The sequence below is a fragment of the Astyanax mexicanus genome, chromosome 21, assembly GCF_023375975.1.
Source record: "Astyanax mexicanus isolate ESR-SI-001 chromosome 21, AstMex3_surface, whole genome shotgun sequence".
Taxonomy (NCBI): Eukaryota; Metazoa; Chordata; class Actinopteri; order Characiformes; family Acestrorhamphidae; genus Astyanax; species Astyanax mexicanus.
Window position 1 is genome coordinate 22,277,256 of NC_064428.1, and position 123,984 is coordinate 22,401,239.

At 39.4% G+C, this 123,984-nt stretch overlaps 2 protein-coding genes across 6 annotated transcripts; both read right to left on the bottom strand.

The window, feature by feature from the left end:
• Positions 1-2,993: 2,993 nt before the first annotated feature.
• LOC103030825 (uncharacterized) lies at positions 2,994-6,107 on the bottom strand. Its single transcript, XM_007259033.3, has 2 exons — positions 5,623-6,107; positions 2,994-3,546 (listed from the first exon to the last, which is right to left on the bottom strand). The coding sequence occupies exons 1-2, from the start codon at positions 6,058-6,060 to the stop codon at positions 3,160-3,162; spliced, it is 825 nt and encodes a 274-aa protein (XP_007259095.3). The 5' UTR covers positions 6,061-6,107; the 3' UTR covers positions 2,994-3,159.
• Positions 6,108-11,117: 5,010 nt separating this feature from the next.
• Positions 11,118-107,911, bottom strand: LOC103041713 (mitogen-activated protein kinase kinase kinase kinase 4). Of its 5 annotated transcripts, none has more exons than XM_049469391.1 (32): positions 107,602-107,910; positions 107,137-107,202; positions 61,536-61,592; positions 50,428-50,553; positions 49,430-49,540; positions 48,807-48,897; positions 48,383-48,513; positions 46,932-46,986; positions 46,570-46,648; positions 44,107-44,282; positions 43,424-43,496; positions 42,133-42,343; positions 40,136-40,297; positions 38,812-38,898; positions 34,754-35,233; positions 32,743-32,892; positions 30,073-30,303; positions 29,145-29,248; positions 28,449-28,588; positions 26,976-27,073; positions 24,086-24,252; positions 22,973-23,090; positions 22,325-22,432; positions 20,059-20,176; positions 18,172-18,339; positions 17,049-17,192; positions 16,787-16,921; positions 15,521-15,621; positions 15,286-15,435; positions 14,196-14,355; positions 13,566-13,705; positions 11,118-12,050 (listed from the first exon to the last, which is right to left on the bottom strand). In XM_049469391.1, the coding sequence occupies exons 1-32, from the start codon at positions 107,656-107,658 to the stop codon at positions 11,967-11,969; spliced, it is 4,278 nt and encodes a 1,425-aa protein (XP_049325348.1). In that variant the 5' UTR covers positions 107,659-107,910; the 3' UTR covers positions 11,118-11,966. The 5 variants fall into 5 exon arrangements, with proteins under 5 accessions (XP_049325348.1, XP_022530514.2, XP_049325349.1 ...); XM_022674793.2 differs by having other exon boundaries at positions 22,325-22,585; XM_049469392.1 differs by lacking the exon at positions 30,073-30,303 and having other exon boundaries at positions 22,325-22,585; positions 107,602-107,911.
• Positions 107,912-123,984: the final 16,073 nt, after the last annotated feature.

Sequence of the window (123,984 nt, forward strand, 5' to 3'; positions counted from 1 at the left end):
TCACCTCAGCGCTGCCTTTAACATGTGTGAACAACCAGCTACTGAGGAGAAGTCATCATATGACAGTGCTACTGAGGTCCTGAGGATTAAAAGAGTGCCCCTTTGTGGAGAATCACCATTCAGCAAAAATACATTTGATGCTACATTATATTAAATGTATTGGGATACTTGCATGACATTAGGCATGGTATCAACAGGGGCGGATTTTACCACCACGCAAACCACGCAATTGCTTGGGGCCCCAGGGATCAGGGGGTCCCCTGCTGGCCAAAAGGTTGGCAAAAAAAAAGAAAGGAAGTCCAACACAGAAAGCCTGACAAAGCTAACCAAGTTTTCCGCAGCAGCAAAAAATGAAACGTCTGACGAGGATGAGGTACCTGAGACAGCTAGGTTGTCAGAGTCAATATTGCATTTTGCTAAACAAAAGTATCCATTTGATCAGGGCCCCCAGTAAAAAAAAACATTGCTGGGAGCCCTAGAACTTCCAAATACGCCTCTGGGTGTCAATAGGAGTCCTTTCCTATTAGCAGTGCTTCTCTACCTACATGTGTGTCTTTGCACATCTGTGCAACTTAAAAGAGCTAAAGCACTTATTAGAAGGGGTGTCTGCATCAAAATTATGCAATTCAAATTGTTCTATGTGTTCTCAACATCAGTACTGAATTAGACCTTATGTGCTGACTTTATACTTTTTATTTACTGTCCACTGTGGAACCTAGAGTTAATAAGCACAGAGGCAGCGCCATCTGCTGTCCACAAACCTCACATAGCTTCCTGAGAAGTTCTCTACACAACTCCTCAGAGTACCTCTCAATTCTGTGTTGTAGCTTAGCTTTGGCACACGTCTAGACCAATATAGAAAGTCTTTTTTTATTATTATTATTATATTATATAAAACCTTAACGCATTCTCATTCTAATAAAACATCCCTAAATCAGAGACAGTTGGGACAGTCCAGAATCAGCACTGACATCTCAGTGTCTTGAGGCATCTTATAGGATGAACCACGACAAAATGGTGTAAAGGGGTATTGATTATTTTGTATTATTCTTGGAAGAAATGCACAATGTGAAGAAATAAACCGAAGATGAAATGTGGCAGCATGTACTTTTGCATTTGTTGTCAACAAAAAGTCCAAAAGTCAGGGGTTGTCATTGTATGGAGTTGTGTCAGTACACGTCTGCAATGGCAGTATTAATGCAGAACAATGCAGCAGTGGTGTGCAGTGAGGCCCTTCTAACCCCTTAGGAGAAGGGGTGACAATAAATGCATGTAAGTAATTACATCATTTTTAATCAGGAAATATATATCATAGCTATTGTAAGTGTAAGAATTTATTTATTAAATTAACCAAAATAAAAAACAGCAACTAATTCAAAGCATTAGTCTGTGCTTTTTAGTTGCTACAGGACTCGTATCTGACTGACAGCGGTTTTAACCAATCAAAGCTTTTTAAAATAGCTTCTGCCCCCGCGTGACTGCGTGACCCTTCTCCTGATTTTGAGAAGGGTATAGTAATAAATCTATTAGCAAAGTCGAAGGACAGTCTAACCAATCAGATTCATGATTTTCACTACGGGGCGGGGCTATGGCTGTCTAACCCCTTCTCAGTGCTCTGATAAAGGAGCTACGCATTGATTAGTCATAAACGGAGCTCATGCTGGATTAATTCAATAGTTAGCGAACTATCATGGAATTGCGACTGCACATGAGACAGATATTGTGTCATATCATATTAAATAGCCATTTTAAAGGCTGTCCCTCAACGTGAAACTAATTCACAATAAAAGGCCGCCTGGCTGGTGAGTTTGTGTGTGTACTTAATGTTTTGGCTGCTCTGGTGTATTGTAGGCATACAAATAAGTGATATTTTTTGAACGGTTGTACTTGTAGGAAAATTAAGCATTTATTGTTGTGGTTTATTGTATACTTTTGTCATTTGTAGCTGTATAGGTGGGCTGTTGATGTGTATGAAGTTAATATAACTAGGTCAAGACAGAGAATATGTAGTTATTGTAATAACTACATATTCCCCCCCCCCACCCCGGCGGCGGGGTTCTTAAGGGGGAGGGGGTAAAAGCCTTAAGGAATATTACTAAATCATTTAAAGAAATACTTGTTTATTTGATGCACCACCCCTGTCTGCAAACTCTCTCTTCACAAAAAGTACAGTAACACTGCCCTCCTCTGGTCAATCTCAGATGCAACTGTGTCTAGGTTAGCTGTTTCCTTCATCGCTTCATTTATGTCCTTAATTTCTAAATAACATAATTAGGAGCAGATATCTAGGGGCAGATCACAAACAAACAAATCATCATTAAGATGTTTTAATCACTAAGAACCAGTTTTATAATTCAGTCGCAGACTGCTCTCAAAGTCCTGCTCCACAGACAGACTGATAGTATTTTGTCCATCAGGCCATAAGACTGTTCAACTCCTCTTAGTACAGCAACTAAAGACTCTGTGACACTTTTTCTTTCTGGCAACTCTGGTCACTCAATGGACACACCCTCCGAGATGCCCCATATTATTATATCTTCATTGTTTTAACCTTTTCTGCACTACTAGTTTATTTATTGACGGCTGTTTATGTCTTATATACATATTATATAACTGCATACTTGCACTTGTCTTAAGGCTGACATCAGTCATCTTCTCAATATGCAGAATAACTGGTGTATATTGTTGTTTTACCAAGTCTAACGGCACTTTCTCCATTAAACACACTAAAAAAGACTGTCTCTTTTAATACCCAGCCATGCAGGTTTTTACTTTTTACTTTTCCAGACTTTTGCACTGTTGCACTGTCCTAACAAGTTTATGGGTCTATACATTTGCAAACTATTTATTCTGCTTTTATATTATTTTACAAGCATCCCAACTTTGTGGGATTGGTGTGTACGTGCAATCACAATGAAAACAGATACATCCGGCTGTTTTAACCAGTTTTTAAGCTGATACAAAACCACAATAAAAAGTAGTAGAAATGCTGGCAAATTTAAGATGCTTTTATTTGCCGTGAGCAAAATACAATTGTAGTGCACAGTCAGAAATAATAAAAAAAACAATGTATATCACAATAACAATAAAAAACGTTTATTTCTACAGACATGTCTACAGAAAAAAACTGTATGATATAAATAGAATACCGACAGAAAGCTACAATCCAGATTCATGAAGCTGTTCCAGCTCCATTTCATACATAATATCGTTTACACGCTTCTTAAAATGGGCGCAGCGTATCCTGGACAGTCCCCGCATGAAGTCAGCAATTGTCTGAACGTATCGGTCATGGGCGTCGGCCGAGTCTGGAGCTTTGAATCTTTCCAGCTCACAAAACATTTTTGCGATTTCTGAATCAGTAGTGCTCCGTCTGCGTGTTCTATTCTCATGAGACGGAAGCAGCATGCTGGAGCTCGACTCTGCTGTGGATGAACACGAGGGGGAGTCTTCTATACATACGATATCAAACGGCTCCCGCTCGTCCTCCGGCTGCTCCAGTTTTACATTCATTGATGTGTCAAAAGAAGGATCAGTGGTTTCAACCTGTATAAACACAAAACAAAAAGTTAGTATATTTACAAAAAAAAACGAGTCAACATTTATTTAGTTCCAGAGATAAATCTTTTAAGTTTTCTATTTTTGTGTGTCAAAGTTTTAGAGAAGCTTTTTTATTTTAGAGAAGCTAAGCTGACGTTAACCACAAGTTTTATTTCTCAGTCAAAGGTACTAAAACCTGCTATAGACAATTTAAACTCACTCACATTTAGCTAACAAGTTAGCACTGCCCCAGCGTTTTTCTCACAGCAGGTAAAAATGTTCCGATCTGAATTTTCTGACCAAATCCTATAATTAGTTTAGGCTGTTCACAATCTTTTTAATAATGACACAATATCTGTCTGAACGCTTCTTGCTTTGTAACTGGCGTGCATGCGGAAAAGAGCAATGCTTCGTGTTAAGTTTCACTTTAATCCTAGTCAGAATTTCAAAAGCCATGAAAGATAAGTTCAGACTACAGCTGAGCTCCAGCTCACTCCAGCTCGTTATTTGGCCGCAGTCATTAGAAACACTGTGTGGCTGCAACACAAGCATCAAATTAAATACTATACAGTAACATTTGTGGAACATACTGAAGCAGCACATGATACCCTCCATTTGGAAACTGGGCCGCAGGGCAGTATTCCAACTTGATAATGACCCCAAACACAACCAGACACTCCAAGACGACACTATTAAACATCTGTGGGGCATCATTGCACAAAAAGTGGAGGAATGCAAGGTCTCTAACATCCACCAGCTCTGTTATGTTGTCATGGAGGAGTGGAAGAGCATTCCAGGGTCAACCTGTGAAGCTCTAGTGAACTCCATGAGTTAAGGTAGTGCTGGAAATAATGAAGGCTACACAAAATATTGACACTTTGGCCACAATTTGGCCATATTTACTTGGACTATCTGCTTTACATGTTTTAAAGTGACACATCTATCAATATTTCGATTGAGGATTGTTCTGTTGATGTGGCTAGCCATGGTATAGCATCTGTTTATTCAAGGCAAGCTCTCAAGATGGCAACAGTATAAGGCACCCATTATTTACTGCATGAGTTAAAGGAGAAATCTGGTGTGAAATGGACTGGGGTTTAGTGAAACATGACAACAGGTGCAAACTATTGTCATAAATAGCCCACCTCCATTCACCCCGCAATTAATTCTGTGGAACTACAGCTGGATTTCATGCATTTTTACTGAATTAAATTTGCAATATGTTCCGCTATGATACCTATTCATTTGTGATCGTCAGTCGACTGTTTGTGGCGTTTTCACACCTGTAGTTGGTTTTTATGGTTTGGATTAGTAGATGAGTTTATTTCTCCCTCTGTCTGCTTTGATTTAATACAGACATAAACCTAAACGCCCCAATAAACCACACAAGCACATTGTCTCCTCTGATTGGTCAGAGCTGTCTGGCATGGGATAAAGAAAGTAAATATAGCGAGAAGATTCTGGGTTACACCCTATATGATTGAGTAAAATGAACATTGTTGTTTTATTCTATAAACTACAGACACTTCACCCAAATTCCATATAAAAATGACAAATGGCTGAAACAACAAAAAGCTGCAGAGCTCTCAGACCTCAAATAATGCAAAGAAAGTGCATATGCATAAAGTTGGAATAACCCTGGTGTTTAATCACAGTTTTCTTGCATCTTTGCATGTTCTCCTCCACCAGTCTTATACACTGCTTTTGGATAACTTTGTGCCACTCCTGATGCAAAAATTAAAGCGGTTCAGTTTGGTTTGATGGCTTGTGATCATTCATGTTCCTCTTCATTATATTCCAGAGGATTTCAATTTGGTAAAATCAAAGAAACGGACTATTTTTAAGTGGTCTCTTATTTTTCCCAGAGCTGTATGTGCCTACATTGGGATTTATTGGTAATTACATGATTAAGGTATGGTCACTAACACACTGAGAGTGTAGTCACTGCTGTGGGATACTGTTAATACAGATGGCAGCTGGTTTTACTTCATTAAACAGCTGTTTACAGTATGAATTTACTGTATATAATGGAGGAGTTGGCTCCAGTGCGCAGGTCTGAATGTAAACACAGGCTGCACTCACCAGGCTCTCACACACTCTGTTTGCGAGGGTGATGGGGGGTCCTGTGAGGGTGATGGGGGGTCCTGTGAGGGTGATGGGGGGTCCTGTGAGGGTGATGGCGGGGTCTGTGGGGATGTGTCTGTGGTGAACGAACTGGTTGAGCCAGGACAGTTCTTTGTATCGTTTGGGGGTCTGGTCTTTGGCTCGCCCCCCGCTCCTGCAGATCATCCTCTTCCTGGCCTTGGAGAACTTCTTGCGGAGGTTGCTCCACGTTACCTTACACTCCACCGGGTCGTCGCCCCCCAGCTTATTGGCGATTTCCCGCCACGAGTCCGCGAACACGTGCACGTCTCTGAACTCCCTGCGCGAGCGGTCGTACAGGTGCGGGTAGGAGCGGACCAGCTCCGCCAGCTTCCTCTCAAACGCGTTCATCCCGCCGCCCGACCACCACAACAACATACGCTCACTCACTCACACGCACTGCGCATGCGCAGCGGACCGCCCCCACCGTGACGCGCGACATCACGTGACCCCTTCGACTGCGAACATAGAATAGAATATTTTTATGCTTTAAAATAATGTATATATTGGACATATATATACACACTATTATATGCGCATATAAATAAATTTTAGTTCAATATATAGAATATAAGTGTATATGTATATAATTACAGCATACATTTTAGCCATTAAAAAATGACATACCTAAAAAAAATAATTCACTTTTCAGGTTTCCGGACAGGGATTATAAAAGCCTAGTCGCAAACTGTGATTTTTATAGGGTGAATTATTGGTGATTGAGACATGAGGTCAATTAATACCTAAAAATTTATCTATACAACCATTATTATTTTGCAAAAAGTGGAAAATACAAATGTTTAAGCTTAAAATGATTAAAGTAAATTGTAGGTTATAATTTGTCTTAAATAGTCTTGAATTCATTTAGCTAAAATCCATAATTTGTTTTTAAAAGTCCTTATTTTGTCAAAAAAAGTCTTGAATTCACTAGGCTAAAAGTCCTTAATTAAAAAAAAAGTCTTGAATGATCTAAGATAAAAGTCCTTAATTTTTCAGAAAAAGTCTTCAATTTACTAAGCTAAAAGACGTTAATTTTCAAAATTAAAAAAAGACTTCAATTCACTTAGCTAAAAGGTAGGTCTTCATTTTTTTTAATAATCTTAAAATAATTAAGGGTAAAAATGCCTTAATTTATCTTAAAAATCTTACATTCATTTAGCTTAAAATGCCTTAATTGAAATGATATGCGATTTAGCTTACTTTGAAACGGCAAAATGAACTAAGCAGAACCACAGCCCGCTTATGATCTTCCCGTTATGTAGGAAAATTACTGCACACCGCTAGAGGGAGCCCGCTAGTCTAAAATGAATAGGGGATCATGGAGCAAAACGGCCAAAATACTAATTAAAAACAGTAGCTAATTGCGATTCGGGGATGTTTGAATATGAAGGAACATACACAGACATGCCAAGAGTCATGGGATAGTAAGCTTATAATGCAGTGATTCCTGAGGGATATTCCATTTCTCAGCGACAGGCATTGATCATTCCTGATTATAGACAGTATATAGCTGGACAGAGCATCGTCTCTTAAAAGTGAAGCCAGCACAGGTCGGGCGCCCCCTGCTGTTCGGCTGCAGAAAGCTGTGTAACCCCACCCATCCCCATAGGTTTCAATGGCAAAACAGACAACTTTCAATCACGTTTTTTTCTAATATACTGTAATTCTACCTCCATTATTTAAATGCAGCAGCTAGGCGTAGGAGCGGGTTTGATATTGGGGGGGGGGGGACACATTTGCTAATATGCACCAAAGCCCACATAGTTTCTTAGAACAACATTTAAGGAATTACTTTTAATCACAAATAATCCCTTTTTTCTGTACTCTGTTTATTATTAGTTACATCCAAGTAAAGGTGACTTTACAACCGCCATGTTACTCCAAATTACATTTAAACAAATATGCGTGAAATGTCTCAATTATATACATATATGACAAAAACTGATCAGTTATCATCTGCGCTTTTAATTGTTTCTACTGAAAGCACTTCTTATGATGGTGTCCTTTTTTGAAAAAAGAATGTAACTTTACGTTTCATAGAGATTTTTGACAGAAGTTAATATAAATATTAGACTAAAGAAAAAAACATTTGGATTCGCCTGGAATCCCTCTATTTACTCAGGATTTAGTCTTACTGTGAACTACAAATAAACAGAAGTCAGGTTAAAGCAGTGTTTCTCAACCCTGTTCCTACACATTCTACTGCATATCCCCACTGCCTACTCTGCTTTAAAGTCACTTAATCAAGTAAGTGGAGGTATGATGTGTCTAATACACTGCTGACATACATAATGATTTATGCTCAATAGGGGGCTAAGGGGTTTTAACAGGTAAACTCAGGAAAGGACTGTTTATTAGCTAATCAGTTGGTTCTGGTGGAAAACACACAATTTTAGGGCAGAGATCAGGGTTAATAAACTGCTTTAAACTACCAACATAAAGTATTGTACTAAATTCTGGCTATCCACTACATCTGGCTTCTAGCTAACTATTTTTTTAGTTTACTATAGCTTACAGTAAGTCCTGCAATCCTAAATGAATAAACACAATTTGAAAATGAAATAGTGATTAGCTGATCAGGCATATCAGGGCAAGCTGAACATAACATTTATGTTTTTTTTAAGCCTTGACTCCCTGTCTAGCTAATTCCAAAGTTAAGATAACTGACTAACACAGCTGCAGTTTATTAATCACACGGTGGGTTTAATCTGTGTGTTTTGATTTGGAGAGGAGTCTTTTTAACCAGCTATCAGAAATAATCTCAACACAGGTCACATGGTTAGCTCCGTTACCTCTTCGCCGTATATCCAGATTTACTTCAACATCAGCTGATGCTGGACACCGCTTCTAAATCTCACAGCGAGGGGGAGGGGCTTCTCCTCCACCAGCACGCTAACTCTTCTCGCAAGACCAGCGAGCTGATTGGCTGTTTATTCTGAAAGGCGGGACTTTCTCCCTGAAACGCACCGTGATTGGTTTCCCAGCGCTTAGCGGTCGGTCTCTTCATTAACAGTACGACTGAGCTGAGCGAAACTATTTCATTTTTGGGGGGGACATATCCACCTGTTTCTAATATTGGGTGGGACATGTCCCACCCATCCCCCCCGGTTCCTACGCCAATGGCTCTATTCAAAAAAGGTGTGGTTATGGTAAAAGGGCTGCTTATGGGCGGGACCAATAACAGACCGTCAGCTCCGCTCCGCCCCGCTCTGCAGTCTGTGACCGCGAGGCAGCCCTCAGGGGCGGGGTTATTTAAATTTTCATTGAATGAATGGGAACGGAGACACGGCGTCCATCTTTATATACAGTCTATGTTCCTGATCCGCAGGAGAACTTCATAGAAAATATTAGCCCCCACTGTTACCCTGATAACAAACATTTAATAAACCTTAATTTTTTTGATTGCATTACATAACTTAATGTTGATGATGGAAAAATACTTTTAAAAAATAGGCATTGTTTAATGCTGAAATTCTGACAATCAACGTTTATGTGCATGTATTATGTATGTACAATAATGTAAGCAACATTTATTAAATAAAACCAACAATATATATAAAGTTACCATTGTGTTGAGTTAATGTGCACACATAAATCAGCTTTCACGTCAAGAGATTGTTTCATTGCATTAGAGAAGGACAAATAAATGTTGATTTAGGATATTCATTCTTTGCCTATTTTTTCCATCAATTAATCTTAAATACTGCCACAGCCACACATTAGTTTTGTCTGCATATTTCCTGTATGTATATCTTCACAATCTTATAAAGTCTTTGGTGTCCCAAATGTTTTAAAAATGCCACAGAAAGAAAATAATTTATTTATTTTATTTATTCTGTGCACTGCTTTTTACGGTTTCCAGATTTAAAATGCAGAAAATAACGGAGGACCGCTAGAGGAAGCCCGCGAGTGAGTCTAAAATGAATGGGGTGAATAGAGCTAAATGGCTAAATGGTATTTCAGTAAAACATCAAATAAAACATACCTGTATATTTCTATTTTTCTTCAGTAAACGGGTTTTAGGCAGTAAATACGTTAGCATTACTGCTACTGTGTGCTGATTGGCAGGTTGAAGAGCTGACGCTGGAGATACAGACAGAACACTGAGATTAAAATACGTATAACTAAAGTTTAAAAGCGTAAAACATTATGTCTGTGATACTGAAACATTACATATTGTTCTGTGTTAAGAGAATTAGTAAGATTTTCAGTATAAAAATTACTAAACATTTATAAAACCCTGATTTTGCCCAGTTGCACCGTATGAGCCCATTTATTTTGGAGGCGAACGACCTCTAGTGGAGGAATAAACCCAGAGGATTTTTTTTAAAGAAGATCTTATATATATATATATATATATATATATATAAATGAAAAAAACATAGTTTGAGAATATGTAGGGACATACACAGACATACCAAAAGTTATGGAACAGCTGTATAAAAATTCCATCCACATTCAACACCAGTCAGAGGCCCTGTAGTCTGGTCAGTGCAGTGTTTTTTTGTTTTGTTTTTTAGCTTGGGGCCCGGGGTAGCAGATTTAGTCGCCTCTCTAATCACTGTCTGTGAAGAGTTTTCTCCAAGCACCTAAAACTACATGTGGTAGGTGAGTTGACTTTTCTTAACTGCTGAAAGAGAAGTGCACTTGTTTTTCTACCCTCAACATTCTAGAAGTGCATCTCAAAAAATTGAATATTACTGAAAAGTGACTTTATTTCAGTAATTCAGTCCAAAATGTGAAACTATATATTATATAGATGTTTTACACACAGAGTGATCTATTTTAAGCATTTATTTCTTTTATTGTTGATGATTATGGCTTACAGACAATGAAAACCCAAAAATCAGTGACATCAGTGAAAATCAGTAATATTAGAATTTTCTCCCAAAAATTTCTTAACATATCCTTTCTAATAGCATTGCAATCAGACAATTTTTTGATAAATCTTCATTAATACCTTGTACATAATGGATGAACAGAGGAATGTGTATATCGTCGCTGTCCTATGAAAAAAACAACAATTTTTTCCATTTTTGTCGATTTTTAGTTTACTACATAATTTGGACAAACTGTCCCTTACACTGTGCCAAAATTTCTTGATAAACGGACCAATAGAAACTCTTTAAAATTATCTGAAATAAAATCTTTTTACATTGACTTCCATTTAAAGTTTACACGTTTTTTCTCTCTCCTGTAAAGTTGCTGTTTTGGAGATAAGTGTTTTTCATTGGACAGCGACAATATATTCTATATTTTGTTTAGGTATGGTGTTTTTACATAATGTGTGAAAATGTGATGTTCCAGTAAACCTGATGTGATTTGATATAACCAGCTGATTAGTTTAATCATTTGTGTTGGGAGCACGTGTGTGTGTGTGTGTGTGTTCAACCATTCAAACATATTTTTCTTTGACACATTAGACAGACACAACATTGAGAAGGAAACTAAGAATTTATTTATCAAGTGCAACGCTTAAAAAATAAAAACACTCAATGTACTGTATATGAACAATGCTGCAATTTCATCAGCATAAAATTTCAACACACTAAAGTCAATGTTGTTAAAAATCCTGAAAATATTAATCCTCAAAGTAACCTGGACTACCACAATAATACAGTATGACTCCGATGTTTTGGCAGTTGACAAAATTCACAGAAGAAAAAAAAAAAAAAAAGCCCAAGCCTTTTCTGGCACTGGCTGCCATTCCAACCCCCAACCCTGAATTCCCTCTAGTCTGGAAAAAGGAGAGATGGTACACACACAGTCAGTCAAGCAGTCAGAGGCTGTTGATCTGTTTTTTCGCCAATCAAAGTTTGGTACAAATACATCGACATAAACTAGAGATTATTATGTTCGGGGTTTTATATCCCTTGATGTTTCAAAATAGAGGAAAAAAAAGGAAACCCTGTGTTTTTACAACAGGGTGGGAATTAATCGCCATAGAATATCTGGAGTTGGATGAGCGGTGAGTAATGCTGTAGACTGAACACCACAAAACTGCACAGCAACATCCACAGGCCCTTCAGCAGCAGGGGGCACTGCTGCTGCTCCCTTTGACAAATTCCGTTCTCTTATTTTTGTGCTCGACTGTCCGTCCTCTCAGGGCCAGGACACAGCGAGGGAAATCACACTAGCACAGAGCTGGTGCGCACAGTGGAGCACATGACCTAAGAAGAAATGTCAGCTCAAGGTAGAGATTTTATTTTCCATCACCATTTCTTCAGCATTTTCAGGAACAGTCTTTTTTAGTTGTTGTAGTCAAAACTGGAGGCCCAGCAGCTTTACCAGCTGAGCAGGTTGGTGCGGCCGAGAGTCATGAAGTACACCTGGCTGGAACCTCCTTGGCGTACAGAAGCAAAAAACACCTGAGGGATAAAATGAGAAAACAAGACCCTGAGTCGGGAAGTGGAAAATGCACTTTGAACTACAGTTAAAGGACATGCTTTACACATGCATTTCTGGACAAGCTGAGAGATACACAACCACAGTCACTAAATTGGAAATAAGCATGTAGATTGAAGCAGTAACATTACACAAATATGACTCAAAATGTTTTTTTTTAAATGGGTTTATCTTTCTTTTTGTTTTAATTTTTAATTTGTTTCATTTATTCATATTTGTTTTTATATTCAAATGTTCTATATTTTGATTCCTATGTTCTTAGTTCATTATTATTCATTTAATCATTCCTTATTATTCTTATCATTTAACTTTTCTTTTACTATTATCTTCTTTTTATTTTATATTTTATTAATTCAATTTATAGTCAATTTGTTTTTATGGTCTTTCAGAATTCTCAATTTCTTTCTTTTTACATATACATTTTATTCATCTATATTAAATGCTGATTTAAAATTAGTATCTCTTTTATTATTTTTTTTTTTTTACTATTTTGTACCTTATTGTTTCTAACTTTTTGTAAAATGCTTTCAATTCCTGTAAATGCTCAGCAACATTGTAAAGTTTTAAGACAATGCTTATCCGATTTATATTCTTCCTACAATCTCCTACTTCTCTTTAGAAAAAAAATCATGCTCTGTTTATTGACATGCTTCCCAAATTTTATTGAAGGTTTTAGTTTAGATATTTTAAGAAGTTTGTATATTTTGTGTCATGGTATATACTTCTTTCTCAACCTTAACCTTTCCGTCGTTGTAGCAAAAGTTGATGTTGGTCAGAGACTTTCTTAAATGTGGAGACAGGGCACTGTCTGCTGCATGAATGGGATTTCTTCTAAAGCTATTTAGTTCCACTTTTCAAGAAAGAAAATATAAAGAAAGAATCAGCTGGCTGCTTGTGCTGAGTTTGGAGGACAGTCAGCACACTGGTAGGGAAGAAATCCTTGCAATGGAGATCTGCGCAGGCGCAGCCGCCAAGACAAGCTGAAAATCAGGTTGCATGTGCATTTTGGAGCCAAACGTTACGAACTGTTCATGAGGGTTTTTGTCAGGTTTCATCAGTGGTGTATAAAATATGTTGTTGACCTTTGGTTTAGAGTATTTTAATCTCTACCAATTCAAACATATAAGAGGTTGGTCTTGCATGAGCGGATACAAGCGCATGGCTGCCTGGCCAAGATGACTGAAGTGGCTTGCTTATTAGGACTAGAACACTTCCAGAATTTCCAGAATTTTAAATTCCAATTTGGGTTTCAGTCCATTAATGTAGAGTTGTTTGCATCCTGTGGTAAGGCCTCTATATTTCTGGCTATGACTTTATACTATTTACGTTCTATTTTTCAACTTCTATATCTCCTGTATGGCTCATACCAAGACCTAGACGTACAGAGCGAGTAATTTGTTTAACAATCTAGACTATTTCAGCTTACTAGAAAAATGGGTGGGTTTAAAAGGTGCATAATAGTATGTGTTCAGTCTCACCTTGTCATTTCTCTCACAGAGGAATTTGAGTCTTTGTGCCCTCTTGTGCATGAAGACACCATCCAGATGACCCGTCTCCACAGAGCGGATCTCTATGGCCTTCTCTCCCCAGCCCATGATCTGATTAGACCTGATGTATGCTACAAAGAAGAATGAAAGAGATGATCAAAACAAATTAAGATGTATGTGTGTAGTTGCATGTAGAAGAGATATTGTATGAAACACGTAAAAAACAAAAATAACACAAAAGTCAGTATTCAGAAAGTCTATGAAGGAAGTACAATAACTTAAAAGAAAAGGACAGTGTTTCTTCAAGTGCATCAGAAAATCTAAAACATGTTGACATCCTGGCGTCCAGCTGGCAGGAATGAAGTTTTTAAATAATACAGGCATGCTTTCTTTGCGTTTTGGACCCGTGGTTCTCTCTTTCTTCGTAATTCCATTGGCTGTAGGTAACCGCTGCTCCTGACTCCCAGTCGCCGTCTGATTCAGATATCTAGCAGGCCAAATGTTTGCCAGGCAGCTGGGACTGAAAAACTGGGCTAAAATCGTATACTGTGAACCTGCCATAACTCTACTTCTATGGTTCTTTCTGCTGTCTGCGTGGGATAACTCATAAGTCCAACTTACCCACGGAGGTAGGCATCTCTCCCCATTGAAGCACCACGTCTTTGGTGATTCGGCCATATGTGTTCACATAGACACCTTCATCCTCATAGCACACCAGCAACTCGATGCCATCAGTGTTGGGAAGAATGATGATGGCATGTGACTGGATGCTAGTCTGAATCTAAGAAGGGAACAAAAGACAGAATAATGAACAAAACTCCATAGACAAAGCAAACCGCAATTACAGGAATGATAGTACCTTACATTTTTGATAAACTTCTCTATATAACATATTTTGGATTATAAGGCGCACTATGAAACGTCTATTTTCCCACCAGATTATAAAGCAATTTAATGCGACACAAGTAACTAGTAAGAGGAACAGGGGTTTCGCCAAGTTCCCTTCTAAATTGAGCAGGTCTCGACGCTGGGTGGCGAGACCTGTAAAGCTAAGCTAAGTAAACAAAACCATAAAAAAAAAATCTAAAGAGTCAGGACATAAATCTATACAGATTTCTTTACTGAAAACCTGGGTGAGTAAAGCGCTTCCATTTATTTACAGTAACCTTAGATTTCTAGTTTCCACTAAAGCTGGAACATTAGCATTAGTGGCCAACCACTAGCATTAAAGCTGGGGCACTAGCATTAACAGCTAACTGCTAATGCCACTCGATAGAGCTACACTAAGGAACCCTGAGTGTTCCGGTAAGCCAGCGCAATATTAGCTAGCAGTTATTTCCACACAGTTTTTGTTTTAACATGGTAAATGTGCAGGCTACAGTCTGATATACTCACTTCTGAACAGTAAAAGAGATTGCACTGTGGTTTGCGGCTAATGATATTGCTGCTCCAGCAGTGCTAGCCGGGGTTAGCAGCAGGCTACAGGCCGATAATACTCACCTCTGAACAGCAAAAGGGCTAGCGCTTAGTGCGGTTAGCAGCTGCTGCTAATTCTGCTGGAGAACTAAACGGAAACTACTGTATATCTTTGTACTTAAGCGGAGTGGCTTTGCTGCTTCTTACAACCTGACTGGTAAAAATCATACATAAGGGCACCAGATTATAAAGCGCACTTATTAATCATTAAAAAGCCAAAACCTGGGTTGCTTACATGTGTGGGCAAGTAGATGTCATAAACAGCCCCTGAATCCACATCCACGGCATGGAACCCAGAGCAGGAGCCATAGATCACCTTTAGTCTTTGACCCTCCTCTACTGTCAAGTCAACGAGCAAGGGCTTGTGAGCCAGGTCTCCAAATGACTGGAAGAGAACAAACAATTAATACATCAGATATTCATATGCAAATTGCATCCAATAATGAATGTAATTTATCACTCCAACTGACCTTGAATGCCATGAATTTGTGGTACGGTTTGGGTGCCCATGCATAGACCTCCACTGAGTTTTTCAAGGCGAGAACCAAGAACTTGATCCTTTCATATTTCACTAGTGAAAGACAGATGTTTAGAGTTAGCAACTTCAGTTAAGACCATTCTTCAGCACCCCCACCACCCATTGCGTAAAATCAATAACAAAAAGCATTTTTTAGAACCATTCAGGATTGTATTTTTAGTAGTAAATAATAAAACGATGATGTTTTATCAGATATTTAGGATACAGTTCATCAGCATTTGTTTTTAGCAGAGCTTTAGCCAGTATTTTATTACTGGAACTGAGCCGTACGTGTCGGATATTTGTGTGGTGTGGGTCTTTGTCTCCACCTGCTGCTTATTCCCCAACACACATTCCTCAGCTCTGAGGCTGCTAGGTTTGAAAACACAATAGAGGGGCTATGGAAGCTAGCAAGCAAACCTTAGCTGCTACACAGCTTAAAAAGGTTCTGATTTTGTCATAAAAGCTTGTTGACCAAAAACAGAGTAAATATTGGCAGTGAGTTTCACAAATTGAGAAGACTCTGAGCTCAGGAGGACTACAAGACGCCGAGCTGTTAGATAACTCTATAGTAGACTGTATAGTTAGACTCTATATTGACTCAATTTAGCTATGAATATGATTTTATGTTAAGCGATGTTAAACGTGTAACAGTAAATTCTACTCATGGCCATTCTGAGCAACTAGCACTAGCTATTTATTTCTAGTCCTTACTGGCTTCGCTTGACACCAGTGAGTTCAAGTTGTAACTGATCAGGCTGCAGATTTGTGTGTTATCTGCTAAACAAAGCAGTACATTACAGAGTCTGTAAAGCAGCAACTCCAACTCTAGGGTGTGTATGTTTGGAGCAGTGGGATTTCTTTTCGCTATAATGAACTTGGCTTAGGATGAAGCACCTAGCTGTGTATAAAGCTAGCTAGCTAATTTAGACCAAAGTGATTTAAAATCCACATGAGCTGGTTTATAACGATGCTTGCAATGGTAGAAGTCATTTAACTCGTCTTGCACTTATTTGTATAGATTCAGTGTCCTTAACCTGGCAACCAGAGTGAGGTGAGGTCTGTGGAGGGGTGAGCGGAGGAGACAACTCTCTCCTGTGTTTCAAGATTGAACTGCTGTAGCCATTTCACACTTTCACTCTCATTTCCTACCGATTACTCCTTTAAGGTCTCACTCCTTCCTGCATTACATCATCCATAATCTAAAAACAATACATACCGACTTTGTAGTGCACACAGCCCTCCAGCTCGCCCACTGTGGTCCAGCCCTGTTTCTTCTCCACCTCTGGGTCATTGTGCAGAATCTTGTTCCTCAGCCAGGACAGATAATAGACTCGCAGTTTGTTCTTCTTTCCTGTATATAGACAGCATTTAAAAGCCTGCTGGGTAAATTCATGGGTGTGGCGACTCTTGGAGAAAACTCCAAGACAAAGAAATCTAAAGAAATTAATTTGAGGCTAAATCCAAGCTGTATATTTTACCTGATATTGTGACGAGGACATTAAGGCCTTCCAGAACATCCATTTGTTGGAAGCGACGCCGGCTGATGAGCGGGTAGACCTTGCCCTGTCCACTGCGGTCAAGAAGCATAAGTCCACTTTCTGTCCCAACCAACAGATTCACCCCTAAAGACAGAAAATTGAGAGATTAACTAATACTATTGTGTTTACACATTCACAACCTGCTATATTAATAACACATTTCAAACCTTGGTGGATACAATGGTTGTATGATACAGGTTTGCACCCAGAAGGAATCAGCTTACAGAAATGAAACTTGGTGGGTAGTCATGCCCACATTACGCCCATATTGTGAAGAGCGGGACCCCACGGTGATATAATTATATTTCAATATCATTCAAAAGTATTTAATTAATTCAAATTCATTCAGCTGTTAGATATCTCCAGCAGTCTGTTAACGTAATCAGAAACAGCAGAAGCTACAGGTTTCCATAGCCTGGCAGTGCCAGTTCATGATCATGATCATGATCACGTAGCAACACACTACTTCTGTTTCCTTACATCAAACGTCATGGCGGAGAGTTGCATATATATATTAGTCTAAACATTTCGTAACTTATTGTTCCTGGTCATAAGCATCCTTCCTCCAAATAATTTCGGAAAAAACTAACATTTTTTGATACTATTCCTTTGAGGAGTGTATATTGCTATAGAAAAATTCTGGATCATTCACCAGAAGTCAATAATAGTGAATAAGAGTGAATAATCCAAATTAAAATGTTTACTAAAAAAAAAAAAAAAAAAAAAGGATTTCTTGCTTCTGATAGATTGATCATGACAAATGAGAATTGAATTTCACTGTTGCAATTATTAATATATAACTGCAAATCCTGTTATATAACTACAGCACAATGACATGCTAAAACTATTCTCATTAATTTCTAGTTGATACAGAATTACAGCTACACTGGACATACATTTTCCTCTTTTTGTCAGTCAAAAAAACATGAGTCTCTCAAATGTTGCACCCACACAGTTAATGTACAACATGCAGTAAGTTTAACTAGAGCTCAGTCTCGTCATCTAGGAATTTTCATCCTGCGTCTTTTCCACATGATAATGACAGCTGAGGAGAGCTACCCACCCCAGAGTGCGGCGCACAGGATCTCAGAATTGAACCTCTTCTTGTATTTGCGGATCTCGGGCGTGTCGCTCTGTGGGCGAGTGTTCACTGGGTTCACATTAACCACCGAGCCCTTTCTCGAAGCATCTGGCCTCAAGACCTCCTGAATCCGCCCGTCATTCCCAAAGGCTGCAGGAGAGACAGAGCACAGAATCATCATCATCATCATCATCATCACAATCTTCTGCCCTTAACCAAACTGCTTTAAGCATGGTTTGTACTGTAGGCTCTTTTTAATGTCACAATGAGACGCAAGAGTTGGATAATAAAAGTCAGCACAAATCCCAGTTTAAAAACTGTTTGGTCTAATATTTAAGACCCAGTATTAAATATATAACACAGATCTACAACTTTCAATGAAAATTATTATTCAAACTTAATGTTTTATTAAGAACATTAAGAACATTGTTTTATTCTGCACACAACTGGACAGATGTGCAGAGTGTAGGGTAGTGTAGGGTAGTATAGGGTAGTAGAGGCAAGTGGCAAAACGCACTGTATTTGCATTTTGACTTTTCCTCCTTGTTCTAGAGTTTTTTTTTTTTTTTAGAGTTCATTTTGTGTTATATTTCCCCAATTATGTGTGGTTGGCAATGGCCTCTTTACCTAAAATAAACGTCCCTGCCAGGAGAATAGCCTATTAGCTGTTTTGACGTTAAACCTCCATTACTAGTACTACTTTTGGGTTTAGTCTTCCAGTGAGCAATAAGAATTTTTAACAGTGTTCCAAGGTTGGTTTGGGTAAAAATGTATTTTATAGTAGACTGTATACAAAGTTGGCATCTGTCCTGGTGGTACAGTTTGCCATCCAATAAAACATGCTTCACTGAAAGGGGAGTTTCTTAACCCAAAAGAGCCCATGGTGATGTGATGTATGTGTCACAGTCCCTTTAAAAGACATGTAAATTTCCTCATCTGTCATTTTAACTCATTGAGTTCCTAAGTGACATCCTAAGAGTATCAAAGGACAGTTAGTGAGTTTGTGTTCAGTTATTTGACCTTATTTACAGAAAGTAGGAGTGCTGTGTTAGTGCTGGAGTGCTTCTACAGCTCTGTTCCAACCAATTAACCATTTAATCACTTGAAGGTTAATTAAACCCCCTGATTTTCGCTAACTCCACCCTCAGCTCAAATTTGAAAAAGGCTAAAAAATGAGTAGCTTGGGTGGGGCACTGGGTGATGTATCTGTTTAGAGGCGGGGCAGAAAGGAAAGAAATGATTGGCTGAGCTGCACTAGCAGCAGTGTGCCTCTGACAGTAGTGAGAGACAGATGGTTGGACACCAGCAGGGGGGTGGTATTATTGATTGATTTGCATACTGTGAGAGTCTGTGTACCAAAGTACACAGACACATCATTCTCACCTATAGCACAGCTGAACTTGAGAAGGCGCTGCAGAGACGGAAATGACCACAACAAAAGAGTTTTTTAAAGTTTAAGAAAATATTTATAATAATTTTTTAAACAGGACTGGTATGTTTCATTACTTAAAAATAACATTTCAGCTATTAACGGAAAAAATATGGTTTAGGGTTTTAGTGGCCCTTTAAATGAAAGGTTTTACATTCCATATAACTAATTATGACAATTTATAGAACAAAACCTTAAAATACAATGTTATTTATTTAACATCAGGATTAAACCTTAAAATAATTAGTCATTAATGAGCCGCTCACCGAATTGAACTGATTTAATTTTAAACTTTGCATCAACATCCAGAAATGGGTCTAGAAGCTTCTGGGTTAAATAGTGATCTTGATTGGCTACAGCTAACAGCTTCTCTCTGGTCACACAAGCTGTGAGACATAATAGTGGTTACATTCACAGTGATAATGAGAGCAGACCCTTACCCATGTTGTTGAGAGAAGTGCCACCGGAGGGAGAGATCTGTAGGAGGCGCGGGTCAATAAACGGAGTGAAGGATGAAGACGACTTGTGTTTCTGAAGAGTATTACTGGCAGACTGTGTCTGGAACGGACATGTCACCAATAAATGAAAGTCTATGGTGGCTAAAGCCTAGATCTATATATCTACACACTATACAAATTCATGTGCTAAAGATCCACATACTAATATGTATACAGTACATCATATAATACACAAATATGAATAATATTTTAAAAACTCATTAAACGCTGACTTTAAAAATTAATTAAGTCTAGTTCTACAACTGCCTTAATCTTAATGAAAATTTACAAGTTACAAGTGCAAGATTATAATAATAATTAATAAGCACACAACACAGTTAATAAAGCCATTAAACAACATTTTGCATGCAGTAACAAAAATGCTGAGTTAGAAATTATATAGTAAAGAGAGGAAACTGAAACGAATGAATGTTAAAATGGATAAAAGTAAGGAGATGAAAAAACGTGAAATGAATTAAATGAATGGGAAAGAGACACTGAATACTAAAATACTAATTAGTCAAGTTGCAAAAGCTTTAGTTTAATAATAATGCAAATACTGCAGTCAGTCAAAGGCCCCAATGTCTAATTTAGGCCTGGTTAATATCTGTGATTAATCGCTTGATGGGTTTTTATCAGGACAGCAAATATGCCCTCCAAACACTAACGTGTCCTAATATTTAAAATGGGAAATTAAAACTGAGGACCAGACCCCCGGGGGACTGCGCAGACATCGAAGCAAAACCCTCCATCAGCACTCCTTGTCAAACTGTCTACTAAAAAATGTTCCCAGTCCAAGGTCAGCACTTATCTGCTCCTAAAAGTTCCCAGACAGTCCTGCGACCCTTAGCTGAACCCATGCTGAGGTACATTTCCAGAATATATGATGACAGGGTGATTTTTTAACAGCTGATTTATGGCAAGTGATTAATTAAATAACTTATCAAGATAAACTTTTGGCTTTGGCTCTCTGTAATCAAAATAGTTTGAGGAAGTTGTTGAAAGGGATTATTTATTTGGAAGTTTAATGACTACTACAGTTCATAATAGCACTATAATAAAGGTTCCTCAACAGTTCTTGGCTCAGAAAAAACTGCTCTTCTAGGGAAAATCCTAAAGGATCTTTTTCACCTGCAGTCTTGCAATGTCTGTGGTTGGGCAAAAGCCACAGCTATATAGAGTACAAGATAGACTGCCCTGTTTTACTGACCAATACGCAAGTTGTCAACCGTGCAGCTTGATTTAGGCAGTGTCGGTGTGTCTTTGCTATCAAAACGACAGGAAAAGTATGCCTTGCGCTGCTTGAAATGCACAAAAGGCATGTAGCATATTTTTCGCATCATAGGGCGCACTATCAATAGTGTTTATTTCTGGTCTATTTTTATAAACAAGGCAAACCAGATAAGGCTAATTATTTTTAAAGTCAAACGAGAGCTGGATGTCAATTTAGACAGATTTCTCTCCTGAAAACTGTTTATGTGGGTGAGTAAAGCGCTTCTGTTTATCTACAGTAAGCTTAGATTTCCAGACACAGCTACACTGAGAAACCACGAGTGGCGAGTGTTCCGGTTTGCAGCAGGCTACAGGCCGTTTATACTCACCTCTGAACGGGGAAATAGTGGTTAGCGGCAAATGCTAATGCTACTCTAGCCCCTGTGCTAAAGAACTAAACTGATACTCCTGTATAATGCTGTACTTCAGCGGAGTGGCTTTACTGCTTCTTACAACCTGACTGGTAAAATTCATACATAAGACGCACCGGATTAAATGGTGCTTTGTCGATTTTTGGGAAAATTAAAGGATTTTAAGTGCACCTTATAGTGCGAAAAGTATGGTATTAGGGTACTGAAGTGTTCTCAGAAGAAGAGCAGTATTGAAAACAGTGGAGCAATCAAAGCCATACTGTTCCTAACTAATGGTATTCCCTTTACCCAATGCTTTTTGAGATGCCCTATATAGTGCGAAGGTGGGATTTTTAGAAGCCAGACAAAAAGAACAACATGTGCTCCTCTAAAGAGAGAGTAGAGAAAAAGATTTGCAAGCTGAAAGGAGCTAGGCTAGCAGTTAGCAGCTTGTTCATCACTCGGCGTCGGTGTGAAAAGGGGTGCTAATGCTAAACACAGTGAGTCGTCAGTAGTAGTAAGCCCATTAAAAGCCAGCCAGAAGAGTTCAAGACAGCAAGGCACCGCAGTGGGGTGGACTGACGTACCTCGCTGGCAAGCAGCTTGTCCAAGAGGTTTTGGGGGGACATGGAGGAGGGGCTAGCGTGGCTGGAGGCAGGGGAAGAGGTGACCGAGGGGGAGGGGGAATGATGGCTCTGTTGGATGAGATCGGGCAAGAGATGAATACGGCCTGCAATGCCATTTCGCTCCAGGTGGCCGAGGGCATGAGTGGGGCCCAGAACAGGGCCATGACCGGGACCAGGCCCGGGACCAGGCCCAGGACCCAATCGCTTTATCTCAGCTACACTCTGGAATCAAAAACAGGCACAGTTGAGTCTGTACTTAGCAGAAAAAGGGGAAGTAAGCAATGAGAGACTCTTTTTGCTGTCAAAGTCAGCAGACTTAGATTGAGTTACTACACTACTTTTTAGTGGTTGGTTGTTTAAATTTGCTCAAATTTCTCTTATTGTTGCACTACAAACTACTAGTGCTCTCAAATATGGCTTTGAGAGAGCCATCTTAACATAATATAAAACATAAAAAGAGAGAAACATAAGCTCAAATCATGATAAATAAAACATAAAATGCATACACAAGGAATGAATGAGTGAACAGATGATGAAACAGAACAAAACAAAATATCAAAAAAAAAAAAAAAAAAAAAGAGACAACAACAGATAGCATCCCCGTCCTACCTGTCGGACAATTAAAGTGCCATCTTTTGAAGGTGTGGTGGCCGGGTCGCTTTCAGCTTCATCGTGAACAATCATGGTCTTTACAGACTCAGTCTCTCCATTGCTCATTTTTGCGGAGCTGAAGGAAAGAGGAATCAAAGGGTTACTGCAAGAGAATTATACTGTTTTTATGTCAAGAAAAAAACCCTCCAAAATGGCAGCTGTAATGAAGAACCTTTCGAACTTTCAATAAAAATAAATAATATGAAAAATCCAAAACATTCAAAACATCCAAACAATTCAACTTTAAGAACTTTAACACAATGTACAGCGGTATGAAACTATTTGGGCACCCCTGATCATTTTTTATGATTTTTCTTTATAATCACTGGATGTTCAGATAAGCAATTTTAGTAAAATATATCATAATAGCAGATAGCAGTGATATTTGAAAAAAAATAAATGAAGTTTATAGGATTTACAGAAAGTGTGCAAAAATGATTTAAACTAAATTCGGCGGGTGCATAAATTTGGGCACCCTTGTTGTTTTATTGATTTGAATACCTTTAGCATTAATTATTGGAACACAAAAGCTCATTGACTCTTGACCTACATAAACAGGTGAATTCAATTATGAGAAAAGGGTTAAGGAGCCAATTGCAAGTATTGTTTCCTCCTTGCATCTTCTCTGAAGAGTTGCAGCAGTGGAAGTGGGAGCCACTAAACACAACTTTAAAATGATGTGAAAAATAATATCTATAATCTACTAAGGCATTCATGCAGAGAAACAAGTACAACGTTCTGGAATGATCATCTCAGACCCCAGACCTGAATATTATTGAAAATCTGTGGTGTGATTTAATGTGGGCTGTTCATGCTCAGAAACCATCAAGCCCGACTGAACTGAAGGTGTTTTATAAAGAAGAATGATCAAAAATACCTTCAACCAGAAGTCAGACTCTCATTTGAAGCTATAGGAAGAATTAAGAGGCTGTTTTTACTGCAAAAGGAAGATCTACTAAATACTGATGCAATTTTTCTGCTGGGTTGCCCAAATTTAGAGACCTGTGTAATTTTAACTATTTTGTTTTTACTAACAATAACAATAAATTAAACTTAAAAAAAAAAGCATACTTCCTAGAGTCCTCCGCGCCAGAGGTTGACTCATTGCCGAGCTCCTGCTCCACCTCATCGTCATCTTCTGAATCTGAATCCTCACTAGACGATGAGTAGTCCGTCACCTTGTGAGGTGGGCGAGCATCTTCATTTGGACGCTGTTCTCCGGCCAATAGAGTAAGATCCTAAATGCAGGGTATGAAAGATAACAATCAGTCATTGGTAACAGGGTGCTAATTATCCTAGTATAGATAGAAGTATAGATGCACAAATCATCCTTTTATTATATACTGTATATATCACCCAGAGACACTGACAAGACAGCAGGTTAGGATGAAGTTTCATGTTAATAAACAAACAGTGATGGACCAGAGTCCTTATCTAAAATTCATTCATCGTCAAAAAAATAGCTGCACCCAGAAGGAACCACACGACAGGAATACGACTTGGTGGTCGATCTTTAGAAATGAGTCCTGCTTTTATTGCGGTGGAATTGACTTATACCAGGTTCACATGATCAGTTGCAAATGCCCGGCAAATACTTGGCATGCTAGATATCTGACCCAGTCAGCAACTGGGAGTCAGGAGCAGCAGCTACATACTGCCAATGGAATTATGGAGAAAGAGAGACAAAAAAACAGGTTTTACACTATAAAGCACTACCATTACTTTTACTGTGTGCAGACTGGTTGGGGAGCTGATCCCAGAGATACAGGTAGAGTATGTTTAATAACTAGAGTTCACAACAATAAAAAATGATGTCTGCAGTACTTAACCATTTGATATAGTTCTGTGTTAAAGACATAAGTAGATATTTCAGTATAAAACTGATCAGACAGTTCTGCTCAGTTGCTTTAAATCAACCTGATCATGTTGGACTCATTGCACCTGCATATTTTTGAGATTCTCTGGCGCCGCATCTCTAGTTCTGGTGTGTTAAGAAACGTGTGTCTGGAGAGCTGTGTCACGGATCAATAATGTACTGTGAAAGTCTGAACAACTAAAGGATTTACAGTACAACCAGAAAAAAGTTGGTTGTGAACCTGGCATTAGACACTGGATTATACTTCAGAACGTGCGTTTGTGCTGGAACCTGAGAAATAAAGCAATTAACGAGTCTAATAAAATTACTTTAAAAGAAACTATAAGGAAGCACTTATTATCAAGCGTTTTCTACAATGTATTACTCATGAATCCTCACCGGAGAGCGATAACGCTACAGTATTCAGGGAAGAGCAGGATTTCTTTCTAGCCATGTATACATGGTTTATGCTGATGTGTTGAGGGATTCTTAAGTTGTTCAGCTGAGAAGACGTCAAGGTGCGATTTTTGAGTCAAACGTGGTGCCTGGTGCAGATTGGGTTTAAAAAAAAACGATACTAAATAAATGGGATATTCTATCGTTTTAATGGTGAAGCATTAATGTACTTTTTTTTGTACACCATGCAATAGCTGACTGAAATGTGTGGAATGATACTGGGTGTGCTATCAACAATCAAGCTCTACCATAAAATCTGCAGGAGCTGCGTAAATATTCATGGGACAAATTATCGCAGGACACCATTAGGAACATCTACAACTCCATTCAATGTCACACTGTTCTCATTTCCCATTATATATCTACTAGAGACAGATTAAACCTGTGCAGCATCATTTATTTTACTTTAATCCTGGATATATGGAGATATTTGGAGTGTATTATTAGTATCATGACATTCTGTATCATTGACTTCTGTTACAAATCTGATTAAATTCTTGTATTTTTTTAATATCTCAGTTAGGGGTGTGCCATATATCATATCGTATGCAATAGTAAGATTTCTTTTTTTTTTTTTTTTTTTTTTGTTTGCAGTAGTGTAATCTTAATTTTTTTTTTAAACTGTTATTCCGTTTTTGGTCAAAGTGCCAAGAGTATTGTTATCAAGAGTGTACCATGAAATATTGCAATGTTATTTTAAGGACATTTCGCCCACCCCTAATGTGTAGCTCAATAAGTATTGCTCACATCAGCCAAAATTTGTAAATCATGTATTGTTCCTGATGGCCTTTTTTCTTCATTCCAAACAGTACTGCAATCCAACACTTCCTTCTGGGTGCAACTATTTTTGCAACTATTTTTGTGACAATGAGTGCAGCTGAGGAGGGATGCATGCCAAGCCACCACAGCTATGAATATCGAACATTAAAGGGCAGCGCCACGTTTCAACTCGAACTTGCAACGAGCAAACCATAAAAAAAAAAAACTTTAAAGCACTTCATTTGTGTTGATCTAATTTGTTTAATATGTGGAGTTCCCATGAGGAACGTGTGCAGCCAAAAAAGCAGAACTTCAGGAGATGCGATCCAGTGAGTAGATGCCAAAACAAACAGCAACAGGGGACTGTGCAACAAATAATTAGAGAGGGGAGCCAGGGGAGCCTTCAAGTACAGCATTAATTACAAAAAATATGAATAAATACAATAAAAAGTGACTTAAAATACACAAATAGTGTGTGTGTGTGTTTTAAATGGTTAAAAAGCTTAAAAACGTGATGTGTTTCATGCTTTGAACACTGTGGTGAGGTGCTCAGGCATAGCATAGAGATAAAATCACCACGTCTGTTTGAACTCACCACTTCACCCTACATAGTTTACAAAGTCAGTCATCAATTGGAGGGAGAAGTTAATGAGGAAGACAGAGCGTGGAAATTCCGCACAGTCCAGATGGTTGAGACAATAGAAGAGGGAATACAAAGATCAGCAGTAGATTAGCACCATCATATATAATCAGGGTCTGCATTGTTTGGTAAACAAATGGCTTGAAAGTGGAGTTTCATAGGAAAGTTTCACAGTTCATCAGAGTTTAGAGAGATTTGCCAGTCTCTAGATACGAGGATAATAAAATGAAACCAGCAGAACAATAACTTACAGCAGGTCGGGACGGTCGGACAAAGTCTTTCTTCTCCTCCAGTTTTTTCCCAGTATTATCTGAGCGTTGAAGTGGAGAACCTTCAGATTTAGATGAAGCTGAAGCATAAAAAAAGACAAGCATCAATTTTAAAGCAGCAGTCCACAAGATTGATTATCTTTAAATTGAAATAATAGTGTTATTAATTTAGAAGGAGATAAAATATTGCAATTAATGGTATCAGTGTCCTAAAACAAACATCCTTGTAACATCTACCACAAATTTTTCTACAAACAGAAGCGTGGTCTGGTAGGTTTGTTTGAATTAGGTACTCTCTACACTGTACTTTATAAATTAACAAAACAATATTTCGTAAATATTTTCGCACTAAAAGGAACACCTATCCTTCAATTATCCCAAAAATCAAGTGTGACTTACAATCCCATCTGACTTATGTATGAATTCTACCAGTCATGTTGTAAGAAGCAGTAAAGCCACTCTGTCAAAGTCGAGCGTTATATAAAGAAGTTTCAGTGAAGTTTCTCCAGCACTAAGGATGGAGCAGTATTAGCATTAGCCGCTAAACACAGCTCTAGCTCTTTTGCCGTTCAGAAGTGAGTACTATCGGACTGTAGTCTGTGCGTTTTCCGTGTTAAAACAAGCTACATGGGACAAACTGGCTCATAGCAGCCAGGCCTACTGGAACACTTAAGTTGTACTGCTGTCGGGCGGCATCTAGAGCTATTTAATTAAATGGAAGCGCTTTTCTTCACCCAAATAAACAGTTTTCAAGAGAGAAATTTGTGTAGATTAACATCCTGCGCTCGTTTGACTTTTTTTTTTTTTTTTTAAGAATTACAGTTTCGTTTCGACCCCCACCCTTGCCTTGTTCCTTACTGATGTCACTTATAATGTGCCTTTTAATCCAGTTTGCATATGTATGAAAATAGACATTCGTTGATAGTGCGCCTTAAAATACGATACTCAACCACCCATTTACATTAACCTGCATTAGTATTATCTGAGCGTTGAAGTTGAGAACCTTCAGATTTTCATGAAGTTAAATCATTAAAATTAAGTAACAATTAAAGCAGCAGTCTACAAGATTTTTTTATCTTTTGATTAAAAACAGTAGTAGTACTGATTTTGGTGGGGACAAAATATTGTAATCAACTAATTAATGGTATCAGCGTCCTGACAACCATCCCTGCAACCTGCATCCTGAGTGGTCTGGTAGGTTTGTTGTTTGGTGTAATTGCGCTCCAGAGACGTCACTAAATCCCTGAATCCTCAAAACTTACTGTCCCATACTGTCGCTTTAAACAAGCATAAAATTTCACGTTCAGCTTTGTCTGTGTGAACTGGTTTCTTAAACATGGAGACTTTAAACACATTTTAATGCAAAAAGGTGATTTGTCATTAGTCTTGGATTAATTCATGTATGGGATGGGAAAAGTGGAAAACCTATAATTGTAAAAATTCCAGATTACTCACAACGGACTCTGAACTTCTCTCCTGAGCCGCTCTGAGAGCTAGCCTGAGAGCTGGAGTTGCTGGAACCAGAGGAGCTTCCACTGCCTGGTCTGGAGGCCAGCTTCTCCACTCGGTCCCACAAAAGGCGCGGCTCTGCAGTACTGAGGAGCAAAAAAGGAGAAATACATGTGGTGAATTATTCAGTTTCTCAAGGTTGAGTACGTATTCAGACCACTGCATTCAGATTTTACTCTGTTTAACTTTTCTACATATAGACAGGCTGCAAACAAATTACAAATAAAAACATCAGTCTGACCATAATTGCTGTTCCTAACATTCTGAACATAAGACTAAAAGACTAAAATGCTATTGGAAATTCAATAGGGCTGGTCTACACAGCATTATTATTACAATCTTTAGTAATGTTTCCCTATAAACTGGTAAAACACACTCTCAATTATGTTCCATAATATTATAATGTTCTATATCATTCTATGTTCTGTTGCTTCACAGAAAACCACTTCAGCATATTAATGCATTTCTGTGATGGTAAAATCAACTAAAATTAGTTTATTGCAAAGTCAATGCACAATTACTGGTCCAGTTATCAAGAAATCAGATTTACTTATGTCAAATCATGAGAATGGACTAAAAAAAAAAAACTGATCATAAAATGTGTACATATGTACGTATAAACTAAATGTATAAAGGACATACCTTCCAGCATTCCTCTGTCCAGCTTGGTTGCTTTGCTGGACATTCTGAAGTGGAGAATCTCGACGGGACAGCACTGGAGACCTGGATGTTGTCCTCACTGGAACCTTTTAGAAAAAGCAGAGAGGAAAGTTTTTATATGTTAAAAAAAAAAAAAAAAAAATCCAAATGTAGGCATGTCTTCTGTAAAACACTTATCTATCTTTAAAAAGTAAGTAAAGTTATTTAACCAGTTGTGCTCAAACTTTTACATACAACGTGCCCGAACCAATATCCAACCGGAACTCAGGCCGGGCCAAGATTTTAAGGCTATTTTTTCTTTTATATAAAGCTATAGTTTGTTAAAATCACAGTATAGCATAGTAACTTTGTTCGCATTCTTTTCATTTTATTTAACCTTTAATTTAACCCAACACGTAATTAAGAACATATTCTTATTTACAATAACAGCCTGTTCCATTGTTCATAAACAATTTTCTGAATCAATAACAGACCTTTGCTTCTTTCAACAGGTTTTATTCATTCAAACAACCCGTAATTGCAGTTAAAAAATTTGTTTTAATGCTTTTGCTACAAAAAATAAAAATAAAAAAATCAGGCTCATGGGCCGGGTCGGGCTTGGACAGAACATGCACAGGCTTGAGTATTTTTTGAGCCCAATCTAAGCTCTAGTCAAAGCAGAGCACAACCAAAACAGCAAAAAAAGCAACCAAACAAAATATTATTTTTTTTTGTTTTCATTTAAGCTCATAATCCAAGCATTATAACCAACAAACACACAAGAACCCCCCCCCATTAACCTACTGCTAATCAACATGTCTACGGACTACATTTCCCAGATCTTGTATTCCTTCTTCAAGGCTTGCCATGTTTTTGTCCAAAGTTTTGCCCTCATGCCCTCGAGCAGCAACATTTCAGACCCTAATCTTACCCTGGGGGGGACCTCGTCATTATGGCCCGTCTCAGGGGCCTTGTTGTTCTGCGAATGGGACTGCAGGTGCTCGGGGCGTGAGGGATGCGCTGGGTGGTGGTGCTGGTGGGGCTCCTGAGAGCGGAGATGGAGATGTGCAAAACTAGGAGCGGGGTCGCTGAAGGAATGGGAGCGAGACACGTGGGGAGCGGATGCGTTGCTCTTTAGAGCGGCCAGGTGAGACCACTGGACCTTCCAGAGGGGAAAAAACAAACGGAAAAAGAGAAAAGGGGAGGGAGGTGAGGGGGGACAGTGGTACAGACACAGTGAGACAGGAATGCATGATCACAGGCAAGATGAAGGGTGAGACATACTTCCCAGATGACCACATAGCAAAGTCATCCGTATCGCAGAATTGATTCCCATAGCAACACATCAACAATGAGGTGGGAAGGGAAAAACACAAACAGTGTACAAACAAGCAATAATCACATGCATCTAGACATGAAAGATGATTGCACCATGCTGACAGATTAACCGGATATACACCCTCATCATCAGCAGCTGTAGAAGTAGTTGTAAAACAGGCGCACCCAGAAGAAAGTGTACGAAAATATGATTAAGCTCAGAAAAGGAAAAAGTTTTCCAACAACAATAAATGGATAATAATTGACTGGTTAAACTGATATGGGCAACTCTTGGTGGTGCTACTACACTATTTCAGCATGGGGTTGTAGAGGTTCCTAATGGTGTCTTAAACTGTTTAAATATTCTCACACAGACGTTGCAGATTTTAAAATTTGGATGGAGTATTGATAGCTCATTCAATAGCATCCTACACATTTACAATCAAAGATAGGTGTGGTGATGGATCTGGCCATGGCACAGCTTGACCAAGGCAAGCTCTAAAAAAAAAGGTATCAGTATGTAGACGAGCAGTGTCCTGCTGGAAAAGTACACTGTGTGTGAGTGTGCGTTCAGAACTAGTTACAGGACTTCATTAATGTAATGTTGGGTCAGAGTGCCTGTAATGAAGACCAAACATGATCTGGCATCGTTCAAAATTGCACCCCACACCATGACGCCAGGCCTTCTGAACATGTGACCACAGATTTTGGTGCAAACTCATCGAAAAATTGGCCATCTCTACCAAAACAAAAAGAGGACTCACTATTCACTGACGATCTGACCACTCCATGCACATCTGTTAGTCTCACAACCATCCACTAAGTTTAATTTGGGGTTGATTTCTTCTGGGTGCAACTATTTTATTTACAATGATGAGAGCTTAACTCGTTTGGAACAAGGGTGTAAAAATGCACTGATGCATTGTGATGCGCTCATCTCAGAGTGAAGGCTCAAATGGCAAGAATTCGAATTGATAATACTATTTAATAGCAAGAATCATTGGCTGTAGTAAAATGACAATTACCGTATTTTTCGCACTATAAGGCGCACTATCAAGTAACGTCTATTTTCTGGTCTATTTTCATACATAAGGTGCATCGGATTATAAGACGCTTTATGCGACACTAGTAAGTAACATGAGTGTCGCCATGTCTTCCCTCTTATTCAGCTAAAAAAATGTTTAAACAAAGTAAACAAAACTGTAATTCTTAAATTCTTAAAAAGATTTTCTTTTAAAGTCAAACGAGCGCTAAACGTTAATCTACACAGATTTCTCTTCCGGGTGAGTTTTTGGGTGAGTAAATCGCTTCTGTTTATTTACAGTAATCTTAGATTTACAGATTTCCACTAAGGCTGGATGCAACTAAATTATCATTAGCAGCTAACAGCTAGCGGCCAACAGTGCTACACTGAGCAAAAATGAGTCTTCTGGGAAGCCAGGGAGATTATCTAGCTTGTTGTAGCACGGTAAACGCGCAGGCTACAGGCTGATATCTGAATGGTGAAACAGCTAGCGCTTAATGTGGTTAGCGGCTAATGATAATGCTGCTCCAGCAGTGCCAGCCGGGGTTAGCAGCAGGCTATCGGCTGATAATACTCACCTCTGAACAGCAAAAGAGCTAGTGCTTAAGCCCAATTTATTCTTTTGCGTTAACCCTACGCCGTAGCCTACGCATCTTGTGCGAGAGTGCGCTACGCAGCGGAGCGCGTTTATACTTCTGCGTGATCGCAAAGGCGGGAATGTGTGGGCGGAACAATTACAGGTGCAGCTGTCCGTAACGCGTAGTTACATTTTCAGAGAGGTGCGCTTTGAGCTATGGCGTAGGGTACGCAGCTATGCGTAGGCTACAGCGTAGGTTCGATGTAGAAGTATAAATTGGGCTTTAGCGGTGCTGGAGAACTGACTGGTATAATTCATACATAAGGCGCACTGACGAATTTTGGGAAAACTAAAGGATTTTAAGTGCACCTTACAGTGTGAAAGATACAGTAAACAAAAACTTATTTAACTGTCCATATTCTAATTCTCATTCTGGCAAGGAGGCAGATTTCGGCACAACACCTGGAAATGTCAGACGCACGCCATTCTACAAACGAATTTGTACCAAGTTTATAGGTTTTAGGACATTAAATAAAATTAGATTAGAAATTCACAATCATGCTAAGAACTGTTTTCTCTTCTGATACCCCCCCCCCAAATAGACTTAAAGAATAAAAGAATAAATGGACTCAAATGGACTAGAACTGATGTGGAAAGAAATGGGTGTAGACTTTGTGTGTTACCTGTGGCTCCATAGGCTTATGCATGCCTGAAGACTCCGAGGCGGAGTTGCCATTAGAGTACGGTTCAGAAGAGCGGGGAGGTATGGGGGGCTGCTTGGGTGGAGCAGTCTGAGGGGAACCCTGAATGTTCTTGCGGTGTCTTTCATCAGCCTGCAGCAGGGAGAGACAGACAGTGAGGAGAGAACCGGTCAGTCGGAGATAAGAGCGCAGCAGGGACACGCAATCGAGTACAAGAGAACTGACGATCTTTCAGGCAGGTAATAGCATGCTTCAAGCCGACTGTCTGGCTGGGATTCAGCAAGCCGGAGAAGGACGACCAATCAGAACAAAGGAAACTGTGTTAAGACACTGTAGGCTCAGGCCAATCCGAGTTTCATGCTCAGTGGAACTTTCACTTCTGTCATCAGGACATTATAATAAACTCTATTACTAAATTATTTCCGACAAAAAAGTGGACTCAATGCAAACCTGACATGCCAAACAAACTGGAGAAAGGCAGGAAAGGGGTTAGTAAATTTATAGCATAAGAAAAACAACCTTAAGATACATTTTAATTAAAGCTGAAGCTAAAAATCACTGGATCATAATTAAACTGCTAGTGCAATTTTCTGATTACTGCATCACATGATCACGTTAAAAGTTGCTCTTGAAGAAATCCGTAATATATATTAAAAATGCATCAAAACTTACAGCCAATTTTAAAGCCTGCATTCTTTCTATGCAGTTTTGTTTTGGCTGCCACATATGAAAACTCCAGTCCTGTAGGTGGCGCTATGATATACTGGAAGAGTATTACACAACTTTAACCAACTTTAAAGTGATGCTTCTTTCTCTGAAATTACGTTTTTTAATCTACGCCAGAAGTAGACCAAAGCCTTAAGAGTGCCTCCCAAATGCTGTAAACATAAACAAAATCAGACAATTTTACTAACTATTAACTGATAGTAATATCTAACTGTACCTCTAAAGAAGGATTCATTCTTCAAATGTTAATTGTTATGAAAATAATATATGAATTCACATCCAAATAAAGCCCCCCACCCCAACGTCAAATAAAAACATCTACAGTTTGATTTTTAGGACTTGTCTTGTTGTGAAAGGGTTTTAGTTTGCACCAGAAAGGCAAGACGAGACATTACAGAAAAGAGGACATAAATTTAACACAGTGGTGAACAGCAGCACATCATCTAACAGAACTGCATGGCTGCAGTTTGACTGTGGGTTTTCCATCCACCAATATTTTGGGGAATTTTGGGGGATTTAGAAATTCAATGCACTACATGCAGTGCTCTCCCTGTCTAGTAGGTTTGCACTCTCAGATGTAGAACTAAGCGACGTGGTAGCTAACCTTAGCGACAAGTTTGCCAACATACTGATGTTCCCAGGGAGAGAACTAATGATAGCCAGAAGCTAGCTAAACTTAGCAAAGAGCTAGCTAACCTTAGTGACGAGCTTGCTAACAAATTATTGTCACTGGGGAGAGAACTAAAGCCTGCAACGAACTACCAAACCTTAGCAACGAGCTAGTTAATAAACTAGTGTTACTTGGGAGAGAAATAAAGCTAGCTAACCTTAGCAATGAGCTTAAAATCGACAGATTTTAAAATAGCGCAGCTAGATTTGGCCAACTATAGTAGCATGACAAAAGGCTTGGTCTTTTTCCAACCTACGTTTATAATATTGGTCAATCTACATTTTTTGGTAACTGTGAGTTACTTTTGTCAAATGTGTGGATGGAAACCCGGCTCATCAGTGTAGACTGGATAGACTTAATTCTTAGATAGACAAATAAAAAGATGAAAAATGACGTGATGGATGATACTCAAAATATTTAAGTGTAAAATACATGACTCATTACAAAATACGGATTATAGGTATCAAAAGAAAACCAAATTTCTGTGCTGCCACCACCACACTTTTCCACCACATGCAAAAAAACAGAGCCAGGGTTAGATCCAGAAGCCGGAGAAGCAGCAGGCAGGAGTGGGCGGAGCAGGTTGTTGGTCTTCACCTCTCTGACAGGCTGGGCTTCAGAGACTGGACCACTGGTTGTCGCAGTTGACTGCACGAGGGGATCCTCAGCCCCCTCTGATAGAGGGCTAGTCCTGCCCACTGGCTGTGTGACTACTGGGCTAGCATCTGCTAAAGCAGGTTCTGTCTGGTCTCTGGGCTGTTCAGGTAGGGGTTTATTCCTATCTACAGGCTTAACCTGACCTGCATCTGGATTTACACCTCTAACACCCTCAGTAACAAGTGGAGGATCAGTTTTGGGCGTGGCTCTAAATTCAGCAGCGTTAGCGTAAAGTGGGGTTTCTGGCCCTTCTAAGGGGCGAGCCTGGGGTAACTTGGCCCATTCGGGGTGGGGTGCAGGGGCTTGGCTCTGCTGTTTGGGGTCCTGTTGGAGGGAAAGTAGGTAGGCCTGCTCCTGCTGGAGCTGCCTCTGTAGACGTTCTGCTTTCCGCTGCTCCTCCAGCTCCCGCCATTTGAACTCCTGAGCACAGAGCGCAGCTCAATGAAGGAAATTCCATGTTTATTACATGTACTAGTATCAAGCAGTACATATACTTATGGATACTGCCACGGCCATTACTTATGCAGTTAAGAGGATTCCAGTCAGGATGTTCCAAATAGAAGTGAATAAAGTAGCCAAAACACATATATAGGCAATAGTATTATTACTTCAAATCAGTAAAATGTGAAATAAAAGGTAGAATAGAAAAAAAAACATGTAAAAGCATGTAAAATCATTTATTTTCACTGCTATATCATTGCAGACATTTTGAACCCAAAATATTCCAGGGATTGACCATTAAAACATTTCATCTGTTAACCATACACTCATTCCTGAATTTCAGGTGCACAACACATTTCAAAAAGCTGGGACAATTAAAGTTTTTATGGTTATATCAACATGAATCTATAAAAAAAGTCTTTAAGGAGAAATGAAAATTATTAAAATGACAAATGTTTCTCAATGAAAGACCTCAAAAAAGGTATTTGCATTTTTTGCACCCATCTACAGTGCATATAATCATTTATCTATTCTAGCAATCTAAATAAAAATCTGTATGTGAAAGCAACGGGCAAGGGTGATATCCGATTTGATGGCTAATTTAACCGCAGTAGCAAAAAAATAACAGATTTCCTTTGCAAACCTGTCAAACACCGAGTTAGCTTTTATAATAGCCATTTGCAGAACTGGCATCCATTTCTCTGGGCTCTGAGGTATCTGGGACATATCATCACTCAGTGGAAATGTGTTGTGATTAGGGATGCAAATGATTAATCGACTTTAGATTAATTGTCGATCAAGAGGTTGCTCGAACAAAATGTATTACTCGCGATTAATCGCTAGAGGGCGCTACTGTAGTAACTTGAACAGAGCGTGAGAACGAGAGGTGAACACGACTCGCGAGAGACCAGGGTTGAAAACAAAATGAAGCGGGCGAAAATAAGTGCGGTGTGTGACCATTTCAACAGTGTTAATTTAGGCAAAGAAGTCAAATGTTCTCTGTGTAATGCGGTATTGAAATACAACAGTTCCACTAGCTCACTCAGTTATCATTTGAACGCCGTCACAGTTTCACTGAGAGCGCGAGCGTGTGATGAGAGAAGGGCGGAGGACATTACAGAGAGGATATGCAGCATGATCAAGACAGTTGACGGTACAGGGTTTCAGGATCTCATTGCATTGAGGATTGTTGAGGATTTCCTAATTAATAGCCTGGATGCAGTTTCTTCATAATCTATAGGCTCAATAATAATCTGTTTGGCTCTCTATTTAATTTCTTCTATTCTTTTTTTTTTTTTTTAATATGTCTAATGGTACAAAAACGCAAAAACTGAGCCAGTCCTTAATTTATTTCTTTTTTTAAATTAAAGAATGTATTTTCTTATACCATAAAAAGTCTGCTTTCTTTTCCTAATGCATAATTACTTGAGGAATATATAATATAATATAATACAATATAATTATCATAATATAATATATACTTTTTGAGCTCAGTGTTTTAACTATTTAGCTGGTATTTTTAAAGGCCCTATTGAAACACTAAAATTCAGGTAAAAACGCCGCTTATCAATTAATCGAAAGTCGATCGATAAGATCAATCAACTAATGATTAACGAATTAATCGATAATTTGCATCCCTAGTTGTGATCAGATTCACCATTTTGAACTCCATGAGTTCTGGCCAAAAAAAAAAACACACAACTAAACTAACTAAAACTAGGTATAAACAAACAAAAAGAACTAAACTAACTAAAACTAGGTATAAACAAACAAAAAGAACTAAACTAACTAAAACTAGGTATAAACAAACAAAAAGAACTAAACTAACTAAAACTAGGTATTTAAAAAAGGTAATGGAAAGACTGTTTGATGGATGGACTGTTTTTTTGGTTTGTTGGATGGATGGATTGTTCGTTGGGGTGTTGGATGGACAGATTGTTGGTGTGTTAGATGGACAGGTTGTTTTTTTTTTGTTTGTTGGATAGATAGATAGATAGATTGTTGTTTCTTTGTTGGGGTGTTGGATGGATAGATTGTTGGTTTGTTGGATGGATAGATTGTTTTCTTTGTTTGGTTATTGGATGGATGGATGGATAGTTGGTTGGTTGGTTTGTTGGATGGATAGATTGTTGGTTGGATGGTTGGATGGATAGATTGTTGGTTGGTATGTTGGAAGGATAGATTGTTGGTTGGTCGGTTGGTTTGTTGGATGGATAGATTGTTGGTAGGTATGTTGGATGGATAGATTGTTGGTTGGTTTGTTGGATGGATAGATTGTTGGTAGGTATGTTGGATGGATAGATTGTTGGTTGGTTTGTTGGATGGATAGATTGTTGGTAGGTATGTTGGATGGATAGATTGTTGGTTGGTTTGTTGGATGTACAGATTGTTGGTTGGTTTGTTGGATGGATAGATTGTTGGTTGGTTTGTTGGATGGATAGATTGTTGGTTGGTTTGGTGGATGGAGAGATTATTGGTTTGGTGGATGTATCGACTTTTTCTTTGTAGGGTTGTTGGATGTAAAGATTGTTGGTTGGTTTGGTGGATGGATCAGATTGTTTGTTGGTTTGTTGGATGGATCGGCTGTTGGTTTCTTTGTAGGGTTGTTGGATGCATAGATTGTAGCTTTGTTAGATGATATTGTTGGTTTGTTTGTTTTGGATGGAGATTGGTGTTTTCTTTGTTAGTTTGTGGACGGATATATTGTTGGATGGATAGATGTTTGTTTTTTTTGGAAAGATGTACTGCATGTTGGATGGATGGACTGTTTGTTATATAGGTGGACTGTCTTGGTTTGTTGTATTCATGCATCAGACTGAACTTATGGTAACACACAAACACAAAGATTCAACTCATATCTTTGAGATATTTCAAGTCTATTTCAAGCAATAACCAATTTAATATACCATTTCCAAGGTCCCACAATGACAAAGCCCACATTTCTAAGGCAAAGTAAAAGCATAGTATGTGTTTATGCAGTCATGTGGCGGGAATGGTGATGGACGACTATGGGAAATGAGACAAAAAGGTCAACAAAAACACAGGGAGAACAGCAGTATTTAACTTTGTTTATGGCACAGTCGTATTAACTCATTTCCACTCTCTCCCGAGACGCACTGGGGACCGTCCACAGTGTAAACAACTGACCTCAAAGACAAGAACAATGACTTTTGCCTGGAGGGAGAGGAACTGTGGGAAATTCCGTACTCCTCTTCCTGCTGGGCATTTCCTACGGCTCTGTCATAAGACGATGCTCATATATATAAATATAGAGATAAACTCAGCGATAGACTGTGTGTTCCCTCAGTTCTGGCTGGGAGTGACCCACAATACAGAATGGAACATACAGTATAACAATGGCAACTTTAACTGCTGAATTTAAGTACAGCTGTTTGATTTTGTGGCCTTCAAAATAACCTACTTCAGCTGATCTCCAGGCAACAAATATCTCCAAACTCCATCCTAAACTAAACAGAGGCGCCAGGCCACGTCCTTAAGCCCTGAAAATTGTGTGGAAAGACATGGGTGGAGTTTAGGATGAAGGAAAAAGTTCTTACCAATAATATGGCCTGCTCATGAAGAAGCTGCTGCTGCAGTATTTCGAGATGCCTCTGCTCCTCCTCCAGCTGACGACGGATATACTCCTGATGTTTAAAAAAAAAAAAAAAAAAAAAATTGTTAATATTTGTTGGGAAAATTAGGCTGGAAAAGCCCATTAGACGTGATTAGAGCTGATTAATATGAACCCTGATTTATATCACAAAAACTATAAAGATTCAAAGCATCAGCCAAGGATAGTCGCAGCTTAAAGTTTAGACGAGGAACAGCTAATATTAAAAATGCATTAAAGTGATCAGGTGTAAATGTTTGTCTCAGACCATCTTTTAAAGTAGTAATAAAGTAATATTAATCCTGATATTTAAAAGGCATTAAGCGACCAGGTGTAAATGTGGTCTCAGATCATCTTCTGAAGTGTTTTGAGAGATCAGATTTGTAAGATCAGATTTGTTTCTAGTTTAAACGCTGCTTGGGTGTGTTTACACTTACATTTTAATTTTAATCCTGATATTAATAAAGCATTAAGTGACCAGGGGTAAATGTGGTCTCAGACCATTTTTTAAAGTGGTTTGAGGGATCAGATATGTATCTGGTTCAAATTCTATTTAGGTGTGTACGCTCTTGCATTTCAATATTAATCCAGATATTCAAGATGCATTAAGTGACCAGGTGTAAATATAGTCTCAGGCCATCTTTTAAAGTGGTTTGAGAGACCAGATTTAATCTGGTTTAAATGCTGCTTGGGTGTGCATACTCTTGCATTTCAATATTAATCCAGATATTCAAGATGCATTAAGTGACCAGGTTTAAATATGGTCTCAGACCATCTTCTAAAATGGTTTGTAAAATGTGATTTGTATTTGGTTTTAATGTCACTTAGGTGCTTTTTGAATATTAATACTGATATTCAAAATGCACTACGTGACCAGGTGTAAATATGGTCTCAGACCATCTTCTAAAGTGGTTTGAGAGAGCAGATTTAATCTGGTTTAAATGCTGCTTGGGTGTGTATACCCTTGCATTTCATTATTAATCCAGATATTCAAAAAGCACTACGTGACCAGGTGTAAACATGGTCTCAGACCATCTTCTAAAGTGGTTTGCGAGACCAGATTTAATCTGGTTTAAATGCTGCTTGGGTGTGTATACTCTTGCATTTCAATATTAATCCAGATATTCAGGATGCATTAAGTGACCAGTTGTAAACGTGGTCTCAGACCATTTTCTAAAGAGGTTTGAGAGATCAGATTTGTATGCAACAGTTTTTTTTGTGCGACTATCCAACTTTGTAACACCTAAAATCTGTGAGCGTTCTTAAATCACCTGCTCACGATCGTTCCTCCTCTTCTCCTCCTCGGCCCTCCTGCGCTCCTCCTCCTCTTTGCGGCGTCGCTCCATCTCCTCCATCCTCCTCTTCTCCTCCTGCTCCCGTCGCCTCTGCTCTCGCTCCTGCTGCCTCCTCATCTCTCGCTCGCGGCGCTGTTGCTGTAATACACCAGTAGGGGGAGGGATTGAGCACGAGGAGCACTTTTAAAGCGTGTGCAGATAACAGAGGAATCAAAACAGCAAAACAGTGCGAGGTAATGGAAAAGTAGGGCTAACTTACGAGCTGCTGGTGAACCTAATGTAACAAACAGACGCAGGGTAAGAGGAGACCCATGGCCAATGATTACATATGTCTGATTATAATTTTACAAATTATCTGCAGATGTTTAGATCATTTCTGAAGTGTGGTTTGGAACATTACATCCAGAACACTACATTAGACTTCTAATAGTTTCAACAGTGTGCAAATAAACAAAGGAAATGGCCTGGGTCCATCAGAGCAGACACTCATAGAGGTAACCTGTAATTTTGCTAAACAAACAGCTAAGACACAGATTCCCATCTTCATACGCTGGACTACTGCTCCTGCTTCTGCTTCTGCTGCTGTTGATAATAAAAGGAGACGTAAGGGGCCTCCCAGTTTCCTGACCCCTTATGACCTATTTCTGAGACCCAACCCAAACCCATTTATAGCAAAGAGCCTCAGAGGAGAAGCTTTAAACCCTCACTAAGAGCTAACTTTAGGAAAAGAGACCTATATATATATATTATATAACATGTATACAGCACTTTCAGTACAGTATATACAGTACAGTCGTCTTTATTTTCCTACATTGTAAATAAATATGGAATCATGTAGTTATTTAAAAGTTTTAAACAAAACAAAATCCTCAATGTGAAACATTTAGGTGGGCTCTTATCTTCCTTTTCTGTGGTGGCTCTGATGAGAACCTGTTCCATCATAAAAGTTTTAATTCTCTTTGCGACTGCGCTCAAATGTAGAATATTTTTAAAACTTAAAAAAAAAAATTTGAATTGATTGACCTTATTTCTTTAATTAGTTGAGTCGTTCTATCCATAATATAGACAAGAACATTACTCAAATAGGGCTATAATAGTGTAAAGATCATCTAAGCAAGAAAAACCTACTCTGAAGAAGCTAAAATATAAAACATATTCTGGTTTGTTTAACTCTTATTTGTTTACTAACTAATTCCATATGTGTTTTCCCCCCATAGTTTGGATGTTAGGATGTAGTAGGCAGAATCTTTTAATGAAAAATCACTGATTTAAGGTGTGCACAAACTTTTACTGATATACTGCATATATTATGATACTGTATATACTTTATATTATATACAGCTCTAGAAAACATTAAGAGACCACTTCAGTTTCTGAATCAGTTTCTGTGATTTTGCTATTTATAGGTACAAGTTTGAGTAAAATGAACATTGTTGTTTTATTCTATAAACTACAGACAACATTTGTCCCAAATTCCAAATAAAAATACTGTCATTTAGAGCGATTATTTGCAGAAAATGAGAAGTAGCTGAAATAAAAAAGATGCAGAGCTTTCAGATCTCAAATAATGCAAAGAAAACAAGTTCATATTCATAAAGTTTTAAGAGTTCAGAAATCAATATTTGGTGGAATAACCCTGGTTTTTAATCACAGTTTTCATGCATCTTGTCGTGCTCTCCTCCACCAGTCTTACACACTGCTTTTGGATAACCACTCCTGGTGCAAAAATTCAAGCAGTTCATGGCTTGCTGGATTTATGGCTTGTGATCATCCATCTTCCTCTTGAATATATTCCAGAGGTTTTCAATTTGGTAAAATTAAAGAAATGCATATTTTTAAGTGGTTTCTTATTTTTTTCCAGAGCTGTACATCTTGATTACTTTGATTATAGATATCAGTATTTGATGCCACATTTTGATGACAAGCCCCACAGTTAGGGCTGCACAGAGCTTGACGTTATGTTCAACACTCACCTCCTCCAGCCTCCTCCTCTGCTCCTTCTGCTGCTCAATACGTTTCTGGCGCTCAGCCAGCAGCTGGCGCTTGTACTCCTCCTGTTCGCGAAGCTGCTGCTCCTGCAGGAGCTGCTGCCTCCTCAGAGCTTCAGAGCGCTCCTTGTTCTCCTGCTGCAGACGGATGAAGTCTCGACGAAGCGTCGACTCTCCGGGCACGTTCACAATGGAGCTGTTAAGAAACAGATAGAAATTGTGTTATTTTAGCACATTGATATTGAATAAGAGTGTTTTCACTCCTGTGGTTCACTGGTCTGTTAGTTAACAAGTTTGTTTGCCTAATTGGTCAGGGTTGCCTGGGTCGGGAGCAAGGAAGTAAACACAGGAGGGTGCTATGTACTGGATTAGCATATACAGTATTCTTATGCGGAGAAAAACTGATTTAACACTGAACAAGGAATAAAACGCTGCTGCACTTTGTGGAAACAATTTTTTTCTATGGGATGGCAGCACAGACATTTTTTCGCACTATACCCCACACAGTCGCAAAAGGCAACAGATATTTACACCATATTTAGTGTGATAAAAATAGCTGGAGCATAGAGTAGCAGCAAAATCAGTGTTAGTTCACAGCTGTAGTGCTAATATGGGTAATAAATCAAGCTAAACTGCACCTGAACAGCCGTTTAGCTCAAATATGAGGAGTACATTTGATAGCCAATTCTGATCAAGGCTGATTCACCTTCTCACCACAAACAAATCGCTCCAGAGTTCGTTTCCTTCTCTCACAGGTTTGGGTCTGGTTCCAAACGAACTCTGGAGCATTACTGGACTGAGGGACCAGCATTAATTGTTTGCCACCTAGGCCATTTACCAGCCAGGCGTTAAGAGAAAACTCCAATGCAAGTGTGGTGGCATTGTGGTGCCCACCCTTAATTCAGCCTTCGCAGTGAAGCAACACACAGTCAGGCAGTTTTATTGTTATTACTGCATATGTACAGAAACACAGAGGATAAAAATTATGTTACTCACCTTCCCAAAGTTATGTAATTAAGTACACCAAGATAAAAACAAGATATAAATCACTGACACAATTGTTGTTAGATGATCTGTATAGCCATTATCCACAACAGTTGGTCACCCCTAGTAGTGACAACGAGGGACACAGAGCTGAGCGACTGGTCAGGACATGCTACAGCCACTTCTTGCTACATCTCTGGCAGGATATCCAACTGACATTTTTCAGCAGGATGATTTTAGTCCACAAACACAGCAAGGGTTTCCCAGAATTGAGAAACTTTAGTGACAGTACCTGGGCTCTCCCTCCTGCTCCGGAGCTTCCTCCTCCTCTTCCTCACTTCCGCTGTACTCGTACTCCGTCTCATCTGCAAAGAAAGTTTCATTCATCAATAGATCAACAGCATTCGTTCTGAGCATGGTGGCATTGATGCACCTTATGCTGAACGACATGCAACAAATAAATTCTATGCATTCATAACTTAAAAGGAAAAGCTTATAAATCTAACTTCACTCTTTAAAAAAAAATGGCTAAAAGTTAATCATAGTGATGACATAATGCCAACGGTCTAATATCAATCCAAATAATACAGGAAAATGTTGCAATATTGTGACATAACCTCGCACGACTTGCACTCGTGCATGTTTAATTAATGGCCATGACTCAAGAGAGCAATACAATCAACTTTTTTGATTTGTGTTGTAAAACAGGCTATAATAAATCAAGCCAAAGACTTTATTATTAAAAGTACTTCCAGATTTAGCTGGAGCGTGACATCACCTCTCATGACTGAAGCACTTTTACTGATTGACGTTTTACTTGATTGACTGTCTTACTTCAGGGCAGCCGCAGGATATTTTTATTATAAATGTGACAATGGTGACCTAATAGTAAGAGGAATTGTGCCATTTTCTCCTTTTTTATACAAAAATTAAATATTTCCATTTGCTTTACACATTACACACAGAAGGCCTCACCTTTCTCTCCTCTCTTCTTGCGGGTGCGGTCGATCTGGTCTTTAAGCTGGATGCGGACCTGCCTCTCGTTGGGCTGGTCTCTGATGAACGGGTGCTTCAGGAGCTGATCTGTGGGAGGTCGCTGGGTGTAGTTCTTCACCAAGCAGCTTTCAATGAAGCTGAAAAACTTCTTGGACCTGCAAAAGGATTGAAAAAGGTTGAAAGAAGAACTGAAAGTTCGATAAACAGATATATACAGGTAATATAGTGGATTTTAGCTGTTTTTTTCTGAGTTGGATTACTTGCTGATGCTTGTTGACAGGTTGAGGGCTGATCAGATTGACTCAGGGGTCTTGCTATTTGATATGATATGTATATTGTATGTTTGTAGGATATTCAGAAGCTGAGTTATGAAGCCTAGAAGAGCTGGTTAGACACAATGCTAACAGTCGGGCTCAATCGTGTTACAACCATAGCAATACTAACAGGCACAGAAGCCAGTCTCGGCAGAGTTTAAGCAGATTTGTTGTAATGCTAACCGTCAGCCTTGATGTGAGTTAGCAGTAAGTGATGCTAACAGTTTTCTGAGCTGGATTACTCACTGATCGTTTATGGCAGTGTCAATGAACTGGGTTCATGTAAGGAGTATCTGTGTGTTAACACTTGTATTTTTATGTGGTTTGGCTTTATTCACCTACCTGTGTAACCTGTGTACCATGACTCTACCTGTGTAACATGACTCAAATTAAAGAGGCTCTGGATAAGCGTGTCAGCCAAATAACAGAAATGTAAATGCAGGAAACAGAACCTTTCAGGAGCATCAGTAAATCATGCTATGTGCTCTGGCTGTGCTAAATATTTAGTTTTCCCTGAGGAAGACAGATTAGGACGGAAATAGCAAAAAGGCTGCTTCGACTAGCTGGTTATTGAGCTTTATTATTCTGGACGCCATAGCTCAAATAGACTTCCATAACCTCAAACAGTATCATGAAGATTGTGGAGATGCCAGTGGTCTGGCTAGGAAAAGGCTAATAATGACAAAAATAGCACTACTGAGATAAAACTGCGTAAAACTGCACTGCTGAGGTAATTATGTAACTAGAACAGCACTTTGGAAGTAAACTCAGTAAAATGGCACTACTGAAGTACATTTATGAATAAAACTGCACTGCTGAGGTAAATATGCAACTGCAATAGCACCTGGCCCAAAAAAAAAAGTTGGCAATGACTTGAGATATTACAGTATGCAGCAGAGACAAGAGATTGAGCTTTCTATAATTACCAGTGGCATTACAAAAGCAGTGGCCTGCTTTTATTTAGCTATGTAAACAAGCTGATGCTACTGCTAAATTCAGAAGGTAGATTGTTTTATTTATTTTGAAATATGGATTAAATCTCAAATACTAAATCATGAACTCACACAGCTGCTGTTCTCCACCTAATTTAAGCATGTTACTTAAAAGACTCAAATTTTAAAAGCATCCAAACTACCCTGAAAAACGTGAGTTTCATTATATTTTTTTCTCCCACACAAAAACAATAATTAATAAAAAAAAATATTGTTGTGAATAATACAATTGCATTTTTATAAGACGACTAATTTGGGATTCTATTCGATTGAAAACAGAAAATGTGATTTTCAGAATAATGTATTACATATATATATATATATATATATATATATATATATATATATATATATATATATATATGATTGACACCGATACGGGAAAGCCCTTTTTATAGGGAACATATTATAACTTTTTATTAATTGTATTTATTTATTTTACACAGTTAGAATAGGTATATGGGCAAAACATATTCATGAAGTTCTTTGCACAAAATCACTCTTACATAAAAAGATCTCACCAGCCAGTTTCAGTTCCTTTCAGAATGAGCTGTTTAAGGCCTCTGACACTTTCATGCAAATAAGCCACACCATGGTGTGCTGTTTTTTTTTGGTTTTTTGGTTGAAAAAAACAGCAGATATTAAATTAATCTATTGGGCTCTCGACTGGTAAGGGGTGGTGCCAGAGAGGATCTATGTAATTTTAATAACTGCAAAACAACGGAGTCATCCAAATGCTTCATGACACCAAGATCTTCCAACTGACTCACAAAAAAAAGGATGGATGCTTTTTTTTTTAACCACGTTTGGAGGGTTTATAGGGGCAGTCGAGACCCAAGCGGAAATACAAAAGGATTTAAAAGTGAGTTTTGAACAACACATCCCCTTTAAATAACATGAATCATACTTTTTATACAGAAACAAAAACCCTGCTGGATGATAATAAGCAGTTAGTGTTCTCCTTCAAGCGTGTTCAGCTGTCTGATAACGGTGTGTCAGCAGCAGTTTGAAAAGAAGCAGTGTCTGCCTTCAGTATCTGAACTTTGAGAAAGCACATGCTAGCCTCCCAATGAACCCCAAAGTACTGATAGCATTGTGTGATGGGGGAAGTCCTAGCTAGTGGATGGAAATCTTACCAGGTTTTTGACTTCAGCCTGGGAGGCGGGTTCCTGGGGATAAGGAAAAGTGCGCGCATCGGGTGCATGTCGCAGAGTGCTGGATGGAAGAAAAAAAGAATAAAGAAAGTATGAACAAACATATTCAGATCACCCCAAATCCCCAAGTTAAACAGTAACAGGTGAATATAAGCAAATATGCCCATGTGAACGGATACTACATGAGCTAAAACAGGCCATGGAAAAGGAAGAGGAAGAGTCAGATGAAATGATAGGCAGATGAAAATAGCGAGAGTGAATCAGAGACACTATGGAAGGACAGTGATATAATGATGTGCATTGTGTACGAGCCAGGATACACCAAAATGTGTTAGATTACTCACGTGGAGCGCCCTCCGCCATTTCAATAGCAGTAATACCGCAAGACCACAGGTCACTCTGCAGAAATAAGAGTCGCAATTAGAGGCTGGCGAACAATAATGCATAAGCAGCAGCTAAAAGAATCACGTGAGGAGGGCATTGCCCTGAATAAGTAGGCAAATTTGTAATAAAAAAAGTAAAATATTCAGGGATGCACCAAATAATTGGCAACCAAAAATATTAGAGAAAAAAAATTGAAAAGAAAAAAGCAGTTTTGGCCAACAAACACGAGGTACAAATTATTTTTTTTCACGCTCGGTTTGCATGAATCAAACAAAATAAAGCATTTAGCATTACTTTTCACACTTCGTATAATGTAACTGCATCCACAAACTTTACAATCTTCACAAACTGGCTGCTTTCAAGCCAAAAGATACTATCCCAGGCCTGTAAAGCTTGTAACATTAGCTAAACTAACTTAGCCTTAGCATTTGTTTTGTGAAAGACAGTCCCCTTCATTCACATGTGACTTGAGTAGCATTTCTGAGACAAATGTATCAATAAAACTGCATTGCTGAGGTAAATTAATGATTAAATTAGCACTGTTGAGGTATATTAGTTAATAAAACTGCATTGCTGAGGTAAACATGTGACTAGAGTAGCAGTGGTGAGGTACATTCATGAATAGGATAGAACTCCTAACGTACACTTGATATGTAACTATTATAGCACGGCTGAAAGACATTCACAACTAGGATAGCACTACATAGGTAAATTTGTGAATACAACTGCACTGCTGTGGCAAATATGAAACTAGTAAAGCAGAGGTGAAAGAAATTCACAATTAGTATAACACTAGTAAGGTAAAATTACAAATAAATTGGACTGCTGTGGCAAATATGAAACTAGTATAGCAGAGGTGAAAGGAATTCACGACCAGAATAATGATACTGAGATAAATTCATGAATAAAACTGCACTGCTGAATGTAGATATGTAACTAGAATTGCACGTCTGAAGTTAATTCATGACTTGAATGGCACTGCTGAGGTAAATGTGTTCTGCTGTGTTGGTTTGTCTGCTGGGATATTATGCATGTATATATGTTCAGTGTTCGCGGTTTTAAATGGTACTATTGCATTTGCATTTTCTTTGAAATATTCTTTGAAATAAATTCTATGTAATTTATTCAGTGTTAAAAAAAGTGGCATTAATATGTCTGCATTATGCATTTTGTCAAAATACTTCCAAATGCTTTTCATTTTTGGTCTTTACTAAATTGAGTAATTTTATTCATTTTATTTACAAACAAACTGAAATAATTACATATATAAAAGAAAGATGAAGAAAAAATTACTTAACAGACAATTCTTAGTGGTGGAAAAATCTATCAGCACTTGGAAGAGACAGTCCTAAAAGTAAGTAGAATTTTAATAGTGACGGTCACTTGAAGTTAAATTATGAAAAATTCATACCCTGTAATCGTATGTGGCATCAGGGTTTTCATCGCAGGCAATGACCTCAGGAGCCATCCAGTAAGGTGTGCCAATAAAAGTGTTTCGTCTGCCAACTGTCCGGTCCAACTGGGCACTCACACCAAAGTCGACTGGAGGAGATCACAAGTGACAAGTTAAAGAAGACCTTGTTATGAAACAAGATACGGGCAATCTGACACACTAAGCACACTTATAAAGACTATTATGTTTATACTCTTGTAATATTGGTTATGAATTTTGGGAACTGACATACTCAAACAGAAACTTTTGTTCATCCTGTTCCAGTTTCTACGTAATGTTTCCATTAGAAACATCAAAGCACCAGTGGACACAGGTCAACACACACTATGGTATTTTCCATTAGCGATGTGATGTGAAGACACGAGTGCCTCATGTGACTCACCTAGCTTGACCTCGGCGTTCTCGGTCAGCAAGACGTTTTGACCTTTGATGTCACGGTGGATGACGTGGTGGGCATGCAAGTGGGCCAGTCCCTGAAGAAAGAGAGAGATCACACACGTGACTACACTTCCCAGAATGCAAGTGAATCATAAAAAGAAAAACTTTTGAGAGTTTTGAGAACAAGGTAAAAAAGGTGTCAGGTAGATATTCTGAATCGATTTGATTCAATTCTATTTTATTTTAGGATCTTTCAGTTACTACAACAGATTTTGTTTGGATATGAAGAGATATTTACATAAATATGACATGTGTTAACACTGGAGTTGTGATGCTGGTCAACACAAGCAGTCAGGAAGGTTGCAATGCTAACACTGGGACAACAATGCTAACATTGCTGCAGCCGTGAGAGTATTATGACAGCTACATTAACAGCAGCCAACGCAGTACTAACACAATTGTAGTGATGCTAAAACTGCTGTAGCAATGCAGTGTGGGGCTAATACCACGATAGTGAGGCACAACAACAACACAGTAGCACCCAAACCCTTACAAATGACAAAAACAGTTAGGAGTAAAAGAAATTTAGCAAGCAAAGGGTAAATCCTACAAAGGCCAGACACTCACCCGCAGGATCTCTCTGGAGATGTAAGCAATCTGGTCCTCCTTCAGCTTGTTTCCTTTAGTGTTCTTCACAAGATCTGTGATGGAGCCAGCTCCACAAAACTCCATCACCAGCTGTATAAAAAGAAATTAGTGGCATATAATATTTACAAAAAGGTACATCAGTAATTGTTTGTTTTTCAAAAGACTGGCTCTTTCATTTACATTGTGCATTGAGAAGCGCTGCCGAGGTAAATGTAAGAATAAAGTTAAATTCATTATTAAAATAGCAGTGCTAAGGTACATTTATGAATACAACTGCACTGCTGAGGTAATTTAAGGATTAGAATAGACTGCTAAGGTAAAGAAAGTTGGGATTAGAATAGACTACTGTGGTACATTTGTGAATAAAATGGCACTGCTGAGGTAAATTCATGACTAAAAAAAAAAACTGCTGAGCTAAATGTGAATAATACTACACTGCTGTATCTGTAGCTTTTGGAACTGTAGATTAACTGTAGATTTACAAACAGAACTAAAAGGAATCTGAAGGTATGCAATATAAACAGAAAACATGGTCTAGACTTTCAGGTGTAAAATGCCTTTTAAATTCAAATTATGTGAAAAAATGTAGATAGAAGTGTTGTTGCCTGATAGCAGCACTGTACTGTAATAGTGGTGTAAGAAAGTACCACTATACCAAAGTATCTCAATATTTTGTTCAGTAATACTTTTTTTTTTTTTAGTTTTGCAAAACTTTCCTCTTACTCAAGCTTTTATGAAAATGATAAGATTTCTCATAGTATGAAAGTGATGTTAATTCTAAAACTGATTTTAACCTAGCGTACAGTATTTGATACTCAAGTATACTTACTCAACAAGTTCTTGACAGCACACAGCCCTAATGTACGGTGTATTACTACGCCCCAATATGATACTGGACTTTGTAATCTTTATTATGATAAACAATATATATATGAAAATGCACTTATTAGAGTGCACACCGGTGTGTTGATTCTTACCCAGAGCTGGTCATCGTGTCCTGGGGGGCTCTTTTTAATGAACGCACCGTAGTAGGTGGCGATGTTTCTGTGGTGCGAGTACTTTTTCAGCATGTTGATCTCCAGCTTTATCTCTTCCTCTTCATCCTAAAGCACATTAACACAGAGACAGAAGAGTGCAGCAGTGAAGTCTTATGTAATCATCATGGGCACAGTTTGTGCTAACTCTATTTACACAGGCGGGCACTATTGGGGTCTCATGTGAGTCAGCGTGCGAGAGATGCACCGAGATAAACTGGCTCTCCGGAACACCACGGGAGGAGAAACAAACATTTTTGTTCAGCGCTAACCGCTGGGAAGCGAGCAACGCCTGACAGAGCGACTCCTCCTCCTCTAAGCCTCATTAGCGGGATGCGCATTTTGGGATTAAACACAGCTGAATTTCGTTGTCGTCCGTTACAGTTTACAGGCGGTTTTGTCACGGCGACTTAATGATGCAAGAAAAGAGTGTAATCCATTTAATCCAAGCTAATAAAATTAGGGATGCAATCGATTTGCCTGCCTTTTTTTTGCTGCGCTTGCAAAGGCATTCAGTATTTTGGAGGGGGTACAAATGAAAGCAAACTAAGCACTTCCAGACGGATACTGCGAGGAAATAAACTATATATAAAGCCGCAGCATGGTGCCTCATTACATCACTTGCTGAATATTTTGATTAGTATGTTGCAAGACAATATTTTACTAATTTATTCATTAGTTCTGTTTGCAATACACAACCAAAACAAAATGAAATATAACATTTTAAACAATACCACACCATCGACGATCGACTCGTCAACAACTACCAGCGAGTAATCCGGCTTAGAAAATCATTGTGGCTCCAAGTCATTCAGAAGCTGCTGTTAGAATCATGGTTTAGTACAGATATAATGCATAATTTGTTTGTAGGAAAGAGCAAAACCTGATCTATCTTACCAGTGACAGGTTCAAACAACCTGTCAGCAACTATAAGCGAGGAATCCAGCTCAGAAAATCAGCTAGCATTAAAACTAACATGATTAAAGCCTGTCGAGGCTGGCTGTTAGCATTAAGGCTAACCAAATCAAACACTTCTGAGATCAGCTGCTGTGTCTGTTAGCATCATGGTTGTTTGGCATCCTAGCTAAACTACTATTCTAGGATTCTTAAGGCCGGTTAATCTTAAATATTTGCATCTCAGATTAAGACATTATGACATACTAGAGAACGGAAAAAGCAGTACACCAAATTTCATCTCCATAGTAATTAGTGCTGCTATTGTGGTTTTTATACCAGCAGCAGCAACTTCAGGCACAGTACTCTAGGTTGGTTCAAATTCGCCAAACGAACGTGCTTGTCCTGAAGCAACTGTATCGCCACCGACAGGTAAGGAGGAAAAAACGGTTCTGTTTCTTCTTCTGCTGCCGTTGCTGAGGAACACCTGCTCAGCTTCCTGTAATTGGTCCTTAATTTCGAACCATCCAGAAAAGCGCTTTCACACTGCAGGGGAACCAGACCATGGTTCAGAAGATCCGGACCGAGACCACCTCTCTTGGTCGGACCAAAATCTGGTTCAAAAGTCCGGACCAAACGAGGCAGGTGTGAAAGCACCCTAAAACTATAAATGACCACACCTCAGTATGGCAATTCACAACAAGCAGCACACAAGTAATAAACAACATGGTGTTCATGCTAGACTACAAGCTAACTCTAGATTATTAGCTACAATCTGCTTTGGTTCTCTTCTGAGGCTATTTAAAATACTGCTCCAGGCTCGATTTTTTTTTATAGGTCTGGGTTTCACCTTTCAGACCAGAATTGTTTATTAGCATGACACCCAGATATTCTATGTAAACACTATCTGCTGTTTACAGATTTTCATAATTACTCCCCACTTAATTACCCATGAGTCATTCATGCAGTTCTTACAGAATTAAATGAAAATACCAGCAACATCTCCAATCATATTGTCCTGTCATTTAGCATGATTAGCAATAACAGTAATATGGCCTTCCTCTACTCCATCAGGAACTGTTCAACGACCTTGACTGCTCTGGCAGGAGTAGCTGCCAGGCTTACAGAGATGATTCACAGCGCTTCGGCCTTGATCATGACAGACACTGCCTAAATTAAAGTCTCAGAAACAATTTGTACTAATACCATTCACCCTGAAATCATGTCTTGGGCATCAGATCCACCCGATTATGCGCTGCCGTTATCCGCCGTGTGCCAAGGCATGGTGAAAAATGCCATTGTGAAAGACGACCACCGCTGAGCTCGCACCCATTACAGCTAATTCAAAACACACTGTTCTTCTCTGAGTCATGCGCTTTGTGTGCGAAGCATGGGCTGACAAAGGCTTATTGAGGGGTTGCAGCTATGCCTTTATGTATGATGCACATAAATGCCTTTTTTTTGCCTAGGCTAGCTCTGTATGATTGCAAGGCAACTCAAATCTGGCCAGATCTAACATGAATTACAGATGGAGCCAAAAAATAACTATATATCATGCAATTTAAAGGTTTTGCACAATAAATGTGACAGAACATATAGAAACATCACTGTAGCCCTTAAATTGGACAGTATACGTTGACGAAAGACCAAACTGAAGACCTACAGCTTGTTGGCTAAACGTATACTTTGTTAACTGCGGTCCAAATCAGTTAACGAGTTTGTAAACTTGAAGCATTTTCCTCTTGGTTTGGTTTGTTTTCAAACAAGGAAAAACCCAAGTGCACAAAGAGGCATCACAACAAACCATGTGAGAAAATTTTCTCTCTGCTGATTGGTCAGTAGCAAGAAGGTAAATACAGGAAGAAGGTCCTGTGTTCTAGATTAGCGCATATTTTTGAGTAATTTAAACATGGAGCAAAGTCAGGCACGGCATATCATTATAGCTGTTGTAATTAGGTGGCGTAACTTAAATTTGTTAGTTGGGTCAGGTCACACTGGATTAGGTCACATGCTCTCATAAATGACCTCTGGTAAAGGGTCTTGGTGTGGTTGTTTTAGTACAATTATTTTGTTCACACCAGCCCAAACTAATTACACCAATAGTGAAAACATGCCAGAAACCAATTTGCACCAGAGTGGAGATATGGAAACTGCTTAACATGATTTATTTCACTTCAGTAAAGACATATACACAATAAAAGTGTATATGAAATCCATGAAATGTTACACCACCAACAGTAGAGGTATAAAACTAGCAATATAGTGGCAAACAAATGAATGTAATCATTTTTTTTTAAGAGAAGGCTACTAATCAAACTGAAAACATACACCCAGCACAGGAGCACAGGATGTAGTTATTCCATAGTTACTAAGTTCACTAACTAAAAAACTAGAGACAGAATAAATGACTAGCCATGTATCAGTATCAGTCAATTTACAGGCAAAACTTTGGATCGGACGATATTTATCTGGTTAACCAAATAATGCTCAATGGAAATTTGCCAAGATTTTGAATATTCCACCATCTTTAGAACAGTGCATAAATAACACTGGTTGCTAGGAATCTTTGGGTCCTCAGGTGGCACTGCATTAAAAAGGCATAATTCGGGCTTTGGGTGATCCAGCGGACTAAGGCGCTGCCACTATGACCAGGAGATTGCTGGTTCGAATCCTGGTTTTGCAGCTTGCCATCGGCTTCTGGAGCCCTAAGAGAGCACAAATGGCCTTGCTCTCTCTGGGTGGGTAGATGGTGCTCTTTCCCCAGATCACTTCAAAGGTAATGTCGGTCTGCACAAGGCGTCTATGAGCTGATGTATTGGATCCGAGTCACTGCGCTTTCCTCCGAGCACGTAGGCTACTCGGCAATGCTGCATCAGCAAATGATTTCATATGTTTTGGAGGAAGCATGTGCTAGTCCTCACCGTCCTGGTGTTGGGACATCGCTAGTGATGGGTGGGGGGGGTCCTTTTTTTCATTCATCTGACCACAGAACAGTTTCCCACTTTACCTTAGTCTATTCTGAGTGAGCTTTGGCTAAGAGACTATGTTATTTTATTATAACGATAGCATTTTCTATACTGTCCCCCAGCCTTTTCTGATTAGAGGTGGCGGATTCTGCAGTATTTATCCGTCTTAAAAACAATAACTCATAAATACAGCAAACGGAACACATCCATCATTTGCCCATACTGAGCTTTCCTGAGTGAAACACCAGCACATGCCTCAACATCCATACTGCTTAAGTACAGTGAACAGTACCATCCGCTAAGATGACATCATCCCTCTCCAGCGCCCACCCCTCCTCCTTCCTATCTCACTCATACACTCATGCGCACACACTTCCTCCAGCTGTCTGGATAATCCCTGTCAGATGTGCGAGTCTCAGTACTGCAGTTATTACCTGAGTCTGACCTGAGAGAAGCAGCTTCTGACTGACAGACTGAAAAGCTCGACTCCACTGTTTCCCTTCAGACGCTCAATACAGGGGTTTAAACAGAGCTAGTCTTCCCCACATCAGTCTGAAGAGAGACATGTACACCCAGGGGGGTAAAAACAACAGCGGCTAAACCACACACACAGACACAGGAGCTCTGTGTAGACCAAGGGGCAAAACCTCACACTCAAATAGACAGGCCTGAATGCGAGGCTCGAAAACAGACAGAGAGACAAGAGAGAGAAAAAAAACATAAAAAAATTAAAAAGACAAAGAGATGAAGTTCTGAAGAATTAAAGAACGAGATAATGTGAAAGAGTGGGGCAGAGAGGAAGATAAAAGTGAGAGAAAAATGCAAGCACAACAGGCAAACAAAGAAAGAAAAACAGAAACACAAAAGAAAAGAGAAAAGGTGAGAGAGAAAATATGCACAAAAATATAGATGTGAGAGTGTGAGAAAAGGCATGCAGACTAAAATACAAAGAAAATGTGCACAAGAGTCAAAAAAGACAAGAGAACATGCAAGAGAAAGTGTGAGAAATGTGAGAAAGACAGAGGCAGGCAGAGAGTTTGGGGAAAAAAATTAGAGAAAGTGAGAAAACAGGCAGACAGAGAGGCTGAGAAAGAGATTGAGAAAGAGAGAGAGAGAGAGAGACCAAGAAAATATGAGAGAGGGGGTGTGAGAATGTAAGAAAGACAGAGATAGGCTTAGAGACCGGAACTAAGAGAAAAAAAAATACACAAGAGAAAACATAAGTGTGAGAAAGTGAGAAACACAGGCAGAGAGAAAGTCTGAAAATACTCAAGAGAAAACATGAGACCGTGTGTGCGCATGCGTGTGTGTGTGTCTTACTCAGAGAGACAATAAGTGAGAACATAAGAGAAAGATACAAGAAAAGAGAAAGAAAAGGACAAAAAGCATGGACATCAGAGAAGACAGCATGGAACGGACAGACAGTGATAGATTTCTTTTGTCTCTCATGTTTTCCCTCTGAGAACGTGAGAAAAACAGGCAAAAAAAGCGAGACATAACATGTAGAGAAAGAGAGAGACTGAGAAAACAAGAGAAAGAAAAACCATGAGAATGATTGTGTGAGAAAGACAGGAAGAGAAATAGCGTGAGAAACATGAGACAGAAAATGAGTGTGAGTGTGAGAATGTGAGAAAGACGGGCAAGACAGAGAGAGAACAAACAAGCGATAGAATGAGAAAACACAAGGGAAAGAGAAAAACATAAGAATGACAGTGAGATAAATGTAGAGAGAGAGAGAGAGAAAGGGACTGAGAAAACAAAAGAAAGAGGGAAAACGTGAGAATGACAGTGTGAGAAAAGCAGGGAGAGAGAGAAAACATGAGAAAAAGAAAGAAAATGTTTGAGAGTGTGAGAACATGACAAAGCCAGGCAGACAAAGAGCGAGAACAAACAATAGAAAGAGACATACAGGCAAAGAGAGGGAGAGAGGGGGGGGAGAGAGAGAGAGAGAGAGAGAGAGAGAGAGAGAGAGAGAGAGAGAGAGAGAACACAGGGGAAAGAGAAAAATGTGAGAATGACAGTGCGAGAAAGAGAGAAGAGAGAGAAAGAGAGAAAACATGAGAAAGCCAGGCAGACAAAGAATGAGAACGATTAGAGAGAGAGAGAAAAAGAAACTGACTATCCAAACAAATAAAAACATGGAAAATGGAAAAACAAAAAAGCAGATGAAAAGAAAAACAAAGGAAAGAGACAGAAACAGAGAAGAACAGAATAAATGTAAGCAGAACATGGGTGAAAGGTTCAGGGCAGCATTCATATATGATGTATATCTCTTTCTCTGTGTGTGTGTGTGTGTGTGTGTGTGTGTGTGTGTGTGTGTGTGTGTGTGTGTGTGTGTAAGGCGAGGGAATATGGGTCAGAGCCCGTTCGCTGAGGCATGACAGCTGAAGTGATCCATGAGTGTTTTAAACTAAAAGCAGTCAGCTGACTCACACAACTCACTCACTCACTCACTCACTCACTCTCTATATATCTCTCCACTGTGTCTTGCTTGCTCTCTATATCAGTCTCTCTCTCTCTCTCTCTCTATCTCTCTCTCTCTCTCTCTCTCTCTGTTGTGTGTGTACGTCCATGGAGGCTGTACCTGTGCGGCACAGCTGATGCTCTGTGTGATCAGTGTACTGAAAATCTCTCTCTTTTGACGTTCAGATAAAAGCTATTATTCTAATTTTGTTCTGGTTGAACACTGTTCACATCCTGCATCAGAACGAGCTCCACACTCCTCTCAAAAACCAGGGCAGAAGCTCAAAAACCTCAGAGAACAGCCGAGAACGGGAGCTGCTCGAGGTGTGGCGCGAACACTCGACTCACCTGATCGTCTGATTAACACATTCGCAGTCACAGAGTAAACAGGAAGGCTCGTCAGAGTCTACCTCAGGAAACAGTTGAGCAACGTTTAAACGTAAGAGAGCCTTTTGTTCCACAACAACTCCTGGGAACGAATAAGGAGTGTCAGAAACAAGTCAGAACGCTGCCTCAAAACTGGTCCTTCAAATACCTTTATTACTTTCTCTCTGTCTTAGAGCCTTTATCTACAAAACAACACAAAAGCACTCTCTCTTTTTTAAGTAACAACAGCGAAATATTTTAGATTTTAGACCAGAAGGCTTTAGTTTAAGTTATAGGTCCTATTAAGTACAATTCATTTGCTTGTGCCTTTCATAAGATATAGTTCTTGTTCCTCCGCAAAAAAAAGACGCTTAACACTCCTTTTAAATAAACATGTGGTGAGTTTAGACTCCACCATTATTCCCCGCATAGGAGGGGCTAACCAACAAAGATGGACATATCATAGTCTTAACAGGGTGACAAAGGAACCCAGTTTAACTTCTAAGCAACTAAAGGGCCTTTCTTACATTGGCTGATGTTAATGTTTATGAGTCCACACTGCTGCCTTAAAACCACACTCTCTCTCTTCCAGTAACGACAGCGAAATTTTAGATTTTCAACCAGAAGCTTTTAGTTGAGGTTATAGGTCATACTAAGCACAATTCATTTGCTTGTGCCTTTCATAAGACAATTCTTGTTTCATCGCAAAAAAAAAAAAAAAAAAAAACTTCTTAAAACTAAAATTAAATGAGCATGTGGTGCAGGCATCACCAGAGTTTAAACTCCACCATTATTTCCCTGCCTAGAAGTGGCTGGCCACCAAATATGGACAATAGTCTACCAGGGTGACAAAGGACACCCAGTGCAACTTCTAAGCAACTAAAAGCATCTCTCACATTGGCTAATGTTAAATCACTATTGGAATAGGGCTGCAACTAATGATTATTTTAGCAGTCAACTAATCTGATGATTATTTTTTCGATCAGTTGATTAGTCAACAAAAAAAATGTCCTCCAACTTTAAAAACAATATAAACAGCTCAACATGAGATTTAAAAGGCATTTAAATGTCTAGGTGTTGTTTAAATGTAAAAAGTACTGATATTTAGTGAGCAAATGTGTAAAATGTTGTATTTGGGCCTTTTTGGAGACACAGACTTGTTGAGTTGAGTGTAATCTGTGTAAATGAGACATTTACACATCTCCCATGGCGCTTCTGTCCCCAGCAACTTTGTGTAATGCAGTACTTACAAGTTATCAATTCGTCGATTATTCAATGAACAATGCATTCTCCATCAGAGTTATGCCAGCAAATTCTGAATTAAATCTAAAGCAAATTCTCTCTCATTAGTTTAAATTGGAACAGAAAAGTCCTGGACCTGTTTTTCTGTTTTTCAGCTCACCATAATGATTTTGTGTTCTCTGTTTTAATAGCACTAATCTCACTTGTGGTTTTGACCAACTAGAACATTCAGAATATGTTGCAGATTACAGACATATTTTGATTTATGGGAGGGTATGTTTTGAATTGGACGTCCTACTAAATGTGGCCAGAAAGAATGGACAACATTCCAACTGAATTTTAAAAAAAGCAAATCAAGCATCAGCAAAACTGGCAGATTGCTTAAAAGTAGTGACTACCAACACTAAAACGGCCAAGCAGCTCCAGCCTGGCTGGATCTGTGGACTTTTATTAGGCTCTGTGTGGGTGGGCACACTCCCCTCAACCTCTGCTGGATCTGTGCGTGTATGCACCCTCTGGGAGGTCTATGAAAAGTGAGGTAGAAACACCACATTTGAGGGGTATTCCACCGCCCTCGAGATGACGCAGCTTAAGCTCATAAAAAGCTTCTTGCAGGATGATCAGTAATCACACGTGCAATTAAATTGAGCTTTACCTGCGTGCAGCACACACTACAAAACCACACCCTAAGAGAGATGCTCAGACCGCACTACTGACTATTTAAAATACATCATACTGTGGCATAATGCATTGTAACAAATCATACACTGTACAATATATACATTGCACTACTAAATCATATGTTTTGTTTTATTCTATATAAATCACAGACAACATTTCTCCCAAATAAAAATATTGTCATTTAGAGCATTTATTTACAGAAAACGAGAAATGGTTGAAATAAGAAAAAAGATGCAGAGCTTTCAGACCTCAAATAATGCAACGAAAACAAGTTCATATTCATAAAGTTTTAAGAGTTCAGAAATCAATATCTTGGCATGTTCTCCTCCACCAGTCTTACACACTGCTTTTGGATAACTTTATGCCACCACTCCTGGTGCAAAAATGTAAGCAGTTCAGTTTGGTTTGATGACTTGTGATTATCCATCTTCCTCTTGATTTAATTCCAGAGGTTTTGGTAAATTTGGTAAAACCAAAGAAAATAATTTTTAAGTGATCTCTTTTTTTGTTTTACCCCCAGACTTGTATATGCTTATTGTAATGTATCAGCATATTTTAGTGCATAGTATGTATAATAGTCTGCGAGGTTACAAAAGGACCCAAGGTAACTTCTAAGCAACTAAATACATATATTATCAGCAAATCATTACACAATTTTACTTGCAGCTATCTTACAGTATATGTGCACTACACTGCATCATACTACATCACTACCATCACACAGCACCAGTGTATCATATTGCATCATAACGCATCGATATATCATACCGTACCAGAAACAGTACCCAGTCACTTCCACTTTGTTATATTACCATTGATTGAAATATTTAGTAGTAAGGAAATTTCACGACTGGGCTTGTTGCACAGGTGGCATCATCTTAACACAGTACCACAGCTGAAATTTGCAGAGACCCTGAGAGCAACCCATTCTTTCACTAATGTTTCTAGAAGTTGTCTGCATTCCTAGATGCTTGGTTTTATACACCAGTGGCCATGGAAGTGATTGAAACCAAGTGAGTTGAACTCAATGATTTGTATGCATAGAAGAGAACAAATTAATAAGAACAAATTTCATTTTGGTTTACTATATACAAGGGGTGTCACGATTTCGATATTTTATCGAAATCGATCGAAATTATGTCATGGTCTCGAGCCTCGAAGTCAAAAAGATGATCGACGATCCCTCCCTCTAAGCAATGCAAACACGCGAGCGCGCGCCAAGCAAATGGCACAGCACGCTATGCAAATGGTGCAACACACTGTAGCCGACGCCGCGGACATCGTGACTGCTCAAAGAGCAGCCCTTTCTCCAAAGAATGTGGACATTCTCATCTTCTTAAAGCAAAACTTAAAAATATAAAAATAATAGTTGTTTTGTCTAGCGTCAAATATGTTAATATATTTGGTACCTTAAGGAGGTATATCTTTCTCTCAGATAAACTTAATAATATATCTTTATTAAAGAAAAAGTCTTATTTTTCATGTTTAACTGTTATAGTGAGATAGAGTTCAGTTTGTTAAAGCTTTAATTGTTCTATTGTTTTGTACATGATGTTCCTGTATTTTTTTATTATTTATTTTATGTTGCTGTTTTTAATAGTGCACACTGCTGCTACCAAAAAAAGCCACTAGATGGCATTACATATATATCTTAATTAAATTATTTAAATTTGACCATTAGTGCCTGATGTGGTGTATTACAGATCACTTGTATCACTTTGCATCACTTATATGAAGCCCACCTTTTGAAATAAGATATTGTACATTTGATGAACCAAACCAATGACTGACCATAGACTAATCTAAAACTGGCATAGGCCTCTCTGCTTTAAAAAAAAAATATATATATATATAGAAAATCAAGAATCTAATTGAATCGTGACCCTAAAATCGGAAATAAAATCGATTTGAGAATTTAGAGAATCGTGACACGCCTAGTATATACAAGCTTACAAAACAACACTGAAACAAGTCAATATTCCATTTTCTTCTCACTATTAAAACAATGGCATATGAAGGATGTTTGTAAGTCATTATGGAAGACATTCTTTCAATAATATAAACTATGATACTGGATGGTTCTTGATCTACTGGGGTCTGTAAAGTAACTCAATGCGAATAACAATGAGAATTCGCTGCAAGGTCAATTATGATGATATTTATTCTGATGCTGACTGAAGGACCAGACATAGTGTCTGGAACGGTCACTGGAACGGTTATAAAACACTCTCAGACATACAGAGTAGACTGTTCACAGTGGAGATGCTACTCTTAATGCATCCACACAAACAATCCTGGAGAGAGGTCACAATGTTTACCCTGTTCCAGGAGCGGAGTACGCTAAGCTAAATCTGAACTAAGCCATATAAGATAGAAGGAAAACTGCTCTGAGATCAGTGTTTGAGTGTGTTGAAGTGACGGGGTGGTGCATCACTCTACCTCCGTGACGTCCATGACCTTGATGGCCGCGAGCTGTCCTGTTTTGACATGTCGGCCCTGCGGGAGAGAAAGGAGAAAAAGAAAGGAAAGGAAAGGTTAGTCATCAGTCTCAAAGCAGGGCAAATATTCAACGAAAATATTCAACTTGTCACTTTTTCACTTGTTCGAAAGAACAGACGAATATTCTTCGTTGACCTACATTCCTAGTTTTCACTTGTCTTCTACATCTTCTAACTGGAACTCTCTTTGGAACCCACTCCACCTTTTTTTCCCCTCTCACTTCCTACATCAGACGATGAAGCAAAACACGGCCGACAGCCTGACCCCGATCCCGGGCCCCTACGTAAACATTCCCACACTAGTCCCTCTCTCTTTTTTTTTTAAACCACAACTTCACTTTCTCCATCCATCCCCCTGTCCTCCATTCCCTTACATAAATACAGCTAAAAATAGCCAGGCCTCTTCCTTTATCAACTGCCCAAATACCAGCTCCCCACAGACATGCACTATTGTTAGGTGATGACAAAGAAGCCATGGTGTGAAACCAATCAAATTCCCGTCCGCCAAGCAATGTTGTGATGCGCACTTGACTCTAGAGCTCAAAGGTTGCACACTTGGTTAAAACTGGATGTTGACAAGCAAGCAGTCATGTCCAGGCATGCAGTCAGAGAGCCAGTATGCAAAAATATAGCCCTGCTCTTGGAAGAGAATCTAAAAATCACAGCGGGAGATTCACAGTGGGAATACGAGCCCTGAGGAGTTCAGCCAAGTGCTGGAGAGCGTATTGTTCTGCTAATTAACAAAGTAGAACAGGGGAAGTGAAGGCATTAAAGGATCAATGATTATAGATAAAGTAAATGTAGAGTATTCTTTTTCTGGTGTTTATTAAGGTGCATCAAAAAAAATACTACATTTCAGAATTCAAAATATTAAGAAAACACAGCATAATGCCTTCAATGCTTCTGCAGTGCTTCCCTAATCCTAAAATGCCTGTGATTCTACCATTTATATCACCCATTTACTTACTTTACTTTCAGCAGTGCAATTTTACTTAGAAATTTACCTCAGTAGTGTTATACTCAACATGTATATACCTCAGTAGTGCGATTTTAGTCATACATTTACCTCAGTAATGCTACTCTAGTCACACATTTACTTCAGCAGTGCAGTCATAATATTTTAGTCATAATTTAACCTCAGCTGTGCTATTCTAATTATACATTTACCTCAGTAGTGTTATACTACCATGAATATACCTTAGCATTGCAATTCTAATCATACATTTACCTCAGTAAGGCATTTCTAGTCACATTAACTACAGCAGTATCATTTTATTCATACATTTTCTTCAGTGGTAATATTTTTAATCCTACAGCTACCTCAGTAGTGTTATGCTCAAAATAAATACAACCTCAGTAGAGTAATTCTACATCATATATTTACCTCACTAGTGCATTTGTCACATTTTTACCAATGCAGTGAAATTTAAATAATAACTAATCACCACAGTGCTACTCTATTCACACATGTACCTGTACATGTACACATGAACATCAGTGCAATTTTGTTAAACATTTACCTCATTAGTGGTATTTTAATTATAAATGTACCTCAGAAATGCTATTCTAAACATACATATATTTCTAGTCACACATTTACCTCAGCAGTGGTATTATCACATATTTACCTGAGTAGTGTCACGCTTATCACAAATATACTTCAGTAGTGCAGTTCCAAATCATTTATTTACCTCAGTAGTGCTATTCTAGTCACACATTTACTTCAACAGTGTTACTCTACTCACACATTTAACTCAGTAGCTCAGTCAAACATTTATCTGAGTAGTGGTATTTTAAGCATAAATTAATCTCAGAAATACTATTCTAAAAATACATTAATTTCAGAAGTGCTTCTAGGTCACATTTACCTCAGCAGGGCACTTCTACTAATTAATTTACCCCAGAAACGCTATCTTAAATATACATTTACCTCAGTAGTGCCTCTAGTCACACACTTAGCTCTAATCTACTCAAATTTACCTTAGCAGTGCTATTTAAGTCATTTACCACTCAGTTCTGTATAACCCACTAGTTCACACCTGGCATTAGGCATAGTGTCAACAGTTTTCAGAGGGTTTTTCCCCCTTCTCCAATATTGTTCAGCCCTGATGTGAAGGATAATGGGGTCACCCCCCCCTCTTCTCAGCATGTTGCGCTCTGCCAATGATGTCATAACGCCTCTGGATGAACTGATTCACGTGAGGAGCTGGACGGGGTGAGCTCATGTGAGGAGATACGAAGCGGGGGAGCTCAAGGAGGTTTTTGGGCCAACACGACTCTGCTGCTGTCGGTGTTTGCCACACAGCTCTGCAGTTTTGGGTTTCCTTTGTCTGCGTGGAGCTGATATCTGAGCCACGGCCTCTGCTCTCCCAGGCTTGCCTGTCATGACGAAGGTCAGAGGTTTGTGGGATGACAGACAAGAGATTAAACCAGCTCCAGAATAGACTGAGGGGGTTAATTTTGTGGGTCAGCGCAGTTATTGTAGTTTTTCCCACAGAAGAATTTGAATTACGTCATGCTGATCGAGGCTAAAAGCACAGAATGATAGAAAAATGAACCTTCAAAGCAAAACTTTTGAACCACAAGATGAAGTTGAGAAGACGAGAAAAAGGGGGCAATAGGCCCGAGACCTTGAAAAGTGAGCGCCTTTCAAATCATGGACACGGCTAGTATTGAAGGTTTTAATTAAAACAAGATGAAGTGCCTGAAGTAGAGCAGGAAGGTGTAATGGGATGAGAAAAAGCAGGACGCTGACTGAATCATAGTGAGGAATGCATCCTGTGTTGAATCACAACTTCCAAATAGCCATGGAAACCCGTACACCTTTTCCGAATGTAGAATACTAATACAATAGGTTTATTTTATTTTGCAAGCAGCCAATAATCTCACAGAATAAGATGTGATGTAAGCATCATGCCGCAATATAAATATGAACACAAATCAGCTAGTTCCGTATTTTTCTCATTATAAAGGCGCACTTAAAATCATTTAATTTTCCCAAAAATCGCAGTGCACCTTATTATCTGTTGTGTTTTATGTATGAATTTTACCAGTCAGGTTGTAAGAATTGGAGTAGCATCAGCATTACCCGCTAAGCACTAGCTCGTCAGCTGTTCAGAGGTGAGTATTATTAGCCTGCAGACTGTTGTTAACATTGGATATCACTGCTGGAGCAGCATTAGCATTAACCGCTAACTGCGCTAATTGCTAATTAGCTCTTTCACCATTCAAAGGAGAGTATTATTGGACTATAGACTGCGTGTTTGTGTCAAAAAGATAGTGTGTCTTACAATCCAGTGCACCTTATTAAGCAAAAAATACGGTACAAGAAACTCATTCATATACTTCAGATTCAGTGGCATTACAGAAGTGCTGCCGCCACATTGCAGGGTCTTTTCATGCATGCACAGACTGAGAAATATGTGGTGCAGTTTCTAAACTGAGACTGCTGTTCCTGATATCTTTCTCCATGTATGCAGTAGCTCCTAAAGCCACCAAAGCTAATAAAAGATCCTAACCACCAAAGGCGAGATAACTCAAAAGGAGATTTAAGGAGATTTTTTTTTTAATGAATATCAGGCTTTGAAGCCCATTGTTTGTTTGTTTTTGTAGCGCATTTATTACAATATTTTGACTATCGTCTAACATTCCACTCAGGAATACTACTGCTTACTAGTAATTTAAAAGAAAAAAGCTGCCTAAAGACTGCTGCTTTAAATACTGTAATGCTGTAAACTCATTCAAATATTTGTTCACAATAAAGTTCACAGCCATATTTAAGATATTAGCACCAATAACATTATATTAGCACCAATAGCAATATTGGCACTCAATAAGAATTTCTCAGTCATTGTGACTGCGATGAAAAAAATAAACCTTTGACAATACTTTGTCTTTATAATTCAGCTTGGACTGCAGCCAGCAGAGCATTCCTAAAATAAAGAGTAGTTTTTGAAGCGCATTGTGTGCAGCACTGCAATCCCATTGGGTTTTCGCTCCAAGCCACTCGCATTTTACCAAGTAGTACATGCAGCACCAGATGAGATTATGACAATTAGCCTACATAAAGACTGCTCGGAAAGCACTCCGAACGCGCCAGTTGTGGAGGGAAGGAATGCACAGCGGAGGCCATGCTAAGTGTTCAGACAGGAAATCAACTCAACTCCGGGAGGAAAGAGGTAATTACAGACAAAGACGAGAACTTGTTCCTTCATCTAACTACATATCTACAGTGACCACCACTTCATTCCTGCTCCGCCATTGTCTTCACACTTTCAGTCTCGGGTAAACCTTGCTTCGCCTCCACCAGCATCTGCACGGTTCTAGCTGTACCTACATAGATAAGGACACAGACTGCTCTTGATGCTGGGGGTCAAACCAGACTAAACAAAAACAGTCATCCAGGACGCCACTGGCCTCGTTAATGCTGATATATAAACATTTTGTGAAATGTTTCTTTGAACCTGAAGAGGCTTCAAATAGGACTGGGTGGTGTTACTGTAATACTGTATATTGTGGTGTTAAAACATTTTAATGGCATCTCCAAACAAAGATGATTTTTTTAAATAAATATGATGCTCCAAATTTCTAGGGCTGGCCCGAATAGCGTTTTTTGAGCTCCGGATATTCGGCACTGATTCGAAGCGAATATTCGAATATTCGTTTTTTAAAAAAGAGGTAAAAAAAAAAAAAAAAAAAAGCAAATCACGGCCCCTTTAATCCACTGAAAAATGTTCAATTTGCTCTGACCGACGAGACATATTCACCCCGGATTTTTGGTGTTTTTATCCCGGATTTTTGTGTTTTCACCCCATATTTTTTCTGTGTTTTTAGCCCAGATTTCTTTGTGTTTTCATCCCGGAATTTCTGCTGCCCCACACCGAGGCTGCTGCTGCACGGTTTCTCCGCTGCGCAAGCCAGCCCAGTAAATTGCTGTTTGTGTTTTCACACTTAGGCTATTTGCTTAAAAAAACAAACAAAAAAAACGTTTGTTCAGGAAGTATTTTATATTCTTAAACATTGTTAATTATATTAGAGGACAGTCATTGTAAACTGTACTTGGTCTATTTCGGTTAAAGGTTTTGTGCAGGGCATATTACTGATTTTGTATTTTTGCACTTGGGCTATAAGCTCAATATTAAATATTTCGTTTGTTTAGAAATTATTTTATATTTTTAAACCATGTTAAATTATATTAGAGTAGAGGAAAGTCATTGTTAATGACGTTATTGTACTTGGTCTATTTCGGTTTAAGGATTGTGCAGGGCATAGCCGTATTACTGATTTTGTATTTTTGCACTTGGGCTATAAGCTCAATATTAAATATTTCGTTTGCTTAGAAATTATTTTATATTTTTAAACCATTTTAAATTATATTAGATAAGAGGAAATTCGTTCAGACATCATTTTTGTAGGCCAGGCTTTTGTAACCGATTTAGCCCCTACTGTTGCCACATTACCCCTTACGTTTTATTATATAAATCAGTTTCGAAGAGCCTGCATTTTTTTTTTATCATGTATAATAGAGGTCTGCGCGAGACTGATTTTTAAACCCACTCTTCCACGCTCCCACGTTTCTGTCTCGTTACCGTTCCGCAAAAAAATTGCTTCTTTTAATCCCGCGCCCGCCCGCCACATACACATTTCTGCCGCTCCCGCCCCACGTTCCTAATATAAATTAAATAAACTACATTTAATGCTTCAAATTTACTTATATATTTATTAAAACAGCAGCGCTGAATAGTGCGGTCCCGTTCCTTACCCCAGTCCAAACACCATCGGTGTGTGCGTGTGTGTGTCGGTCCATCCTGCGCGTTGAGAGTTTTCTTTAGGTTTTTTTTTTTTTACAATTATTACAGTTTTCTTAACTATTTATTAATTTGCTCCCGCATCGTCTGGATTAAACTCCCGCTCCAGCCAATAACAGTTCAGTTCTGTCCCGCGCGCAAGATATTCTGACGGGACCCGCGAGAACAGAAGTGGTTAGAGTGAGGTGGAACTCTTGAAAGGAGAAAAAATACGAATATCCGAATACCAAAATTAAAAACCGAATACCTACTCAACGAACGAATATCCGAATACCCGAATATTCGGGTCCAGCCCTACAAATTTCGGCTCTGGATTTAGCGAACGGTGAGGGGGGTGGGGGTCCAGGACAGGTCCATCATAGTTGTAAGTTTAGCATTGAACTCTGTTTAAATCAAAGACAAAGCCACTAAACCTGAACATAGTAGTCTGCAAAGAGTGCCTCAAAACACTCCTAAGTTCATTCACCTGCACGTGTATGCAGGTTTGAAGCCTCATCCTCTAGATGTGTGATTTGAGCCTCATTTAGAAGGAATATAGTCTTTGTTGTGGCGTTACGCTAGCTGTTAGCCTGTTAGCTAACAATAATTAAGACTCAAAAACAGTACAGTTGGTCAAAAACAGCTGCACTGAGCTATCTGATACTCTGTAACTGTACTAAAGGGTAGCGTAGCAACCTCAAATATTGGTCTGCAGACTCTGATGATTGAGGGCATTTCGAAATTAATAAAGACAAGAAATAAACCGATTCCAACAGTTAACTTGAAGAGAAAGGATTGGAACCATTCCCCCTGACGTTGAGCCCCTGGACTGGCAGGAAATGGAAATGGGAAGTGTGAAGCAACAGAGCTTTCTCCTCCATCAACAGTCATAGTTGTGGTGCCCTTGGGGAAGGAAACTAAGCTCCCTAGGCACTGAGGTTTCTGCCAGCCAAGGTGGGAGTGTGTACACACTGCCCCCAAACACTAGTGTGAGTGTTGACTAGTGTGCATTCAGTACCAGGGGTGGGTAAAATGCAGAGTCTAAATAGGTGTAGTCCCACTGTGCACTGGCTACTCTTTTTGTTTTGTTTTATTTTCTATCTAAAAAAAAAAGTTTTTTTTGTCATCTACTAATTTTTGAGGCTTAGTTTGCATATTCTGCAATATCGATGCTTCACGCTACTTTTTTTTTGCTGACAATATTTGAAGCACCAGAAAAAAAAATAGCCAATTTAAGCCCTATCAGAATGGGAACAGTTTCTCAGGGGGACGTCTGTGAAACATTTCACACTTCTACTTAGTGATAAAACTCTTGCATCCCGACTGCAATTGAAAAAACAGGAGGACCAGTGAGATTTTTTGGCTCTTATTCACGACATCGCATTCAGTATCTCCTCTATTTCCACTCACTGTTGTGTTTAGGCGGATCTCCATGGAGACGTGTGCCCAAAGTGTAATTATGGTGTTTCAGTGGACAGCTAGCTATTTTATTAAACGCCAGATGATGAAACTAGGTAATTCAGCCTCTAATTTTCTCAGAGGTGACTGAATCTCAGAAACGTTAATACACAAGTCTGTACAGTCTGTTAAAAATACATCCCCCAACTTTCCTGTGGTGTTATTTCAGTGTGCCCAGAGAGAGCTGAGGGCTACAGGAAACAAGGGAGAAAAAGGACGACAAAGACAAACAGAGCTCAAAGTCATGGTGTGAAGGACACAGTGCAGGTCTTTATGATGGCAAAGGGGGTGATGAGTCGCTGATGAAGAGAATATAAAGGAAGAGGAGGAGGATACCAAGGAAGTCCACATGCCAAACTAACCCAGGCCTCAAAGCGACAGATATTTGATAGCATCGCTCATGGAGCGCTGGACTTCCCTGAGGAAATGCCAAGGAGGACGAGTCACACAGTAAAGGCTGGACAACAGAAAGGAGAACTTGACCAGTCAAAAAAGAACTAATAGCAGTACTTCTCATCAATTCTAATTTTAAAGTAAAACTGAAACTAATTTTTCACTGTGTTATATCAAGTCCAAAGTCAGTGCAGTGTTTCCCCGAAAAATCTTACAGCACTTCATGCTTCACTCTGCTCACAACTTTTATGGAGACGTGGATTTCATTTTCCAGCAGGATATGGCACACTGCCTACACTGCAAACAGTACCAACTGGTCTTTTATAATATTCTAACTTTCTGAGATACTGATGTTCGGGCTTTCCTTGTCTGTAAGCCATAGTAATCAACAATACAAATAAACAAACCCTTAAATTAGATCACTCTGTGTGTAATACATCTATTTCATATAAGAGTTTTACATTTTTAACTAAATTACTGAAATAAAGTAACTTTTTTCAATGATACCCTTTTTTTAGATGCACTAGTACAGCCCTAGTAAGGCAACCATTGTTTGCCACAAATCCTCACATATAAAATATTTCAATAAAACTTAAAACAGCATAGAAAAACTTAATGACTTAATACTCTCATATATTGATATATATGTCACCCCACCCCATATGTAACCTAAATGACATTAGTTGGGCAATAGTTACGTACAGATAGTAGCAAAAAAATGACCTCCAAAAAATTAATTAATTAAAAATAAATAAATAACCCACACTCACAAAAACCTTCAGATTTGGCTTGCTTAGCCAATACAGCCCAACACAGTACAGTACAATAGCACTCAGTATGAGCCTCGGGAACAACGGTTCAGTGGCAGACTCCATTTAAGCAGCACAAAAGACGAAGGCTGGGCCGGCGCAGAGGGAACAGGATTACAGTTCAATATGGTGCACGCTGGGGAAACAGCTCTTTGTGATCCTGTGAGAGAGGCAGGATGTGCTGAATCCAGATCACTGGGTCACAGGTCACCAGAGGACTGCAGACGACAGACAGTAACAGCCTGGACTGTTTCGGAATCCACAAAAAGAGACAGTTTCGAGTGCCATCGGTTCTTCAAGCAACCACAAATGCAGCGAGATTGGATTTTGGCTTTTGATTACATTCTGAAACACAATTAAGACACTGAACAAGCTGTTTACTGATGTAAACAAACTGCTCAGATGTTGGCGTTCGCAATAAACAGTGATAAAAATCATAAAACATAATGAATAACATTAAAAACACTGGATTATTTGACAGGTACTTGCGTTAGTGATCGACCGATATATCAACCGGCTGATTAATTGGGTCCTTTTTTTTTTTTTTTTTTTTATATATATATAACCGGCATCGGCCAATATGTGAGCGCAAGAGGCACACAGGCACTGCTGTGGGCAGCTCTGTCATTCTGGCTCCTTTCGCGTATTTTTGCCATATTACAGGCAGACATCAGTGAATGCACAGGCACAGGAGTACAAGCCACCAACCTGTAGCTACATGCAGTCTCATCAGAGCAAACAGTAAGAGTTATTTTCTCTCCTTCAGCTCTCACTTACTGTTACTGCTATAGTTGTTATAGTTGTAACATTGATACCCAGTGTTAGAGTATTTTTTAGTATTTAGGTGGTAAGTTGCTAAGGCTAACTCGTTAGCTTACATTGCCGGGAGTCTAAAAGCAGCATATCATTATTAACAAACCAACAATTTAGAAAACAAACTTTATTGGCTTTTAGATTCTGCATTACACCCTCTCTTTTCTCGCCTTTTCTGTGTGGGGGTGTCTCTGCCCTATTTTTTTTTAAGAATGTTCACTCTCAAAAACAGTGATGCTATGTGGTTGTGTAGGTTTGTTTAAGCATTACTATTATTGTATTTAAGTTGCAAGAAAAAAAAAAGCGTATATCAGCTTTACACATTGGCCATCGTCCAAAGACAGCTGTCTAAATATCGGCATCCACATAAAAAAAAAAAAACATATCGGTCTATCACTAGTACTTGTACACAGAAATTTCTTAAAAGGACCTATATTAGTTGATCCCCCACACATAGTTTTTTATGAACACAAACTTCCTATAAATAAGCATGTGAACTGGCTATTATTCTGCTAAACAGGTAATCACTGAGCTAGAGTAAGGTTGCTTATCACAAACACTAGCATACCAGAGACTGAAACAAATATATTACATCAATCAGCTACAAACTAAGACTTGTCGTTGCTAGCCACTGTGTATCAATCTGGCAACCCGTGTGAGTCTCACGTCTAAGAAGGAGCAGGTGGGGCAGAAAAATCTATCCAGTGTTAGTCCTAAGCTATAATTGACCTAAGGTGCCGGAGCCCTGAGAGAGCACAATTGGCTTTGCTTTTGCTGGGTGTGTAAATGGTGCGTTTTTTCCCCCTCATCACTCTTAGGGTGATGTGGATCAGCACAAGGCGTCTGTGAGCTGATGTGACCTGATAATGTGGGATATACAGCTGACTCGCAACTGAATGGATGGAATAATTGGCCTAGCTAAACGGAGGAGAAAAAATAAAGGGGAGACAATTTAAACCCCCCAAACCTAAATAAAATCATACCCTACGTTTGTCCAGAGCTAAGCTGGTCAACATTGTTGATTTAATGTCATTTTGTTACACCTACTTTAGCAGCACAGTCCGTTTGTATTACAACTCTCTATTATAACAGTACACAATACAGACACGAACAGTACTCCAAGTTCTTCCCACCTCATACAAAGGTGAAAAACTGCTCTAACAGGCCATTATATCCCATAGCGGAATGTGGCTCCAGTACACAGTGAAACCGTCTGGAATCTTAAAGGAAGTTATTGCAATAAGCCTTCGTCATACTTAGTAGAATTTCAGAACGCTGCAGGAAGCAGGCTGGTATAAACGCTATTGTATAAACAACGTTCAGCTGTCAGGTTTTATTTTAGTCACAACACAGACTGCACCACCGTACACTTTTACATCAAGTCGCAGTGCAGTGGCAGCATTCCCACAGTTCTATAGCAAAACACCATCTACACGGATCATCTTCATCCAGCAGCGAATGGATTCAACATCCATTTCAACATGCCGGGAGTTGGGACAATCTCAAAAACGCAAGACTCAGCATTTTGCAATGAAGCTGTGGCTTTTTAACCACATCTGAAGAGACAGAGCGAGGGAGAGAACTGGTGTTATTGCCCGTGGAGAGGAAACGTGTGCAAACAACACACATCCCCCCACCAGTCACGTGAGCAAGGCCCCACCAAGCCTGTGAAAGGTCTAATAGAGCAGTAATGTGGAGAGACAGTTTAAAGAGAACGGGCACTGGGGATTAGCGAGGATGCAGGTCTGCTTAGCTTTCTTCTGCACATGTGCTGAGTATCGAGTGCATGTATGACGCATGATTCCAGCTCTGAAAGCTTTTATCCTGAATAAGTCTCCTTCCAAGTCACTCATACACAACAGCGTTTTATAGTCACTGTTATACATAGAAAAACAGCAGATTTCGAGAAAAAGTCGTACTATTTAGAGAAGAAAGTCATAATATTGAGAGAAAGTTCATTTACAAGAACATATTTCAAGAAGAAGGTGGGATTATATAGTGAAAATAGGTTGCAATATTTTTTTTAACGTCATACTGTATGGCATATTGAGATTGAAGTTGCAATATGTTGAAAAAATATAATAAAATAATATTTTGAAAAAAAAATCGTATTTTAAGAACAAAATCATATGTCAGATTATAATATTCTTAGAATAATATGTCAAGAAAAAAAGCAAGTAGTGCTTGTATTTCAAGAACAAAAATTACAAACATTTCTAAAAAGTTGTAAATTAAGCAAGATTTTTTTAAGCAATAGTATAGCATCTTGAGAAATAAATCATGATGTATTAAGAAAAAATTCTTGCCGGTGTCTTGCCGGTGGAGCGTCTCAGTATACAAAACTAGCTCTTTCAAAGTCAAACGAGTGCTGGATATTAATCTACACAGATTCCTCTCCTGAAAACTGTTTATTTGGGTGAGTAACGTGCTTCAGTTTATTTACAGTAAGCTTAGATTTCCAGATGTCCACTAAGGCTTGCTGCACCAGCGTTAGCATAGCTATCCGCTAGCACGCTAGCTAGTCCCCTAAACTAGTAAAGTTAACCCAAACTTAAACGACAGCGTTACACTGAGTAATCCTGCGTGTTCTGGTAAGACAGTGAGATATTAGCTAGCGATTCGTCCCCCGTAGCTTGTTTTAACACGGTAAACAAGCAGATTACAGGCTGATAAAACTCACCTCTGAGAGAGTTAGCGCTTAGCATCTAGCTAATGCTAGCCAGGCAAAGCAGCACAGACTTACAGGCTGATAACTCACCTCTGAACGGTGAACGCTTAGCGATTAGCATCTAACTCTAATAATACTGCTCCAGCAGTATTAAAAGTGCTAAATTTAGAAAATACTGATCTCTGAACAGTGAAAAAGCTAGCTAGCTAAGCGGTTAGCATCTAGCTAATGCTATTTATTGCTGCTCCAGCCTCGGAGCGGCACGGCTCTGCACGGAGTGTGTGTTTACTTTAGATAATTTAGATAATACTGATCTCTGAACAGTGAATAAGCTAGCTAATGCTATTGCTGCTCCAGCCTCGGAGCTGCACGGCTCTGGACTCTGTATAGCACTGAAACTCTCTATAACGCTGCACCGAGTGTGTTTACTGCTCCTTACAACCTGACGGGTAAAATCCATACAAAAGGCGCACCGTATTATAAGACGCACTGTCAATTTTTGTGAAAATTAAAAGTTTTTAAGTGCGCCTTATAGTCCGAAAAATACGGTAAAGCCTAGTATTTTAAGATCACAATCATAGTATTTTGAGAATAAAATTTTACTATACGTAGAGAAAGAAAATGTAATATTTTAGTCATACAGTCATACAGTACGGTAATATTTTGAGAAAGACGTAATATTTCATAGAGTCAGAGACAGTATGGCATTTCAAGAATAGTTTAGAAAAGGGACAGTAATCACCTCTTATTAAAATTAGAAATGTTGAGTATTTTAGCAATCTTACTCTCAAAATAATTGCGACTTTATTCTAGTGATTATTCTGCCACCAACAGTGGCCATCGTAACACACAGATTCAGCCAATGCCAATGCCAAGTGAACCCCCAACTCTTCTCTACCTCACAAACTCTAGAAGAAAAGCTTCACCTCCACATAATTGTCCCATATTAAACATAGCAGCCATGCGCACATTTGCGCTTGGGCCCCTTAAAAACAGACATCGCAACTAGAGCAGTCATAACATGCCACGGCCTTAAAAGTAGAGCCAAACTCCCTGCTCTTTGATGTGAGTCCACAGCTATAAAAACACTCCTGCCGTTATCAATTTCAAGCAGCCATGGGGCAACCCCAAACACAAACCTTTGGTGGGGTCAGAGTTCACAGGTGCAACCGAGGAGGATAGGGTTTCCTCCCTTTCAGTGTTTGCTGCAGCGCCGTGCCTGCACTGACAATTTATGATGCGCCATTATTTTAGGACTAAGTTGGCGAGGGAGAGATAGTACAGCAGGAAGGAATGCTAAAGAGCTGCCTCTTCAACAGGAAGTGCTGATAATAGGGGTGTGCAATATTGTACAGCCCGTAAATGTTTAAATATCGTTATCACAAAAATATCCTGAAATATGGTGAGGTTTTTTTTAGGGCTTTATGGGCCATTAGGATACAACTTTTTTCCTGTTTGTAACAAAAGAAAAATTCACACTGTTCTCATTTCCCAATAAATCCACTAGACAGAGATTATATCCGTCCAATATTATGTATTTTACTTCAATCCTGAATATATGGAGTGTATTATTAGTATCGGGATGTGTTGTATCACTGACTTCCGTTATAATCTGGCGAAAATCTCAGTTAGGGCAATAATATCAGCAAATAAAGTGGCATTCATTTTGCTGCAGTAGAGTATTCTTGAATTTTTTTATTCTTTTAAGAAAAAGAATATTTTGAGAAAAAAAACTAGTAATTCAAGAAAAGAAACTAATATGTTAAGAATAGTCAATTTGAAAAATTCTTAAATGTTGTAATATTTTGAGAATAAAGTTCCAAATATTCAAGCCAAATTTTAGAACGTTTTTACAGCAGCACTATTTGGTCCGGTTAAAACAGATTCTGCTTAGTTTGTACCTTTAGTGCAGTTTGATTAAGCAAGTGTGAAAACAGTCATCACACTCAGGTGTGGATCAAAACTCTGGAGCGTTTTGCTTGTGGTGAAAATGTGATCAGGTCTCGATCCGACCCAGCTATCAAATATAAGTCGCAGTTTAATCTGTTATATATTAGTCAGATAACGCTAATTGCAACAGCTATGAACAAGCGCTGTCTGTTTCATTCTGTTTACACGCTTGACATGTTCTGTGTTCACTGCTCACAGCCACGTAAATCTGTTTACTATGCGTCCCTCTGCACTGTAAGTCCTATTAAAAACACTGTTTAAAAGCAGTGTTCCAGTGTTCAGCTTCACACTGCACATATATATATATATATATATATATATATATATATATATATATATATATATATATATATATATATATATATATATATATATATATATATATATATATATATGCGCTGGAACACTTCTCACTATATTTTCTTGCTCCCGCACCAGACAGCTCTGACCAATCAGAGGAGACAATGTGCTTGTGTGGTTTAGGGATGCGCGTTTTGGTGCGTTCATTTTATGCCCATGTGAAGCCAAACTAAACAGAGGAAGAAAACACTTTAAACAAACAAACTCATCAACTGATCCAGACCATAGAAACTAACTTTAACAAAAACAAGAGCTAAGAAGCAGCTTTCCATGCTTATGAAACAATCACAAGCTTCTTTACCACCAACTTCCTCAAGATTACTCAGCCAATAACTTAAAGAAGTTAGCAAGGCCACAAAAATGTCACAGTGCCACTTGCTGAGGAAACTTCGCTTTTATATATATATAAAAAAAAGTGCGCACTCATTAATAACTCATTAGAGCATTACGCAGGGGTGTGCTAATCCTCCGTAGGTTTTAGGAAGGACTACAGCAGCAGTGTTATCTAACAGCAGTGACTTACAGATAAAAACCTAATCTGAGCAGACATGAAACTAAGCAGCCTTCAAAGGGGAGCGATGATTTCGGGTCAAAGCAATGGAACAACCAAAGAAATTAAAGTGATAGCTCAGTAAAAATCTCATTTCCATAATTTTCAAACACAGTTAAGAAGCCAAGATAGGAAGACATGATTGGTGTCTTTAGTCCTGCACTGAAGAAAAATTTGCTAATAATCAAAACAGCATAAATCAGAGCTGCACAATAATTGGAAAACCCATGTTACAATAGTTTTTGAAACAGGACTTTTAACAAAAGTTAGTAATTATTTAACCAGTTGGATTCCAAGACTGGGGTGAAACTATTTAATATTGGAAAAAAGTGACACTGCAATAGTTTTTTTGTGGTATATATTGCAATATTAAAAAAGGAATTATAACGAACTCTGTATATCTGCACAATATAGTGCAGATATAATCTGTCTAATAAGAATAGTATGAATATATTCCTATTAATCATTAAGATTTTTTTTATTTAATGACACTACACAAACATTGCACATCTTATATGATATGTTGACTGTTCAATTTAATTCCATTTAATTGAATGAACACATTGCTATAATGACGCTAAAAACAATTTAACTTAAATTGCATGTCTAAAAGTTAACACGTTAGCCTGAAAGCAAGCTGAATTGTAAAGTATGTGCAAACAGATAAAGATGTTTTTATTTTGATGTAACTAATACACAAGGAAAATAAACTTAGGGCGTTTGCACACTTGTAGTTTGTATCTCTGGTCTGAAGCAGTTAACGAGTTCATTTACTTAGAGCATTTTCTACCTCAGTGTGGTTTGTTTTCACACAGGCAAAAACCTAAACATGCCAACACGCACCCATAAAAAGATGTGTGCGGTAGAATTGAGCGATATGGCCCTAAAATGAGGCGATATTTCATGGTATTTTCACAATAACGATACTCACAATAAATCAGGTTAAACTGCAACTGAACAGCAGTTTAGCTCAATTTTGATTGTTGGGTCGGATTGAGAGAGGAACAACTTCACCAACCTCACCACAAACAAACCGTTCCAGAGTTCGTTTGGAATCGGACAGAGACCACCTCCTCTAGCTGATCTTTGTCTTGACCAAGGATGCAAACTAACTGTTTTATCTGGATCAAAAAGAGCTTATGTGAAAACACCCTTAAACCTGAAGAAATCATGTAAAACTCCCTTTTAAGCTACACCCCTAGTTATGATCAGTGATAATCAAAGTCCAGCTTTTGTTATTAACATTAGCCTAGCATCTTACCTGAGAAACTATAGGAGCACCAAAGAGCTGAAACTTGTCTTAGCTAATCTACTGAACTGCATCTAGACTAAGTGATAAATCATGTTTATTAAATGTATTAGATTTTGCCAAAACCTTTTTTATTAACCAGTATGCTATATTATTTTGATCTATGTGAATGGAACAGAATCACGCTGCAAAAGGATAAATGTCACTGGTGATTATGTAACTGTTCAATACTCAATTAAGCAAGAGAAGAGAAGAGAGAAATAAAGCCCTGCAAGAACAAGAGAGCGGCACTGTGGTCAGGGCATCAGAGGGGAGTTCAAAGGGAGGTGTGCTCAACACTGCGCTGAAGGTTGAACGGCCCCGGGGGGGCCACAACGGCTGAGGGGCCGGACAAAGATGCAAGGTGACATTTGAGCAGAGAGCAGAAGAGGCGAGTGCTAGGGAGTCCGTCCACAACACACTTATATACATACACACACACACTTATATACACACACGAAGAGATGATCATGATTAAAAAACATCGAAAACAAGTGTCAAAAGTACATTATTATATTGCATCTTATTTCATTACAATGCATCTCCACATCAATTTTATATTTATAAAAAAAGAAAATTCTGACAGGATGATCGGAGTGGAAGGTCACAGCTTCCACAGCGTCCACTGATGATCACTGACATTCTGAGAGGTGTGAAAGAGAATAGGGGCAAAGTGTCATGTTTCAATCTCATACAGAAACCTGCTTATGTAATAAAATATTTAAAAAACAATTATTTTTTGCCATTTCCTTTGGCTTTAAAAACTGGCATTTTTGCTGCTCAAAGACACAATCTGTACAGGACTAAGATAGTAACTTTAGCTGAGGTAACTTAACCTGCACAGAGTCTAGTGATCTGTCATTAACTATCAGTGAGTAACCCAGCTAGGAAACAGCGGCTCACAACCTGCAGAGGCCATCCGTCCTCTGCTGTCTGTCTGTTAGCATCACGGCTCCACCTCTGCTACGCCTGGCTGGTGGCATCAGGGCTGACCCTCTATATATTCTAGACTTGAAAACTTAGATTCACAGGAACTTGCAGAGATAAAACAAAAAGCAGGTGTATCAAGTGACCCAGGTTTTTGGAATAACTTTAGTCAACACAAGTCCATCGATTGTGGTTGTGTCAGCAAGCTGAACGCTGCATCTGGAATGCTGCAAGGGTAGAGATATGCTGCTTTCAGAACCTGGGTTGTTATGCAATTAAATATTTACTTTCATCAGCATAAATCATGTCAATAAACACCAGTTTGAAGTTCATTGTTACACTCAGTTTACTCGGTTTCCTACGTCTTTATAAACTGTTTGTTGTCCACCTGACAGATATGAGCTGTACAGGACTAGAGTAGTAATGTTAGGTGAGGTTAATTACTTTAGCATTTGCTTGTGTAGCAAAAGACTGGCTGTTTACGTAAATTTCACTTCGCTCTTTTCCACTCTAGTGTCATTCCAATCTTATTTGTTCCTTAAAAACAACATCAAAAACTATTTTTCAATTCCAGTATCAACGGTGAAGTCTTAGGTATTGCTCCATGACAAAATTTGAACCACAATTTGTGCAATTATTTAGGAAAAACTATTTTTGCCTACTTTAAAACTGACATTCCTAGCTCCAAATAAACAAGACTAATTCTGCTCTTTGTAATATAACCTTCCAGTGACTATATTTACGAAACGCTCCGAAAAATATCCATTTTATCAGCAGCAAACTTATAAAAAGTTTATAGTAATGACTATAAAACGCCATACTGCCCACCTGAACCCAGCACTACAAATCCCATCCTCAACAAATATGCATATATATAGCTTATACATACATAAACACTCTGCCCACCCCCACCTCCTCCCCAGCCTTCTCTACACAAACCAGATGAGCTTCCACAGGAGAAAGGGCACAGCACCACATGACACGAGCATACTGCTAAGCTCTGATGCACATACCAGACCAGTCTGACCCAATTCTGGCTGCATCCACAACCTGAACATCCCTTAAAGTCCCAAAATCCAGCAAACAGAGACACATTACTTCACACAACGATGCTCCACACAGCCAGACCAGTTCTTACTGTACATAAACCTACTTAGTCTTTTTGTGTTGGAATAAGAAGAGAAAAACACATACATTAGAAACTAGAGCTCCTCTTTCATGCACTGATATTCATATCAAAGTCCTGACAATAAGCTGCCAAGTTCACCAGGTTCATTCTAGACTGCCTGGAGTAAGCAATTAGAAATATAAGTCAGACAACGGGCCGTTAATCATTTTAGCCTACTTTTCTTTTTTTGATTTAGGAGACAGAAGCCAAGCAAACCTTGGAACCAGCCCCATCATGCAATGATATGCTGCAGGAACGTTTATTGTGTAGATAATGCTTATGTATCAAGAGCTCCAGATGAAAGAATTATTACCGTAGATTGTCTTTCCATCTGCATTTACCTTTAGAGCAAAAACGCATGTCTAGAGTAGTCCTACAGACAAAACACCAGCTGTTTTCTTTAGTAAATAAAAATATTTCAAAGTCGAGAATAGAGACGCACTAAATGTTCGGCTACTGAAAGTATTTAGTCCCAGGTCACAACATGTCAGTACGCTAAGCTTCATTTTAATTCAAGATCAGAATAATTTGCCAAAATGATTGATGAACTTACCCTAGCTAACCAGAACAGAGTCCAGTGATCTGTCATTATCTATCGGTGAGTAATCCAGCTAAGAAAAACTCACGACTCACAACCTGCTGAGGCAGTCCTCTGCTGTTCGCTGTCTGTTAGCATCACGGCTAACCTTCCATCTATTCCAGACTTCCTTTTTCAGGTTCACATGGAACAAAGAGCAAGACTTAACACACCTTAATCTAAACAGCAGAGTGTCCTCAACCTGCTATAAAGTGACAGTGAGTGTTTGTAATTATTTCAGTAGGATAACTGGCATACATATTTTTTGAGCTTTTTCTGTATAATTATAAATAAAAAAAATTACACATTCTTCGGCCACTTCAAATAGCTTTTTTTTCCGAAATCTGGAAACATTCTGGCATCAACACCTACAAACACCTACAAACACCTACAAAAAGTCAACAATTAACAACACCTATAAGTACTTTTAACACTTGCTAACGTAACACTGCCCAGTTTTATTCCAGTACTAAATGTCCATAAGATTTTTATTTTTTCCAATTAAACTGAAAGTGGTGGGATGTCAAAACAGTATGATAATAATAATTGGCATGAATATGCTTCTGCTGCCATTCCAACAAAGCTACATATATTATTTCTAAAAACAAGGTGTCTGGTAGGTCCCAGGTATTGTTTTCTGGTTATGGCAGTTTTTTGCTGGTTGCCTGAGGAAACATGGTGCTGCTAATGCTGCTGATACAAGAGCTACTGCAAACACGAAGATATCAGAACAGTAAAATCTTTATCTAAAATCTTTATCTGCTCATTCACACAATATTAAACCACACAAACGCTTTAGAATTGGCACTAAAGAGAGCTGGCAAGCTAAAAGAAGATTCATTCACCAGATTCATTCACGTTCGAAAAGTACTTTTTAACAAAAAAAATCACCAAAACTTACAGACTGCCACTTTAACATGACTGAGCTCAGCTCAAACCAAAGCAGAGAGTGAGAAGAAAAAGTGGAACAAAGTGAGTGAGAGAGAGGGAGATTACACTGGTGAAAGAAGTGAGTTAGCGAGATACCCAGGGAGAAATGGAGGCCTCAGCCCATTTGTTCACTTGGAGCTTGTGTATTGTCAGAGTTTTATTCAGCGGGGCGAGCTGGGCCCCCACATTACTGTCACAGCAGTGCTGCTCTCAGCTGCTCCAAAAGACAGCTGTTCAATCACCCGCCACAAAAGAGGCAGTATGTGGGTACAGGCTCTGCGCTCAGTTGGTGGAGGGAGAGAGGGAGAGAGAGAGAAAAAGAGAGAGAGAGAGAGAGAGAGAGAGAGAGAGAGAGAGGAAAAACAGGAGAGAGACAAGCTTTATAACAAGAGCGAGGAATTAGTGTGATAGATTAGAGCCAAAAGTTTCTTTTCCCAATTGAGATCTCAGTGTCTACTCCTACTCACAGGAACAGAACGAGAACAAATGAACAGGGCCTGTGGAAGAGCCTGCAGCCTAGTGTTTGACTTTGAAAGGCCTAAAAATGTGCTGTTATCCTGATACTATGGGCAAAATGTTACTAATGGCATTATGACTTTTGGCAGGAAAAACATTTGAATAAATCACTGCTACATTTATAGAGAACTCCACTGTGAAATGATATAAAACATGATAATACACATTTTTGTCTCAAAGCATTCCAAAAATATAGTGCTTTTAGTTGATGCTCCCAACAAGCCCATGCAAATAAATGGCTATGTTTACACCATTAACAAGCTCAAAGAGGCTCTGCACTTCATTGTTAGAATGATCGGGACCCAGACACTTAAAACAAGGCACTAAGAACACTAAGCACCAGTAGTTTAGACACATAGTATTTTGAGAAATTGAGGAAGTGTGGAGCTACTTTGAGCTACTTAAAATGATATAGAACTAAAATCAAGATTTCTTTGTATGGGCAACTCTATGCCCCAATCAATAGCACTGTAAGCCTGTTGGGAGCATCATCTTAAAGCGCTATATTGTAAAATGTGAGGGGTTAACAGAGGTGGGCTATTCAACAAAAGTTTGTACTTGCCATCATGTTTCACTAAAACCCTAATTGCTCGTCATACTTGATTTCTCCTTTAATAGGTTTTCACACAATCTTTGTTTGGTCTGGATTTTCTGAATTTTCAGTTTTATCACAACCGCAGGGATGCAAACGCTTATGTTGGTGTTCGATTTCTATATCTACTGTAACTGTAACCTCTCTCTAATCTCTTTATGGACAGAAAGAAAAAGGATCCTGTGGAATCTGTTACGCTTTCACATTCTGATGCATGACATTCATGCAAACCTCTTGAATCAATTACATTGTCTTGACAGTTCACATTCATAACTGTAAGTGAACTGTATTTGTGTATAATGTAAATAAATCTGTTCCTAAAAACGGCACACGGATGCATTTATTTACACTGCTTCTGCATTGCATAGATGGCCACCAAGCAACAAACTTCCCTATTAGGACTTTGATCTTAATCACCAGCACAGGCAAAAATGTGGACAAAATCACATCAAATTTACGCTGAAGGTCTGCACTCCCATCAGAATATGGTGCTGCGCAGTACAGAACTGAATTGTTATTGGCGGGAGCGGGAGTTTAATCAATCCAGGCGATGCGGGAGCGGACCCACATTAACATGTAGTCCCACTCCTGCGAATTAATAAATAGTTAAGAAAATTATAATAATCATGCTATGATTCCCATGCAAGCAACAAAAAACCCTCAAGAAAAATCTCTCGGAGGATGGACCGGCACACACACATAAGGACCGCGGGACGAGATCAGCAGAAATGTGTATGTGGCAGGCGGGCGATTTTTGGCGGGAGCGGGCAGTAACAGGACAAAATCTCACGGGAGTGGGCAGGAGCGGGTTTAAAAAAGCAGTCCCGCGCAGACCTCTAATTCACGCCCACAAATAACATCATAATTTAATTCTGATTTGAAAAGATCAAGTTTAAAAACACGTCCACACAGCCCTGACAACATACTTGGACTCTGACGCCTTTGGGTCACTCGCTGTCTTTCCTTGGATCACTAGGAACACCTTTGGAACATCTTACAAGATCTGTCTTGTTTGGAAAAGCTAACGCCCCACACACAAACGTCTTATGCCAACACTAGCACACCTGTGAAAAGGAAGGAAGATGCTGAAGAAGGGAGATCGTGGTGAACTGGCAGAGTCTGCATGAACGAGAGCGGAAAAATAGGCCAAGAAAACAGCAGCGGGAGTGGAGTGGTCAATAAGAGAGTGACTATTGATCACACAACACTGCGGCTGAAACAGCTCAGCAGAGCTACTGCACTAAAACCTGTGAAGGCTTTTACAGCAGAACAGACAGGCATGCACATGCCCCACACCCTTGAAAGTTAGCATCAACTAAGGCAGTCAAAATAATAATAATAAACGTTATTAACTTATCGTGTGAAAAATGAACATGACGTCAATAATTTTTGCGTCCACTTGGATTATATATTGTTAAGAGGACACATTGCTGTAGACATAAGTAACTTCTGTTTAAACCTGAGAGAAACCCAAATCGCTTCTTCCTTTATGCATAAAGTTTGGGAAACAAAGTACCTACTTCCCTTATTAATTTACTTCCATAACACTGGAACATCTGAAACTGTGACTTGTTTAAAAAATAAAAAATAAAAGTTGCTCACATCATACTGTAAGAACACTGATTGTTTAAAGGAGAAATCTGTTGTAAAATAGACTTGGGGTGTAAAAAACATGATGATGAATACAAACTTTTTATTAAACAGTCCAACTCCGTTTACCTTCTATTTTTACACCATTGACAAGCTCAAAGAAGTTCCATATTTCATTGATTAAATTCCAAGTGTCCTGATATTTAAAAAGAAGTACTGTGTGTATAAACAGTGTTTTTAATAAACAAACCGGTACACTTTGAGATTTATTAGTACCTCGTTTAAAATGTCAGGGTCCTCATAATTATACCAATGAAGTATGAAGCTACTTTAAGCTTGTTAATGGTGTAAAAATACTAATTTCTTTGAGTGGGCAACTCTATGCCCCCATCACTAGCATTGCAAGCCTGTCGGGAGCATCGGCTAAAACTGTGAGCTAAAAAAAAACGCCAAATTTTTACATTTGTAACATTCTACGACATCTCAACTTCATAGACTAATATGCCAATAACAATTAGGAAATATTGAGTAGCCCATGCAGAAACCCCTATTCAAACCATCACATTCCTCACTTTCCCATCTGACTGGAGTAGGATAAAGAGAGAATTCCAGGGATCCAGACTCTTTGATCTAGCAGGATCGGCTGTATAAGCTGGAGAAAAAGGCAGACTCCGGCTGCGGCCTCGGGCTGCCAACCAAAACCCCACAAAGCCTTGAGTCCACAAACAGATTCATTTGCTGTCTGCTGGCATCAGTGTCACTCAAGTGAAGAGGCTACACGGTCTAGCTCTGGAGATTTGGAGACTTCTGTATATATACACACTGTAGACTTCATAATTATTAATGAGAGATAAGAGATAATGAGGAGGAGGAGGAGCAGGAGGAAGTCCTCTGTTAGGGTAAAAGTAAGTGATGGGTGAGTTTAAGAGGCGGGATTAAGCATACTTAAAAAGGCCAAAACAAATCAAGGCAGCTAAGAGGCTTGTATTTGCCTTTTGCCAAGAAAGATAGACAGTAGATTTTCCTTCCTCAACAAAACTGATTTTTTCATTTTTGATATGTATTATATATCAGCTTAAGCAATATATAGTACATAATATTTCAGCCTGTTGCACAGCTTAATAATAACTGGGTACAGGAAGAGCAAAATCGAACTTCCAAATAAGCAAAATAATTTTACAGACCATAAAACAAATGCTATTTTTTTACAGGTGCATTTTAAGCAACAATAGTAAGGAACAAGTGTGTTGCCATGTTTTCCTTCGAATAGGGAAGCTTGGGGAAGCGCCTAAGTAAACATAACTGTCATTCTTTAAAAATAAATTAATAAATTAATAAAAACAAAAAGACAAAACGAGTGCTGGATATTAATCTACACAGATTTCTCTCCTAAAAACTGTTTGTTTGGGTGAGTAAAGTGCTTCAATTTATTTACAGTAAGTTTAGATTTTCAGTATTTTAGCATGATGAGCAACAGCGCTAGCTACAGAGCTAGCTGCAGTTAGCAGCAGCCCTTAATGCTAGTAAATGCCGCTCGGCAGCGCTACACTGAGGAACCCTGAGTGTTCCGGTATGCCAGGGCGCTATTAGCTAGCAGTTCTTCCCCTGTAACTTGTTTTAACACAGTAAACACGCAGACTACAGTCCGATATACTCAACTCTGAATGGCAAAAGATCTTAGCGGCTAATGCTAATACTGCTCCAGTGTTGGAGAAACCTTACTGGAACTCCTTTATAAGCGGAGTGGCTTTACTGCTCCTTGAAACCTGACTGGTAAAATTCATACATAACGTGCACCGGATTATAAGGAGCACTGTTGATTTTTGGGAAAATTAAAGTATTTAAAGTGCGCCTTATAGTGCAAGTTTATTTCAGTAGATGGAGAAGGGAAAACACTTGGAAATTAACTTACTAGCCTAGATTACAGTCCTGTTGATGTTTTGTAAAAGAGACAACACGTCTTATTTGAAAATATGACATAAAAAAGGGAGAGTAACAAGTAACATATTAACAAGGTCACTCACACACACTCACACCAAAGCGCAAGACAAAACACAGGACATCCTGGCTACCAAAAAACACTACACAGCAAGTGTGCCAAGACTTCACGTAGTATTAAACAGTGAAGGCACTATTGTGGGTCATCCCTTATTTAACAAATAAGCTCTATTCAGCGAAAATACTGGAATGTTAACATAGTAGCAGAGTAGCATCGAGGTCCCAAATGTGACTGCTGACACAGAGTCAATGGTTTTCTTAGAATAAAGACTGAATAGTCAAGTCATAAAATCTTTTACGATATCTTTTCTGAGCTGTAAACACATCCATCCACTTTTTGGGTGAAGGTAAGTTCAAAATGGGGATTTTTTTTTGGATGGTTCTTCAAAGGGTCAGGGATTAAGACAAGTAGAAGCTGTGTAATGATGGGGTATCACATTCTCAGCACACTGTAATAAAAGATCTGCAGTTATGGAAAGTGTGAGAGACCAATTACTCTTAGTCTGTGACTAACTGCCACTGGAGCTGTAGGAGGAAGTAAGAGGAGAGCAAGAGAGAGCGAAAGAAAGAGAGAGCGAGAGAGAAAGAGAGAGAGACAGAAAAAGAGAGAGAGAGAGAAATAGAGAGAGAGAGAGAGAGAGAGAAAGAGAGAGAGAGAGAGAGAAAGAGAGAGAGAGAGAGACGTCGGTTAGAGTTCTAGGAAAGCCTTTGTATGCATAGGTTTTCCTGTTTCTAACCCTTATCTTTTTAAAATACCCAGTTGTTAATTGTATTGAGTGTTGGAGATTATAGAAAGCCCTGAATCAGATCTTAAATTTTAGCCCAAACCAGTGTAGGTCATGAGGTGCTATCTTGTGGGTAACACCTGATAGTGGGTGCCAGATGAACAGGACATGCCATTTCCGAAATTGTGCAAGCATTCAGTGTGTGTGTTCAAAAAAAATAAAAAAAATACTAGAAGGCAATTCTACTCTGATGCTGCCACTCACGATCATTGTCACACACTGCACTTTCTACTGTGGGTGGTAATGATCGTGACTGGCAGTATCTGACTAGAATTGTCCGTGGACATTTTCCACAGGTCAATGCAGAGTTCTTAAGCTTCCATAGGACATGGCAGAAATCATGGGACAATACTTGTGAACTCCTGTTGCTATAATTTGTGACAAATCAGTGTACTAGTGCATGTCAAAAAATTTTAATATCACTGAAAAGTTACTTTACTTCAGTAATTCAGTTTAAAATGTGAAACTCATTATATAGATGTATTACACACAGAGTGATCCATGTTAAGCGTTTCTCTCCTTTATTGTTGATCATTATGGCTTGAAGAACACCCCAAAATTAGTGTCTATGAAGATTAGAATATTATAAAAGAATAATTGGTTCTCAATTATTCAAGGGAGCAGAGTCTGGAGGAAGAGTGGAGAGACACACAGTCCAAACTGCTTGAGGTCTAGTGTGTTAAAATCTTATGGGTTATGTTCACACAGCAGGTAAAGTGGGCCATATTTGGTGCCCATATTTGTCCATTTACCAATTAAAACCACAGTTCTGAAAACCTTACTTGCTGCTGCTGTTGTCCATTTTTCCTTACCAAAATTTTGATGTAAAACCACACGAATTCCAATCTGTCTGCTCAGACCAGGTAGCCATAACTATGTACCAGATTCACATCAGATTTTATACATGATTTTTCTCTGTTATTTACACTGGCATAGATAACACATCTGTTCCACATTTACATGTTGAAAATACTGGATTCTGACATTTTATCTGATAAGTAAAAGTAGCTGAAAAATAAGGTTTTATTTGTGCAATTACATTAAAACCTAACCAAACCCAACACAAACAGCCAATACCCATCAGATTACCACAAATAACATTCTAGCCTCCAGTTAAGCCTCAAAATATCAAACCATCATCTACACCCTCATCTACCAGCATGACTACAGCCATGATCTTCATTTTTTCACTTCTAAAACTTAAGAAGGATTTGAAGTCACTCTTAGGATTTCTGATTAGGACTTCAAAAGTTTGCAGTTGGGTAAGGGAGGTGATATGATCTTAGATAAGACACAAAGAGAAACTTTTAACCCCAGCGTGGCTCTGAGATTGAGATTTTGCTTTCAGAAACTGCTGCAGGCTGATAAGGAAGGCCAGAGCAGACCTCATCAGCCAAACAAAGAGGACCTCTATTCGGGTACTGTCACGGACAGTCAGGGGCTTTTGGGTCTTGTGACACCTATTAAGAAGTGGGAGCGAGAGGGGAGGGGGTTTAAAGTGCAAGGAGACACACACTGAGCGGGGGTGGGGGTTCAAGAGAACTAAGGTCGAGAGAAAAAGTAAGACAAGAGCATGAATGCATGCACAGTGATGTGCAGAAAAGTTTCTGCAAAAATTATCTTTTTTGGTGTTTTCTTTAATATGTTACACCTTTTACAGTTAAAAAATAAAATCAACTCAAAATACACTCCAATTAGTAAGTGTCAGTTCATCAAAAGCCTTTTCTCCCAGATGCTGAGATTTGATACAACTAAAAAGGTCCCCATGCCACTGGCTGCACGCAACACACCACAAGCCTAAAGAGTGATCCAACCACCCCCATGCTAAACAGTTGGAGAGGAGCTCTTTTCAAGGAATTCTGCACCCTTCCCCCGAAACAAACACAAAACGCTGGCTTATCAAAGACAAAAAGTTTTATTTAGTTTAGGACCAAAAGTTTGTAACATCTGTGAACTCAGGTTTGTATAAACAAGGCCTATGATGTTGTAAAGCAGTTTTTTGAGCATGGTCTGGGTTCCCAAAGACTGCTATGGCTCAAACTTTGTTCAAATCAGCCTAAGCATACAATTATTTCGATATGACCGCTGAATGAGTTATTTGAGACTAACTCGCCTCTCTGTCTTATCAGCAATCCACAGCTTTTGTTCACCCTCCTCCATTCTCTCTCTCCGAGAGCATGCTGGCACCAGACCAGAAAAAATGTGACCAGTCCGATAGTGCTTTCCTTGGTTAACATGACACTTAGCTAGCAGCTGAAAGGGTGACACATTCAACAGCTTCACCCCTAAGGGCTTGTGTGGAAAGTGTTGAGGAGTAAAACCCATGCTGCTGGGTAGATTTGGATCACAAGTCCAACATTCTACATAGAGTAGTGCCCCTGGTGTTGACTGAGTTTATTTAGTACCAGTACTAAATAAATGGGGTATTGTACCGTTTTTAGTGACAAAGTATTTAGATACTTTTCTGGTATCAATAAACTGAGCAACTCTAACAGAGAGAGCTTTAATAGGGCTGGACATTTTTTCCAAAATTTATACCACCAAATACAGTACTTCTGAATTCTAGTTGATATAATTTAGAAATCGATGCACGCTCACCAGTAGAAAGTACAAATTATAATCGCAAGTAATCGACTAATCAAATAAATAATCGGCATATAAGGTGATTACTGAAATAGTCATTAGTTGCAGCCCTAATGATATGTGATCAATATTAGTAGAAAGTACTGGATTAGGGGAAAGAATTGTAGAGAAAAACATATATATAATAAATATAGTCCAAAAAAGCTCATTTTGACAACTAACCGAATATGCAATTTCATGCCATCTCTTATGACGACCTCATGTCTGCAGATTTGCTGATTCTACAGAACTATTACAGAAACTTTCCTGTACACAAGACAGTCTTTAGTCTTTGCCACAAATAAAGCAGTCCAATTCTGGAAGGGGTGGGTTACTTCTCTTGCATGTTGTCTCCTGGGCCATAATCAAAGCCCAACACAAGGTTTTCAAAGCTGGTTTAAGAGGGCCAAGTGGGTGAACCAGGGGGGAAAAAATCCTGCGTTTAGATAGAGATCCTAAAGCCCCATGAAAAGCTGCACAAAACAAATCTGCCTGTGGCCCACCACTCCCTCCAGCACACTAACCCACAATTCAGTTTCCACTGAGCTAAATATAGCACTTCAGCCACAGCAAGGGCTTGTTAACTCTGTGAGTGCTGGATCCATGGCTCCAGTTCAAAGGGAGCTACTTCATCGAAAGCTTCACTTCTACACCCATCACTGCTTTCAGGATGCCGGGTTACCGTGACAGTGGTCTTCCTGTAGGTGATGTCATTACAGCCTTGCTAAGGGCCGGATGTTGTAGCTGATCTGTGGCTGAAACTGCAAGCAAGCAGGTGACAGACATGCATGACCTCAAAAAGATTAAAGACAAATGTACAGCTGGGGCTAAAAAAAAAAACAACATGGCTAACATCTATTAAACACAATGTATTTCTCAATCTTACAGTGCGCGTCCACTGGCACTTTTCTCCAACGCATGTCGCCGTGCCAGATCTCTTTGCTCGCAGCGTGTGGGCGTGTCCGTGACGTTTTTGAATTCAAATGAAGCAACAGATGTAGTCAATCATAAGTTTAAGATTTTACATTTTTAGTAAACCTCACTCTGATCTATAGTTGTATAAATGCATATTCCGCCATTTTTAGTCTCTCTTCTGTGTTTGGCTGGACGCAGCGCAGCGGCCGGATTCATTTGAATAAAGTTGAGATCTGCTTAACTTTCTTGCCGGAGGGCGGGGCTGCGCTCAACACAACGCAACCCAGTATGCACCGCGGCATGCGCCAGCTCTCTCCATTGAAATGAGTCAGGGCTTAAGTGCCAGTGGACACGAACCGTTAGATGGAACTCCAAAGTTGAGCCTTGTCTTATCGTTCATTTTCTAACAGCAATGCACCACACAAAGTGCAGTGGACAAAAACACAATAGAGGAGTGTGGTGGTCACCAAAAGTTCTAAATATATAAAACCAATTCACATGTAAACGCATTCTGGTCATTTCAATCCAACATTCTGATGTTTCTATCATTTTGAAGCAATCTAAATAGTATAAATTTGACCATATTTTATTAATAAAACAGATTATATCTGTCCAGTATCATTTATTTTACTTTAATCCTGGATATATGGATATATTTGGAGTGCATTATTATTAGTATCATGACATTTTGGATCATTTACGTCTGCTACAAATCTGCTAAAATTCTTGTATTTTTTTAACATCTCAGTTCGGGTGTGCCATATCATATCGTATAGAATAATAAAATGTAAGTTTCGTTTTGTTTCAGTAGTGTATTTTTTTTTGTCAAATCGCCAAGAGTATTGTTATCACAAAAATGCCATGAAATATCATGATATTAATTTAGGGCCATATCGCCCACCCCTACAGCATACTAATACTTTAAGTTTAAGCTTAAAACAATACTTACTAAGAATAAGTAATAATAAATAGTACTTATGCAGATATTTATACATTGAGTAATTATAATGGGTGCATTTGGCATTGTTTATGAAGTTAAGAAATGTTGAAAATAGATGTTTGTTGTTCAAAATGTGTTAAAATAATTATGAAACCAGAATCGTGAATTCAATTGTGAGCAGACTACATCATTTCCCCCACTACACATACACATACACACACACCACAAAAGATAAATATACTGTCCTCTATACTGTAGACTGCACTCGCCTACTTAAAATAGCAGCTAAAGCAGGGTCCAGCCTCTGTCTGCAATTAGGAGTGGAATAGTGAAAGAATGCAGCCCAAAAAGACTCCTTGAAAACTTTTGAACCTCGGCCGCAGCCATATGGCCAACACACACGAGCTTTAACTCTGCTATAATGAACGGTTCTTAACTCTTTACTTAGCGTGCAACACTCGACAGACCCCGAGTTTCAGTCTGACTTTCAGCACCACCAGTTACAGATCGTCGTTATTTTCCGCAGGCCGGCTCCATTAGGCCTGGCGAGCTTCCTCCACCGCCAACCACAGCTTCCCCTGGCCTGCTCCTCCCTCTCTCAGCGTCTGCGCAGCCTCCGAGCCAGGTGACCCCCTCGCTGAGACATGCCTCATGTCCATATGGCCCTGCCTGGTATTAGACAGCATTAGACAGCTTGCACTAAGAGGATGCCCGTCCGCTGCCAGCAGCACGCCACAGGCACACTCGAAGCTGCGCTCCCACTGAGTATCTGTCTGCTGGTCGGGATGAACATTCAGACTTATTTTAATATTTGATTATGCAGAGCACTTAAAGGAGGGTGGAGTGGATATAGTGTACTTTATATAACCACAGGGGAAGAAAGAAAAGCAGATACTGTAGCAGAAATGCAGTGCAGGATATGATGGGATTGAATATAGCATGTAGCATTAGCTTGTTGTAGACTAACTGGAGTTAGACCTGTTCCCAGAAATTATTGAGATAAATGATATTGTTGGGTCGCAGGGCAGTCTGTCCCAGCTGGCCCGCGTTGGACTGGCATAAAAACCCTGAGGCAACACAAACCTATAACACTAAAGTTAAGCGACTAGGGCAGCATTGGGCTGTTACTATGTTTCTTTAAGTTTGTTTTGGGTGTTGACTGAGGGCATTTTTCCTAAAAATTATTATTATTCCTAAGAATAAGAATAAGAATAATAATAAGAATAATATTATAAATATACTACTTAAACAAAACATTCAAGACATTCAGTTAAAAAGAAAAAATATTACTATTTTGATTACTATTATGATAAAAATCAAATACAGACAAACAATAATCAATAAAAAAAATTGTGATTTATTCTGTCTTCCTTCTTTATTAGGTTTCCAAATTTGAATCATTAGCTTCCACAGTGTGGTTGCTAACCCTCCTACAGCGCACATAAGAGCAACAGAACAATTTAGAATAACCACATCTATAATCATAAAAAGACATTAATCCTATGCAACAGTAAACAACAATAAAGCAAAACAAAAGCAAAAACTAAAATGAAAATATCCCAAAAAAAAGAGCTGAGTATTGGAAAGACTTCGGCAATATACTAGGCATCACATTTAGTATATGATTAAATACTGTGTTTTTTTACTTCAAACTAGCCTCAACAGTTAACCCTAACGATCGTTTATGCATTTTACACACATTAGCATACAAAGAATAATGAAAATTGAAAATATGAATAGCTCTCTTCACAGTGGTCGTCACCACAAAGCGGCTTCACAGTAAAACTGGCCCGAGCTTCTTCTTCGCAAGCTAAAGGCCAGAAGGAAGGTGACCAGGAAGGCACTTTTAACCAGACAGAATGTGTATTTGCAATTTGTTATTGATGATTTCTTCATTGATAAGGGCTGTACATAAATCTCTTGTTTACAAGTGTACCAGTCATATAGATGAACAGGGCAAGTACTGGACAAGATGGTCCATTTCCACGAACTCACGACAAACTGCAGTGAAAATGCAGTGAAACGTGACAAACAGCACCTACAACACCACCAACACAATGTCAGGCACAGTTAACTTGAGCTGAGCAAATCAGAACTCTGCTCAGACACATTCAGAGCGAATCGGCAGCGGGAGGTTTCTATTCACGAGACGGAGACAGGCTGGGAGGCTGCAGACTGCCGGGGCTTTACAGGTGAGCTTGCAAACCCTTGCATCATCTCTCCTGGCTGAACATAAGTCATTAAGGCTGTTAAGTTGGTCCACTTGTGGTATTAAGTGGATTCGTCAGGAGGAATACTGATGCCATTGTCTATTCCAGGAAGCAGAGGAATCCACACCAAGTGCATGCTGGAATCTTTAAAGAAACAGTTCACAGCAAAATCCTGACAGGGTGATTTATAACTTACCTCTAATGCAGCCATTCAGATATGCAGATATGCTTTAGCTATATCTGGCTGTGTCTTCTTTAGCTTAGCATCTCCTATTCTAAACTAATGTGGCTAAAAAACATTGGACTGGACTAGTCACTCAACTGCTTCTTGGTAAATCTTAATTGCATTTAGAACTATTTCACTGCATGGCATCTACACGAAAATCTAAGATTAAAACAACATAATTTGTTTTTTAATAGAGTAACATCGTCTAGATACTCTAAATTAGAAACACTAATACTAAACAAATACAAAATACTTTAGTATTCTAGTGTTGCTAGGTACCATGCAGTGGAAATCTACCAATAGTCAGTCATCCTTACAATGTCCCGCTCTGAAATACCATTGTTTCAAACTGAATGACCCTTTGTATACACCCTAGAAATGCAGCCTAGGTTCTGAGAAATTTCACAGACGCAACTGATGTATCCTTCCAGACCCTTGCTTACACACTGTTGTCTATGCACATTCAACGCAAAGGCATACATAGAGACACAGCTCCAAAAATGGTGGAAAACAAACAAATAGTTCATTTGTGGAAAGAAAATACTATCTAAAAAGCATAGCATCTCTTCTTCTAAACCACTCATGTCTCAGCTGATTAACAGCTTCTTTACATTAAGCAGCTACACATAAATGGCAGAAAAACTCTCCACAACAGAGTTTGTTTTAAAATAGCTTTAATTATGACAAAATGGTGGGGAGGTGAGACTTTGAGAGGCAAAGCTAATTTTCCCAACTACGACAATGCACATTACATATTACTATATTGCTAATATAGTATACTGGAATAAAGGCAGTTTATTAACATTTCATACGTGTCAACTTTCCTCCAAAAAGCCCCTCACTGCAAAGATGATAGCTCAACAAGACCATAAACAGCACATCATCAGCAAATCTCGAGAGGAAACTGGCAGTGCTGTGATCTGATGCCAGAAGGCTCACAAATGTCTTCCAGGACGGGGAAAGACAGGAAAAGGTTAGACACTGTCTCGTGTGCCATTTTGGCAACTAGTTTCAATAGTGAGGAGGGGGAAAATAAAGAATAAATACAATTAGGCTCCTTCTCTCTGCCCCTGTGTTGCCACGTGACTTGCCCGTTGCCGCACAGTGCCGGCCAAGTACAGCAGGCGACTGGACCAATTCATTAGTTGCCATGGGACCAAACAAGTCAACAGTGGCCAAGAGGGTTTGTCTCACACATAACATAGACTGGGGGTGTTAAACACTGTGCGTGGCCAGCGCCCAACGCAGCGGCCACACAAAAGCCAAAGCTCGGTCTACGGGAAAGAACAAGGCCAGTATATTGTGCTACAGATGCTTGTTTGGACATCCAAACGGGGGAGTTGTATGATGTCGATGCCGATTGCCAGACCGCCATAGCTGCTTACTGCTAAACACAAACAACCACACATGAGGCCTATAGGGGAGATTCTGCAACTGTGGAAAGATGGCGTGACAATGAAGAGAATAACGCAGAGGGAGGGCACTTGTTTGGGCCCACATGTTGGGTTCTGCTGACCACAGGAGAAAAAAAAAAAAAAGGCAAGACATCTGCTGCTGGGCGCATTTGCATTGACGTATACGCTGTTACTGGTCAAGATCTAACATCTAACAGTTTGGAACTTAGAACTTGACAGTCCTACTAGTCCAGAAACCTGGTAAAATAAAGCAGACACATGCAAATTTCAGTGTTGACTAATCGTTAATATGTGTCTGCAATACACTTCAGAAAGGGCTAAGGACAAAAATGCAATGGGGGCGGGTAGAAGGCCAGCTTACGCTCAACTCAGTCTCCAATAGTGACCAAACACAACCGATTACATATTTCCCCCCTAAATGTAATCCCTTCCCCCATTTTAATAGTCTTCTAGACACGTGAAGGGCAGCTAACAACTATTTTGGTTGCAGACTAATCTGTTAATTTTCTTTTGATTATTGAATGATTATTCAACTATTATTTTCTGCCAGTTTAAATTAAACAGCTCTGCAAGAGATGTGTGGGTACGAGAAAGAAGCGCGTAGAAATGCGTAAAAGCAAAAACATGAATGATTTCTGATTTGACCATTCACATTCATGTTGCATTTCTATGGATCGTACACGTATCTGATTTAAGACCACATATAAAGGTGACTTAAATCTGATTTGCCATGTTCACACAGCCATGAAAAAAAATCTGATCTGAGCCACATTGAACAAAAAAATCTGATTTGAGTCACTTAAGCCTGGCAATGTGAGCCATAATCTATCCCGTTTTTGAAGCATGTTGGCAAACTAAAGAAAACTATGTGCGAAAAATTTTAAACTACTAACGAATATTTCTGTGGGAATATGAACATAAACATGCATCAACTATTGGCTTTACCTCTCTAATCAGCTTCTCTCAATTGCATTATCCACATATAAAATGTATTCACTGCTTAAATGAAGAAGCATGAAGACAATTACACCATTAATGAGATACTACACCACCCAACCACTGGTAGCTTGGAACGGTCTACAACCATGTCCTAAAAACTCTTGTGAACACTAAAAACTCATGATCTACTCAGAAAAACCCAATCCTCTGCTTGCATCAGCAGCTCCTTCTCTTTCTATCAACTGAAAAATACATTAACACACTCAAAAGGGTGAAAAATCAGAGACTAGCTTTTGCAGCCAACGAAGGAGCAAGTCGCAAAGTGCAGACGCACAGTATATGTGTGTACTTTGGGCGACCCTGAGCACTGGCACTGAAACCTGGCACCGTGACAGGTGGTGAGATTGCCCTATGACGGAATTCCTCCCCCCTCTGTCCAGCATACCCCACGCTGAGCAGAAGTGGGCTGGGCTACACAGGGCAGCCCTCTAATACTGCATCCCCAAGCAGTAACATTCGCAACCCAACATATTGCCCAAACCAACTACTGTTCGAGAGGAATGCAGCGATGGACAGAGGCTGCTCGAGCTACAAATTTCTAGAAGGAAAACCATAGAAACCACAGACAGCCATAGATATACTCCATCCATTAAGGTGGAGATTAGCTAGGTAGAGAAAAGACTAAAACATGACTATAAAGCAGAGAACATTTATAAAAAGTGACAAACGTATTGTTTTTTGTTTTTTTTTGAGAGAAAAAGTTCATACCAACCCTTCACACAGTTTTATAGGGAGCACAGTGGAATACAGGTCATAAGGAGGCTCTGCACACAAGAGGAATGCAACAGTTCTACCATACAACAGCCATATATAGTCAAATCAGGCATTGTTCCCCCCCTCTCTCCCCGATACACAGTATCTCCCATTAATTTTTTGTTTCTTTCTTTACTTCTCGACTGTTTTAGAGAGGGTAGTGCAGGCCACTTGAGGATTTCCACTCGTAAACGCCAGTTGGCACGGGACCAGAGCGATAAAACTCAAACGGATTCCAAAGCTTTGCATAGAAGCTGCCCATCCTCCACAGTGGTTAAGCGGTTCAGACAGCAATAGAGCAGACAGTACCAGTTCTGCCTGATATGGATACCATGTTTACAACAAAAAGACACCTATAGAACAATAGCTACGTCACTTCAGGAGAACCATACTTAAATATGCAGAAGAGTTGGGTACAGAAAACATTTAATTGGCTTTCTGTTCTTGGCTGATAGAAGTGGAACCTCAAACAGTATTCTGATGTTTAAGGCAACCTACTATGGTTTCTTTTCTACTGCAGGGGCAAATCCTGAGCCTAAGGTTACCAGTGAAACCTAAAACTGGGTTCTTTTTCAATTTGCTGTGTTGTTAAATCAGTTAGCATGCTAACATATGAAACAAAACTATGATAACTAAATGCAGCTAGATTGTTTTTGCTAATACTCTGTTTATGTGCAAAGAATCACAAACTGCATTTTGCAAAGGCAGAACACAGGCAGCCAAAAGAACTACTGCAGGTGTTTGTGCCACAAGGTTTAAAGTGACCAGAACAGATACCCATGGTGCTCAGTACTATTCAGAACCCCACCGTGGATAAAAGCCCTGTGTGTGTTAAAGGCTTGTGTGTTAACTCCTATACACCTCGTGTATCTGTTGTATATAATAACTGTTCTTATGGGAAATGTCTTTCTGACTTCATTACTTTATTATCCCATAACTTCAAAAGCTAAACAGGTGGAAGATGACAATCTTTAACAAGCTGCCCAGTTTTACCCAACATACACCTGGATTAAGCTACCGCAGCTTTAGAGGAAATTACCAATGTCAATTTAAGGAACCGTCTTTCACACAAGAGGAAGTAATACATGGATGTGGTCAGACCAGTTTTCACATTTACTAGAGGCCTAACACTGTTGCTGGTGATGACATCGTAATGGCCCTACACTTTAACCATTACATGGCAATCAGTAGCAAGCAAGACCATGGTAATAACAGGATGTAGAGAAAAAATCAGTGTACATAATCTGTCACATAATCTGTTCTTTACAAATACAGGAGTTTTTTTATAGGACTTATTGATGCTGGTCCTAGAACAGTTTCAGTGTCTTTGTCTCCACATGTGATTTGTTGTTTGACATTTGAGTGAGTGTCTGGGGCCAGGTCCGATTAGATATGGTCTTGCGAGTTCAGAGAAAGTGCAGTCACGCGTTGCTGAGGAAAAAGGTCATCCATTCAAACAGGTAAGTCAAGCAGATCAAGCAGTACATCACTGAAGGCTGCTCGGACCTTGCTTTAAGACACAGAGCCAGAGAGCTGTAACAGAGTCTAATTATTCCCAAACATTGAATCTGAGACACTGACCAAGGGTGGCAATTGAATAACACACCTAAGACCCAGACTTAAGGCTCATTTATAATCTCTTTACAAACAGAAACGTTCATAATCACTGCCCACATGCTTCTGTGCATCCTTTATATTGGCATGAGTGGCATGGATGTTAGATACCACTAGTGGGCAGATCAGATCCAACTGTTGATAGAAAGTCTTGATGAATACTGTATTTTTCGCAATATAAGGCATACTTAAAATCCTTTCATTTTCCCCAAAATTGACAGTGCACCTTATAATCCGGTGTGCCTTATGTAGGATTTTTACCAGTCAGGTTCTAAGGAGCAGTAAAGCCACAGGGAATTTCAGTGTATTTTCTGCAGCAGCAAGGCTGTAGCAGTATTAGCATTCATCTTTAACCACAGCACTAGCTCTTTCACTGTTCAGAGGGGAATATATCGGACTGTAGTCGGCGCATTAACCTTGTTAAAAACAAGCTACGTAGGATGAACCACTATCTGATCGATATCTGGAGGCATTTAGTAGTGTTAGCCACAGCTGGCTAGCGCTACTAACCTGGACTGGCTAAGCGCTTGCTAACCATGGCTAGTGCTCACTCTTGGACAAAATACTGGAATTCTAAGCTTACTGTAAATAATCTGAAGCGCTTTACTCACCTTAATAAACAGCTGGGTAACATACCATCTTTGTCAGTGAATCTGTAATTTTCTGATTCTCAGTTACAGTGATGTTGATCAACAAGAAAAACATAACACTGCTGTTACATTCCTGTTCTCAGTACCTGTGAACAGCCTTGCAACACTACAGCAAAATATTAAAACACATTGAAAACAAACATACTTATTATCAACACTGCATTGTCCTGCACTGCACTAGATAAACGGCCAATCAGAATCACCGATAAAAAATAAATCTATTCAACAAACGAGTGCCAATATCAGTTCCAATTTTTCATAAGTGATTAGTCATTTCCTTAATAATAGGAACTTCCTTTAAGAGCGATGACTCACTTCAAACAGCAGTGTGACATAAGCGTCATTGCCACCATTGTCTGCTTTCATAACATGACTGGCAGATTTTGGCAGACTGGGATCATGAAAACTATGAAGGTACTACATGCAGCTACTGTTAATATAAGGACAAGAAAAATACACCAGTTTTTCAAGATGGTATTCTGAAGGACTACACAATAGATCATTCAGCATCCATTTAGCAATACACACATGCGCAATAGTCACATCACAGGACATGCCATGTTCTGTGCAGTCAAATTACATTTTTAAAAACATTTACTGTTCACACTGTTCTTATTTCGCAAGACACTATTTATCATCAGGTAATTATACCTACCCAATATTATTCATTTTCACTTGAAAAGACTGTCTGCATGACCTTTGCTTATTACTTGGAGTAGCTGAGTTTTTGAGCTTTTAGCTAATGTTAGTTAAGGCTGACTACATGCTGGATCTTCACACTCAGACTCTTGCCAAAATAATTTTTACGTCTGGAAAACTTCCAAATATTGTTTTTAAACATTTTTTTATTACATTGGATTGCAGTAGCAAATACATATTGGTCTTTCTGTTTCTGTAGTACATTCACATCATGGTCATGTCATGGATTTGTTGTTCATGCTGAGATGCTTTTCTGCTCAGCACAATTGTAAAGAGTGTTTATCTGATTTACTGTAGCCTTTCTAACAGCTCAAACCAGTCTGGCCATTCTCTGATGACCTTTCTTATCAACAAAGTCTTTCCGTCTTCCGAACTCCCGCTCACTGGACGCGTTTCCTTTCATTATTATGCCACTCTGACCAAACTCTAGAAAGTGGGGGGCTAAAAATAACAGCTTTAGAAGTACTCAAACCTGCCACTTCTGACACCAACAATTACGCTATTGGCAAAACCACAGATATTCCCAATATCATTTCAATGTCAACTTTTTGAATAAAAATAATATAATTTATTTTTAAAACTGTTCTGTCAATGTCCATGGTTTAGGTGCCAGAAAAATGCATTTATAAAAATAAATACATGCAATTGTTAAAAAAAAAAATTGAAAAATTGAAAAATCTGCCCAAACTTTTCTATTCGTTATTCTGATTTTGGCAAACTTAATATATATAAATATCAAACTAAAAGATGTAAATAAATTACTCTGTAGAATCCTTTCATTTTATTGCTTGCATACAGTTGGCTAAAAGCTATTTATTTATAAAGTTATACCGGCGTGTGTAGTCCCTCTACGTTATAAAAATGTGGCCCAGAATTCCCACATCAGTGCATCTCTATTAACAACATGCAAGATCACAAATCCCTACTTCTATATACTGTACAGTCCGAATTCAACTTTACAGTGATTAAGCTGATACAACAGACTAGAGACAGCCAGACTCTAGTCTCTGGTGCAGTATAGTACAGTATATACCAGCAGTCAAGCTTAGTAGGCTTAAAAACAAACCATAAACACACCAGCCAACAACATTTCTTAGTATCTGTGAGAGAAAAAAAATGGTAGTATTTATAATTCACTCAGAGCAAATTCATAACAGCACAATAACAGACTACTGTCACAAAACACCATCAACTTATATGTACCACAGCAAACACTGGGCTGCTGTCTGAGGGCATTCCTTTCAAACGGTCCGTCTTTCTCGCTCAGGCTGAGAAAGCAGCCAGTCTAAACGCACCACAGCAAACCAAACAAAAACACCTTTGTAATGAGGCAGTTAGAGCTCCTAGCGACCCAACAGCAGCTGCTGCTACTGCTCAACCAGTTGCAGCCCTATCTATTAGACCCTGGCCGCTCATTTGTCATTCGGATAAATGGACAAACCAACTGTCCAATCAGACGGATCAGTGCAGCAGCAGAGGACGTACGCACTCGTACCCGAACTCGCCCAGTTTGGGAGAAAGGAGACTTGTGTCTTGACTGTGATGAACAGCTTAACTGGCAAACGCATTCACTGGGGCAGTCCGCATGGCAGTGCATCAAGTCTTTGACTATTCAACAGCAAGCGGGGGAAAAAGAGAGCCATTAAGAAAAACGTTGCTCGGGAAACACCGAGCACATTATCAACAGGCCACATCTTCTCGCTGAATAATTATGCGATACGAGCCGGGTTCCTCAAAACATTAAGCCCAAACATCCCTCATACTTCTCCGCCTACGTAAATAAGACAACAAGAGAGGAGCACAGTTCAGTTCTGTAGTCTCACTGTGTCTAAATGCATCAAGAGTTATAATTAAGTGATGGTTGACGTGACTAATGCGCCACTAAATGATAGTTTTGGTGCAGATGCAAAACTTACTGGATGTACTGTGGATGTACTGATGACTGTTGCATGATATAAAGAAATGTAACCCAACAGTTCTTTCCACTGCATGCTACCTACAGTACTGGACTGTCCTCGCTTTTTGATAACAGTAACTGGTGGTTCATTCTCTACCACTACCACAGCTCCTTCCCGTAATATGTCCTAACATGTTATACCACCACGTCATTTTACAAGCTGCCATTTTCTTTTTTTTCAAACGAGTAGGATCAAAACAAAATGTTTTCACCATATTAGCTTTGGGGAAGCACACTAGTTCAGGTACTAGATACCAAAAATTGTCTAATTAAAAAGCAAAAAACAGACAGAGTAGAGAGTTGAGGTGAGCAATGGGAGTTATTCGTATCCCTATAATGCATGACTCAAAAACACACTTTTCTGACTGCATCACGACTGCAAGTCGTGCCATACTATGCTCAAACTGACCGGTGTCCGACTACGGCGAGTATTAATGCCACAAACAAGTAGCTCAAAAACTGCCAGCTTCTTTTAAATCAGCTCTAGGAAAATGTTGTGTACCCAGCCAAAACTTGGAGAGCAAGAACAAACAGATGTGACTTCAGATGTGGATCAGCGTTGTTGGGCAGTTGTAGGGTAGGCCTATGTGTGTGGAAAAACATCCAACATTCTTATATTTACAGACCCTGCAGGCTGGAGCAGCTACATACCCAGTTGACTACATGATAAAGACAAAATAAACTAGAAGACTACACACATTCATGATCACATTCAATTGTGAAAGAAATCAATTGCAATTTCTTATTCTGCTCAGGTGAGATTTGGTTGTCTGGAGGCTTCACGTTCAAAAACATAAAAGTGAATATCTGTGAAGCACTATTTACAGGGTGGGGTCACACGAACACACATGCGGTGCCCATTAAATTACTTTAGTTAGAACGTATATTTTTGATAATTGCCCAGCTCTAACCATGTCCATGATGCAAAGCCTATGAAATACTCCAAACTACAAATTTATTGCATTTCTAGATTACTGTGAGGCCACCAAATTTGACAATGTGATTGTACTAGTAAACACAAAGCTTGGTTGGTAGAATTGTATACTTCCGATTCTGCTCACAGCACCAAATTGTTGTGTACTTCTTTTTCATGTCAACTTCATGTTCCAGCTTGAAATTGTATATTTCTAAGCGCTCAGTAAAGAGACAAGAAAGGTCACCTCCTCCCCTGGTGTTTAAATGTACCAGTTGTAGTATATTTCCATGTGGCCTTAGTTTTTTTTAAAGTAAGAAGAGTCTCAGAGCTTCTTGCAGGAAGAGTTTACAGTTTTATTCATAACATATTAGACAAAGCTGAAACCAACTGCTAATGGCAGCTAGTGGCACCATGAAACAGCCTTACGGGCGTGCACCCAAGTGCTCTCTACGACTGAACTCGACTGGGAACCCAGCCCCGACTGAACTCCCAACTTGGGAGCTAGCGCCAATTATATATATATATATAGGTTTACAGGTGTTTTTTATATATTGTCAATTTGCCAATGTCACTGACTGCAAAGAAATCCTTTTTTTTTAAATACTTATGCCAGATAGTATGTATATGTACACACAATTTATACAAAAATAAAAAAATGCCATGTTATCCACCCTTAAAAAATACCCTAGCATGACCTCCCCCTGTGGAAATGGCCAGCACAGCTGACAAGCTGACATCACCGGGGGGCTGTCAAATAGGAAAACGCCTGCTTTGTGACACGATGGGCCGCGTTCTTGGCTCACTAAGAAGCCATAAATAGAACAGGACGTACATAGCCCAGCGCGCCTTTGATGCAAGCAGGCAGATTAACAAAACCCCACAAAAAGAGGGAGATTAACAAAAACCCATGTCATTATGCGTGATGCTTGTATATGTGAGTATGTTAAAGTAGGGGGGAGGGGGGGGGGCCATCTGTTCACATATGGAAGATGGCATGTAGGCTAGTTTCCATTAGCAAGCAACAATGCACACAGGCTCAGACAACAAGCAGCTTAAACAGATCCTTATAGAACCTATACAATGAACACAACACATCAGGCCTCAATAAACATCAAATCATTGCATCCGGCTGTGGATGCACTGAAGTGGTGCTATAAGAAGGGCATGTGTGCCCATCCATCAGATAAAATGACAGCAGAGAAATAATTGAATGCTGCAAGTCACCAAAGAGTGCCACCAACAGTGTCTGAGATGGTAATAAACGAAAAAAATGGTAATAATATATCCCACATAATGATAAGGAACTACAAAAATCCAAAAATACAACTGTCTGAAAGCAGCCCACATGACTTCACAGCATGTCTGCTACAGTAAAGAGGGGGGAGGGGAGGCTTGAATTGAGAGCGAGGCAATGCAACACACATGCAATCCCCCTCAGCTCCAGCTCCACAAGTCGCTCGCAGGGAAGTAAACAGACGACAGTTTGAACTCAGGAATTCATATGAAGCCATCATCGCAACCACAGAAAATCTCTGTGACGTTACACACAAGTTTACATTTGTTCAAGACAAAGGATCAGTTAAGAGGAAATATAGGGCACATTCTAAAGTGTCTGCAATAGTAATTTGAATGCTTCTGCAGCAGCACTGCTATTTTCAATGCACACAAAAAAAACAAACAAAAAAAGACAATAAGGGTCACAACCTCCAAGCTACTGGCACAACATCCTCCTCTATGTGCCAAGCCTGAGGTGATTTCCCCATAACCCCCCAAATTTGAAGGGAGGCTAAATCAGTTTCAAAATTTGAAAAAGTGTTCACATTACAAGCAAGAATCCAGTTATTTAAATAATTTTGGTTGCACACATACAAAGAAAGTAATCTGAATGAACCACACAACCAACAAATGTCTCAAACCTGAAATGTGAGACTTTTGCATTCGCACTGCTTTGATTAATACATACATAAATTAGATCATATCAAGGTATTCAGGATGGATTTAACCAGCTTTTATAACCTGGAGTGCATGTGCCAACTTTCACAGGATATGACACTTTTGGAATGAATCACAAACAGGTCTTTCTTTTCTGAATAACACAACATTGATAAGACAACCCAGCAAAACTGAAAACACAACTGAGAAAACAAAAGCAATCCATCTTACCGGGAAAAGTTTCATCACCTTTGCACAATAGTGAGAAATGACAGTGAGATTTGCATAATAGTGAGGGTGACATATGAATGGATTTTCGCCACTGTTCTTTAGAAATATGCCACCAAAAATGTTTAAAAGGGTCTTCATTAAGACATTAGTCACTGTCAAAGCAAACAACACGTTCACACTGGTAGTTACTTGAGAAATTAACGCTGCAACCTTATCAAATATTTCAACTTAAGTGGTCATTCCAACATAGGCCTAAACCTTCCTATGTAAAAGGAACTCACACTTTCTCCATATTCAGTAACAGCATTTCTGAAAAGCTCTCCATCCACCCAAAAAGTTTAAAATATCTTAAAAAAAGGTTTGTGTGAGCATGTTATCCCCTTAAAATCATACAAATGCTTCAGAAAATTTAATGCCAAACTTCTCAAAAATAACTCCCTAATTAGACCTAAATACAGCACACCTAAAATGCACCTAAAACATTTTTGTTTACTTCAAGTTAGTTATCAAACAGCACACAGGTCAATGGTGCATCCATGTGCTATCAAGGCATGGTCTGTTTTAGGGGCGTGGTTACATTGTGTTTCAGCATCAACAGAAAAGCTAAAATCTATTTTATTCCAGTCATTATTCCAAACAACAGGGGAAAACTAGCAAAGCAAAAAACTACCCCCTACAAAACAGGATGTGAGGTCAGCCCCCATTCATGAGAGTCTCAGGGAGGAGGTGCATGTCTTTCTTCCTATTCCTTAAAGCCCTTAAAAAAAGTTCAGTTTGAACAGAGTCTGGCTAGAGGTCTACTTCATCAGTTATTGTTTAATGGCACAACAAACAAGAGTACTCATTTTAACATGGTGGTTTCAGCTACTACACAAGGAAAACTGTGGTCTACTAGACCAACTGAAGTGGGGTTTAGTCACAGCGTGTGACTGAATTATCTAGCTATTAGGGCTGGGCAATATATTGTAAATATCAGTGTATTCAAAACTGACCATATTTTAGGCTGTTATTCAAAAAAAGAGTTTTTGTCTCAAAAACACACAAGAACTACACAGTCAGAAGGATGAGCAATGCCATGCAGAAGATATGTTGGTTGGACACATGGTTCTTGCTCTACGCATTGGCATTGGCTCATAATTCATTAAACCTGCGATATATATGATATTTGCGGGTTTTTTGTGAACCGTCGGCAACCACTTGCACAGCAGTTCACACTACAGGCGTGTAGCCCTACAAATAGTAGCTAGCAGACTAAGCTATACAGTCATTAACTAGCTAGCCAACTTTAATCCTGGATATATGGAGATATTTGGAGTGCATTATTAGTATCATGATATTCTGGATGATTGACTTTTGTTGCAACCTGAAGAAAATTCTTGTATTTTTTTTTTATTTCTCAGTTAGGGGTGTGCCATATCATATCGTTTTCAATAACAGAATATAATTTTATTTTGTTATTATTTGTTATTAACTTGTTATATTTGTTATACCCCAAGAGAACAGTTATCACGAAAATACCATAAAATATCATTATTTTAGGGACATATCGCCCACCCCTAATGGAGAAAAAATAAATAAATCTGTGCATTACTGACAGAAAACAGCATACTTATTTTTAATTCAGGTCTGAAAAAGTTCATTAGCTCTAGCTTCGCTAAATAGCTTCCATTCAGTTAAAGCTAGTTAGCTTAGTTAACATAGCTCTTTTTGTTAGCTTGGTAAACATAGCCCTGCTAGTTAGCTTGGTTAACCTCTCTTTTAGTTAGCTTAGTTAACCAAGCCCTGCTAATTAGTCTAGTTAACCAAGCCCTGCTAATTAGCCTAGTTAACCAAGCCCTGCTAATTAGCCTAGTTAACCAAGCCCTGCTGGTTAGTCGGGTTAGTTAACCTACTCCTGCTGGTTAGTTGGGTTAGTTAATCTAGCCCTGCTAGCTAGTTAGCTTAGTTAACTTAGCCCTGCTAGCTAGTTAGCTTAGTTAAGCAACCTAGCCCTGCTTGTTAGCTTATTTAACCTAGTCCTGCTAGCTAGTTAACTTAGTCATGCTAGCTAGATAGCTTAGTTAACCTAGCCCTGCTGGTTAGCTTATTTAACCTAGCCCTGCTAGCTAGATAGCTTAGTTAACCTAGCCCTGTTTGCTGGTTAGCTTGGTTACCTTAGCCCTGCTAGCTAGGTAGCTTAGCTACAAACTTGAACGGCTTCTCCGTGTTGTTGAACTGGCCTCCACCCTAGCCGCTTGATAGTTGCTTTAGTTCGTCCGAAAATCATACGTAATCAGTTTTAAAGAATAAAAAACACCAGACAGACCTTGTAGACTTGTCCGTACGTGCCATTTCCAACCACTTCCACTAATTCAAATATCCCGGCTGGGTCCTGGAGTGAAAAACAAAGAGGGGGGAGGACAAAAAAGACGTTAAAACGTGAGTAAAACGGACGGAAAAAGACAGTAATAGTGTAAAAGAGTGAGAATGAACGTTAAAAGCAGCTGTTGCGCTCAGGGATTTCTCTCCAAACAGAGCAGAGCATTCATTTGAGACAAAGGAAAAACTCCCAACACACACAGACAGAGAGAGAGAGAAAGGGGCAGGCTGGAGATATAACGTTAGATAGATGGTTACTGCTGTTGAACGCTGCATGCTGCTGCTGTTCACCCACAGACAAAGAAAAGCTAGATTGGACTTTCCGAACAGACACTACAGAGGACATATATCGCAGAAAGGCGTTTAAAAGCCGAGGTTTGTGGTTAAATAGGCTCTGCATTGTTCTTCTTACCCGCAGTGAAGAGAGGTCTATATCCACTAGACTTTTAGCCGGAGAATCGTTCGCCATCTTTTCGCTAAAAAACAGAAAACGCGCTCGGCGAGGCTGATCTTCACTCTGAGTCCAGACTCCAGGCTAGACTTCTACATCTGCGGCCGCTCTACAGGCTGGAAAAACGGCCACAAAAATACGCAGAAGGCGGAGAGGCGCTTAGTCCATGTCCAGGTGGCAGACTTGAGTCCGCACAAACACAGGAAGCCGGCGTGCTGCTGCTGCTGCTGATTCACTGAGCAGGCGAGCCACTGAGTGAGTGAGTGGGTGAGAAAGAGAGAGATGGAGAGAGACTGAGAGAAAGAGAGAGAAGGGCAGGGCTTACTAGGCAAAGCTACTGACCCACACACTCACACACAGTCAGAGAAAGAAATAACTGACAATTGTTCAGTTTAATTGTAAATAATAATAATACAATTTCGCATTAAGTAATTATTTTATTTGTGTTATTATTACAGGTGTTAGCTACCGTTATTCCATCAGAAGGAATAAGAAGGAGGAAGCCAGGTTAGCTAGGCTATAGGCTCCTCTAGTACCCAAGAGGAGCACGTGGGTTTGGCAGCTCTAGGTAAAGGCTTGGTTTGGGTGTGGCAGTAGGAACCGCCACTTTACAGTAGGCCAATTAATCATCAACGAACCCAGCGGCCCAGTCCCAAATGACTCCCTGCTCCCTAAGTAGTGCACTAGATTCCCCAGTGATGTCATAACGGTGCCCACGCCCTAGCAGTGCTAGCAGCTAATAGCAATAATTTAGTAGTTCACAATGTGTAGCCTTCAGTGAGTGTTCAGATTTAGTGTATAAATTAATATTTTTTAATTTTATTTAATTTTATTTAATTTTGGGATACACCAACAAGACTTTAGATAGTATATACTCACTAATTGTTTATGCCATTGACTCACAATAATATTTATTATTAATAATAATAATAATAATAAAGATTGCATGAGCTACAACAATATTCTGTGATTAATCGTGATTCATAATAAATAAAGAACAAATGCAAGATTTGCAAAATGTAGGTTTATATTAGTGGTGTCAATAGCGTGAAAAACAACAACAGTCATTTAAAAATGTAAATGCCCTGTATATATATATATATTTTTTAAAACAAACAAACAAAACACGGAGACAGGATTTATTATTAGTATTGTATGAATATTATATATAATAATACAAAACATTGGAGGAACCCCAACAGTATTAGATAATATATATAAATACAATATATATATAAAAAATATAAAAAATATATTTAAAAAATATATATCCAAAAATATATATAAATATAAATAAAAATAAAAACATGGAGACTGTTTTATTATTATTATTATTGTTATTATTATTGTTATTGTTATTGTTATTATTATTATTAAAGCCAAAATTAACAGAAAAAGGAAGAGAAAGTGCCGGGCTTACTAGGCAAAGCTACTGACTGACCCATAATTATAAGGTCAGAGAAAGAAAGAAGTGGCAATTTTTCAGTTTAATTGTTAAAAAAACTATACTAAAGTAGTTAATTATTTGTAAAATTAGGGCTGGAAGTGTTTTCTAGTGTTATTCCCTCAGAAGGAAATGAGTAAGCTAGGCTGTACGCTGTAAAGACTTGGTTTGGGTGTGGCAGTAGGAACCTCCACTTTACAGTAGACCAATTAATCATCACTGACCAACCTATTAATGAACACAATTCCTCATCCCAAATGACTACTTGCTCCCTAAATAGTGCACTAGATTCCCCAGGTGATGTCATAATGGCATAATTTTTTTTTTTATTATTTATGTACTGTGAAATAGGGAACAAAAGCATTAGTGAGTTCAGAAGGTAGTTAGAACTGTTTTATTTTTGTTGAAATATGGATTAAATCTCATAACTAACCTTACTACCTACAGTATGTTTTAAGTGAATGAGACCACTAATGTCATAAAGTCTTAATAAGAAGTGTAATTGATCACAATTAATCACAGAATATTGTTGATTTATTGTTAATTGTTCATAAACTGTTAGTTCTATTTTTTTATTAATATCTAGGGAATTTCTATGATGGTTTATAGTTGGCCACTACTAGACAATTCAAGAGGGGCCTAAAAGAAAGCCAGTCGATTCCCCACCCATTTAGTGAGGGAGTCCCTGTGGAGTGAAGCTCCAACCAGTAACCTCTTCATCCTATTGGCCACTTCCTGCCTTAGTCATTAGTGCTGAGCTGATTGTGTCTCTGAGTGTTTGAAGGGATGGGGGGGTGGGGCAGTTTGCTAGAAGACAGAGTCAGCATGAATCTTGGTCTACTTCCCAGATGGCTGTTGTCTTAACTAGCGTATGGGGAGGAGAGCTCTCAGACCGGGGAGGAGGGTTGCTTGTCTATAGCAAGATTAGCCACAAATGCACTATATGCTCATAAGCTTATAGACACCTGCTCTAAAATCAAGGATATTAAAAGGAGTTTTGTCCAGCCTCTACTCATCTAGATTAGTACTCCAAAGCATCCCATTTTTGGCAGAGCTTTTCTGTAGAGATTACACAAGCTGTGTCTGCAATGGCTGCACGTTAAAGGAATAGTTTAGTGATAAATGCTGTTAATTTGGTTTTCCACCAAAGCAAAGAACTATTTAACTGCGCAAACCCATGACCGTATGTAAGTATGGACGCTGTGTTGCATTCATGTCAGTTCTACAAAAATAAAAACACGTTTGTTTGCTATGTTGTTCAGTTTGCAGCCAGAGCCCTCCCTTCTCCTAGACCAATTGTCTCAGACTGCCTTCATTGAGTTTACAGCTTAGCCTAACGCACCTGGATACCCACTTTGTCCAATAAGTGTAATATTTCAACAGTAAAAGTCCAGTTTATTTTTGTGTATTTTATTACAACATGTTGGGATAGCATAGGAAATAAACAATAATTAAGTTGGCTTGGAAAAGCCAACTTATTGTTCTTCGTAATCTTCTTATTCCATTTTATTATTATTATTATTATTCTCTTCGCAAAATTTAATCACTATCTCCTCCTAGGGCTTTTAACGTAGAAACTCGAAACTTTACAGGATCGTCGGACCTATGCCCAATTAGGTTGCTTGTGCTTTTTGAAGCGATATATCGTACGGTTTTCGTAAAAACTTCGTAAACGTACGCTTTTTTTTCCCATAGGAATGAATGGGGAAGAATTTTGAACGGCCGTGAACGTCACAATTTTTGAGATACGAAGACGTAATTCAGCTGGTCTATAAAACTTACCGCGTTCTTTCCGAAAATATGCTTTACGAAATGATGCGACGTACGGTTTTCGTACAATTGTCGTACGAAGTTTTCCCATAGAAATGAATGGGGGGCCCAGAGTTCCATCTCGCACACGAGCAGCTCTGCGCACGGAACCCCTTCTCTCCCCTGCTCCTACAGTACTGTGAGTGTATGGAGGAGCTGCTGTATGGAGCAGCTATCAGTCAAAAGTTTGGACACCCCGGCACCCCAGCCAAGGCTTAGCAACCACCTATTAACTGCTTAGCAACCACCTTAGCAACCACCTGGAAAACGTTAGCAACTGCCTAGCAACCACTTAGAAACCACCTGGAAAACGTTAGCAACTGCCTAGCAACCACTTAGCAACTGCCTAGCAACCACTTGGAAAACGTTAGCAACTGCCTAGCAACCACTTAGCAACTGCCTAGCAACCACCTGGAAAACGTTAGCAACTGCCTAGCAACCACTTAGCAGCTGCCTAGCAACCACCTGGAATATGTTAGCAACTACCTAGCAACCACTTAGCAACCACCTGGAAAATGTTAGCAACTGCCTAGCAACCACTTAGCAACTGCCTAGCAACCACTTGGAAAACGTTAGCAACTGCCTAGCAACCACTTAGCAACCACTTTAGAAATGATAGCAACTGCCTAGCAACCACTTAGCAACCACATGGAAAACGTTAGCAACTGCCTAGCAACCACTTAGCAACCACCTGGAAAACATTAGCAACTGCCTAGCAACCACTTAGCAACTGCCTAGCAACCACTTGGAAAACGTTAGCAACTGCCTAGCAACCACTTAGCAACTGCCTAGCAACCACCTGGAATACGTTAGCAACTGCCTAGCAACCACTTAGCAACCACCTGGAAAACGTTAGCAACTGCCTAGCAACCACTGAGCAACCACCTGGAAAACGTTAGCAACTGCCTAGCAACCACTTAGCAACTGCCTAGCAACCACCTGGAATACGTTAGCAACTGCCTAGCAACCACTTAGCAACCACCTGGAAAACATTAGCAACTGCCTAGCAACAACTTAGCAACTGCCTAGCAACCACCTGGAAAACGTTAGCAACTGCCTAGCAACCACTTAGCAACCACCTGGAAAACGTTAGCAACTGCCTAGCAACCACTTAGCAACTGCCTAGCAACCACTTGGAAAGCGTTAGCAACTGCCTAGCAACCACTTAGCAACTGCCTAGCAACCACCTGGAAAACGTTAGCAACTGCCTAGCAACCACTTAGCAACCACCTGGAAAACGTTAGCAACTGCCTAGCAACCACTTAGCAGCTGCCTAGCAACCACCTGGAATATGTAAGCAACTACCTAGCAACCACTTAGCAACCACCTGGAAAATGTTAGCAACTGCCTAGCAACCACTTAGCAACTGCCTAGCAACCACTTGGAAAACGTTAGCAACTGCCTAGCAACCACTTAGCAACTGCCTAGCAACCACCTGGAAAACGTTAGCAACTGCCTAGCAACCACTTAGCAACCACCTGGAAAACGTTAGCAACTGCCTAGCAACCACTTAGCAACCACTTTAGAAACGAAAGCAACTGCCTAGCAACCACTTAGCAACACCTTAACAACCATTGGGAAAACGTTAGCAACTGCCTAGCAACCACTTTAGAAATGATAGCAACTGCCTAGCAACCACTTAGCAACACCTTAACAACCACTAGGAAAACGATAGCAACTGCCTAGCAACCACTTTAGAAATGATAGCAACTGCCTAGCAACACCTTAGCAACCACTATTAAAACGTTAGCAACTGCATAGCAACCACTTAGGAACCACTTTAGAAATGATAGCAACTGCCTAGCAACCACTTAACAATACCATAGCAACCACTAGGAAAACGTTAGCAACTGCCTAGCAACCACTTAGCAACCACTTTAGAAATTATAGCAACTGCCTAGCAACCACTTAGCCACCACTTTAGAAACAATAGCAACTGCCTAGCAACCACTTAGCAACACCTTAACAACCACTAGGAAAACGTTAGCAACTGCCTAGCAACCACTTAGCAACCACTTTAGAAATGATAGCAACTGCCTAGCAACCACTTAGCAACACCTTAACAACCACTAGGAAAACGTTAGCAACTGCCTAGCAACCACTTAGCAACCACTTTAGAAATGATAGCAACTGCCTAGCAACCACCTAGCAACACCTTAGCAACCACCCCGGATACCATAGCAACACCTTAGCAACCACCAAGCAACACCCTAGCAACCACCTATCAACCACCTAGCAACACCTTAGCAACCACCCCGGATACCATAGCACACCTTAGCAACCACCTAGCAACAAGTTATCAACCACCTAGCAACCACCTAGCAACATCTAAGCAACCACCCCGCATACCATAGCAACACCCTAGCAACAACCTAGCAACCACCTAGCAACACCTTAGCAACCACCTTTAATATGTTAGCAACTGCCTAGCAACAGCTTAGCAACCACTTCAGAAATGATAGCAACTGCCTAGCAACAAATTGGCAATCAAAAGATTAACCAAAAGTTTTACGATTTCAGCATTTAAACAAACGTTTTTAGATTTCAGCGTTTAACTAAACGTTTTTAGATTTCAGCGTTTAATCAAACGTTTTTAGATTTCAGCGTTAAACCAAATGTTTTTAGATTTCAGCGTTTTTAGCATTTAGCGTTTAGCCAAAAGTTAACAGCATATCAATGACTCTTCACACTCTTCAGACGGAAAAAGCTTAGCAACCATTTTAACTTTTTAACGTTATTAGTGTTCTTTTCCAAGCCAACTTAAAGTTCGTTCACGAACTTTACCTTTTCTAATTAAGTTGGCTTGGAAAAGCCAACTTACTGTTCTTCGTAATTAAGTTGGCTTGGAAAAGCCAACTTACTGTTCTTCGTAATCTTCTTATTCTACTTATTAAGTTGGCTTGGAAAAGCCAACTTATTGTTCTTCGTAATCTTCTTATTTTTATTATTATTATTAAGTTGGCTTGGAAAAGCCAACTTATTGTTCTTCGTAATCTTCTTATTTTTTTTATTAAGTTGGCTTGGAAAAGCCAACTTACTGTTCTTCGTAATCTTATTATTATTATTATTATTCTATAAACTTTTTATAAACAGTTTCTCCTCCTACAGTTTTCAAGCTAGAACCACGAAACTTCACAAGATGATAGAACCTATTGCCGCGGGGTGTGCTTGTGCTTTTCTAAGTGATCGGACCACCAGGGTCCGATCGGTGGTCCGCCAAAGTCAGATTTTTTCCCATAGACTTCCATTCACACTTTTTTCAAATGGCTCTAAAAGTCACAATTTTTGAGCTAGAACCACGAAATTCACAAGACATACAGAACTTGCAGAGACGTTTCAGACGATATGCTGATCTCACCGATACGATTTACGGTTTTCGTAAAATTTTCGTACGAACTTTCCCCATAGGAATGAATGGGCGGAATGTTGGCCATCTCACACACACCAGCCGATCCTGCGCACGGCCCCCCTCTCTGCCCTGCTCCACAGTACTGTATCTGTATGGAGAAGAGACTGCAGAACACAACCCACACCAGAACCTATACCACACTACACACACCACACACAGTCCACACCACACCTTACACACATTCCACACCACACATACCCCACACCAAACACACTCCACCCCACACACTCCACACCACACATACCCCACACCACACACTTTAAACCACACTTCAAACCACACATACCCTACACCACACACAGTCCACACCACACAAACCCCACACCACACACACTTCAAACCCCACACCACACACACTTCAAACCACACATACCCCACACCACACACACTCCACACCACACAAACCCCACACCACACACACTTCAAACCCCACACCACACACACTTCAAACCACACATACCCCACACCACACACACTCCACACCACACAAACCCCACACCACACACACTTCAAACCCCACACCACACACACTTCAAACCACACATACCTCACACCACACACACTTCAATCCACACATACCCCACACCACACACACTCCACACCACACAAACCCCACACCACACACACACTTTAAACCACACACACTCCACAGCTCACATACCCCACACCACACACTCCACCCCACACATACCACACACTTCACACCCCACACCACACACTCCACACCACACATACCCCACACCACATACACTTTAAACCACACACAAACTCCACAGCTCATATACCCCACACCACACACACTCCACACCACACATACCCCACACCCCACACACTCCATAACACACACACACTCCACAGCACACATACCCCACACCACACACACTTCAAACCACACATACCCCACACCACACACACTCCACACCACACAAACCCCACACCACACACACTTCAAACCACACATACCCCACACCACACACACTTCAAACCACACATACCCCACACCACACACACTTCAAACCACACATACCCCACACCACACACACTCCACACCACACAAACCCCACACCACACACACTTCAAACCACACAAACCCCACACCACACACACTTCAAACCACACATACCCCACACCACACACACTTCAAACCACACATACCCCACACCACACACACTTCAAACCACACATACCCCACACCACACACACTCCACACCACACAAACCCCACACCACACACACACCACACCACACACACTTCATACCCCACACCACACACACTTTAAACCACACACACTCCACAGCTCACATAGCCCACACCACACACACTCCACCCCACACACACTTCATACCCCACACCACACACACTTTAAACCACACACACACTCCACAGCTCACATACCCCACACCACACACACTCCACCACACACATACCACACACACTTCACACCCCACACCACACACACTCCACAGCACACATACCCCACACCACACACACTTCAAACCACACATACCCCACACCACACACACTCCACACCACACAAACCCCACACCACACACACTTCAAACCACACATACCCCACACCACACACACTTCAAACCACACATACCCCACACCACACACACTTCAAACCACACATACCCCACACCACACACACACCACACCACACAAACCCCACACCACACACACTCCACAACACACACACTCCACATCTAATACACACAACTCACCCCACACTCCACCACACATACACCACACTCCACCCCACATTCCAAACACACCACACCAAACACACTCCACAACCCACTCCACACCCCACACACTCCACACCACACTACACAACTTAGTAACTATTTGACAAGCCAACTTAAAGTTCGTTCACGAACTTTGCCTTTTCTAGTTATTATTATTATTATTATTATTATTCTCGCCACGTTTTATAAACAACTACTCCTCCTAGAGCTTTCGAGCTAGAACCACGAAACTTCACACAATGGTAGAACTTATAGCCGCGGGGTGTGCTTGTGCTTTTTGGAGCGATACATCGTACGATTTTCGTAAAAACTTCGTAAACGTACGCCCTTTTTTCCATAGACAATGAACTAGAAGAATTTTGAATGGCTGTGAGCGTCACAATTTTTGAGATACGAAGACGAAATTCGGATGGTCTATAGAACTTAGTGAGTTCTTTCCGAAAATATGCTTTACGAAACGATATGTCGTACGGATTTCGTACAAATGTCGTACGAAGTTGCCCCATAGAAATGAATGGGGGGACCAGAGTTCCATCTCACACACGAGCAGCTCTGCGCACGGAACCCTTTCTCTCCCCTGCTCCTCCAGTACTGTGAGTGTATGGAGGAGCTGCTGTATGGAGCAGCTATCAGTCAAAAGTTTGGACACCCCGGCACCCCAGTCAGGGCTTTGCAACCACCTATTAACTGCTTAGCAACCACCTTAGCAACCACCTGGAAAACTTTAGCAACTGCCTAGCAACCACTTAGCAACCACTTTATAAATGATGGCAACTGCCTTGCAACACCTTAGCAACCACCTGGAAAATATTAGAAACTGCCTAGCAACCACGTAGCAACCATGTGGAATAAATTAGCAACTGCCTAGCAACCAGTTAGCAACCACCTGGAAAACGTTAGCAACTGCCTAGCAACTGCTTAGCAACCACTTTAGAAATGACAGCAACTGTCTAGCAACCACTTAGCAACCATTTGGAATATGTTGGCAACTGCCTAGCAACTACTTTAAATTGATAGCAACTGCCTAGCAACCAGTTAGCTGCTGCCTTAGCAACTGCCTTAGCAACCACCCGGAAAACGTTAGCAACTGCCTAGCAACCACTTAGCAACCACTTTAGAAATGATAGCAACTGTCTAGCAACCACTTAGCAACCATGTGGAATACGTTAGCAACTGCCTAGCAACTACTTTAAAAATAATAGCAGCTGCCTAGCAACCAGTTAGCTACACCTTAGCAACCACCTGGAAAATGTTAGCAACTGCCTAGCAACCATTTAGCAACCACTTTAGAAATGATGGCAACTGCCTAGCAACCAGTTAGCAACACCTTAGCAACCACCTGGAAAACGTTAGCAACTGCCTAGCAACCACTTGGCAACTACTTAGCAACCATGTGGAATACGTTAGCAACTGCCTAGCAACCAGTTAGCTACACCTTAGCAACCACCTGGAAAAGGTTAGCAACTGCCTAGCAACCGCTTAGCAACCACTTTAGAAATGATAGCAAACTGTCTAGCAACCACTTAGCAACTATGTGGAATGTGTTGGCAACTGCCTAGCAAATACTTTAAAAATGATAGCAACTGCCTAGCAACCAGTTAGCTACACCTTAGCAACCACTTGGAAAACGTTAGCAACTGCCTAGCAACCACTTAGCAACCACTTTAGAAATGATAGCAACTGCCTAGCAACCACTTAGCAACACCTTAGCAACCACTAGGAAAACGTTAGCAACTGCCTAGCAACCACTTAGCAACACCTTAGCAACCACTAGGAAAACGTTAGTAACTGCCTTGCAACCACTTAGCAACCACTTTAGTAATGATAGCAACTGCCTAGCAACCACTTAGCAACACCTTAGCAACCACTAGGAAAACGTTAGCAACTGCTTAGCAACCACATTAGTAATGATAGCAACTGCCTATCAACCACTTAGCAACACCTTAGCAACCACTAGGGAAACGTTAGAAACTGCCTAGCAACCACTTTAGAAATTATAGCAACTGCCTAGCAACCACTTAGCAACCATGTGGAATATGTTAGCAACTGCCTAGCAACTGCTTAGCAACCACTTTAGAACCGATAGCAACTGCCTAGCAACCACTTAGCAACACCTTAGCAACCACTAGGAAAACGTTAGCAACTGCCTAGCAACCACTTAGCAACCACTTTAGTAATGATAGCAACTGCCTAGCAACCACTTAGCAACACCTTAGCAACCACTAGGAAAACGTTAGCAACTGCCTAGCAACCACTTTAGAAATTATAGCAACTGCCTAGCAACCAGTTAGCTACACCTTAGCAACCACTTGGAAAACGTTAGCAACTGCCTAGCAACCACTTAGCAACCACTTTAGAAATGATAGCAACTGCCTAGCAACCACTTCGCAACACCTTAGCAACCACTAGGAAAACGTTAGCAACTGCCTAGCAACCACTTAGCAACCACTTTAGTAATGATAGCAACTGCCTAGCAACCACTTAGCAACACCTTAGCAACCACTAGGGAAACGTTAGAAACTGCCTAGCAACCACTTTAGAAATTATAGCAACTGCCTAGCAACCACTTAGCAACCATGTGGAATATGTTAGCAACTGCCTAGCAACTGCTTAGCAACCACTTTAGAACCGATAGCAACTGCCTAGCAACCACTTAGCAACACCTTAGCAACCACTAGGAAAACGTTAGCAACTGCCTAGCAACCACTTAGCAACCACTTTAGTAATGATAGCAACTGCCTAGCAACCACTTAGCAACACCTTAGCAACCACTAGGAAAACGTTAGCAACTGCCTAGCAACCACTTTAGAAATTATAGCAACTGCCTAGCAACCAGTTAGCTACACCTTAGCAACCACTTGGAAAACGTTAGCAACTGCCTAGCAACCACTTAGCAACCACTTTAGAAATGATAGCAACTGCCTAGCAACCACTTCGCAACACCTTAGCAACCACTAGGAAAACGTTAGCAACTGCCTAGCAACCACTTAGCAACCACTTTAGTAATGATAGCAACTGCCTAGCAACCACTTAGCAACACCTTAGCAACCACTAGGGAAACGTTAGCAACTGCCTAGCAACCACTTAGCAACCACTTTAGTAATGATAGCAACTGCCTAGCAACCACTTAGCAACACCTTAGCAACCACTAGGAAAACGTTAGCAACTGCCTAGCAACCACTTTAGAAATTATAGCAACTGCCTAGCAACCACTTTAGAAATTATAGCAACTGCCTAGCAACCACTTAACAACATCTTATCAGCCACCTGGAAAATGTTAGCAACTGCCTAGCAACCACTTAGCAACCATGTGGAATATGTTAGCAACTGCCTAGCAACTGCTTAGCAACCACTTTAGAAATGATAGCAACTGCCTAGCAACCAGTTAGCTATACTTTAGCCACCACTTGGAAAACGTTAGCAACTGCTTAGCAACCGTGTGGAATACGTTAGCAACTGCCTAGCAACTGCTTAGCAACACCTAAGCAACCACCTGGAAAACGTTAGCAACTGCCTAGCAAACGCTTAGCAACCACTTTAGTAATGATCACAACTACCTAGCAACCACTTAGCAATCATTTTAACTTTTCAACGTTATTAGCGTACTTTTCCAAGCCAACTTAAAGTTCGTTCACGAACTTTGCCTTTTCTAGTTACAGAGTTATTGTTTGGCTTTTAATTGATGGCAGGCAGTATGAGCCCATTATATTTCATGTTTATCTGCTCAACTTCATTTTATTTGTTAATTTACTCTGCATTCATTCCTTTATTTCAGACCTGCAATACATTCTACTAGTAATGAGTAATGAGTAAAAAGTAATGAGAAAAGGCTCTCTAGTTTGTAACAAATGTGTAAAGGCAATGTTTTTCAAAGGACAATTGGAAGGGAATTGCAAATGTTTCCCTCTACAATGCATAATATCATTAAACAGTTCAAGGAATCAGGAGGAATTTTATTTCAAGGGTGAGTGTACAAGTCTAAGCTAAATACCTGTAACTAGGGGTGGGTGATATGGCCCTAAAATAATATCACGATATTTCATGGTATTTTTGCGATAACGATACTCTTGGCGATATGACAAAACACAAAAAATATATATTTTAGGAATACACTACTGCAACAAAATAAATATTACATTTTATTATTGCATACGATATGATGTGGTCCACCTCTAAAAAAAAAAATAATAAATTAAGTGCGTCTTACAGTACGACAATGTATAACTCAAAAATGGTGTGGATTTGCCTTTAAAAAGGACCACATTGCTGATCTTAGAGAAAGGCCAAAGGAACATCAATAACACACAGTGTAATTCTTCTTCCCCAAACTCACACCTCCGTAATCAGTCTTAAAATGAGCCATGCTTTTCTCAGCAGGCAAAGCATGACAGTTACACAACAGAACTCATCACAGCCTTACATGACTCACCAACTGACGGACAGGACAGACCGGTCTGGCTAGGCCCTCGGAAAAGAAGGGGTTGTGTGCATGTTTTGTGTGTTTGTAAATATGTATATATGTGTTTGTGAGAAAGTGAAAGAGAAATGTACTCTATGTATATGAGGCCTCAGGTGCTACTGTTATGAGAAAAGCTTGGTTTATTATTCTGACCTTAGAGCTGGAAAATACGGACAACATTTATGTTACATTTATATTTATAGCTCTGAAAAAAATAAGAGACCACTTAAAAATTATAAGTTTCTTTAATTTTTACCAAATTGAAAACCTAAAACTAAAACCAAGCTGAACTGCTTGAATTTTTGCACCAGGAGTGGCATGAAGTTATCCAAAAGCAGTGTGTAAGACTGGTGGGGGAGAACATGCCAGGATGCATAAAAACTGTGATTAAAAACCAGGGTTATTCCACCAAATATTGATTTCTGAACTCTTAAAACTTTATAAATATGAACTTGTTTTCTTTGCATTATTTAAGGTTTAAAAGCTCTGCATATTTTTTGTTATTTTAGCCATTTCTGATTTTCTGCAAATAAATGCTCTAAATTACAATATTTTATTTGGAATTTGGGAGAAATGTTGTCTGTAGTTTATAGAATAAAACAACAATGTTCATTTTACTCAAAAATATACTTATAAATAGCAAAATCAGAGAAACTGATTTAGAAACTGAAGTGGTCTCCTGTATAGTTCTTAATTTTGGTCAACACCACACACGTTGCCCTGCAAATTAGACCAAGCCTTTTAGTAAATGAGTCTGAGTCAAAACGAAGACTGGGACACATTGAGTCTGAGTCAAGACCAAGGCTTTTAGTAATTAAGTCTGAGTCAAGACCGAGACTTTTGGTAGTCGAATCTGAGTCAAAACCAAAACCAGGACATATAGAGTCAAGACTAAGTCTTTTAGTAACTGAGTCCAAGTCAAGATTAAGACTTTTAGTAATAAAGTCCGATTCAAGACAGAGACTGAAATACATATAGTCCAAGTCAAGACCAAGAATTTCAGTAATCAAATCTGAGTCAAAATCAAAACCTGGAAACTTGGTCAAGGCCAAGACTTTGGACTTATGACCTTAAAGCACTGGAATAATGAACACAACATTTGCCCAAATCACTGTATTGTCATTGGCTTTGGGTTTGAATTTGATGTGTTCTTGTGTGATTTTTATCTGAGATCATGTGCATATATTTGCAAGTCTCTGCATATCAGCATTGTTCTCAACTGACAGATGAAAGAGATATATAGCGCAGATAAACAAAAGTGTTGAGCAAGCACACAGGAAAATAAAAATGTCCCTATTACACATCCCTGTAGACCAACTGTACGAAAGGTTTCTCAATGCAAACTGTGATTCAAACACAGTGGGGCTGGAAATTCTGTAAGGTTTTTTGGAGCCTAGAACAGTATATTAAAAATTGCAGAAATCCTTGTGAGAAGGGGGAGGTCAACATAGAGTCAGGGTCTGCATTGAGCAAGAGAAGAATTTCGAAGTAGCTCTGCAAGAATCATGTCTATAAACTTTTCCTTTACCTCATATGCAGTCATGTAGTTGAGAAATGTTTAGCGTCTAAACATCTTAGCTAGTTTTCTTGAGGCTTGTTCTTTGAGCCTTAACAATCCTGAGATCAGAATTCAAGAGAGCTGCACTGCATTCTACAAGAGTAGTAAAATAATTAGCATTATACTGTTTATAAGTACTTCTATCTGTGTGTCAGTAAATCAGTCATACTGACATATTCATTTTGACAGTGGTTGAATGTGCACAATATCGAATAAAGTGTTGTTATCAACTTGTACTGCCAACAATGCTAACCTGGAACATGAGGTTGGATTTGTCATAGAATACTGGCACAGCTATGAAACTAATTGGTAAACTCCAAAGTTTGTAGACGTTTTATGAAATGCTTTGAAATAGTGTACAATTATTAGATTGTTTAACCAGAAAGTAGTCAACTTAGTGTGATGTCATTAACAGCTCCCATCTATTGACAGTTGGGTTTGAGTATGCAGGCATTGTGAGGAGCCATTATATACATTACATTACATTAAGCGAATGCTTTTATCCAAAGCAACGTACGAAAAATTATGTACATTTAGCAACAGAGGACATAGAAGTTCAAGAAGTTCATTGTTGGCATGGCTTAAAGAAGGCCAATGGAAATAATGGGATAGAGGGGAAAGAAAGGGGAGCAGGAAATTAGTTTGTTAGTTTGTTAGTTAGTTAGTGGTTAGTTTGTTAGGGGTGTTAGAAGAGTAAGTGGTCTTTGAAGAGCTCTGTCTCTAGGAGTTTCTTAAATGGAGTTAGGTGGCCTGTTGCGTTAGAAATGGTCAAATCTGTCTGATGTTGTAAATCGCAAAGCGACAAGACTGAGGCAACATGTTTAAGACAGCAACATGTTTTGAGGCAACGCTTGTAAAGGAGAGCTGGTCATCAATCATAACACCCAGGTTCCTAGCAACCTTTGTCTGGGAGATTGAGAGTAAGTTGATGGTTATGGAAAAGTTGTGTTGTCTGGATTATTTGCTGGTAGTACCAGAAATTCAGTCTTGGATAGGTTTAATTGAAGGTGGTGTTCCTTCATCCATGCAGATATGTCTGAGAGGCACTGTGATGTCTCTTCAGAGATTAAAGGGTCTTCAGGGTAGAACGACAGATAGATCTGGGTGTCAACAGCAATACAATGACAGGAGAAGCCATGTGAGCGGATAACCTGACCTAGAGAGGTGGTGTAGATAGAAAAGAGAAGGGGTCCTACTACCGAGCCCTGAGGAACTCCAGTGGATAGCGAGTGGGCTGTCCTAGTCACAAAACCTTGAATGAGCTTCCAGTGAGGTAAGATTTATACCATGAGAATACCCATATTTAAGAGTATCGATAGGAGAAAGTCATGATTGACTGAGTTGAAGGCAGCTGAGAGGTCCAGAAGAATAAGTACTAAGGACTGTCCTGCAGCTCTGACAGATTTTAATGCTTCTATCAGTCACCACTAGTAGTGAAACGAGAGACACTGTAGGACATCCTGCAGCCACAGGTGATGCATCTCATGGCAGGCTCTCCTAGTGGCATTTTTTCAGCAGGACAATGCTCTCCCACACAGATCAAGGGTTTCTTATGAATGTCTTCACCAGATTGCAACACATTCTTGGCCTGCCTCGTCGCCAGATGTATCACCAATCGTGCATTTATGTGACCAGATGGGATGTCAACTTTGGCAAGTGATGAGGGTACAAGTGGCCTGACATAGTACTAGAGCCTTATTTCAGTTGTACAGCTTGTAATCATTTAGCGCTGTCATAATTCTCCTTTTTATAAAAACTCCTTTTTGGTGCATTATTATTTTGATGGCAAAGAATTAATATGAGATGTTGACTAAACAAAGAAAGCTCAGTTGATAAGTATGCAGCCTTACAAACACAAGAAAATGCTTCTTTTGTGTAAATGTTTAGGGTGCAGAGACTGTCTGTATCAGGTGGCCA

Coding starts and splice junctions, on each gene's coding strand:
- LOC103030825 (XM_007259033.3), bottom strand. CDS start 6,060: ATGTTGTTGTGGTGGTCGGGCGGCGGGATGAACGCGTTTGAGAGGAAG. Junction 3,547..5,622: donor ACAGAGTGTGTGAGAGCCTG/GTGAGTGCAGCC, acceptor GTGTTTATACAG/GTTGAAACCACTGATCCTTC.
- LOC103041713 (XM_022674793.2), bottom strand. CDS start 107,658: ATGGCGAACGATTCTCCGGCTAAAAGTCTAGTGGATATAGACCTCTCT. Junction 35,234..38,811: donor ATGAGCAGGCCATATTATTG/GTAAGAACTTTT, acceptor CTCTGTGCTCAG/GAGTTCAAATGGCGGGAGCT. Junction 13,706..14,195: donor AGAGATGCCTACCTCCGTGG/GTAAGTTGGACT, acceptor TCTTCTTTGTAG/CATACATCAGGTCTAATCAG.